This window comes from Nycticebus coucang, chromosome 16 (assembly GCF_027406575.1).
Source record: "Nycticebus coucang isolate mNycCou1 chromosome 16, mNycCou1.pri, whole genome shotgun sequence".
NCBI classification, from domain to species: Eukaryota; Metazoa; Chordata; class Mammalia; order Primates; family Lorisidae; genus Nycticebus; species Nycticebus coucang.
Genome location: NC_069795.1, coordinates 61,362,250 through 61,506,428, shown reverse-complemented (window position 1 = coordinate 61,506,428; position 144,179 = coordinate 61,362,250). Strand labels below are relative to the sequence as shown.

The window sequence follows — 144,179 nt, the reverse complement described above, 5'->3', positions numbered from 1 at the left end:
AAGAACATAAATTAGGGCGGCACCAGTGGCTCAGTGGGTAGGGCACCAGCCCCATATACCAAGGGTGAGGGATTCAAACCCAGCCCTGGCCAAACTGCAACAAAAAAATAGCCAGGCATTGTGGAGGGCACCTTTGGTCCCAGCTACTCGGGAGGCTGAGGCAAGACAATCACCTAAGCCCAGGAGTTGGAGGATGCTGTGAGCTGTGTGATGCCCCAGCACGCTACCAAGGACAACAGAGTGAGACTCTGTCTCTACAAACAAAACAAAACAAAACAAAACATAAATTAGAATAATAATGAATAAGTAGAGAAGAACAGATTTAAGTACATTTTATTATCCCCCCCCCCGCCATTTAACCAATTTCCCATTGCTGGGAATAGGTTAGTAAAAGAGTTCTATCTTAGTGCTATGGGTGCACAGATTACATTTCTTTTTCTCCTTTCCAAAAGTCTAAAGTTCAATATCTAATTAAGACAAGTCCCACAAGGAAATTTCCTCAGGCTTCAGCCGTAGTTGATCAGCCAGCTCCCAGTTTGTGGCTAAAGCAGGGCCTTTGGCCACCTCAAAAGTTACCTTGTAGGGGTTGGCTGGACTTGTTTTTGCTTTTCACAGCTCCCTTTAGTCAGTTGTTATGGATCTAGGTGAGGATTTCTTTCATTTTACTTGCTGTGGGTGTGGTCTGGATGATGGTGCAGGGTTCTTTCTACCTTGGTTTGAGGGGTACTGGTTCTGATCTTCGACCTAGACTTGATGTTTTTGCGAGAGAAAAGGTGTACAGACACAAAACATTAACAGAACACAGTTAATTACTAAAGTGGAGATCTTTGTTTCTCTTTTCAGGGCTTTCATTTACTTGTTTAATTCAGTCTCTCCTAGTTCTTTGAACAGTCTCTGTTAAATTGCAGAGGATTGGTGGAGGCCTGTTCGAATGAGATCAGTGGTATTCAATTAAGCTTTGCTTCCTGGCAGAGTTGATCAATTCCTGCTCTTTTTTTTTTTTTTGTCCAAGGTTTATTTTTTTCTTTTTTTTTATTGTTGGGGGATTCATTGAGGGTACAATAAGCCAGGTTACATTGATTGCAATTGTTAGGCAAAGTCCCTCTTGCAATCATGTCTTGCCCCCATAAAGTGTGACACACACCAAGGCCTCAACCCCCTCCAAATCATATTTTTCTTTAAAGAGGTCCTTCACCTCCTTCGTTAGGTATATTCCTAGGTGTTTCATTTTCTTTGAAACTATGGTGAAGGGAGTTGTGTCCTTAATTAGCTTCTCATCTTGACTGTTATTGGTGTATACAAAGGCTACTGACTTGTGGACATTGATTTTATATCCTGAAACATTACTGTATTTTTTGATGACTTCTAGGAGTCTTCTGGTTGAGTCTTTGGGGCTCTCTAAGTATAAGATCATGTCATCAGCAAAGAGGGAGAGTTTGACCTCCTCTGCTCCCATTTGGATTCCCTTTATTTCCTTGTCTTGCCTAATTGTATTGGCTAGAACTTCCAGCACTATGTTGAATAGTAAAGACTGACAGAGGATAACCTGGTCTGGTTCCAGTTCTAAGAGGAAAAGCTTTCAGTTTTACTCCGTTCAGTAAAATATTAGCTGTGGGTTTGTCATAGATAGCTTCAATGATGTTTAGAAATGTGCCACCTATGCCTATACTCCTCAATGTTCTAATTAGAAAAGGATGCTGGATTTTATCAAATGCTTTTTCTGCATCTATTGAGAGGATCATGTGATCTTTATTTTTGCCTCTGTTAATATGGTGGATAACGTTTATGGACTTGTGTATCTTAAACCAGCCTTGCATCCCTGGGATGAAGCCTACTTGATCATGATGAATGACTTTTTAGATGATAAGCTGTAATCTATTGGCTAGGATTTTGTTGAGAATTTTTGCGTCTATATTCATGAGTGAGATTGGTCTGAAATTCTCCTTTTTGTTTGGGTCCTTTCCTGGTTTTGATATCAGGTTAATGTTTGCTTCATAGAATGTGTTGGGGAAGATTCCTTCTTCCTCAATTTTTTAGAATAATTTCTGCAGTACAGGAATAAGGGCTTTCTTGAAGGTTTGATAGATTTCTGGAGTGAAGCCATCTGGACCAGGGCATTTTTTGGTTGGAAGCTTTTTTATTGTTTCTTTGATCTCAGTGCTTGAAATTGGTCTGTTCAGGAGTTCTATTTCTTCCTGGCTGAGTCTTGGGAGAGGGTGTGATTCCAAATATTGATCTATTTCCTTCACATTCTCAAATTTCTGGGCATAGAGTTTCTGGTAGTATTCAGAGATGATCTCTTGTATCTCTGTGGGATCAGTTGTTATTTCCCCTTTATCATTTCTGATTGAGGTTACTAGAGATTTTACTTTTCTATTCTCGTTAGTCTGGCCAATGGTTTATCTATTTTATTTATTTTTTCAAAAAACCAACTCCTTGTTTCATTAATTTTCTGAATGATTCTTTTGTTTTCAATTTCATTGATCTCTGATTTGATTTTGGATATTTCTTTTCTTCTACTGATCTAGGCTTAGATTGTTCTTCTTTTTCCAAATCCATAAGATGGCTTGTGAGATTGTTGATGCACTCTCTTTCTATTTTTCGAATGTAGGCATCTAAAGCGATGAATTTTCCTCTCAAAACTGCTTTTGCAGCATCCCATAGGTTTTGGTAGCTTCTGTCTTCATTGTTGTTATGCTCAAGGAAGTTAATGATTTCCTGTTGTATTTCTTCCTGCACCCATCTGTTATTCAACAGAAGATTGTTTAATTTCCATGCCTTTGTGTGGGGTTGAGCGTTTTTGTTAGAGTTGAGTTCCACCTTTAGCGCCTTATGGTCTGAAAAGATACAAGGTAAAATTTCAATTCTTTTGATTCTGTTGATATTTGTTTTGTGTCCCAGGATATGATCAATTTTGGAGAATGTTCCATGGGGTGATGAGAAGAATGTATATTCTTTATCTTTGGGATGGAGTGTTCTATATGTTTCTATCAAGCACAGTTGTTTTAGGGTCTCATTTAAATCTCTTATATCTTTGTTTAATTTCTGTTTAGAGGATCTGTCCAGCTCTGTAAGAGGAGTGTTAAAGTCCCCTGTTATTATGGTATTATCAGATATCATATTGCTCAGACTGAGTAAGGTGTGTTTCAAGAATCTGGGAGCATTTAAATTGGGTGCATAAATATTTAGAATTGAAACATCTTCTTGTTGTATTTTTCCCTTGACCAGTATAAAGTGACCATCTTTGTCTTTTTTGACTTTAGTTGCATTAAATCCACATGTATCTGAAAATAAGATTGCAATTCCTCTTCTGAATTCCATTTGCCTGAAAAATTGTCTTCCAACCCTTGACTCAGAGCTTTAATTTGTCTTTTGAAGCCAGGTGTGTTTCTTGCAGACAGCAAATGGATGGCTTGTGTTTTTTAATCTAGTCAGCCAATCTATGTCTCTTCAGTGGGGGATTCAAGCCATTAACATTTATTGAGATAATTTATAAGTGTGGTAGTATTCTATTCATCTTATTTTGTGAGAGTCCATTGCTTAGTTTTATCTTTTGCATCAGTGTGGAGGTTTGGTTCTGTCCTTTAATTTCTGAGTTCTTACTTTGCTGCTGATCCATTGTGGTGATCAGTGTCCAGAACAGGTTGAAGTATTTCCTGTAGAGCTGGTCTTGTTGTGGCAAATTTTCTCAATGTTTGTGTATCCATAAATGATTTGATTTTTCTGTCACTTGTTAAGCTTAGCTTAGCAGGGTACAGAATTCTGGGCTGAAAATTGTTCTGTTTAAGTAGATTAAAGGTAGATGACCATTGTCTTCTTGCTTGGAAAGTTTCATTAGAGAAGTCTGCGGTCACTCTGATGGATTTGCCCCTGTAGGTCAACTGGCGCTTACTCCTGGCAGCTTGCAGAATCTTTTCTTTTGTCTTGACTTTGGACAGGTTCATCACGATGTGTCTTGAAGAAGCTCGGTCAGAGTAGAGGCAACCTGGGGTCTGATATCACTCTGAAAGCAGTGTGTCAGAATCTTTGGTGATATGTGGGAAATTTTCTTTTATAATATTCTCTAGTATGGCTTCCATTCCTCTTGGGCATTCTTCTTCTCCTTCTGGGATTCCTATAACTCATATGTTGGAACGCTTCATAAAGTCCCATAATTCTGACAGTGAACGTTCTGCTTTCTCTCTCTTCTTTTCTGCCTCTTTTACTATCTGAGTTATCTCAAGAACTTTGTCTTCTACCTCCAAAAATTCTTTCCTCTGCATGGTCTAACCTGTTCTGATACTTTCCATTGCATCTTTAAGTTCCCTAATTGACTGTTTCAGTTCCTTCAGCTCTGCTATATCCTTTTTATATTCTTCATATCGTTCATCTCTTATTTGATTCTGTTTTTGTATTTCCTTTTGTTTATTTTCCACTTTATTAGCAGTTTCCTTCATTATTTCCATCATTTCTTTCATTGTTTTTATCATGTGTATTCTAAATTCCCTTTCTGTCATGCCTAACATTTCTTTACAGGTGGAATCCTCTGAAGTAGCTACCTCATGGTCCCTTGGCAGGGTTGTTCTGGACTGGTTCTTCATGTTGCCTGGAGTTTTCTGCTTATTCTTCCTCATGAGTGATTTCTTTTATCTGTTTCCTTGCCCTAATTTTCCTTTCAGTTCCTATTGCTCTTTAAGTTTTCGTGCCTGTGGACTAAGGGTTCGATGAGTCCTTTTTCATACAGGACCAGAAGGGTGAGAAGGTTGAAGAGCAAGAAAGGGATGAAAGAAAGGAGGACCGAGTGAAAAGAAAAAAAAAATAGAGAAAGGAGAGGGGATGGGTAAATGGAATATTGACAAAAAGAATGGAGGCACAGAAATAGGGAGACACAGCAATATAGGTGTACAGTAGGGTACTTTGACACAACCTTAAAAAGAAAACACCTTCTGGGGGTGCCCAGTAAGGTGGTTCCCTTGAGGTCCGCAGCTCTTTGCTAACCTGGTCAGACACAGTACCCCACCTCCACCAAGTAGAGAGGAAAGACAAATATGCTATAAATCAAACCAAAACAAGCAAACAGAAAACTTTACAGGATAAAATTGGGTGAAAAAACAAATAATAGTGGTAGAAACAGTAGCAAAAATGAAGTTCTAGTTATTAAAAAAAGGCAGCAATGGGAAATTATAATTAAACTAGAAAAATTGAGAAAGAAAAAAGATCTGTATGGAAAAGGTTGAAATTAAAAAACAAAACACCATCAACAACATCAAAATAAACAAAAAACCAACCAAACCAAAAAAAAAAAACCAAAACACAACCAAAAACAAAGCAGTATGTATATGTTGTTGAATATTGTCTGGGGAACACGTGGTCTTCTGGGGTATGAGATGTTAATCACAGTTCTGTTACGACTGGAGGCTGCTGATTTCTCAAACCCCAGCATGTAGACACCCTAAATCTCTCTTCAGTCCACTTAAAAGGCACTTTGAACTTGTAAACTTGCTGAGCAGAAGCTTTCCCAGGGAAGTGCTTGTCTCTGGAATCACTGCTGAAGTGGCTATCCACTTACCCAATGTGCCAAAACCGGTCTCACTCTGCCCCTGAGGGTTAGGGCTGCAAGGCGGTTCAGACCCCCACCCTTAGGCTACTCGGTGCTGGGTTTCCAGCTCCCACCCAATTCTAGCTCTGCGACCACGAGGGCGGAGCTTGCCGGGGCAGATCGCTCACAATGGCTCCCTGTGGACTACAGCCAAACACTATTAGCTCCCTCTGGCTCAGCGGCTCAGACTGGGGCCCCAGACAACGGCCAAGTTCTCCGCATTCCCGCTCAGGCTCTTCCCAAGGCAGTTCAACTGAGTGCCAAGTCCAAAGACACCAAAACAGTTTACAGGTAAGGCCTTTCTGGTTTGCAGTCTTGCTGCTACTGAACTTACAGATGTGGGCGGGTTTAGACCGATTGAACTCATGCAACCACTTACCGGTTTTCCACAGTTTTAGTCCTCCTCTTGGGGTCCAGAAGTCTCTCGCTGATTCTCTGTATCCTCGCAGGGGTGATGATAGGCAGATCCCACCAGCCAGAGATGCCTGGAGTCCTAGCTCCCCAGACTCACGGTGCTCAGATGCAAGGAAGCTGTTACTTGGCCGCCATCTTGCTCTCCCGGTTTTGTCCATGGTTTCTTAACTACTAAGTTGTGCTGAGGTAATTTTGAGAACATATCATGGGAAGCACACAGACAGTTGTTAAACCACGCCACTGTATTATCATATCCTTGTGTTATTAAATGCTATACCGGTCCCGGGGGGAAAGCGCCATACGGGGCGCGCGTGAGGGTTGCGCGGCGCTGGCAGAGGCAGGGCCGACGGCGGTGGCGGCGCTGTCCTAAGAGCCGGACTGGAGCCAGGGGAAACGCAGATGGTGAAGGCTGAGGCAAGGGCCCGGGGAGCTGCGGCCGCAGAGAGCCATGGACCTGGAGCTGCTGCCGTGCCACGCACACTCTCTGCCCTCAATTCCTGGTCTTATGGCACTGTTCATGTATTCTATTCTGCTTAGGCTTTGAGGCCTACATGTTACATATAGTTTCCAGATGATATTTAAAATTTTAGTTATTATTTGCACTATTTCTGTTATGAAGATTAGTTCACTGTCAAATTTAATCCAGATTATAGTGTAAACCATGGGATGATTTCTCTGTGCAACACTTTTATTCTCAGGAGCCTTCTTCATCCTGGTGGGGAAAGTTTCCACTTATTCTAAGTACATGCAGATTAGAAGTAGTAAGCACCATTTTCCTCTACATCTGGACAACTCAATATAGTTCATTCACACGTTTTTAAAGGGGCTTCCCTGTAGGACTGAATATCAGGCAGCAGAGATAATCCCTGTCTAGCATTGTGTTGGTTCCATGCCACACAATGCTGGCTGCCTTTCTTGGTAAGGGTGGTCAACAGGGGAATTTAAAGTATTTCCCTAAAAGCCTCTTAATTTTCTTTTGCCTCTAAGTGCACGGCCTCATGCATACAACCTTTATAACTAAACTTGGATTTTTTTACACAATAAGCTTTGATATTTGGTAAGGCATGAGTTGTTCAACTAATGATACCTCTCAGTGTTTATAAGAATGACCACTGCATATGATATTTAGATTTTTAAGTTTTGTCCCAAAGTTAATTTATCAATCTCTTGTACCAGTATGGCAGTGGCTGCAAGTGTTTTTGGGCATGGATGCCATCCTTTCCAGACCATGTCAAGTTGCTTAGAGAGGTAAGCAACTGGTTCTGCCCAGGATGTTACATTCTGGGTGAACACTTTCCCAGCTGTTCTTTTTTTTTTTTTTTTCTTTTCTTTTTTTATTCATACAGTTCAAAAGAGTTTGTCTAGGCTAGGGAGGCCTACCACCAGGGTCTGCTTTCAGTTTTTACTATAGCCTCTTGGAAGCTTTTGGTTGTTTGGATTTCTACTTACTTGGTCTGTTCTCTCCTCCCTTAGTAACTTTATACAATGCTTTGGCCAGTCTGTATGTTTCACACAATTTTTCACAGAAATTCTCAGGGCTTTCATCTGGCTTCTGCCTAACCCCAGCTACCTTGCATATGTTTGTGGTTTTTCTGGCTCCCTTACACTGACAGGGATGAAGTCAAGGTTGGGTTCAGCATAAGAGAATGAAACCATTTAGCAGTCACTTACAAAATCTGCAAATTCTGGATTTTAAGGCTAAGGTTCACGTAATGAGAATATTAGTATTTCTATTTAAAGATTTAGCACAGTTCTTAAGATGATACCTAGTTTTAAGAGTTCCTACAGAACTGATACAAAGTTCTAGACAATTCAAGTGAATAATCCTGAACATTAGTTGGGTGTGGGGCCACTTATGAGGCCGTATTACAGTCACACCATTTAATGGGAAATTCTTATTCAAGATTCCAGTTTTTTCTTGAGGTATCTACATAGGTACAGTAGATAATGTTTAATACTGTACAAATTTTTCTAGTGTAGCCAACGGGTAACCTTTGTTGAGCCTTACAACTTCAGAGTAAATATAACTACTGTATATAATTTTATATTCTTTTGTCGGTCTCTTAGTGCCACTTAATAGATCAGTAAACAGCTATGTTTCATTTTAGGAGCTGGCATTGCAGATAAGGCTGGAATCTAATATAGGTAGGTCATAGCTTTTTCTTTTCTTTTGAACTATTGTTCTCTAATTTCTCACTATACTAAAAATAAATTATAGTAGAACTAATTCAATTGCCAAAATAAACTGTACTTTCAGTATGTTGGGTTTAATTATTTGCATAAAGCGCAGTAAAAATAATTATTAGTCATCTAGCTTTTCTTCCTTTTAAAATTGGCTTTGCTGGAACTTTTTATAAGGAATTTCAGGTTAGACTTGAAAGCCTTCCACAAGCCCAGGTTTCATCTGTGCCATTGTGTGCCTATATGCATTGGGTAAGTTTCTCTTCTCTTGAGGTCCCAAGCACATTTCAGTTCCCAGACCTGTTAGAAAGTAAACTTTACTCACCACTGATCAGGAAGTGTTATTGGTGAGATATTTATTTGGCCAGTCCTTCCAATGGGCTTTTTTTTTTATTGGACTTATAAAGTTAATCTGAATTCCTTAATGGAATCTGGACATCTCTGAAAGTGTTATTCCAGTCAAAGCCTTGGTCAAATAACTAGTGCCTTCATTATGTCCTATAGAACAAAACAGGTTCTTATTGAACTTATGCAAATAATTGTATAATTAGAAATTAAGAAGACTTATAAATCGTTTTTAACTTTAAATTCTGGAGAAATTAAGGAAAGAGAAAAAAATAAATGTTTCAAATTCTGACTGTAAGTATATACATTGAGGAATGCTATAAATAGCTCAAGAGACAGAAAATAGTTTTCTTGACTTCTGGAAAGCAGAACATGGAAAGAATCAGCAGTTTTTCAAACAAAAAATTACAACAATCAGCTTGGTTCCATGTAACAGATTTCTGTTATGTTCAAATTTGGGTTAGCAACTGAAAGGGAGTCCCAGGGAAACTTGCTCTTTTCCCCTAGGTTAGTTCACTAAAAAGATCAACTCATAGTAGATTAATAAAAGAAAGATTTATTTCCTAATACCATGCGCATGGGGGGAACCACAAGAGTGATTTCCCAAAGTTTCAGTGATAATCAGTGGCTTTTAAAGATGCCTTCCAGAAGGGAGAGGGGAGAGAAACTGGAAAATATACATGCAATAAGTGGTTGCTAAGGGGGGTTGGGTAGATGGAGAGAAACAGATTGATTAGTAAATTAACCTGAGAGACAGGTATTGTGTTTTCAATGACCCTAGGGCCAGGTCTATTAGCATGTGCTAAGGAGTCCAGAAGTCCCTTTTCTGATTCTAAATCAGGTTACTCAGGTTTTATAGAGGAGAGGCTGATGCTTTCTAATCAAAAATGGCTTTTTCACTGAAAATATTCTTTATACCAAGGAATCATATTTTGGGGTGAAATTTCTTTAGCTCCTTTACAATACTCATGGACATGATAACTTTTTAATTAAAGTCCTGGAAGTTTGTTTCTAGTCAAATGGTATTTAATCTCTAAAGTCACAGCCAGTTACAAAAACACTTTCTGAGATGAATTAAAATTATTACTGATAAAATACACTAAGACAGATTAATAGTTTATAATATTAGAACATATGTATAAACATAATTTACACAAAATTAACCACCATTTCATATTTGATGATATTTCCTATACATTTTTAGTATACTAAATAAGCCTAATGTTTTTCTTAGACTTTTAGTGGTTTTGATATTTCAAAAATATCAAATTTAGAGTTTTGATTTTGGAGGTTTGTCAAATATCAAAGACTTAAAACATTTGTTTAAACAACATTATAGGTTAAAAGATTGTAAGAGCAATATTGAATAGTTAACTGGATCACATGCAAATTCCTTTATAAATTTCCTTTTATGAATCTTATTCAGTCTTGAACAAACAATTTACAAACATTTAAACCTTCTGGATTGCCCTATTACTTTCTTAAATAACTATTCTGTTTGAGCACAAAATTTACCACACAAGATTCTTTTCTTACACAATACCATTTTCCTTTCTAATTTTTCTTACTTAACAACAAAACATTTTTCACAAAATAGGATCAATTTACTATAAAGTTAATTATTCACTTGGCTAAAGTGATAATTAGAAGGTTTGAAAGGCAAGAACCTTATTCTTTGATAAAGACTCAGTTTCCCAAACAAATTAAACAACCAAATTATTACATTTTACAAATGAGAAACAATTTATGGTCTATAACATTGATACCAAATTTTCCCACTCAGGCTAGACAGGGACTCTCCTTTTCTTTTTTTTTTTTTTTTCCCCAAGCACAAACAGATTGTCTTCTCTAGGCCACCCCTCCTGAACTCTAGTAAGATTATAAATAAAGTATTGAAACATTCCTGGGAGTGTTTACCTTGAATAGGAAGTACATATTTTAATTCTTTTGGTGGGGGACTGCAAAGACCTAACAATTTTTCGTAGGGGAGAGACTGCATTTATTTATTTGCTAAAACACTTACTGAAAGGGGGACACTCGACCGGCAGAGATCTCACAGACCACCAAGGCTTGTATGAAAGGTTTTTATTGGTGAGGGAGGGATGCTGCAGAGCAGCACCAAGGAGGACAGAAAAGAAGAGAGAGAGGGGGGAGAAAAGAGAGAGAGAGGAAAGAGAGAGCAGAGAGACTGTGAGAGAGAGAGAAGAGAGACAGAGTGAGAGAGGAGGTGAGAGAGAGAGTGCACACACGTGAGAGAGAGCTATATAGGTTTAGTTAGGGGAAGTCTTAGAATGGTGACGGGATGGTAGAATAGCCAATAAGGAGTTACTGCTTTTGGCCTAAAGAGCTGTTAGGGGCAGGCCATAAGTTTGAAATTTTCAGTGGGTAGCTGTAACTTTAAGAGTGAGACAGCTTATCTTGGTCTATAGAAAGTAGGAAGGGGCTTTTCTGGGGGAGGGGCTTTCTCTGGGCCAATTACCTAACATTCCTCCCTTCCTGATATGTTAAAAATGGGGGCAAGACATGATTGCAAGAGGGACTTTGCCTAACAATTGCAATCAATGTAACCTGGCTTATTGTACCCTCAATGAATCCCCAACAATAAAAAAAAAATAATAATAATTAAAAAAAAAAATCCCAAGGCTTGGCCTTGGGATAGGGGATGTGGAGTTCTCTCTTCTATAGTTTCTTCCTGCTCAGAGGGGCTCATAGTTTTAATTGGCCAACTAGAGGACGATTATGATCTTTTTGTTGGAAGGATGTTTTTCTTTTTTTTTTCTTCCACTGCCCTTATAGCAGTGGCTGTTTAGAAGTGGTGTTCAGGAAGGTCTTGTGGCCTGGAGTAGAGTGTAGCCCATTCTTTTTGTTGTAGGCTGGGAGCTGTATCTGGGATGTAGGTTTGGAGCATTAATTGAGTAGTTACCTGTTGAGACAACTTTGAAAGTTGAGTTTGAATAAAACGAGTTATTGAGTAGGAAATGTTAGCTGTTCCTTTGTCTATGTTAGCCGTGATTTTCACCATTGTTAGTAAGGGAGCTTGGGCAGTTCATTTTACACAGGTCATTGGATAGAGAGAAAGAGGAGGCACTGGAACAGATTTATCTTCTGTAATAATTTTAAAATTCAGTAGTAACATAATTACGGAACAGAGACTCTGAATGTGGACAGGAGGAATTCAGTATAATTTTTCTCGCAGAGAAACTGGAAAGAAGGATGGTACTTTCTGTGTAACTTCTTTTTGTTTGTTTGTTTGTTTGGAAGGGAAAGTGACTATATTAGAGCACTTTGATGGGTTCAGACCCTATAGGGGAGTGGTGCTGGTAAAGTTGAAGTAAAGTGGGTATGACTGGATGACTTGATTGAGGGCACAAAAGGTTTAGTTTCATGTGTGCAAGTTGTTAAATTAAGAGATGTAGGGTTTGAAAGGTTGAAAGACAAAATGTTAGGACTTATATTAGGGCAGCCTGAAGTTTAGTGTGTAAAGAGAGGTTAGGGTATTGGTTAAAATAATAAAAACATTATGTCAGGTAAGTTGATAGGACATAGTAATACATTGTTACACAGTGGCACTGTAGGATCATTCTGGAGGAGCTGGAGGAAGAAAGGAGTAAAGAGGTCCGGAAGTGTTTCTTGGAGCAGCTGGAAGTGGACTGAGAAAACATACAGAAGAACTCTGAGGGCTAGTTGGAGGGGAGGAGTTAGGAGACAAGCTCAGATTGGTTGATGGGGAAGTAGGAGGGACAGAGGGTGGAGGCAACTGTGTGGTTGAGGGAGGAGTCGAATATGGCGGGGTCAGAACAAGAAGTATTCCGGTTTTGTAACTGGCGGCCATTTGTCTATGCCATGAAGGTTCATCTGCCGGGTTAAATGGGAGGGAGATAGAGAGTAGAAGAGCTCTTTGTTATGAGAATTTTGGAATTACTCGAACATAAATTAGGCTTGGTTCTAAGATATGAGAAGTCCTGAACACAGGGGACCTCGTTCCATTTGCCAAGGTGCTTACAATAGTTATGTAAGTCTCGAATTAAAGAAAAATTAAATAAAGTGGTTAAACCTAGGTAGAGAGTTTCCTAATTCTACCAGGTGGTGTAATAAGCACCCCAAGGGGCAGTTAGGTGGGATAGAATGGCGGACATCTCCACTGCTTTCTTGCTGGCCAAGAAAACGAGAACACAGTCTAGGCCAGTCGTCACTGGACCGTAGAGCAGTGTCAGACCCTTGGGGCTGAGGAGAGCTTGAGACCTGGCACCAGGAATTTTTGTGCAAAGGCATGGAAGCTCTGGGCTAAGCCATGCAAAATCAATGGGAATAGGGAACTCAAGCCTCAAGAAACAGGTGAATCGTCAGGAACGTAAGTAACCCAGCCCACAATTAGGGAAAACTCACTCCCATAGAGGTACTCACCAAGTCTATTGAGTGCTGGTTAGCACCTTGGTGGATGGACACAAGCTGATGCAGTGGTAAGCGCCAGGAGTGTGAGAAGAGGATAGGGAACTCCCAGGAGTTAAAACCCCATGGAAAACGTGGAAGCTACCTCTGGGAGCATTCCCTAATTATGTCCCACTTCTGATGCCAGATGAAAGGGGGTCACTCAACTGGCAGAGATCTCACAGACTACCAAGGCTTGTACGAAAGTTTTTTTTTTTTATTGTTGGGGATTCATTGAGGGTACAATAAGCCAGGTTACACTGATTGCAATTGTTAGGTAAAGTCTCTCTTGCAATCAAGTCTTGCCCCCATAAAGTGTGACACACACTAAGGCCCCACACACCTGCCTCCTTCCCTCTCTCTGTTCCCCCCCCAACCATAATTGTCATTAATTGTCCTCATATCAAAACTGAGTACATAGAATTCATGCTTCTCCATTCTTGTGATGCTTTACTAAGAATAATGTCTTCCACGTCCATCCAGGTTAATACGAAGGATGTAAAGTCTCCATTTTTTTTTTAATGGCTGAATAGTATTCCATGGTATACATATACCACAGCTTGTTAATCCATTCCTGGGTTGGTGGGCATTTAGGCTGTTTCCACATTTTGGCGATTGTAAATTGAGCTGCAATAAACAGTCTAGTACAAGTGTCCTTATGATAAAAGGATTTCTTTCCTTCTGGGTAGATGCCCAGTAATGGGCTTGCAGGATCAAATGGGAGGTCTAGCTTGAGTGCTTTGAGGTTTCTCCATACTTCCTTCCAGAAAGGTTGTCATAGTTTGCAGTCCCACCAGCAGTATAAAAGTCTTCCCTTCTCTCCACATCCACGCCAGCATCTACAGTTTTGAGATTTTGTGATGTGGGCCATTCTCACTGGGGTTAGATGATATCTCAGGGTTGTTTTGATTTGCATTTCTCTAATATATAGAGATGATGAACACTTTTTCATGTATTTGTTAGCCATTCGTCTGTCGTCTTTAGAGAAAGTTCTATTCATGTCTCTTGCCCATTGATGTAAGGGATTGTTGGCTTTTTTCATGTGGATTAATTGGAGTTCTCTATAGATCCTAGTTATCAAGCTTTTGTCTGATTGAAAATATGCAAATATCCTTTCCCATTGTGTAGGTTGTCTCTTTGCTTTGGTTATTGTCTCCTTAGCTGTACAGAAGCTTTTCAGTTTAATGAAGTCCCATTTGTTTATTTTTGTTGTTGTTGCAATTGCCATGGCAGTCTTCTTCATGAAGTCTTCCCCCAGGCCAATATCTTCCAGTGTTTTTCCTATGCTTTCTTGGAGGATTTTTATTGTTTCATGCCTTAAGTTTAAGTCCTTTATCCATCTTGAATCAATTTTTGTGAGTGGGGAAAGGTGTGGGTCCAGTTTCAGTCTTTTACATGTAGACATCCAGTTCTCCCAACACCATTTATTGAATAGGGAGTCTTTCCCCCAAGGTATGTTCTTGTTTGGTTTATCGAAGATTAGGTGGTGGTAAAATGTTAGTCTCATTTCTTGGTTTTCAATTCGATTCCAAGTGTCTATGTCTCTGTTTTTGTGTCAGTACCATGCTGTCTTGAGCACTATGGCTTTGTAGTACAGACTAAAATCTGGTATGCTGATGCCCCCAGCTTTATTTTTGTTACAGAGAACTGCCTTAGCTATACGGGGTTTTTTCCGGTTCCATACAAAACACAGAATCATTTTTTCCAAATCTTGAAAGTACGATGTTGGTATTTTGATAGGAATGGCATTGAATAGGTAGATTGCTTTGGGAAGTATAGACATTTTAACAATGTTGATTCTTCCCATCCATGAGCATGGTATGTTCTACCATTTGTTAATATCCTCTGCTTTTTCCTTTCTGAGGAGTTCATAGTTTTCTTTATAGAGGTCCTTCACCTCCTTCATTAGGTATATTCCTAGGTATTTCGTTTTCTTTGAGACTATGGTGAAGGGAGTTGTGTCCTTGATTAGCTTCTCATCTTGACTGTTATTGGTGTACACAAAGGCTACTGACTTGTGGACATTGATTTTATATCCTGAAACATTACTGTATTAGTTGATGACTTCTAGGAGTCTTGTGGTTGAGTCTTTGGGGTTCTCTAAGTATAAGATCATGTCATCAGCAAAGAGGGAGAGTTTGACCTCCTCTGCTCCCATTTGGATTCCCTTTATTTATTTCCTTGTCTTGCCTAATTGTATTGGCTAGAACTTCCAGCACTACGTTGAATAGTAAAGGTGACAGAGGACAACCTTGTCTGGTTCCAGTTCTAAGAGGGAAAGCTTTCAGTTTTACTCCATTCAGTAAAATATTGGCTGTGGGTTTGTCATAGATAGCTTCAATCAGTTTTAGAAATGTGCCACCTATGCCTATACACTTCAGTGTTCTAATTAGAAAAGGATGCTGGATTTTATCAAATGCTTTTTCTGCATCTATTGAGAGGATCATGTGATCTTTATTTATGCCTCTGTTAATATGGTGGATAACGTTTATAGACTTGCGTATGTTAAACCAGCCTTGCATCCCTGGGATGAAGCCTACTTGATCATGATGAATGACTTTTTAGATGATAAGCTGTAATCTATTGGCTAGGATTTTGTTGAGAATTTTTGCGTCTATGTTCATGAGTGAGGTTGGTCTGAAATTCTCCTTTTTGTTTGGGTCTTTTCCTGGTTTTGGTATCAGGGTGATGTTTGGTTCATAGAATGTGTTGGGGAAGATTCCTGCTTACTCAATTTTTTAGAATAATTTCTGCAGTACAGGAATAAGCTCTTCCTTGAAGGTTTGATAGAATTCTGGAGTGAAGCCATCTGGATCAGGGCATTTTTTAGTTGGAAGCTTTTTTATTGTTTCTTTGATCTCAGTGCTTGAATTTGGTCTGTTCAGGAGCTCTATTTCTTCCTGGATGAGTCTAGGGAGAGGGTGTGATTCCAAATATTGATCCATTTGTTTCACATTGTCAAATTTCTGGGCATAGAGTTTCTGGTAGTATTCAGAGATGATCTCTTGTATCTGTGTGGGATCAGTTGTTATTTCCCCTTTATCATTTCTGATTGAGGTTACTAGAGATTTTACTTTTCTATTCCTCATTAGTCTGGCCAATGGTTTATCTATTTTATCTATTTTTTCAAAAAACCAATTCCTTGTTTCATTAATTTTCTGAATGATTCTTTTGTTTTCAATTTCATTGATCTCTGATTTGATTTTGGATATTTCTTTTCTTCTACTGAGTTTAGGCTTAGATTGTTCTTTTTTTTCCAATTCCATAAGATCTCTTGTGAGATTGTTGATGTGCTCTCTTTCTGTTTTTCGAATGTAGGCATCTAAAGCGATGAATTTTCCTCTCAAAACTGCTTTTGCAGTATCCCACAGGTTTTGGTAGTTTGTGTCTTCATTGTTGTTATGCTCAAGGAAGTTAATGATTTCCTGTTTTATTTCTTCCTGCACCCATCTGTTATTCAACAGAAGATTGTTTAGTTTCCATGCCTTTGGGTGGGGTCGAGCATTTTTTTAGAGTTGAGTTCCACCTTTAGTGCCTTATGGTCTGAGAAGATACAAGGTAAAATTTCAATTCTTTGATTCTGTTGATATTTGTTTTGTGTCCCAGGATATGATCAATTTTGGAGAATGTTCCATGGGGTGATGAGCAGAATGTATATTCTTTATCTTTGGGATGGAGTGTTCTATATGCGTCTATCAAGCACAGTTGTTGTAGGGTCTCATTTAAGTCTCTTATATCCTTGTTTAATTTCTGTTTAGAGGATCTGTCCAGCTCTGTAAGAGGAGTGTTAAGGTCCCCTGTTATTATGGTATTATCAGATATCATATTGCTCAGACTGAGTAAGGTCTGTTTCAAGAATCTGGGAGCATTTAAATTGGGTGCATAAATATTTAGAATTGAAATGTCTTCTTGTTGTATTTTTCCCTTGACCACTATACAGTGACCATGTTTGTCTTTTTTGACTTTAGTTGCTTTAAATCCACATGTATCTGAAAATAAGATTGCAACTCCTCTTTTCTTCTGAATTCCATTTGTCTGAAAAATTGTCTTCCAACCCTTGACTCAGAGCTTTAATTTGTCTTTTGAAGCCAGGTGTGTTTCTTGCAGACAGCAAATGGATGGCTTGTGTTTTTTAATCCAGTCAACCAATCTATGTCTCTTCAGTGAGGAATTCAAGCCATTAACATTTATTGAGATAATTGATAAGTGTGGTAGTATTCTATTCGTCTTATTTGGTGAGAGTCCATTGCTTAGTTTTATCTTTTGCATCAGTGTGGAGGTTAGGTTCTGTCCTTTAATTTCTGAGTTCTTACTTTGCTGCTGCTCCATTGTGGTGGTCAGTGTGCATAACAGGTTGAAGTATTTCCTGTAGAGCTGGTCTTGTTGTGGAAAATGTCCTCAATGTTTGAATATCCGTAAATGATTTGATTTCTCTGTCAATTTTGAAGCTTAGCTTAGCAGGGTACAGAATTGTGGGCTGGAAATTGTTCTGTTTAAGTAGATTAAAGGTAGATGACCATTGTCTTCTTGCTTGCAAAGTTTCATTAGAGAAGTCTGCGGTCTCTCTGATGGATTTTCCCCTGTAGGTCAACTGGCGCTTACTCCTGGCAGCTTGCAGAATCTTTTCTTTTGTCTTGACTTTGGACAGGTTCATCACAATGTGTCTTGGAGAAGCTTGGTTAGAGTTGAGGCGACCTGGGGTCCGATAGCCCTCTGAAAGCAGTGTGTCAGAATCTTTGGTGATATTTGGGAAATTTTCTTTTATAATATTCTCTAGTATGGCTTCCATTCCTCTGGGGCATTCTTCTTCCCCTTCTGGAATTCCTATCACTTGTATGGTGGAACACTTCATAAAGTGCCATAATTCTGACAGTGAACGTTCTGCTTTCTCTCTCTTCTTTTCTGCCTCTTTTACTATCTGAGTTACCTCAAAAACTTTGTCTTCTACCTCTGAAATTCTTACTTCTGTATGGTCTAACCTGTTGCTGATACTTTCCATTGCATCTTTAAGTTCCCTGATTGACTGTTTCATTTCCTTCAGCTCTGCTATATCCTTTTTATATTCTTCATATCGTTCATCTCTGATTTGATTCTGTTTTTGGATTTCCTTTTGGTTATTTTCCACTTTATTAGCAGTTTCCTTCATTGTTTCCATCATTTCTTTCATTGTTTTCAATATGTGTATTCTAAATTCCCTTTCTGTCATTACTAACATTTCTGTATAGGTGGAATCCTCTGCAGTAGCTACCTCATGGTCCCTTGGCGGGGTTGTTCTGGACTGGTTCTTCATGTTGCCTGGAGTTTTCTGCTGATTCTTCCTCATGGGTGATTTCTTTTATCTGTTTCCTTCCCTAATTTTCCTTTCACTTCCTCTTGCTCTTTAAGTTCTCATACCTGTGGAAGTTGCGGGCGGGTTTAGACGGATTGAACACACGCGACCACTTCCCAGTTTTCCACTGTTTTAGTCCTCCTCTTGGGGTCCAGAAGTCTCTCACTGACTCCCTGTATCCTCTCAGGGATGATGATAGGCAGATCCCACCAGCCAGAGATGCCTGGAGTCCTATATCCCCAGACTCACGGTGCCCAGATGCAAGGAAACTGTTACTCGGCTGCCATCTTGCTCCGCCTCCGCTTTTGTCAAGGGAATTATTTAAACATAAACCTCTCATTCTAGTTTCGCTATTCTTCTATTTGGCTCATCCTGTTCAACACTCCAACCATACGAAAGGTTTTTATTAGCAAGGGACGGATGCTGTAGAGCAGCACCAAGGAGGAGAGAAAAGGAGAGAGAGGGGAGAAAAGAGAGAGAGAGGAAAGAGAGAGAGGGGGAAGAGGGGTAGACAGAGAGAGCAGAGAGACCGAGAGAGAGAGAGAGAGGAGAGAGAGAGGAGTAGAGAGGGTGAGAGGAGGAGAGAGAGAGAGAGAGGGTGCGCATGCCAGAGAGACCTATATAGGTTTGGTTAGGGGAAGTCTTAGAATGGTGATGGGATGGTAGAATAGCCAATAAGGAGTTACTGCTCTGGCCGGAAGAGCCGTTAGGGGCAGGTCATAAGTTTGAAATTTTCAGTGGGTAGCAATAATTTTAAGAGTGAAACAGCTAATCTTGGTCTGTAGAAAGTAGGAAGGGGCTTTTCTTGGGGGAGGGGCTTTCTCTGGGGCAATTACCTAACACTTACTAAATTTATAAAGGTGTTTTCTCTTCTACTAAATCCAGGCCAAAATTTCCCTGAGGTCTCTTCCCCCATGCCAGAAGTTCTGGCACTTTCTATTCCCTCTGCATGCCCCTCTATCCAACAAAATTCCATTTTATTACTGATCTGTGGCCCATGGAATCACTTCTTGAATCCCTGAGACTAAGGATTCATTGAAGAAAGAAATTCCGGTAACAAAACTGGCATCCTTTCTGATGTCTTTTCATTGTTGCCCTAAGTCTCATATGGCCACAAAGGTCAGGACCTGTGTCTTTATTTTATTTACTAGGTGTAGAGTTTGAGGCAGAAAATAGGAAACCAGAACATTCAGTTTTTCTTACAATAGTCAGGGAGGAAATGTTGTACCAGAAAAGAAGTGACCATGAGGGCTAGACTGTGCACTGCAGTTGAAGCATGGAGAATTTGCACTTAGGTCTGATAGAATTCAGAGGCTTAAAATCAAGAACATAATCTTTCAGTAGTATCTGGTAAATTTAGAAATATTGCAGAAGTGGCAGTTTTATAATTTTTGAATATTTGAACTTTAATAATAGGTTTAAAACTGATTTTATGTCAAAGGATAGAACAATGGCCTGAACAATAAGGCATTTGAATTATTTCTACTTACACACAATTCTAAATCTCTCTGGACACATAATTCCCATATAGTCTCCTGCACCCTTTCTTAAAATGCTAAAAGCACCATTCCTAATGGGGTGGTTTCCCATGTGCGTTTCTTCTTTCTTTCTCTCAGAAAAACCACAAACATGTTACAGATGGACTAAATGGGGCCACAGATAGGGTAAAAACCACAGGGATATGGACAGTGGCCACTCACACAATTGATTTGCCTTGTGAAAGGGGAGAACTGAGGCCCTGCCTATCGTGTAAAGGATCTTCTGGGGGATCAGGGACAGGTAATTGAGGATAGAGAGGATTATAAGTTGGAGGGGGTTTTAAAGTGGAGACAGATTTTAACTTTTGTTGTAATTTATATTTCTGCTCTTTAATTGGGGAAGGGGGGTAGTTTTTATAAGGCTAGCCATAACACTGATGTTTTCCTTTCTAGTTGATCTTCCCATACACATAAATAAGGCAATGCTCAGTATGAGAGTTCTCTAAAAATTTTTTAAATTAAGGTGTTTTTCTAGTTTAAAGGATCTATTTTCTGGCCACTTATAGTTAGAATTTTCTATGGTATATTTGTTCTAAAAGTAACTTAATCCAATGCCTTTCAATAAGGCCCAATGCCTCTTCATAGAAAATGCTATTTCCAAAATTCCCAAAAACTTCATTCTCAGAAATAGACTTATGTTAGAATAGACAATGATAAAAGACTCACTCCTCAGAGTTTCACACTTTTGGTACAGAGTGTGCTGCTTAGAATCTTCCCAGACTCCCAGTCTTTCAAGACTGGCCACTTGACATGTTCCTGATAAAACACACCCTCTGGATGGCAGAGACCAAGGAGAGAATTCCCATTCAGTCACAAAGCTAAGCTCAGAGACGTAAAACAGGACAAGAAGGAAACCTCACACAGAACAAAAGCAAGCCATGGACAACAATAACAATAGAAGCTATTTCTGAGAGGAGATGGAATCAAACAATATGAATATTCACACACCACAAGGTACCTGAAAAAAATACCAATACCAGAATTGCTTACAAGTCTAGTCACCAACAAAACATTTCTTTTAATCAATCTTAAATAAGGAAAGAACAAAGATCTTTTACCATTGTAAGGACCAAGTTAACTCCATTTTGTTAAACTAAATTCATCTTGTCCCTCAGCCTTCATTTTGCAGCTGCATACCAAAGGCATTAGGCAACCTGCTTCCTCCTCCACTCCCCGTCCTTGCCCCATAATCCATGCCCTTGCACAACATCTGCTCCAAGCGATAGCAACACTCTCCCAGACAGTCAAGGACAAATACTGCTCAGTCTCCTAGATCCCCTATCAGCTCGCCCCAGCAGCTCACCTCACACCCCCTCCCTTTTTTTCCCCTTCTGTACCCTTAAAAACCTCCGTCCTTTTCGAGATCGGGGCTTCTCTGCTCTCCTGCTATGCCAGTACCAGGAAGCCCAGGCTCGAGCTTGTAAATAAACAACCTCTTGCTTTTGAATTGGACTTGGTCTCTGGGTGATTTATGTGGGGGGATCCCGTGACTTGGGCACAACATTTGGGGGCTCGTCTGGGAGAACCTCCCAAAATCACTGAGTACCTGCTCCAGAGGTGAGTGTGTGTGTGCCAGCATTTGTCTTGTCCTGTTCCATGTTGGTTCCATTTGTTGAATCTATAGTCGGGATGTGGAATCCCCGGCAGAGTAGAAGAGGGGACACCCTGTGGATGGGGAATTGGGATGTGGAACCCCAGTCCCTGGTCAAGAAGACCATGGAGAGGCAATCCTTCTGGTTGAGAAACAAGGCAGATGGGGTTACACTGTCGTCTCATTTTCAGTTTTGCCTGAAAACCTGCAAGGGTAGGCTTCTGTCTTCTGGAGGAATCTTGGGTGTTATTTTTTTTGTCTGTGTTTTATTATATTTGGGGGGCGACATGGGACAGACACAGATGACCCCCCTCTCCCTAACTTTGACTCATTTCCAGGACTTCAAAGACAAAGCCTGAGAGTATGGCTTTAATGTGTCCAGAGGTAAACTTGTGTTTTTTTTTGCAGGAATGAATGGCTGGCGTACCATGTTGGGTGGCCACCAGAGGGCAATTTCCATCTCCCCATTATCTTTCAGGTTAAAGATATAGTCTATCAATCTGGGACCAGGCACCCGGACCAGATCCCATATATAACTGCTTGGCAGGACCTCGCAGAGAAACCACCATCGTGGTTAAAACCCCTCCTTCCTTCCTCAGGCAAGGAAGTAGCTAAACTCCTAGCCTTGAAGGAGAAAAAGGAGAAGTCCCCTGAACCCACTGCCCCTCAACCAGTCCTCCAAGGAGGAACAGATCCAGAAGTGCTCTTCCCCCTCCCTATCAACCCTCACCTCAGGAGGCACCTGTTCCTCAGAGTCCACCAAACAACAAGATCACTCCAGCCCCAGGTCCAGAAGGTAGCCACCGGAGCTGACCTCACACCCGCTGTAGAGCCCTGCGCGATCTGATGGCAGACTCCACAGTGTTGCCTCTCCATGTGGCGGGCCCCCCCGATGGAGTGACCCCCCTGAATCAGCCATACCACTATTGGCCCTTCGCCACAAGTGATCTCTATAACTGGAAAATGCAGAACCCTAAGTTCTCCGAAAAACCTACTGCCTTGATTGACCTCTTAGACTCAATTCTTTTTACCCACCAGCCTACTTGGGATGATTGTCACCAACTGTTACAGGTTCTTTTCACCACTGAGGAATGGAACCGCATCTTGGCTGAGGCCATGAAGGCTGTCGAGGATGCAGATGGAAGCCCCACCAACAACCAGGCTCTCACTGATGACGCTTTTCCTCTTACTCGCCCAGATTGGGACTTCAATACAGGAACAGGTCAGGTAAGACTCCAAGTCTACTGCCAGACTCTAATGAGGGTTCTCTGTAAAGTGGCTAGAAAGCCGACTAATTTGGCCAAGGTAGGTAATGTACAGCAGGAAAAGGCAGAATCCCCAGCAGCTTTCTTAGAAAGAATTACGGAGGCATTCCACATGCAAACACCCCTAGACCCTGAAGCTGAGGAGAATAGAGCAGCAGTTGTCATGTTCTTTGTTAATCAATCAGCTCCAGACATTAAGTGTAAGCTGAAGAGAATAGATAGACTGGGCGAGAAGTCTTTGCAGGATCTCCTAGAAGTTGCTGAAAGAATCTACAACAACTGTGAGATCCCCGAAGAAAAGCAAACGAAGGCAGCTAAAAGACAGACCCAGGAATTAGCCAGGATCCTCCTGGCCTCCACGGCTGAAACCTTGACTAAAGAAACAGGCGGCTGCACCAACTGGCGGCAGGAGGTAAGGAGGGCTCCCCAGGTGGGGAAAGGCTCCATCTCCAGAAAGACCAGTGTGCCTATTGTAAGGGACATGGACACTGGGCGGGGGAGTGCCCTAAGAAACCACCTCCCAGACCTTCATGCCCCCCCTCAGTGCCAGTCTTGGAACTGAGTGGGCTTGAAGGGTAGGGGTGTCAGGGCTCGCCACCCCTCCCCAAGCCCCAGGTAACTCTCAGAGTGGAGGGGACCCCAATTAATTTCCTGGTAGATACCGGAGCCCAGCATTCAGTCCCAACACAGGACCATGGCCCTATGGATGCCAAGAAATCATGGGTCCAGGGGGCCATGGGCATCAAACAATATTCATGGACTACCTGAAGAACCATGGACTTAGGCGTGGGCCAGGTATCCCATGCGTTCATGGTTATCTCAGACTGCCCCTACCCTCTCCTTGGGTGAGACCTCCTAACTAAGGTAAGGGCTCATCCCATACAAATACTCACCTTACAACTTGAAGATGAGTACAGACTGCACCAGCAGCAGCCTGAGGGCCATTAGCCGACAGATGTCACTTTATGGCTGAAAACCTACCCACTTGCCTGGGCTGAGACTGGAGGAATGGGGCTAGCTGCCCACTGACCACCAGTCATCGTAGAGCTCAAGCCAATGGCTGACCCCATACGAGTACAGCAGTATCCCATGTCTCAAGAGGCCGGCGGAGCATCACACCTCACATTTGGAGGCTTTTTAAGAGCAGGATACTAGTGCCCTGTCAATCTGCATGGAACACTCCCCTGTTGCCTGTAAAAAAGCCACTGACTAATGACTATAGACCAGTCCAGGACCTAAGAGAGGTCAACAAGCAGGTACTAGACATCCACCCCACTGTCCCAAACCCTTATACACTATTAAGTGCTCTCACCCCTGATCGAGTATGGTACACTGTTCTTGACTTAAAAGATGCCTTATTCAGCCTCCCACTAGCCCTCCAGAGCCAGGCAATGTTCGCCTTTGAGTGGAACAATGAAGAGCAAGGGATCCATGGTCAACTTACCTGGGCCCAGCTGCCGCAAGGGTTAAGAACTCCCCCACCATCTTTGATGAAGCCCTGAGTGAGTACCAGTAGCAGCACCCTCACCTGACTCTTTTACAGTATGTAGATGACATTCTGATCACAGCTGAGACAGAAGCAGAATGCCAACCAAGGCACCCAGGACTTGCTGACTGCACTAGGAGCTCTGGGGTACCAGGCCTCTGCCAAGAAGGCTCAGATTTGTCAATAAACTATAAATTATCTGGGGTACATCCTTAAAGATGGGCAGTGGTGGCTGTCCCAGGCAAGAAAAGAAACAGTTCTGAAAATCCCCCCACCCCCACCCCACCACAAAGCGAGGAGTGCGGGAGTTCCTTGGGTCAGCTGGGTTCTGCTGTCTGTGGATTCCATGGTTCACAGAGATAGCAAAGCTCCTCTATGAAGCCACCTGGGACAGCCTGCCTTTCCAGTGGAGTGCAGAACAAGAAAGAGCCTTCCAGGCCTGAAACAAGCTTTGCTCTTGGCCCCGGCCCAAGGACTCCCAGATATTACCAAGCCCTTTCATCTGTATGTAGATGAGCACAAAGGCATAGCAAAAGGGGTGCTTGCTCAATCGCGTGGTCCCTGGACCCGGCCGGTCGCCTACCTGTCAAAGAAACTAGAACCTGTAGTGGCAGGCTGGCCCCCATGCCTACGCATCATTGCAGCTACTGCATTGCTGGTTAAAGATGCAGATAAATTAACTTTAGGGCAAGAACTGTTGATCACAACCCCTCATGCCATTGAGGGAGTCCTCAAACAGCCATCGGATTGGTGGATTAGCAATGCCCGACTCGTCCACTACCAGGGCCTTCTGCTGAACCCCCTCACAAATCTGGTTCCTATGAAAGACCTCTCTCAATCCGGCAACCCTACTGCCAAATCCGGACCTAGAAGCCCCCCTCCATGACTGTGTTGACATCCTAGCCCAGGTTCACAGCCTACGCCAGGACCTTATGGACCAGCCCCTCCCTGGCACGGAGGCCACCTGGTACACAGATGGGAGCAACTTCGTGCAAGATGGATGCAGGTACGTGGGAGCAGCAGTGGTGTCTGAAACTGAGATTGTATGGGCAGAGCGCCTCCCAGCTGTGATGTCAGCTCAAAAGGCTGAGCTCATAGCTCTAACACAAGCCATGACCCTGGGGAAAAGCCTAAGAGTTAAGATCTATACCGATAGCCGATATGCCTTCGCCACTGCCCACATACACAGGGCAATTTATCAGGAGAGAGGACTCCTTATGGCAGAGGGAAAGTAAAAATGAAATACTCGACCTCCTAAAAGCCTTATGGCTTCCCCAGAAACTAGCCATCACTCATTGCCCTGGCCATCAGCCGGGCGACTCCCCTGTAGCCAGAGGCAACCGGCGGGCTGACCAGGTCGCCAGAACTATAGCCACCTCGGCTATCCAAGAGCTTCCTATTACTACATTGCCAGACCCTGGACCTCCAACACTTCCACAATCCCCAGAGTATATTCCAGAGGACCTAAAATGGATGGAACAGATCCCACAAGCCCACTCCCCCAAGAAGTACAACAAATGGTACGTCATCTGTGATGGCAAAGCGCTTGTGCCAGCAAAACTAGGACAGAAAATCCTCCATAGAGTCCATTTATCCACCCACCTAGGGTCATGCAAAATGAAAGACTTACTACGCCACACCAAAATCAAAATACAAAACCAGAATACTAAAATTGATGAAGTTGTAGCTTCATGCAAAGTATGTATTGTGACTAACAGTGTATCTAGCTCCCACAATCCAGGGTCCAGAGAGCATGGGACGGAGCCAGGTACATACTGGGAAGTGGACTTTACTGAAGTTAAGCCAGGTAAATATGGATACAAATATCTCCTTGTTTTCGTAGATACATTCTCAGGATTGGTAGAAGCATTTCTGACCAGAGATGAGGCTGCACAGGTAGTAGCAAAGAAAATACTAGAAGATGTAATGCCTAGGTTTGGAAACCCTAATCAAATAGGATCAAATAATAGCCCAGCCTTTACTTCTCAGATAGTGCAGAGTCTAGCAGAAGCCTTGGGGACTAATTGGAAATTGCATTGTGTCTATCGACCCCAAAGTTCAGGGCAGGTAGAGCAGATGAACCGCACCCTAAAACAGACCCTGAATAAATTAATCATGGAGACTGGCGGTGACTGGGTGTCTCTCCTCCCCTTTTCCCTGTAAAGGGTGCGAAACTCACCCTACCTTTTAGGAAAAACTCTTTATGAAATTCTCTTTGGAAGGCAACCCCCTATAGTCCCTAAGTTGCATTACAATGCCCTCACTTCAAAGGGTCCGATTTTAAAGCTTGCAAAGATTATGCAGTAACTTTACATTTCTATCAAAAGGCACAACGAGCTGATTGGGAGGAACTTATAGCCCTCTACAGCTCAGGACCTGTTCCTGAACAACACGCTTTCTGGCCTGGAGACTGGGTGTACGTGAAACATCACCGACAAGATATGCTGGAGCCCCAGTGGAAGGGCCCATACACGGTGGTCCTCGTTACTCCCACCACACTCAAGGTTGACGGCATCACCTCCTGGATACATCACATGCACATTTGCCTAGACGACCCATTTGCCATCAGAGAAGACTCCACCCCCCAGTGGAAACTCTGACGGGACCCTAATAACCCTCCGAGGCTCAAACTGCAGAAATGCCAGGATCCCTGATGCCACCGTATGTGTACCACTTACTGACTTATTCTGCCTTGCTGATTATACCCCTCACCACTAACCTTCATCATCCCATTAAAATAACGTGGCTAGTTACTGATGCTAGCACAGGGACGGTGCTCAACCAGACCTCTGGAGTTCACCCTAAGGGTACTTGGTTCTGGAGCTCTTAGTCGACCTATATGATCTGGTAGGGATTAGACCCTGCCCCTCAGGGTGGCAGTCATATTGGTCCAGAAATACTCTAACCAAGTACTGCCTCGGTCACCTTCCTAATAAGTGTGGAGGAGCAAGTTCATATTTCTGTAACTCATGGAACTGTGTTTACACCAGGCAATTATGGTGGAACCCCTCGAGACAAGGAGACTTGATCCAAGTAAAGAGAAAGGGTGTTTGCAGAGGGCACACCTGTACAGGAGGCCCCAAACCTGACACAGTTGACATAGTTAGTATCACCTTTATGGAGAAAGGAAAGCAAATGCTGCATTGGGAACTTGGCAGATGGTGGGGCGTGAGACTGTACAACGTGCACGGCGCAGACCCGGGTAATGTTTTCCAACTCAAAATCTTATACACCCCTGTTAATAATAAGCCTGCTGCAGTGGGCCCCAATATAGTGCTTAAGCCTCCCCCTGTAGTCATTCCTAAGATCTGTGACTCCCCTGACTCCCGGACCAAGCGTTCAGTCTGATTCTAAACCCCACACCTGTGCCTACCACAGATCCCGATCCACTTTGTAAATTGGTTATTGCTACATACCAAGTCTTAAATACTTCCAGACCAGACCTTACTAAGTCCTGTTGGTTATGTGTAGAAGGCAGACCCCCATACTATGAGGTAATTGCCCTAATAAGCAAACCTAAGATCAGCTCCCAGGCTAGCGACTGCTGTTGGCAACAGTCTAAGCCCTGAGTCACCCTACAGTCCATTACAGGACAAGGAACCTGTATAGGTCAGACACACCCCCAATACAAACATCTATGTAATCAAACTCTCACCTGGGATGGGACTTGATATATAATTCCCACCAACAATTCATGGTGGGCTTGCTCAACAGGGCTCACCCCGTGTCTACATGGGGCAGTCCTTGATTTAACCCAGAGCTTTTGTGTCTTAGTGCAGCTCATCCCCAAGCTGATCTATCACTCAGAGGAGGACTTATATCAGGCATATGAGTCAGCTGCAGGCTCACTTACAAGAACCAAGAGAGAACCAGTCACAGCAATAACTCTAGCCATGCTCATGGGACTAAGTATAGCAGGAGCAGGCACAGGAATCTCCTCCTTAGTACTACAAGACAAGAACTACGGAGCTCTGCATGCTGCAATAGACTCAGACAAAGAAAGAATAGAAAACTCCATTTCCCACCTTCAAGAGTCCCTAAATTCCCTCTCTGAAGTAGTACTCCAAAATAGGTGGGGGCTAGACTTACTGTTCCTTCAGCAAGGTGGATTATGCGTAGCCCTAGGAGAAGAATGCTGTTTTTATGCTGACCACTCAAGAGTAATCGAACAGTCCATGGAATTAGTGCGAGAAGTTCTCTGCAAAAGAAAACTCAAGCGGGAACAGTCTCAGAGCTGGTATGAATCTTTATTCAGCAAGGCACCCTGGCTCACAACTTTAATTTCAACCATAGCGGGCCCACTTGTAATCCTATTACTGCTATTAAATTTTGGCCCCTGATAATTAATAAATTACTGGCTTTCATCCGAGCTAGAATTAATACTATTCAATTAATGGTCTTACGGGCACAGTTTACCCCCCTCAGCACTGAATGCACCAGCAATGGCATACAGCTAGGGCTTGTAAAATGCACTGAAGACCCATGATTGGATCTTCTAGGCACAAGAAAAGTGGGGAATGTAAGGACCAATTTAACTCCATTTTGTTAAAACTAACTTCATCTTGTCCCTCAGCCTTCATTTTGCAGCTGCACATCAAAGGTGTTAGGCAACCTGCTTCCTCCTCCACCCCCTGTCCTTGCCCCATAAATCCATGCCCTTGCACAATGTCTGCTCCGAGCAATAGCAACACTCTCCCAGACAGCCAAGGACAAATACTGCTCAGTCCCCTAGATCCCCCATCAGCTCGCCCCAGCAGCTCACCTCACACCCCCTCCCTTTTTCTTTTTTTCCTTCTGTACCCTTAAAAACCTCCCTCCTTGTCAAGATCGGGGCTTCTCTGCTTTCCTGCTGCACCAGGACCAGGAAGCCCAGGCTTGAGCTTGTAAATAAACAACCTCTTGCTTTTGCATTGGATTTGGTCTCCTGGTGATTTATGTGGGGGGATCCCATCACTTGGGCACAACACCATCTGCTCAACCAGAGGCCACAGAGAGGAAGACTGGGAGCCCGAATTGTAAGTAAAATGTCTCACCATGTGCCTTGTAAGTAAAATATCTCACCATGTGCCAGCTGGTGTTTCAATCCTCCTGCTGTGGCTTTCAGGACAACAGAGTGGCTTTGAGGATCCTGTTGCTATGTAAAACTGAAAGGATTAGGGCAAAACTTGCCCTTTTCCCCTAGGTTGGTTTGCTGAAAATATCACATCACAGCTATGGTAGATTAATAAGAGCAAGGTTTATTTCCAAATCCCATGCACATGGCAGAACCATAAGCATGATTTCCCAAAGTCTCAGTGATAGTAAGTGGCTTTTAAATATTTCTTTTAGAAGGGAGCGGGAAGAGAAACTGAAAAGTATAGATGTAGCAAGTTGTTGCTAGGGCAGGGATGGGTAGATGGAGGGAAACGGATTGATTGGTAAATTAACCTGGGGGACTGGTATTGTGCTTCAAGTGACTTTAGGGCATGTGATAAGGAGGCCAGCAGCCTTTTCTGATTCTAAATCAGGTTACTCAGGTTTTATAGAGAGTCCTGTGCTTTCTGATCAAAATGGCCTTTAATAAAATATTCTTTACACCAGAGAATCATATTTTGGGCTGAAATTTCCCCCAGCTCCTTCACCAGTGACTTAACTATCCCTTGGCACCCTGAGAATCAATGTTGCGTGATGGGAGACGCGAACAAACAGCAGCTTTGCCATGGGTGTAAACTTGCTCCTGTAATTACTAAGTCAAGAAACAGACTACATGGGATGGGAGGGCATGTAGTGAAATTCTTTATTCAGAGTTTTGATTTTATACCTTTCTAGTCACATACACACTTAATCTATTATCTGTTAGTTTCACCATTACCTCATTTTACCTATCTGAAATTAACTTGAAAGGAAATATCCTCTTACTATATCATCACAATCACTTTTGTAGTAAACATCTTCTTCTAGACACTGACTAATCTCTGGGCAGGTATCTAAATAAAGATCACAAAGAAGAAAGTAACCACATGGGACAGAGTTAATGGAAGAGTATCTTCAAGCATTCACTCAGTATGAAGTAATGACAGTGTCTTTTCCTCAGGGCAGAGCAGCTGTAGACCTCTGATAATATGTTGTTAACATACGTCAACCCTCTGGCCTGTATCTCTGAGGAAGGGCAGCATGCCCTTTGATCTCTGGTTTCACAGGGTGCATAGCTTCAGAGAATGGGCTTGTGGAATTTTTAACTCCAGGCAAGCCAACTCTGCGTGTGTCCCAGGGGGGCCCAGGTCCCTTAAGCCTCTGGAAAAAAGCAAGTCATTTTAAACTCACACTGAGTTCACTTTGTGTGCTTGATGTAGGATATGTTTATTTCTAAATATTATTCTACAACCAAGAGCAGCTGGACATCAAGAGAATTCCCAGCTTCATGCCTGTAGCTTAGCAATTAGGGCACCAGCCACATACACTGGAGCTGGCAGGTTCAAACTCAGCCTGGACATGCCAAACAACAATGACAACTATAACAAAAAAATAGCTGGGCATTGTGGCAAGCAACTGTAGTCCCAGCTACTTGGGAGGCTGAGGCAAGAGAATTGCTTACGCCCAAGAGTTTGAGGCTGCTGTGAGCTGTGACACCGTGCACTCTACCAAGGGCAACATGGTGAGACTCTGTCTCAAAAAAAAAAAAAGAAAGAAAGAGAGAAAGAGAATTCCTGAAGCATTTCAACTTGGTTTGCAAACAGTCTTAGCTAATTCCTGACTGAGAATTGAATTTGTGAGCATTAATCAGTGACAGACAGTGACAGACATGGTATATTCACAGACAGTGACAGACATGTGACAGACATGGTATATTCACCAAAATACCATGGTTTGAAAAAAGAATCTGCCTAGGACTTGGTTGTAAAACATTTCTCCTTCCACCCACTCTTGCTCTACACTTGAGAATAGTAGGAAGAGGCCCCTGCCCTGTTATTTTGGTTATCTCTCTGTGAACTATTTTCCTGTCTTATTCTCGTCAGCTGTTTACAGGAGCTGGTCTTTGTTCCTGGACCTCCGGGTCTGTTTTGGGAATTTTTTTTTCCCCCACAGAACATGGCTCTGTGGCTGAGAGAGTTTCAGTCTACCTAATTTGGAAATAAAAGGCACAGTTCCATTCTTCTTGTGCAGGCAGGGCATTGTGTGGGTGAATACATCAGCCTCAGCCTGCAGGATATTTGTTTCATCTTGGTTTGGGTTTGACTGCAGATTCTCATTACCTTTGCTAAACTACTTCTCTACCTTGGTCATAACAAGGCTTCTTGTAAATTCTTACTTGATAAATGTTTTCACTGAATAAATATTGTTATACATAGGAATTTATCAATATGTTTCATTAAGTTCTCATATTTCTCTCAGCTCACTGTGCTTTCTAGTTCTCATTTCTCTGCATGTCACAGAGCCAGCTTCTTATAATCTAGCACTTTTTCTAAACATCAACACTGATCAGGGTAATCTCAAATTCCTCAGCAAGAATTTTAAGGTCTGGGCATTGTGGCGGGTGCCTGTAGTCCCAGCTACTGGGAGGCTGAGGCAAGAGAACCGCTTAAGCCCAAGAGGTGGAGGCTGCTGTGAGCTATGATGCCACAGTAGTCTATGGAGGGCGACAGAGTGAAACTCTGTCTCAAAAAAAAAAAAAGAATTTTAAGGTCTTTGCAATCTGGTTTCAGATTACATTCCCAGATTTATCTTCCCCACTTTCTTTCATACCCAGTAAACAAAAAAGCTTGGCCAGAACTTAATATAAGATTAGGTTATACACCATCTTAGCCTTCACGTGACTGAGTCTTTGCAGGATTAGAAAATACATTTAAAAAAGGGCCACTATTTTGTTGTCTTTCTACACGATGGCTGATCACTGAAGTTTCAGTTGAATACTGAATACCCGCTTCTACACACTGTATTCTGCAAGTCTTTTCAAAGTTTTTGAAAATTTAGTATCTTAAAATTGATGTCACATTCTTTTACACCATGTGCATAAGGAAAGCAAAAATGGGCTTTTCTCCATAAATTTTTGCTAATCCATACCCTATAAACTCTTCATATCTCTGTAGCCTTTAATAAGAATTCTTTTCCTTTTATTCACCCATGTTTTCCACCATTTTTGCACTGAGACAGATTCTACCTTTTAAGGACTTAATTCAAGTTTTCTTTGTAAATTATTTCTTAGGTTCTCCAGAAGAATTATTTCTACTTCATTCTGCGTTCCCTCAGAAATTCGAATTATGATTATTTCTTTGTGTTCTGAGAGTATCCTGACCCCATTTATTAACCTATTCCTTGTGGTCAGGGATAGTATTATTAATTATGTGAAGTTGTTGCCAAAATAGTGCCTGGCATATACTGGAAAATATTTATTTTAAATAAAGGCTCTTATATAGAGAAGTATGCTGTTTTTTTTTATTAAATTCATATTACCAAATAATACATTTAAGTATAATCTGATTTAACTCATTTATAAAGATAAGCTATTCTCATTACCTAGTACCAAGGACATGCAATTGGTACTCTTATTCTATGGTCAGGACTAAGTCTCCTGAGTCCCTGTTTCTATTCAATATATTCACTATCTTAATGTTCAAAGATTGCCTATAGAATTACTTCTGATTATTTATTTCAGGGAGGTTCTGCTAACCCAACAGTAGTAGTGTGGACTCAGGAGTGGGGTCTTGGGATCCAGGCACAATTCTGGAGTCTCAGGGGTGGAGTTGCAAGCCCAGAAGGGGCCCTGGAGCTACAGAGGCAGAGCCTCACCCTTAGGCAGAGAATGGGATCAGTTGCAGAAACCTGGGATTGGCAAGCACCAGCTCTTTGCTGCATCTGCTCTCCAGTGAAATGTCTTTCCACAGACCCTGAGCAGCTCCACAATCCACAGTCAAAATGAAGGAGAAAATTCTGCAAGCAGCAGGATAAAAGCATCATATAACCTACAAAAGAGAACTCATCATGTTAACTGCAGCCTCGTCAGTGGAAACCTTTTAAGTGAGAAGGAATTGGGGCCCCATCCTCAATCAACTTAAAATGAACAACTACCTATAGAATTTTGTATCCTGCAAAACTAAGTATCAGAGTAGACAGAGAAATTAAACCCTCTTCAGAAAAGCAAACACTGAGGGAATTTGGTAATACCATATCTACATGAAATACTCAGAATAGCACTATATACAACAGATTTACACCAGTGTAAATCTACCTAAAAAACCCTAACACAGCTCTCAGATTGTTTGAATTGGATAGCAAAGGGTATACAATCTATGAAAATCTTTAGGACACAGCAAAAGCATTCCTTATGAGAAAATTCATAGGGGTGTGTGTGTGTGTGTGTGTGTGTGTGTGTGTGTGTGTGTGTGTGTGTGTGTGTGTGTGTGAGACAGAGTCTTACTTTTTTCCCCCTGAGTGCCATGGCATCATAGCTCACAGCTACCTCAAACTTTTGGATTCAAGCAATCCTCTTGCCTCAGCATCCCAAGTAGTTAGGATTACAAGTGTCCACCACAGCTTCCAGCTATTTTTTTTTTTTTTTTTAAAGACAGGGTCTTGCTCTTACTCAGGCAGATCTCCAACTCATGAGTTCACGCTATCCACCCTCTTCAGCCTTCCAAAGTGTTGAGATTATAGGAGTGAACCACCACTCCCAGGCTGAAAATTTATAGCTTTAACAAAAAATTAACTCCCCTTTACTCTTCCTGTTATCTCAAAATGTTTGGGAAATGAGGGTTGGGAATGTAGATAGATCTGGCCCAAATCATTTGGGTCATAAATACCTTTCTCCCATGTTAATCTATGTCAATATATTTCTCCTCTGTCCATTCATCCACTCTAGCAACCTCCCTAGGAATGGGTTATACCCTATCTTCCTCAATTTGTCCTCCCAAAGGCCAGTATAAAGATACCCGAACTTCTTTGGAAAACTGTTTATCAATCTGTGATTTCTCCCTATGCGTACACTTATTAAGTCCTTTCACTTATTAATCTGCCTTAATTGTCAGTTGATTTCTCAGTGAACTTTCAGAGGACAGGGAAAGTCTCCCTTTACCCTTTCAGTTCACACTGCACCCTCCTTCCTATTACAATAGCTGACAAATATAATCTGTCTTTACCATTTTAACTAGTAGCCAACCAGCTTTGTAGAATAAACTTTATAGAATGAATTTGATGTAGCTTCACATGTAATTTGATGTAGTTGATAAAGTTTCGTGCAGTCTTTTTCTTCCCTTTTTATTTTAATACATTGATAGATGTGTTGGAATTTGGCATAATGGGAAGCTCAGTGAGGAGGAAGAATGACCAAAGTCATGAAGCAAGAGAATTTTGTGTATGTTTACAGTTAATCATTATCTTCTTTGGGTGGATTGGTTTCTGCGATAAAACATATTAATGTTATCCTAAATAATTTATTCTATTTATAGTATATCTTTAAAAAAACCTTCAAACTGCCAAACCAATACAATATACTCAAATTAAATTCTTGGGATTGGGAAAATATTGAGTATCAATCACTTATTTGTAATGTCATGTGAATTGGTAACTGTAACTTCATTATTATTTTTCATTGTTATGATTGTAACCTCAAGATTTATAAAAGAAAATATGACTAAAATAACTATTGAGGGAGCAAAAGTACAGAGAATTTTACTTTTTGAATAATTCAGGGAAGGATGTGATTCATATGATTGTTATGTAAAATACATTAAAGCTACCAGGAAAATTTAAGAATAGAAAATAAATGGAGAATTAGTGAATAAAAAAGGTATTACACTCAAAATAGGAGAAATTATACTGTGAAATATGAGAGACAAAATCAACAGAATACTTGACAGGTTTGCAAAGGACTGGGGCAATTGATAATTTTTCTGTGTCAACTTTACTGGGCCATGGTACCCAGATATTTGGTCAAATATTATTCTAGCAGTTTCTGTGAGACAAATTATACTACATAATGTGAATGGGCCTCAACTAGTCACTGAAAGGCTTTAATTGAAAAAAAAGGAAAAGAAAAGAAAAAAGATTGGGCTTCCCCTGAGAAGGGGGAATTCTGCCAGAAGACTTCCTTTGAACTCAAACTGCAACATAGGCTTTTTCCTGGGTCTCCAGCCTGCTAGCCTATCTTGTAGATTTTGTATTTGCCAGCCTCCATAATCACATAAGCCTATTTAAAAAAATATTTTCCTTTCTCTTTTTCCCCTTATCCCCATTGGTTTTGAATCTTCATAAAATCTTGAGTAATACAGGAAAATTCTGAAAAACTGGCAGAATCACTTTGGCATTTTAATAAAGCTCCTGCTTCACCCATGGAAAAACATACACAGTAGAACTTCCATAGTTGACCACCTCCCTATGTTGATCACCTCCTTAAATTGATCTAATTTTCATTGACCAGACATGTTGTATCAGTACAATAGGCCTAGTTCCTTATGTTGACCACTTTCGTATGTTGACCAGTTTTTTACAGTCCCTTGGGTAGTGAACTTACAGAGGTTCTATGGTATATGGTTAAAAAGAAAAAGACTGGTAAAAATAAAAATCATAGTTTTGTTACCAGATTACAGAGAGTGGGTTGTGATTTGGTAGAGCCCTCACAGCCTGGGGAACATTCAGAGAATGAACCCCCAACTGCTTCTCCTCCATTCCTGAAACAACCATTTTCCTTTCTTCATGGTCTCTCTGCCAGAAGTCATGTAGCCCTTTCTTTAGTTTAGTTAACTATGCAGAGATCCTTGAGATCTCTCCCTTCTTTCTCCTTGTCATATGTTAACAAAGTTAAGTAGTAACCCACTAAGTCACATAATTCTTTCTTTGTTTTGTCAACTATGCTGAGATCCTTGTGATCATGCCCTTCTTACTTCTTGTCATATATTAATGAAGTTGAGCAGAAACCATTAACAAGATGGTTAACAAGTCTTTGTTAAAGTTATTTACATTTTCCTATTGTATTGTAAGACCCAAACTATGTCTTTTGTTTATGCTATTTCCCCATATTGTCTATATTACCTCCCCTGGACAACCCTCTATAGATACCATAAAATAAAGCTGATTTTGTGCTTTGGGGCTTGTTGTAGACATCAGCTCAGTCAGTCCTCCCGGTCTCATGCTTTGTTTCCATGTCTTCTCTTGTGCTGTATTTCCCTCATTCCCCACCAATTCCACTCTGGTTCGCTCCCCTTCACCAAGATGGTTTGTGACACCAGATGAAGAAGGTCCAGCTGCCTTTCAATGTCAGCCAAATAAAGAGATAGGTATCGGATCCAATGAGTTTTATTATCAGAAGGCCAGCAATTTTGGAGAACAGTGAGAGTAGCGTCTCCAAAACTGTTCTGCCCTTCCATTTCCAAAACCATAATTCTATGCATAAAAGTTCATAGAAATAAACCATGTTAATTCTTATCTTACACAATAATAATTAACCCTTTTATTAAAAATGATAATCAGCATAACTCATGACCCATAATAAACAATAATTGGCTTGACGCATGACTCAAAACAACATTTCTAATTTAAAAGTTAGTCTCCTAAATCAATTGCCCTAAACTACTCAAGATATACACTTTTAGATTAAAGCTGAATTTACAAAACAGGGTTGGAAGACATGAGGTGAAGGTCATGTAGGACCAGACAGACAGCTGTGTCATCTCAGCCATAGCCTAACTGACTCCATCTTATTCTTACTACATGCACTCTAAGTCTCACAGCCATCCCACAACTCCTTATGTAAAAGAGTAGGTAAAGTCCTTAGGTACCTGTGAAGAAGTGAACCCACAGATCATTCATTAAAGAAATTCTTGTGTGACCTTCCATAAGCAAGTACCTATGAATTGTACCTACATCTAGCACCTATAACTAAAGTCTATTCTTTTTTTCTTTTTCTTTCTTTCTTTCTTTTTTTTTTTTTTTTTTGAGACAGAGTCTCATTATGTTGCCCTCAGTAGAGTGCTGTGGTGTCACAGCTCACAGTAACCTCAAACTCTTGGGCTTAAGTGATTCTCTTAACTCAGCCTCCCAAGTAGCTGGGACTACAGGTGCCCATCACAGCACCTGCCTATTTTTTTGTTGTTGTTGTTGTTGTAGTTGTTACTGCTGTGTAGCTGGCCCAGGCCGGATTCAAACCTGCCAGCCTGGGTGTATGTGGCCAGCCCCCTACCCACTGAGCCATGGGCACCACCACGAAAGTCTATTCTAATTCCATACTAATAATGAATGACAAATTTATCTTTATAGGTAATCAAGTGTTTGCTTTTTGAAGATTTGCAAAGAAAACAAACAAAAAACAAAACAAAACAAAAGAAAAAACTCATAAAATGGACACTAATTGGAGAAAAGACAAACATATGTATTTGGCCATAGTTTTACTTGACATAGGAGCCTTCAGAATGAAGAGCCAACCTCCCCATGGGGTGCAGAAAATTATATAACACAGAAAGAATGTGGGCTCAGAGCATGATCAAAAACAGGTTATAACAATAAATCAGATTAGCTGCAAAGCAGGTTACAGGGGAGAGGGCAAGACTTGCCTAGCAAAGATGGTCTTTTTATGCAGATTAAACCTCACATGTATGGGTCTTCAGAGAGAATAAATAGTGAATATTCCTTTTAGACCTTTGAATGTATCAGACCTTCTGTAAATTTTTCCTAGGTCCAGCCATAAAAAGGGGTGACTACTTTAATGCAGATTCTTTATAGATGCAAATTTCCCCCACAAATGACAAAATAATAGAAGTGGGAGTATGTCACTTAGCAATCCTGTCAGACCTCAGTATTTAGGGAAGATAGCTCTTGGAGGTTAACAGTAGACCATGGAGGATTAAAAAACCGGCTCACTGCCCCCCCCCAAAAAAAAGTCAGGGAGGGTGCAAACATGGCTGACTGGAGACATTGGTTGCCAGACTGAGAAAGAAGGAAAAGTTTTTTATTAAAAATAAACAAAGGAGTAGGGTGCCGGCCCCATATGCAGGAAGTGACAGGTTCAAACCCAGCCCCGGCCAAAAACTGCAAATAATAATAATAAAAACAATAATAATAAATAAACAAAAGCTCAGATATAATTCTGATGGAAAAGTATCAGAGGCTGGGCAGTGGCTCACGCCTGTAATCCTAGGACTTTGGATGGCTGAGGCTGGAGGATCCCTTGAGCTCAAGAGTTAAGAGACCAGCCTAAGCAAGAGTAAGACCTCAGTTCTAGGGCAGGCTATTTTTCTACTAAAAATAGAAAAATTAGCCGAATGTTATGGCAGGCACCTGTAGTCTCAGCTACTTGGGAGGCTGAGGCAAGAGCTCTTGAGCCTAAGAGACTGAGGGTTCTGTGAGCTATGATAACAGCCATGGCACTCTACCCAGGGTGACAGAGTGAGATTCTATCTAAAAAAAAAAAAAAAAAAAAAGCTCCAGAACCTATCAGAGATTCCACAGGAAGAAATCATATAGAAGAACAAGGCTTCAACAGATATCAACTCCTGGGAAACTCGGAGTCCTGAGAAAAGTGTAGGTGTAGTAGGAGTGTTTGTTTTTCTTCCCTATCACACCTCAACATGCTCCTGAGCTGCTGGAGAGCTTCTCTACCCTCATGAGTCAAAAAGATGCTGCTGCCAGGGAACTGTGAGCTTCTTGAACATAAAGCACCAGGTTGCCAACCCCATCAAGGTTTCTTTCCATCACCACACACCCATGCCTAGATATCAAGCACCATACTGTTTCTCCACCCATTGTGTGCACTGCCATCCCCAGAGAGCTTCAGCCTTTTAGTTTTTGTGTCACTGTTTCCCACATAAACATTTCCCAGTCCCAGATTACAAAATGTGCACAGGGAGCCAATGAATTCTGGGAGGGCTCACTTCTAGGAAGAAGAACAATGGGGAACAGAGTGCCAGATCTTCTCCATTCAGACACCATTCTTCCTGCTCCCCTCATCAGCTCACTGCTCTCAAGTGAGTTGGCACAGATATACCAAGGGACGATTGAGCCAGAGCTCTCAAGAGAGGTTACTTCTCCTCTATTGGCATGTCCACTACACTGAGGCTTCTACAGAGAGTAGAGCTTGCACATTTCCTTTTAAAAGCCTACAATAGACCAAGAGGTGTTTGGACTGTGAACTTCCTGCCTGTCTGTCCTCCCCCGTGCTGCTCACCTGGCTGCTTCAGCAGAGAGGGCCATACCCCTGAGGAGAGAGATATTAACCTGCTTGAACACTCCATGAGCAACTCAGGAACAGCATACTTCTCCCTGGCATAGTCAAAGAATAAATTTGGGAGAACAGGGGACAGACCCGCAGGACAGATACCATAACCATGTTACTCAGGGGCAGAGAGAGAAGATTTATGAACTGGTCTAGTAGCCAGGAGAGCCTTTGTGGACAGAATAAAAAAGTGAGTGAAGTGTGGGTCTGAGCTGTAGCGCAATAACAGAGCATCCCTCCCTTGGAAGAAAAGCTACACTTTCAGTCTGGGTCAGGATCCTGGGCAAGGATGGTCCCCACCCACAGAGCCATCACTGGTGAGTTCAGCTAATTTGGGCTGCTGCTCATGCCCAGATGCTGGAGGGAGATATATAAGGCAAAGGAAGGGGGAGAAGTGAGAAGCTCACTCTCATCTATCAGATCGGAAATCCAATATGGCCCCTCCCCTGTGAATAGATTTTCTGGCTCTGTGCGGCTGCTTCAATCTTTCCCAGGCAGCTTTTTCTTACAGCCTGGGAACGGACCGTTATCTCTACTGAGATAGCTCTTGTGCCCACCTTTGTGGAGTCTGAAGTCAGGGTTATCGGCTTATTGGACCCAGCCCTGCTCAGCCTCACCCCTACACCCACCTCTGCTGTAAGAATAATAATTTCTCTGGGAGCTCCAAGGCCTTGCCCACTGATTTGTGGATTTGAGTACTTCTCTCAAAGAACAGAGGCAGTCACAGATGCCCAAAATTACTACTGCATTTAGTTCTTTTCTTCAAGTGCCATCTTCTGTCAGGGAGGATAACTTGTATAGTCTACTATAGCATTTACTGACTCAATCAAACAGGGTATGGCTGATTCTTACCCATAAATGCCTTCTACTGTCTCAATTCCAAAATAATTAATAATGTTAAGAAGACCACAGGGCTGGGGAAAGAGAAAGGATTTCAATGAACTCCATCTTCCCTTTCCAAAAAGAGGCAGAGAATCTGCTCATGCACATAATAAACTACCATATAAAGCATACAAATAACTAACAATTAAGAAAACCACCACACTAAGAATAGCTATAACCAAAGTATCCAAAATCTAGATCCCCATCAAAATACCCACAAGCAAAGCCAGAAACCCAACATATGCCACAAACACATTCCTAAGAGGGATGGGATAGCCAGGTATGGTGGTTCATGCCTGTAAACCCAGCACTCTGGGAGGCCAAGGCAGGTGGATTGCCTGAGCTCACATGTTCGAGACTAGCCTGAGCAAGAGCTAGACCCAGTCTCTAAAAAAAAAAAAAGAAAGCCAAGCATCGTGGCAGGTGCTATAGTCCCAGCTACTTGGGAGGCCGAGGCAAGAGACTCACTTGAGCCCAAGAGTTTGAGGTTATTGAAAGCTATGATGCCCCAGAACTCTATGAGGGTGACAAAGGGAGACTCTGCCTCAAAAACATAAACAAAATAAAATACAATAAAATGTAAAAAAAAAAAGAGTAATGGGGGTGAGTGGGAGTCTCACTTAAAAGAAAATCTAAAAACAAGAAATGACAGCTGGTCCAGATGAGAAAGAATCAGTTCAAGAACTCCAGAAGCATGAGTAAATCACAGTGAAAGGATATCTCCAAAGTAGGACACCAGCCCTGTAGCCATGGATACAAACCAAAATGAAAGCACTAAATGACAGATAAAGAATTCAAGATATAGATTGCATTAGAACTGGCCAAAGAAAACATGAAGGAGAAACTCCTACAATCCATGACGTGAAAACACTAAGTAACTTACAAGGAAAACCCCATCAGACTAACAGCAGAATTCTCAAGAGAAACCTTACAAGCCAGAAAGGAATAGGGTCCTCTTTTTAGTCTCTAGCTAAGAATTTTGTGTACTGCTAAACTAAGTTTCATAATGAAGAAGAAATAAAGTTTCCCAGATAAGCAAACAATAAAGGAATTTGTCACTACTAGACCTGCTATACAGGAAATGGCCAAAGTGCCTTATAAATGCAACAGCACAATAGATACCAACTAGTGGGAAAAAAAACAAAGTTAGAGCTCATAGCTCTTATAAAATAATAGCACAACAGGGAAAACAAAACTATTAGATATCATCTAAAATGATGACAGAGTGCATCCCATGTATCAATATCAACACTCAGTGTGAACAATCTGAATGCCTCTCTTATAGGACAGACTGGATGAATCGATGAAAAAATACAATCCAAGTATTTGTTGTCTACAGGAAACACATCTAAATGACAAGGACTCACAAAAAAAAAAGGTCATGGAGTGGAAAAAATTATTTCACACAAATAGAAACCAAACGTGGGCAGGTATATCCATTCTTACATCAGATAAAATAGACTTTATATCAGCAAAGGAAAAAAAAAAGACAAAGATGATCATTACATAATGGTATAGTGATCAATTCAATCATAAGATTCAACAATCCTAAATATATTTGCACCTAATACAGAAGCTCCCAGAGATTCATAAAGCAAATTTTTCTAGACCTAAGCAAAGAGATAAACAGTAGCATCTTAATAGTCAGTGACTTCAACATTCCACTGACAGAACTGAATAGATCATTGAAGCAGAAAATGAATGAAGAAACACTGGACTTAAACAGGATTCCAGAACATAGATTATTGGACCTAACATAGATTATTCTATCTGAAAACTACTGAGTATACATTTTTATCATTAGTACATAGAACATATTTCAAGATTGATCATATCTTAGGCCACAAAACAAGTCTCAGAAAATTAAAAAAGATCAAACACATATCATGTATTTTCTCAGATGACTGTGAAATAAAACTAAAATTAATTCCAAGAATAACACTCAAGTCTACACAAACTCATGGAAATTAAACAACCTTTTGGTGAATGACACTTGTGTCAATGATGAAATTAATGTTAAAATCAAATTATTTCTTGAACTGAATAACAAAGGAGATAAAAGCTTTCAAAATCTATGGGATTTAAAAAAAGCAACCTTAAAGGAAAAGTTCACAGCCTTAAATGCTTACATAAAAAATACAGGAGCATCATAAATAACAACATAATGTCACATCTGAAGAAACTAGAAAAAGAAGAACAAGTCAAGCTCAAAGCCAAGAGAAGAAAGAAATAACAAAGCTTAGAGTAGAACTAAATGAAATGGAAACCAAAACTAAGGAACAATGATACAAAAAAATTTTTTTGAAAAGATAAATTTGATAGACCACCAGCCAGATTAACCAAAAATAGAAGAAAAAATCTCAAATAATCTCAATTAGACCAACTGATACTGCTGAAATATAAAATATTAACTGCAAATACTATGAAAACCCCTATGCACACAAACTATAAAACCTAGCAGAAATAAATACATTGTTGAGAACACATAACTTTATAAGACTGAATCAGGAAGAAATAGAAAAAAATTCTGAACAGAACAATAATGAGTGGCAAGATTAAAGCAGTAATATTAAAAAAAAAAAAAAAAAATCTCCCAGGAAAATGCCCCAGGCCAGAAGGATTCACGGCTGAATTCTATCAGACCTACAAAGAAGAATGGGTAGCTATCCTACATAACTTATTCAGGAAGGAAGGAATCCCACCTAACTCATTCTATGAAGTCAGTATCACCCTGATACTAAAGCCAGGAAAGAACACTACAACAAAAGAAAACTACAGACCAATATCCCTTAAGAATATAGACGCAAAAATCTCAATAAAATACTAGCAAATTGAATTCAAGAGCATATCAAAAAGATAATTCACCATGATTAAGTGGGTTTCATCCCAGTGATGAAAGGATTGTTTAACATATGCAAATTAATAAATGCAATTTACCACAAAAACAGAAACCAAACGTAGACCATATGATCATCTCAACAGATGCAGAAAAAGCATTTGATAAAATCCATCCACCTTTCATGATAAAAAACCTCAATAAACTAATCATAGAAGTAACATACCTCAAAATTATAAAAGCTATAAATGAAAAACCCGCAGCCAAAATCATACTGATTCGGAAAAAATTGAAAGCATTCCCCCAAAGAACTGGAACAAGATGAGGATGCCCACTGTCACCACTTCAATTTGACATTATATTGGAAATCCCAGCCAGTGTGATCAGGCAAAAGAAAGAAGTAAAGGGCATCTAATTTGGGAAAGAGGAGGTGAAAGTATCCCTGTTTACTCATGATATGACTCCTATCCAGAAAATCCTAAAGCCTCTATCTAAAGACTCCTGAAATTGAAAAATATATTCAACAAAGTTTCAGGTTACAAATCAATGTACATAAATCAGTTACACTTCTATATACTAATAACAGTCAAATGGAGGTCAAATCAAGGACTAAACATTGTTCACAATAGCCACAAAGAAATAAATGCGTAGGCATATATTTATTCAGAAAAGTAAAAGACTTCTACTAAGAAAACAACACAATATGATGAAGGAAATTCCAGATAATACAAACAAATAGAAAAATGTCTCATGTTCATGGATGGGTAGAATCAACATCATTAAGACATCCATACTGCCAAAAGTGATTTATTGATTCAACACAATCCCCATTTAAATACCAGCATCATATTTCATAGATCTAGAAAAAAATAATCCTAAGCTTTATTTAGAACCAAAAAGTATCTCAAATAGACAGAGCAATCTTAAATAAAAAGAGCAATTCTGGAGGCATCACATTACCTGACTTCAAAACATATTAATACTAAAAGGCTACAGTAATCAAAATAGTACTTATAAATGTAGAGACATAGACTAATGGAACAGAACAAAGAACCCAGAAATAAAACCATTTACCTACAGACCACAACATACAAACAGACAACAACGTACACCAGGGAAAGGAAGCCCTATTCAATAAATGGTGTTGGGTAAATTAGATAGCCATAGATAGAAGAAGGAAACAGGAATGCTATCTCTCACCATTAATAAAAATTAATTCAATATGGATAAAGACTTAAATGAGAGGCATGAAACTATGAACATTCTAGAATAAAACACAGGAAAAACTCTTTTAGACATTGACTCAGGCAAAGAATTTGTAGATAAGACACCAAAGGCAAATACAACAACAACGAAAATAAATATATGGAACTTAAAGAGCTTTTGCACAGCAAAGGAAATAATCAAGAGAATAAATAGACAACCTACGGAATGTGAGAAAATACATTCTAGGTATATATTTATTCAGGAAAGTAAAAGACTTCTACTAAGAAAACAACACAAGACTGATGAAGGAAATTCCAGATAATATACCTCTGACAAAGGTAATAACTATACCTCTGACAAAGTTCTGACATCCAGAATCTAAAAAGAACTGAAATAAATAAGAAAAAAAAAAAATCCCCAAACAACCCAATCGAAAAGTGAGCAAAACATGAATGGAAATTTTTCAAGTGAATATAAGCAAATGGCCAAGAAATATATGAAATAAATGTTCAACATAATTAATCATCAGGGAAATGCAAATGAAAACTACAATGAGATACCAGTTTAACCTGTATCAGAATGGCCATATTAACATGTCAAAAAACAATAGATGCTAGTATGCATACAGAGAGAAAGAAACACTTGTACACTGTTGGTGGAACTGCTAATTAGTACGGCTTCTATGGAAACAGTATGAGATTCCTCAAAGAAATAAATGTAGACCTACCATTTGATCCAGCAATCCCACTGCTGGGTATCTACTCAAAGGAAATACAATCTTTTTATCAAAAAAGACACCTGGACTAAAATATTTATTGCAGCACAATTTACAATGGTAAAGATAAGTACTCCTCAGTTCATGATTGGATAAAGAAAATGTGGTATCTATCTGTCTATCTATCTATCCATCCATCCATCCATCCACACCATGGAGTAATACTCAGCCATAAAAAGGAAGGAAATAATGTCATTTGTAGCAACTTTGATGGAACTAAAGACCATTATCCTAAGTATCTCATGAATGGAAAACCAAACACCATATGTTCTCACTACTAAGCCAGAGCTAGTAGATGAGTACACTCAGGCACAAAGCAATATAAAAGACATAAGAAACTAAAAAGGGGGTTGTGTGGGATAAAAACTTACCTGTTGGGCAACAATGAACGACATTCTGGTAATGGGCACACCAAAAGCCCTAAGTTAAGTATTATAAAGATATCCATGTTAAAAAAAAAAAAAAAAAACTTACATCACCTTAATTCATATTTTGAAATTAAAAAAAAAAAATTTCAGTTCTGAGTGCAGCCAAGCATAATTTGTGTTCTCATGAAATGAAACCTGGTTACTTTACTGTTTTTCCACAAAAATATTTGACTTTATTCTATCTGCTGCCACCACCATGGCTCCCAGACTTGTCTTAGTGCCACTGGGCTAGCTCCCCACGTTAATTAAAAAAACAACTCCACCCGCAACAGTGTTTGTACTTTGGAAAACAAGGAGAGCTTTATTTCTTGCAAAGGATTTTCAAGCTAAAGTGGTCATTCTGAAAGGCTGGGAAACATGGCTGGCAGCCACATGTCAGGAACATGTGTCTTGGGAACAGGATTGTATAGTGAGTGAGGTGGCTGAATGTACTTATTTAATGAGCTGTAGGAGGAGTTATGAATATTTATAAAAAGAAAATGTGCATGTGTAATTATGCTTTACACCTCTCATCCTACCAAGACTGGGTACTCAGTCTTAAGGTTTTTCCAGGGTTTCCTTGTCCAAGAAGAGTCTGTTCAATTAGTAGGAAGCTTAAGATTTTATTTTTAACTCATGCCTGCTTGGATCAACCCAGGCCTACTGCCCATGCCTGCATTAGTTCTCCCTGTTTCTCACATATTATCAGAACCTAATGGATGAGATTGGACTTGATAACTAAGAGCAAGTTAGTGTACCACACACTCCTGACATCATAACTCTCAGGCATGCCTCCTAAGAGGCTGCCAAAGGTTCTATAAAAGCAATGGTCACCTGTGATAGATGGTAGCTGATAACTCAGCTAAAAGCAATATTTCTTAAACATTGAGATAAAAATTCTCTCTCAGAGGCCTTGCCAATATGCAAGAATCTCAGCTGAAAATAGAGGTGGCTACTTGACTTTTGGAAAAGACCATATTTTTCTTTGTTTTGTATGGAACCAGAAAAAAAACCATATCGCCAAGGCAATTCTTAGTAATAACAATAAAACCGGGGACATCACCCTACCAGATTTTAGGTTATTACTACAAGGACATAGTGATCAAAACAGCATGCTATTGGCACAAAAATAGAGACCATAGACATTTAGAACTGAATAGAAAACCATGAGATGAAACTAACATCCTACAGCCACCTAATCTTTGATAAACCAAACAAGAGCACACACTAAGGAAAAGAATCCCTATTCAATAAATGTTGCTGGGAGAACTGAATAACCACATGTAAAAGACTGAAATTGGACCCGTACCTTTCTCCACTCACAAAAATTGATTCAAGATGTATAAAAGATTGAAATCTAAGGCATGAAAAAAATAAAAATCCTTAAAGAAGCTATAACTGGGATTGCGATAGTACTACAATGGGAGAAGCAATCTAAATGAAGACAACAAAAGGGTCTGGAAGATCCATCAATTTGGCTGCTTAAATATATTTCTTTAGATTATGGTATATGTTTTCCTCTAGCAAATGAACAAACTAACATTACAGGTTATACCACATTCCTTTTCACTCTCAGAGCAGTAGTTTCATTAAAAAATTGGAATGGGATTTGAAAATGATTTTCATCACGTGTTAAAAATTTTTCTTTTTTCAGCAACCTCAAACTCTTGGGTTCAAGCAATCTTCTTATCTTAGCCTCCCAAGCAGCTGGAACAACAGGTGCCCGCCACAACGCCCAGCTAGTTTTTCTATTTTTTAGTAGAGATGGGGTCTTGCTTTGCTAAGGCTGGTATCGAACTCTTGAGCTCAGGTGATCTACCCACCTCAGCCTCCCAGAGTGCTAGGGTTAACAGGCATCAGCTGCTGCACCCAACCTTGAACAAAAGTTTTAGGGGTTTGTTCACTCTTTCAAATAATTAAATATGAGGAAAGTGAAGTCACTGGAACAATTTATAAGATCTGGAGATGAGAAGGAGGGGTAGGAAAGAATAAAGTAATATAACTCCATACATTTCTCACTTTCCAGAGTTTTTCCATTTTGCTTGATATAGTGACATCAGGCTTGGGTTAAAATTTACATGTGTCCAAGAAAGATGAAATAAATGAACAAGGCAAAATATTGCATCATTAAAATTGACAGTATTTATTCCCAAAGTTACTTTAAGGTAGGTCATAACGTTACCCATGAAGCCAAATGTGGACTAAGTGTAAATGTTATTTCATTTCCAGGAGGCAAGGATAATCCTATTCTTCACCCTTCAAATACTGTGAAGTTTTCCTGGGAGAAGCATTAGCATACCTGCTGTCACTAGGAGCTATGTGGGTAAATGGTTACATCTGCTGAGACAAAAAAATTAATTGTGGAAGTAAATTTGTCTTAAAAAGGTAATAATTGAAGCCAGGAGCAATGGCTCACACCTGTAATTCCAGTGCTTTGAGAGGCGAAACTGGAGGATTACCTGAGCTCATGAGTTTGAGAACAGCCTGGGCAACATAGCAATATTCCCTCCCCCCATCTGTACAAAACAGAAAAAATAGCCAGGTGCCATAGCATGTGTCTGTAGTCCCAGCTACTCAGGAAGTTGAGGCAAGAGGATGGTTTGAGCTCAGGAGTTTGAAGTTACAGTGAACTATGATTGTGCCACTACACTCAAACCTGGGTGACATAGAGACACTGTCCCTTAAAAAAAAAAAAAAAGATAATAATCAGAAACAGAGTCAGTAGCAGAAGGAAAGGGCTCCTGCAAATGATTCCCAATCCCTGTCCCGGGGGGAGTGCAATCATGCTATTTCCGCAAGAACATTTCAGAACAAGAGAATAAATACACTGGCTGGTGGTTTTGGGAGAGTGTAATGCACAAATCCCTTTCTTAACAAAGTGAAACTTTCAGGCCTGGCAAGGTAGCTCACGCTTGTAATCCTAACACTCTGGAAAGCTGAAGTGGGTGGATTGCTTGAGCTCAGGAGTTTGAGACTAGCCTGAGCAAGAGTGAGTCCCTATCTCTACTAAAAATAGAAAAACTAGTCAGGCGTTGTGGTGGGCACCTATAGTCCTAGCTACTTGAGAGGCTGAGGCAAGAGGATCTCTTGAGCTCAAGATTTTGAGGTTGCTTTGAGCTATGATGCCACAGCACTCTACTAAGGGCAACAATGTGAGACTCTATCTCAAATAAATAAATAAATAGGTGGCACCCGTAGCTCAGTGGGTAGGGTGCCGGCCACATACGCTGAGGTTGGCAGGTTTGAGCCCAGCCCTGTCCTGCTAAAACAACAGTGACAACTGCAACAACAACAAAAAATAGCCAGGCGTTGTAGTGGGCACCTGTAGTCCCAGCTACATGGGAGGCTGAGGCAAGAGAATCGCTTAAGCCCAAGAGTTTGAGGTTACTGTGAGCTGTGACACCACGACACTCTACCCAGGGTAACAGGTTGAGACTCTGTCTCAAAAAAAATTAAGAAATATATAAAATTAAATTAAATTAATAAAAATAAAATAAAATAAATAAGTAAAACTTTCCTGGAAGCCACACAACAGAATTCCTTATAGTTCAGGGCCCAAAATGAGAACCGTGGCCACTACCAGGCACAAGGGAGTTGAACGAACACAATTACATTCTTTTGTTGGGAGTGTTAAGGAAAAAATTAGTTGAAAATAGCTGTAGTTTTTCCCCCTTGACAGCATCTTCCACCATGGGTGGGAAAGAGTGGTAATCGGATTTGTTTTTTTTTTTTTGAAATTTTCTTGCAGCTCAGAAGTTGATTAACGAAGGGGGTTGGGTCAGCTGGTGTTTACATGCTGACCCCTGCAGCCCTGTATCCCGGCTGTAGTGAGGAAGATGGCTGGCTTCTCTGCTGGCCACAGGTGATATCATCTCAGGAACATGCTGAGCCCTCTCTCCTGGGTCCCTGGTTGCCATGGCTTGAGTCCAGCACTATCAGATGGGTTCCACTTCTGTTTCTTGTGCTTGAGCTAGAGTATCGACATTTTTTAGGATCTCAGCATAGTATGGGCCAAATACCTGCTGATTATGATGCATTAGCTTGACAAACTTCCGGTCTAGTTCTCTCAACTCTCCTTCAATGTGATTAAGGCCTTCAGGGAAGTGTAGCAGAGACTCCTGCATGGCACAAACCAAACAGCATTTGAGAAACAAAAGGAGGCACTGATCAATGATATTACAAACATGGTTTTCTTTCTTGGTGATGTTCTGGAGTTGTCCTATAAGACGTACTGTGTTTTCACTGCTTAGGGCAGTAAAGCCCAGGTCCTTGAGGCTACAATGAATTTCCTGAGACACCTGTTCACTCACATTCAACATAGTTTCTTCAGGCTTGGAGTTAAATTCCTCAGTCACAGCCTTGGTTATGCATTTCAGTTTATCCACAAATCCAGGTGAGTTGAATAAAATTGAACCAGAGAAACTTCTAGCCACTAGTAAGACTGAGGCCAATATAGTTAAGTGGCGCAAATGGGACCCCATTTCCTGGACCCGGATTCTGTCCATCAGCAGAGTCTCAGGGAATTCTTCATTTTCAGGATCCCAGAGGAGGAGATTCAGGTAGCCCTGGTATAGCACCATTATGGGATTGGAAGGATCTGAATTGTTAACTGCCTTGTTTGGAGGTGAACAGGCCATGCTGGAGGAGCTGGGGATGTCAGGAGAATTCAGACATGGTGTAATGAGGTCTGTGGCTGCTTTGGTTAGCCATTTCTTGGTGTAATCAAGGAGATTGGGTTGTTTGTCAAGGAGTTCCTGGAATTTAGCTCTTTCATACTGGATAGAATATTCCTGCAGGTAGGGTCGAATGCTCTGGATGGTATAGTTCACCGTGTCCATTTTCATTAGGCCCAGAACATGGAAGATGCCCCTCAGTAACTGTACTTACTGGATCTGTTATGCTCTGTAGTTTCTTTACTGCTTCATCTCGAACTGGTGCACATAGCCAGGTCATCAAACTAAGAATGTATTAGAGAGACGAGAGACATCTAGGGCTCCATGTTCTGCTTCTTGCTTGAGGAGGTCCATGTCCACAACTTCTTTAATCTCATTTTTTAGGCGGATGTGGCATGGTAATAGCAGTGATAGCAAAACCTCCTTAACTTCTGTCATAAGTTCAAGAGCACAAGTGAATTTGGGAGGATTACTCAAGAGTTGTTCTCTTAAATGTCCCAAAAAACATTGTACAATGTCTCCATGAACCTGTCTTCCAGACTGGAGATAAAACATTCTCTTCCATGTAGAAATCTTGGTTTACCATGATTTCATGAGCAATGCTCATCCTGGAAACTTCGTTAATTGTTTCTATTAGATGAGGAGAGTAGTTATTTAAACAGAAGTCTTCCTCTTCTTGGTTCTTCTCTGATGTTTCAGAATTATGGGCTCCACACTTTGCTTCATTGGGATCATTTTGGAGTACAGTTTCCTCACTCTTGGGCATCTTGATGTTATCTCTTCCTCTCTTCTGGACCGGCTGCCCCACGGCTGAGTCTGATAGTGAAGCCCCTCTGCCTTCCTAACCTGGTTCCCCAGATTTATATTTTTGAAAGGTTATTATCTGTACAGTAGAATATGGTCAGAAAAAAACTTACAGACCTGTAGGCAGGGAAATCTGTTACTAGACCTGTGAGAGGAGAGAGGAGGCAGTGGTGGGTATCAAAATCAAGCAGTACTTGTCAGAACATGGTCACTGGATGTGTGGGATGAGAAAGAGGGAGGATGTAAAGGGATGCCCAAGGTTCTTGCTAAGTGTTGATGCTAATGGAAGAAGAGGGAGTTGAGGACAGGGATGATTTGTTTGGTTATTTATGCATATCCAGTTCCATAGATTTTTCATCTTCTGCTTTTTGGTGTCTCTATTTACTGAACATAATATTGTAAACTAAAGTAAAACGGATTGAAATGTTATGACAAACGAGACATTTATTATAACCTAAAATTCTGTAACGGCGCCATCATGGGAGTCACTATGTAGATTTTAGAATTACGGGGTTTGTAATTACTTCCAAAATTCCTGCTTTGAGCTTCCCAACTTAACTACATCCCAGAAGAACCCCATGAGGACCAGATGAGAAAATTCTTTGCAAACTGCAAAATGTTGTTGATATGTGCATGATTATAAGAAACAACTTTGGACAGATAAATCTCTAATGGGAAAAACACATAATGTCTTATTCTTACATTTCTGAAAATAGAAATGAATTTCTACTTCCTCCCATTCAATAGCAAATGCTATGTGAGAAACAATTCTAATTCTCTACCCCTTCCTCACAGAAGGGGAGGAGAAGTTACAAAACTGCTTGCCAAATTTCTGATACAGAATTGAACTTCTATGTTTGCTCTCACTTTTGATATGCCCAGCTATAGACAGGCATTTTCTCATCTGTTCTCCTACTCCTGGTGGTGGTGGAACAGGGCAGGCCGGGTTGCGCACGCGTGCGCGCGCGCGCGCGCGCGCGCGTGTGTGTGTGTGTGTGTGTGTGTGTTTCCAAAGGGAAAAGAAGAGGGTTATCTACTGGCAGCCCAGGCCTCATTACTATCCCTTAAAAACATTTTCAGTGAAAATTCTAAAAGTCTCAGCTAATAATTTGCTTCAAGTGTAATCTACTTTTTATCTCTAGACATCAGCCTATTCTGAACATTTAATATAAATGGAATCATGTAATATGTGACCTTTTACGTCTAACTTATTTCACATAGCATAACGTTCTCAAGATTTCTGTGTTGCATCATGTACCAGTATTCATTCCTTTTTATGGATGAATAATATTCTATTGTATGACTATATCACATTTTGTTTATCTACTCATTATCAATACATGAACATCTTGAGTTGTTTCTAACTTTTGGTTATATGAATAATGCTGCTATCAACATATGGTGCTATTAACCTTGTATTATACTTACATTCTCATATCCAATTATCCATTCAATAATCAACTTATTTTATTGGCATATTACAAGTAATTTGCAGATATCAGTTTATCCACAAAAAGTATTCTCCTGGATAAATACTTCAATTTGTGTATAGTTAACTAGATGTCATAATTTGTTTAGAGCTTTTTCTTTTAATGTAAAATTTGCTTGCAATAAAGTGTACATCTGCTGAATTGACAAATGCATATACCTAGGTAAACCAATGGCCTATGGAGATGTGACCCATTACTATCACCCCAGAAAGTTTCCTATGTCCATTCTCAGTCAATATTTCACATCCCCAGAGAAAATTGTTGTTTCGATTATTTTTCCACTATAGATATTATGAACTAATACATACCTGAGTTTTAAAAAAATGAGTTTCTGTCTTAATGGAGTTTTGTAACTTGTTCATTTTTCATGTATAAATTTATTTAATTAAACGTATTCTTTACCTCATATTTCAAATTTAGCATGCTTCGATCATTTTTTCTGTTTTCTGATCTTTTTGTCTTTTCCTATTAACTTATGTAAATGTTTTAGATTCTCATGATATTCTTTAAAGGTAAATTTTTTCTCTTATGTCTTTCAATATTTTTCTTTTTTTTTTTTATTGTTGGGGATTCAATGAGGGTACAATAAGCCAGGTTACACTGATTGCAATTATTAGGTAAAGTCCCTCTTGCAATCATGTCTTGTCCCCATAAAGTGTGACACACACCAAGGCCCCACCCCCCTCCCTCTGTCCCTCTTTCTGCTTCCCCCCCATAACCATAATTGTCATTAATTGTCCTCATATCAAAATTGAGTACATAGGATTCATGCTTCTCCTTCTTCTGATGCTTTACTAAGAATAATGTCTTCCAATTCCATCCAGGTGAATACGAAGGATGTAAAGTCAAATTTTTTTTTAATGGCTGAATAGTATTCCATGGTATACATATACCACAGCTTGTTAATCCATTCCTGGGTTGGTGGGCATTTAGGCTGTTTCCACATTTTGGCGATTGTAAATTGAGCTTCAATAAACAGTCTAGTAAAAGTGTCCTTATGATAAAAGGTTTTTTTCCTTCTGGGTAGATGCCCAGTAATGGGATTGCAGGATCAAATGGGAGGTCTAGCTTGAGTGCTTTGAGGTTTCTCCATACTTCCTTCCAGAAAGGTTGTACTAGTTTGCAGTCCCACCAGCAGTGTAAAAGTGTTCCCTTCTCTCCACATCCACGCCACCATCTGCAGTTTTGAGATTTTGTGATGTGGGCCATTCTCACTGGGGTTAGATGATATCTCAGGGTTGTTTTGATTTGCATTTCTCTAATATATGGAGATGATGAACATTTTTTCATGTGTTTGCTAGCCATTCGTCTGTCGTCTTTAGAGAAAGTTCTATTCATGTCTCTTGCCCATTGATATATGGGATTGTTGGCTTTTTTCATGTGGATTAATTTGAGTTCTCTATAGATCCTAGTTATCAAGCTTTTGTCTGATTGAAAATATGCAAATATCCTTTCCCATTGTGTGGGTTGTCTCTTTGCTTTGGTTATTGTCTCCTTAGCTGTACAGAAGCTTTTCAGTTTAATGAAGTCCCATTTGTTTATTTTTGTTGCTGTCACAATTGCCATGGCAGTCTTCTTCATGAAGTCTTTCCACAGGCCAATATCTTCCAGTGATTTTCCTACGCTTTCTTTGAGGATTTTTATTGTTTCATGCCTTAAATTTAAGTCCTTTATCCATCTTGAATCAATTTTTGTGGGTGGGGAAAGGTGTGGGTCCAGTTTCAGTCTTTTACATGTAGAAATCCAGTTCTACCAACACCATTTATGGAATAGAGAGTCTTTCCCACAAGGTATGTTCTTGTTTGGTTTATCAAAGATTAGGTGGTTGTAAAATGGTAGTTTCATTTCTTGGTTTTCAATTCGATTCCAAGCGTCCATGTCTCTGTTTTTGTGCCAGTACCATGCTGTCTTGAGCACTGTGGCTTTGTAGTACAGACTAAAATCTGGTATGCTGATGCCCCCAGCTTTATTTTTGTTACAGAGAACTGCCTTAGCTATACGGGGTTTTTTCCGGTTCCATACAAAACGCAGAATCATTTTTTCCAAATCTTGAAAATACAATGTTGGTATTTTGATAGGAGTGGCATTGAATAGGTAGATTGCTTTGGGAAGTATAGACATTTTAACAATGTTGATTCTTCCCATCCATGAGCATGGTATGTTCTTCCATTTGTTAATATCCTCTGCTATTTCCTTTCTGAGGATTTCATAGTTTTCTTTATAGAGGTCCTTCACCTCCTTCGTTAGGTATATTCCTAGGTATTTCATTTTCGTTGACACTATGGTGAAGGGAGTTGTGTCCTTAATTAGCTTCTCATCTTGACTGTTATTGGTGTACACAAAGGCTACTGACTTGTGGACATTGATTTTATATCCTGAAACATTACTGTATTTTTTGATGACTTCTAGGAGTCTTGTGGTTGAGTCTTTGGGGTTCTGTAAGTATAAGATCATGTCGTCAGCAAAGAGGGAGAGTTTGACCTCCTCTGCTCCCATTTGGATTCCCTTTATTTCCTTGTCTTGCCTATTGTATTGGCTAGAACTTCCAGAACCACATTGAATAGTAAAGGTGACAGAGGACAACCTTGTCTGGTTCCAGTTCTAAGAGGAAAAGCTTTCAGTTTTATTCCATTCAGTAAAATATTGGCTGTGGGTTTGTCATAGATAGCTTCAATCAGTTTTAGAAATGTGCCACCTATGCCTATACTCTTCAGTGTTCTAATTAGAAAAGGATGCTGGATTTTATCAAATGCTTTTTCTGCATCTATTGAGAGGATCATGTGATCTTTATTTTTGCCTCTGTTAATATGGTGCATAACGTTTATAGACTTGTGTATCTTAAACCAGCCTTGCATCCCTGGGATGAAGCCTACTTGATCATGATGAATGACTTTTTTGATGATAAGCTTTAATCTATTGGCTAGGATTTTGTTGAGAATTTTTGCGTCTATGTTCATGAGTGAGATTGGTCTGAAATTCTCCTTTTTGTTTGGGTCTTTTCCTGGTTTTGGTATCAGGGTGATGTTTGCTTCATAGAATGTGTTGGGGAAGATTCCATCTTCCTCAATTTCTTGGATTAATTTCTACAGTACAGGAATAAGCTCTTCCTTGAAGGTTTGATAGAATTCTGGAGTGAAGCGATCTGGACCAGGGCATTTTTTAGTTGGAAGATTTTTTATTGTTTCTTTGATCTCAATGCTTGAAATTGGTCTGTTCACGAGCTCTATTTCTTCCTGGCTGAGTCTAGGGAGAGGGTGTGATTCCAAATATTGATCCATTTCTTTCACATTGTCAAATTTCTGGGCATAGTGTTTTCTGGTAGTATTCAGAGATGATCTCTTGTATCTGTGTGGGATCAGTTGTTATTTCCCCTTTATCATTTCTGATTGAGGTTACTAGAGATTTTACTTTTCTATTCCTTGTTAGCCTGGCCAATGGTTTATCTATTTTATTTATTTTTTCAAAAAACCAACTCCTTGTTTCATTAATTTTCTGAATCATTCTTTTGTTTTCCATTTCATTGATCTCTGATTTGATTTTGGATATTTCTTTTCTTCTACTGAGTTTAGGCTTAGATTGTTCTTCTTTTTCCAATTCCATAAGATCTCTTGTGAGATTGTTGATATGCTCTCTTTCTGTTTTTCAAATGTAGGCATCTAAAGTGATGAATTTTCCTCTCAAAACTGCTTTTGCAGTATCCCACAGGTTTTGGTAGCTTGTGTCTTCATTGTTGTTATGCTCAAGGAAGCTAATGATTTCCTGTTTTATTTCTTCCTGCACCCATTTGTTATTCAACGGGATATTGTTTATTTTCCATGCCTTTGGGTGGGGTCGAGCATTTTTGTTAGAGTTGAGTTCCACCTTTAGTGCCTTATGGTCTGAGAAGATACAAGGTAGAATTTCAATTCTTTTGATTCTGTTGATATTTGTTTTGTGTCCCAGGATATGATCAATTTTGGAGAATGTTCCATGGGGTGATGAGAAGAATGTATATTCTTTATCTTTGGGATGGATTGTTCTATATGCTTCTATCAAGCACAACTGTTCTAGGGTCTCATCTAAATCTCCTATATCCTTGTTTAATTTCTGTTTAGAGGATCTGTCCAGCTCTGTAAGAGGAGTGTTAAGGTCCCCTGTTATTATGGTATTATCAGATATCATATTGCTCAGACTGAGTAAGATCTGTTTCAAGAATCTGGGAGCATTTAAATTGGGTGCATAAATATTTAGAATTCAAATGTCTTCTTGTTGTATTTTTACCTTGACCAATATAAAGTAACCATGTTTGTCTTCTTTGACTTTAGTTGCTTTAAATCCACATGTATCTGAAAATAAGATTGCATCTCCTCTTTTCTTCTGAATTCCATTTGCCTGAAAAATTGTCCTCCAAACCTTGACTCGGAGCTTTAATTTGTCTTTTGAAGCCAGGTGTGTTTCTTGCAGACAACAAATGGATGGCTTGTGTTTTTTTATCCAGTCAACCAATCTATGTCTCTTCAGTGGGGAATTCAAGCCATTAACATTTATGGAGATAATTGATAAGTGTGGTAGTATTTTATTCATCTTATTTTGTGAGAGTCCATTGCTTAGTTTTATCTTTTGCATCAGTGTGGAGGTTAGGTTCTGTCCTTTAATTTCTGAGTTCTTACTTTGCTGCTGATCCATTGTGGTGGTCAGTGTGCAGAACAGGTTGAAGTATTTCCTGTAGAGCTGGTCTTGTTGTGGTGAATTTCCTCAATGTTTGTATATCCGTAAATGATTTGATTTCTCCATCAATTTTGAAGCTTAGCTTAGCAGGGTACAGAATTCTGGGCTGAAAATTGTTCTGTTTAAGTAGATTAAAGGTAGATGACCATTGTCTTCTTGCTTGCAAAGTTTCATTAAAGAAGTCTGCGGTCACTCTGATGGATTTGCCCCTGTAGGTCAACTGGCGCTTACTCCTGGCAGCTTGCAGAATCTTTTCTTTTGTCTTGACTTTGGACAGGTTCATCACAATGTGTCTTGGAGAAGCTCGGTTAGAGTTGAGGCGACCTGGGGTCCAATAGCCCTCTGAAAGCAGTGTGTCAGAATCTTTGGTGATGTTTGGGAAATTTTCTTTTATAATATTCTCTAGTATGGCTTCCATTCCTCTGGGGCATTCTTCTTCCCCTTCTGGAATTCCTATAACTCATATGTTGGAACGCTTCATAAAGTCCCATAATTCTGACAGTGAACGTTCTGCTTTCTCTCTCTTCTTTTCTGCCTCTTTTACTATCTGAGTTTTCTCAAAAACTTTGTCTTCTACCTCTGAAATTCTTTCTTCTGCATGGTCTAACCTGTTTCTGATACTTTCCATTGCATCTTTAAGTTCCCTAATTGACTGTTTCAGTTCCTTCAGCTCTGCTATATCCTTTTTATATTCTTCATATCGTTCATCTCTTATTTGATTCTGTTTTTGGATTTCCTTTTGGTTATTTTCCACTTTATTAGCAGTTTCCTTCATTGTTTCCATCATTTCTTTCACTGTTTTCAACATGTGTATTCTAAATTCCCTTTCTGTCATTCCTAACATTTCTGTATAGGTGGAATCCTCTGCAGTAGCTACCTCATTGTCCCTTGGCGGGGTTGTTCTGGGCTGGTTCTTCATGTTGCCTGGAGTTTTCTGCTGATTCTTCCTCATGAGTGATTTCTTTTATCTCTTTCCTTGACCTAATATTCCTTTCGCTTCCTCTTGCTCTTTAAGTTTTCGTGCCTGTGGACTAAGGGTAACAGGATCAGAAGGGTGAGAAGGTTGAAGAGCAAAAAAGAGATGAAACAAAGGAGTACTGCGTGATAACAAAAAAAAGAAAAATAGAAAAGGAGACGGGGTGGGTTAAAGGAATATTGACAAAAAGAAGAGAGGCACGGAAAGAGGGAGACAGAGCAATATAGGTGTACAGTAGGGTACTTTGATACAACCTTAAAAAAAACCGCCTTCTGGGGGTGCCCAGTTGGGTGGTTCCCTTGAGGTCAGCAGCTCTTTGCTAACCTGATCAGACACAGAACCCCACCTCCACCAAGTAGAGAGGAAAGACAAAAATGCTATAAATCAAACCAAAACAAGCAAACAGAAAACTTTACGGGATAAAATTGGGTGGAAAACCAAATAATAGCAGTAGGAACACTAACAAAAATGAAGTTCTAATTATTGAAATAGGCAGCAATGGGAAATTATAATTAAACTAGAAAAATTGAGAAAGAAAGAGGATCTGTATGGAAAAGGTTGAACTTAAAAAACAAAACAACATCAACAATATCAAAATAAACAAAAAAAACAACCAAACCAAAAAAAACCCACAACCAAAAACAAAGCAGTATGTATATGTTATTGAGTATTGTCTGAGCAACACGTGGTCTTCTGGGGTATGAGATGTTAATCACAGTTCTGATAAAACTGGAGGCAGCTAGTTTCTCAAACCCCAGCAGGTAGACACCCTAAATCTCTCTTCAGCCCACTTAAAAGGCACTTTGAACTTGTTCACTGTCTGAGCAGAAGCTTTCCCAGGGAAGTGCTTGTCGCTGGAATCACTGCTGAAGTGGCTATCCACTTACCCTGTGTGCCAAAACTGGTCTCCCTCTGCCCCCGAGGTTTAGGGCTGCAAGGCGGCTCAGACCCCACCCTTAGGCCACTTGGTCGCTGGGTTACCAGCTCCCACCCAATTCTAGCTCTGCGACCCTGAGGGCGGACCTTGCCGGGGCAGATCGCTCACAATGGCTGCCTGTGACACAGAGCCAAACACCATTAGCTCCGTCTGGCTCAGCGGCTCAGACTTGGGCCCTAGACAACGGCCAAAGTTCTCTGCACTCCCACTCTGGCTCTCCCCAAGGCAGTTCAGCTGAGTGCCAAGTCCAAAGACACCAAAACAGTTCACAGGTAAGGCCTTTCTGGTTTGCAGTCTCGCTGCTACTGAACTTACAGTTGCGGGCGGGTTTAGACAGATTGAACACACGCAACCACTTGCCAGTTTTCCACTGTTTTAGTCCTCCTCTTGGGGTCCAGAAGTCTCTCGCTGACTCCTTGTATCCTCTCAGGGGTGATGATAGGTAGATTCCACCAGCCATAGATGCCTGGAGTCCTATCTCCCCAGACTCACGGTGCCCAGATGCAAGGAAGCTGTTACTCGGCTGCCATCTTGCTCCGCCTCCACTTTCAGTATTTTTCTAACAAAGTCTATGTTTAATTAGTAACTACAGTATGTCCTCCAATTGGACAAGATAAGAAAAATGGTACATTTAAAAATCTCTGTGCTGCTTTTCCTAAGCCTTTCTCTCTATCTTTTATTATCATCACTTGAAAGTTTTAGTCTATTTACTTAATACATTTTCAAATTTCACAGTATGTTTTAGTAATTTCTTTCGTTATCATTTTCTTTTCTAAGTCCACATCTTTTTATTATTATTATTGTTAAATCATAGCTGTGTACATTAATGCGATCATGGACCGTTTGACACAATTTCATCACACTGGTTAACATAGCCTTCCTGGCATTTTCTTAGTTATTGTGTGAAGACATTTATATTACACATTTACTAACTTTCACATATATCCTTGTAAGATGCACCAGAAGTGTAATCCCAACAGTCACCCTCCTTCTGCCCACCTATCCCCTCCATCCCCTCCCTTTCCCACTACCCCCAATTCTTAGGTTATAACTGGGTTATAGCTTTTATGTGAAAGCCATAAATTAGTTTCATACTAGGGCTGAGTACATTGCATACTTTTTCTTCCATTCTTGAGATACTTTACTAAGAAGAATGTTCCAGCTCCATCCATGTAAACATGAAAGACGTAAAGTCTCCATCTTTCTTTAAGGGTGCATAATATTCCATGGTGTACATATACCACAATTTATTAATCCATTCGTGGATCGATGGGCACTTGGGCTTTTTCCATGACTTAGCAATTATGAATTGGGCTGCAATAAGCATTCTGGTACAAATATATTTGTTATATTGTGATTTTTGGTCTTCTGGGTATATGCCTAGTAGAAGAATTATAGGATTGAATGGCAGATCTATTTTTAGATCTCTAAGTGTTCTCCAAACATCTTTCCAAAAGGAATGTATGAATTTGCATTAATTAATCCACCAGCAGTGTAGAAATGTTCCCTTTCCTCCACATCCATGCCAACATCTCTGGTCTTGGGATTTTGTGATATGGGCTAATCTTACTGGAGTTAGATGATATCTCAAAGTAGTTTTGATTTGCATTTCTCTGATGATTAATGATGATGAGCATTTTTTCATATGTCTGTAGGCCGTGCACCTGTCTTCTTCAGAGAAGTTTCTCTTCAAGTCCCTTGCCCAGCCTGAGATGGGATCACTTTTCTTGCTTATACATTTGAGTTCTCTGTGGATTCTGGTTATTAAACCTTTGTCAGAGTCATAACATGCAAATATCTTGTCCCATTCTGAGGGCTTTTTGCTTGCTTTACTTACTGTGTTCTTGGTTGTGCAGAAGCTTTTTAATTTGATCAGGTCCCAGTAGTGTATTTTTGAAGCTGCCTCAATTGCCCGGGGGTCCTCCTCATAAAACACTGCCCCAGTCGGATTTCTTCAAGGGTTTTCCCTGCACTCTTTTCTAGTATTTTTATAGTTTCATGTATTAAGTTCAAATCCTTAATCCAGTGAGAGTCTATCTTAGTTAATTGTGAAAGGTGTGGGTCCACTTTCAGTCTTCTGCAGGTTGCCAGCCAGTTCACCAAGCACCATTTTTTAAACAGGGAATCTTTTCCCCACTGAATGTTTTGTTTTTTTTTTAAAGGGGAAAGCGCAAACACAGTCCCCCACTACCACAAATTATGCAGTCGAGTTTCCCACATTTGGGGAAATTGCAAGGGTCAGCATATCCGGAGTGCAATGGATAAGCCTCTCCCTGGGAAAACCACCTTCGTGATCATGGTATCTCCCCTGTCAGGTAAGTATTCCACTGAATATTTTTAATTGGCTTGTCAAAGATCAAATAATGGTAAGTTGCTGGATTCATCTCTTGGTTCTCTATTCTGTTCCAGACATCTACTTCTCTGTTTTTGTGCCAGTACCATGCTGTTTTGATCACTATCAATTTGTAGTATAGTCTGAGGTCTGGTAGCGTGATTCCTCCTGCTTTGTTTTTATTTCTGAGTAATGTCTTGGCTACTCGATGTTTTTTCTGATTCCATATAAAATGAAGTATTATTTTTTCAAGATCCTTAAAGTATGACAGTGGAGCTTTAATAGGGATTGCATTAAAATTGTATATTGCTTTGGGTATTATGGACATTTTAACAATGTTGATTCTTCCCAGCCATGAGCATGGTATGTTCTTCCATTTATTAACATTTTCAGCTATTTCTTTTCTTAGAGTTTCATAGTTCTCTTTAGAGACTTTTCACATTCTTTGTTAGATAAACTCCCAAATATTTCATCTTCTTTGGCACTACTGTGAATGGAATAAAGTCCTTAACTGTTTTTTCAGCTCGACTATTGTTGGTATATATAAAGGCTACAGATTTATGAATGTTGATTTTGTAACCTGAGACGCTGCTGTATTCCTTGATCACTTCTAAGAGTTTTGTAGTAGAATCCTTGGTGTTTTCCAGATGTACAATCATATCATCTGCAAAGAGCGATGATATGATTTGATCTCTTCTGACCCTATATGGATACCCTTGATCACCTTTTCTTCTCTGATTGTGGGGGCTAAAACTTCCATTACAATGTTAAAGAGCAGTGGAGACAATGGGCAACCTTGTCTAGTTCCTGATCTGAGTGGAAATAATTTTAATTTAACTCCATTCAATACGATATTGGCTGTGGGTTTGCTGTAGATGGCCTCTATCAGTTTAAGAAATGTCCCTTCTATACCAGTTTTCTTAAGTGTTCTGATCATGAAGGGAAGCTGGATAGTATCAAAAGCTTTTTCTGCATCAATTGAGAGAATCATATGGTCTTTGTTTTTTAATTTGTTTATGTGCTGAATTATACTTATAGATTTACGTATATTAAACCAGCCTTGAGACCCTGGGATAAAACTGACTTGGTCATGATGTATAATTTGTTTGATGTGTTGCTGGATTCTGTTTGTTAGGGTCTTGTTGAATATTTTTGCATCTATATTCATTAGTGATATTGGTCTATAATTTTCTTTTCTTGTTGGGTCTTTTCCTGATTTGGAGATCCGGGTGATGTTTGCTTCATAGAACGTGTTGGGTAGTCTTCCTTCTTTTTCTACATTTTGGAACAAATTGAGTAATATAGGTACTAGTTCCTCTTTAAAGGTTTGGTAGAATTCTGACGTGAATCCATCTGGTACTGAGCTTTTCTTTTTAGGGAGATTTCGTATGGTTGATGCTATTTCAGAACTTGATATTGGCCTATTCAACATTTCCACTTGATTCTGGCTAAGTCTTGAAAGGTGATGTGCTTCCAAGTATTGGTCTTTTTCCTTCAGATTTTCACATTTCTGAGAATACAGTTTCTTGTAATATTCATTAAGGATTTTTTTAATTTCTGAGGACTCTGCTGTTATTTCATCTTTCTCGTTTCTGATTGATGAAATTAGAGATTTTACTCTTTGTTTTCTAATTATGTTAGCCAGAAGTTTATCTATTTTATTGACCTTTTCAAAAAACCAACTTTTTGATTTATTGATCTGTTGTTTAATTCTTTTGTTTTCAATTTCATTAATTCTGCTCTAATTTTGGTTATTTCTTTTCTTTTACTGGGTTTGGGGTTGGAATGTTCTTCCTTTTCTATTTGCTTGAGATGTCCCATTAAGTTAACTTCCTCTCTTTCTGTTCTCTTGAGGAAGGCTTGCAGTGCTATAAATTTCCCTCTTAGGACTGCTTTTTGTATCCCAGAGGTTCTGATAATTTGTGTCTTAATTGTCATCTTGTTGCAGAAATTTGGCAATTTCCTTTTTAATCAAATCTGTGACCCAGCTATCATTCAGCATAAGGTTATTTAACTTCCATGTTTTTGTATGAGTATGCAGATTCCTGTTGTTACTGAGTTCAAATTTTATTCCATGGTGGTCCGAGAAGATGCAAGGAATAATTTCTATTCCTTTAAATTTGCTGAGGTTAGACTTGTGACCTAAGATGTGAACAATTTTGGAGTATGTTCTGTGGGCTGATGAGAAGTATGCGTATTCATTTTTGTTGGGATGAAATGTTCTGTAGATGTCTGCTAAATCCAAATGTTCGATGTTTAGGTTTAAATCTTTTTATTTTCTTTTTTTAAATTTTTATTAAATCATAGCTGTGTACATTAATATGATCATGGTGCACCAAACACTTGGTTCATATATCGTTTGGCACACTTTTCATCACACTAGTTAACATAGCTTTCATAGCATTTTCTTAGTTATTTTGCTAAGACCTTTACATTCCACATTTACTAGGATTCACATATACCCTTGTAAGATGCACTGCAGGTGTAATCCCATTAATCCCCCTCCCTCCACCTACCTCCCCCCTCCCTCCCCTCCCTTTCCCCCTTCTCCCTATTCTTAGGTTGTAACTGGGTTATAGCTTTCACGTGAAGGTCCTACATTAGTTTCATAATAAGGGTAAGTACATTGGGTACTTTTTCTTCCATTCTTGAGACACTTTACTAAGAAGAATATGTTCCAGCTCCATCCATGTAAACATGAAAGAGGTAAAGTCTCCATCTTTTTTTAATTCTGCATAACATTCCATGGTGTACATATACCACAATTTATTAATCCATTCGTGGATCGATGGGCACTTGGGCTTTTTCCATGACTTAGCAATTATGAATTGGGCTGCAATAAACATTCTGGTACAAATATCTTTGTTATGGTGTGATTTTTGTTCTTCTGGGTATATGCCCAGTAGAGGGATTACAGGATTGAATGGCAGATCTATTTTTAGATCTCTAAGTGTTCTCCATATCTCTTTCCAAAAGGAATGTATTAATTTGCATTCCCACCAGCAGTGCAAAAGTGTTCCCTTTTCTCCACATCTACGCCAACATCTCTGGTCTTGGGATTTTGTGATATAGGCTAGTCTCACTGGAGTTAGATGATATCTCAAAGTAGTTTTGATTTGCATTTCTCTGATGATTAAAGATGATGAACATTTTTTCATATGTCTGAAGGCCGTGCACCTGCCTTCTTCAGAGAAGTTTCTCTTCAAGTCCCTTGCCCAGCCTGCGATGGGATCCCTTGTTCTTTTCTTGCCAATGCATTTGAGTTCTCTGTCTATTCTTGTTATTAAACCTTTGTCGGAGACATAACCTGCAAATATCTTCTCCCATTCTGAGGGCTGTTTGCTTGCTTTACTTCCTGTGTTCTTGGCTGTGCAGAAGCTTTTTAGTTTGATCAAGTCCCAATAGTGTATTTTTGAAGCAGCTTCAATTGCCCGGGGGGTCCTTCTCATAAAAAACTCACCCAACCCAATTTCTTCAAGGGTTTTCCCTGCACTCTCTTCTAGTATTTTTATATTTTCATGTCTTAGGTTTAAATCTTTAATTCAGTGAGAGCCTATCTTAGTTAATGGTGAGAGGTGTGGGTCCACTTTCAGTCTTCTACAGGTTGCCAGCCAGTTCACCCAGCACCATTTGTTAAATAGGGAATCTTTTCCCCACTGAATGTTTTTAATTGGCTTGTCAAAGATTAAATAACGGTATTTAGCTGGATTCATCTCTTGGTTCTCTATTCTGTTCCATACATCTACTTCTCTGTTCTTGTGCCAGTAGCATGCGGTTTTGATCACTATCGATTTATAGTATAGTCTGAGGTCCGGTAGCATGATTCCTCCTGCTTTGTTTTTATTTTTGGGTAATGTCTTGGCTAGTCGAGGTTTTTTCTGATTCCATATAAAACGAACTATTGTTTTTTGAAGATCTTTAAAGTATGACAGTGGAGCTTTAATGGGGATTGTGTTGAAATTATATATTGCTTTGGGTAGTATGGACATTTTAACTATGTTGATTCTTCCCAACCATGAGCATGGTATATTTTTCCATTTTTTAACATTCTCAGCTATCTCTTTTCCTAGAGTTTCATAGTTCTCTTCATATAGATCTTTCACATCCTTTGTTAGATAAACTCCCAAGTATTTCATCTTCTTTGGCACTACTGTGAATGGGATAGAGTCCTTAATTGTTTTTTCAACTTGACTATTGTTGGTACATATAAAGGCTACAGATTTATGAATGTTGATTTTGTAACCTGAGACGTTGCTGTATTCCTTGATCACTTCTAAGAGTTTTGTAGTAGAGTCCCTAGTGTTTTCCAGATATACAATCATATCATCTGCGAAGAGCGAAAGTTTGATCTCTTCTGACCCTATGTGGATACAATTGATCGCTTTTCTTCCCTAATTCTGGTGGCTAAAACTTCCTTTCCAATGTTAAAGAGCAATGGAGACAATGGGCAGCCTTGTCTGTTTCCTGATCTGAGTGGAAATGATTCCAACTTAACTCCATTCAATATGATATTGGCTGTGGGTTTGCTGTAGATGGCCTCTATCAGTTTAAGAAATGTCCCTTCTATACTGATTTTCTTAAGTATTCTGATCATGAAGGGATGTTGTATGTTATCAAAAGCTTTTTCTGCATCAATTGAGAGAATCATATGGTCTTTGTTTTTTAATTTGTTTATGTGCTGCATTACATTTATAGATTTATGTATATTGAACCAGCCTTGAGACCCTGGGATAAAACCGACTTGGTCATGATGTATGATTTGTTTGATATGTTGCTGGATTCTGTTTGTTAGAATCTTGTTGAATATTTTTGCATCTATATTCATTAGTGATATTGGTCTATAATTTTCTTTTCTTGTTGGGTCTTTTCCTGGTTTGGGGATCAGGGTGATGTTTGCTTCATAGAACGTGTCGGTTAGTCTTTCTTCTTTTTCTACCTTTTGGAACAGGTTGAGTAATGTAGGTACTAATTCCTCTTTAAAGTTTTGGTAGAAATCTGACATAAAACCATCTGGTCCCGGGCTTTTCTTTTTGGGGAGATTTTGTATGGTTGATGTTATTTCCGAACTTGATATGGGCCTGTTCAAATTTTCCACTTGATTTTGGTTAAGTCTTGGAAGGTAATGTGCTTCCAAGTAATGGTCAATTTCCTTCAGATTTTCATATTTCTGAGAGTAAAGTTTCTTGTAATATTCATTAAGGATTTTTTGGATTTCTGAGAAGTCTGTTGTTATTTCGTCTTTGTTATTTCTGATTGATGAGATTAGAGATTTTACTCTTTTTTTCTCATTAGGTTGGCCAAAGGTTTATCTATTTTGTTGACCTTTTCAAAAAACCAGCTTTTTGATTTATTGATCTGTTGTATTATTCTTTTGTTTTCAATTTCATTTAGTTTGCTCTGATTTCGGTTATTTCTTTTCTTCTACTGGATTTGGGGTTGGAGTGTTCTTCCATTTCCAGTCTCTTGAGATGTCCCAGGAAGTTGCTTACTTCCTCTCTTTCCATTCTCCTGAGGAAGGCTTTCAGTGCTATAAATTTCCCTCTTAGAACTGCCTTTGCGGTGTCCCAAAGGTTCTGATAGTTCGTGTCTTCATTGTCGTTTTTTTGCAGAAATTTAACAATTTCCTTCTTGATCTCATCTCTGACCCAGCTATCATTCAGCATAAGGTTATTTAACTTCCACGTTTTTGTATGGGTATGCAGATTCCTGTTGTTACTCATCTCAAGTTTTATTCCATGATGGTCCGAGAAGATGCATGGAATAATTTCTATTCCTTTAAATTTACTGAGGTTAGACTTGTGACCTAAGTAGTGATCGATTCTGGAGTAAGTTCCATGGACTGATGAGAAGTATATGTATTCAGTTTTGTTGGTATGAAATGTTCTGTAGATGTCTGCTAAATCTAAATGCTGGATGGTTTGATTTAAATCTAGAATTTCTTTACTCAGGTTTTTTTTGGAGGATCGATCCAACACTGCCAAAGGAGTGTTAAAATCTCCAACTATTATAGAGTTGGAGGAAATCAAGTTACTCATGTCTGTTAGAGTTTCTCTTATAATTTCAGGTGCATTCTGGTTGGGTGCATAGATATTGATAATTGAAATCTCATCATATTGAGTCTTACCCTTAACAAATATGAAGTGACCATTTTTGTCCTTCCTTACTTTTGTTGGTTTAAAACCTATTGTATCCGCAAATAAAATTGCAACACCTGCTTTTTTCTGGTTACCATTTGCCTGAAATATGGATGACCATCCTTTCACCCTGAGTCTGTATTTGTCTTTTAAGTTAAGATGTGACTCTTGTATGCAACAAATGTCTGGCCTGAGTTTTTGTATCCAGTCAGCTAACCTATGTCTCTTTAGAGGGCAGTTTAAGCCATTCACATTAATGGAGAGTATTGATAATTTTGGTGAAATTTGGGGTATTGAGTTTTTCGAAAGTCCAGTGGGCATTTTTAATCCTTTTGCCATTGTGGAAGTTAGAGTTTGATCAGAAGTTTCTGAGTGAGTTTACTTTTGTAGTAGATGATTGGGTTGGTTATTATGGAGGATAGGTCTGAGAATATCATGAAGAGCTGGTTTGGTTATGGCAAATTTCTTTAGCATATGAATGTCATTAAAGTATTTAATTTCTCCATCATAAATGAAACTCAGTTTAGCTGGGTACAAGATCCGGAGTTGAAAGTTATTTTGCTTGAGGAGATTAAACATTGATGACCACCCTCTTCTGGCTTGAAAAGTTTCAGCAGGGAGATCTGCAGTCATGCTAATGTTCTTCCCTTTAACATAATAGATTTCTTACTCCTGGCTGCTTTGAGAATTTTCTCCTTCATATTAACTTTAGTGAAGTTAATTATGATATGCCTGGGAGATGTCTTATTGGGGTTGAGTCGTGCTGGGCTTCTGAACCTATCTGCTATCTGAATTTCAGGTTCTCTAGGCATGTCTGGAAAATCCCCTTTCAGAATTTCATGCAGAAGGGCCTCTGCGCCCAGTGAGGCCACTTCATCTGTTTCAGGAATTCCTATGAGTCGGATATTTGCCTTCTTCGAGTTATCCCAGAGCTCTCTGAGTGAGTGATCCATTTTTGCTTTCCATTTCTCTTCCTCTTTTGGAGTTTGGGAGTGTTCAAAGGCTTTATCTTGGATGTCAGATGTCCTTTCTTCTGCTTCGTCCATTCTGTTGCTAAGGGAGTCTACTGTATTTTTCATATCTTTGAGGGCTGCAAATTCTTGTTTCAGTGTGTCTAAGTCTTTGGTGGTTTTGTCTTTAAATTCGTTAAATTCTTGAGACGGCTTTTGAATTTCTCCATGAATTCCTAATTCCATTTTGTTAATCTTGTTTGCCATCCAAATTCTGAATTCGATTTCTGACATCTCAGCCAGTTGTTTGTGAATGGGATCTTCAATTACATCTGCCGTATCTTTCCTTGGGGGGGGGTTGATCGATTCTGGTTATTCATGTTACCACAGTTTTTCTGCTGATTCTGCCCCATGATTGTTTTACTCCCTTTGATTTTCCTCTGGTGTTTTGTTGAGGACCCGTACAGTGCTGTGGCCTGAGAAACTGGGGCCCTGTTTGGTGTATAGGGGCTAAATGGTTCTGTCTTGTTTTCAGCTTGTTTCTATGTGACCCTAGTGAAATAGTTACTCTGGGTTGAAGTCTCAGCTGTGGAGAAATACCAGCAATTAAGTCACCCCACCCACCACAGGCAACAAATGGAAAAGGAAAATCAAACCTTCCTACAACCACACACCCAGGGCACCACCTGGATAGTCCCCAGGTGAGTGACTCAGTTCAAAAGGTCCAAGTTGTTCAAAAGGAACAAGTCAATTGTCTCAGTCAGCAGCTGCCTCGGGTGGGAGAGTTCAAGAGGTCCCTGGGAACTAGATCACAGGGGTCTGGTGACTGCTCTAAAATGGCTTGCTCCAGTGCTGCATGGAGTCAGGAAGAGCCACCAGTAAATAGGTCAGTCTGGGTAGATTGATGCCTCCTTCCCCACCTTGCAGCTCTGTCACACCCAGTTGCTGCTAGCCCCACATGGCTGTGACCCAGTCAGTTGTCTGCATTAAGCTGATACTCCAGGGGTTTGCACCTGCCTAAGTCACAGGGTAGTCTGTGTCTGCTCAACTAGGCCACTATTCTCTGTCTTTATCCAGCAGGGGGTGGTGTGGCCTGTCAACCTCGGGCACTTGATGGAGCCTGGAGGTGTTCACTCAGTTCCAGCCCCACCCTTAGTTTATGTTACTGGGTGAAGGGAACAACCCTGTGGGAGTTTGTTTCTGACCTTGCCAGATTCCTCTGCAGAGGAGAGGCTGATTTGTGTTCCCAGACCCTGTGCCTCAGGCCCTGTCTTTAGTCCTGCAGGTTTGTATTCACAGCACAATCAGTTGTTGACTGTAGCCTCTTGGCCTCCTTTGTCTATAGGCTGGTGATCCCCTAAGGGCCAGGAGCATCTTAGGCTCAGTAGAGCAGTCCTCTGGATCAGCTCCACCCTGGGAATTTCCTGGCTCTGTGGGTGTGTTTTCTAGTCTCCGTGTTCCACCCAGGTCGGTACCGTCTCAGGAAAACCCTTTCCTCATGGGGCCTGTGTTTCAGTCCCAGGTCTGTTCCATGGTGGTTGCCATCTGAGAAGATGCTTGGCCTCGTCTGGTTGCCCAGGAAGACAGGAGGAGAGGCTACGGGATTTCTGGGGGTGGGCCTTGTTATTGGTGAAGATGGCTGTTGCTCTGCACCTTGGGGCACCACCGCTCCAGTGTAATTCCCTCTCAGCCGACCATCATCTTCTCGCTCCTTTGCTACAAAGTCAGCACTGGCCAGCTGCAGTCCAGGTCCTGTCTACACCTCTTGAGAGTTCACCCAAGAATCTGGACTCTTGGGGGGGCAGGTCTCCAGATCACGGAGTGAGAGTGGAGGGGAGTGTTAGGAGCTCAGAGTTGCAGGTCGTAACACCAAGCTCATTGAGACCAAATGAACAAATAAACAGATACAAAGGTTACAAGGCACATGGGCCCATAGATACAGAGACAGACGGAGACACATGGACATACAGGCAACAGCCACGACAACAGCAATATCCGAACAACTGCAATAAAAATAGTGATAATCGTAAAATAATTGAAAGAAAGGAACAAAAAAGAGAGAAAAAAGTGGTGTTAGAAGGAATATTAAATGAGAAGAAAGAAGAAATTAAAATTAGAAGACATAGAAATAAAAGATATATCTATATAAAAAGTAATAATAAAAAATTATTGAAATCTCCTCTAAGAAAATGGTGAGGAAAAAACAGACAAAAACAAAACAAAACAAAAAAACGGCACCAACTACAAAAATATTCTTGTGTGTAGAAATATACCTATAAATATCTATATGTCTGCTGTAGGAATCAACTTTCGTAGGAATATATTCATACTGCGATATACTTTCTGGACACCAGGTGTCGCTGTGAGTGGTTCCGAGACTTATACCTGATTTACAGTTTATACTGTTACCATGGTTACCACCTTCCACGGCCAATCACCATTTTGGAGTTTCCGTAAAAGATTGTCACCTAAGAATTGTGCAACCTCGGCTGTTCTTTTCCAGACAGCACTTGCGACTGACTTTCCCACTCAGTGCAGGTGTCCATGCTTCCTAAGTTCCTCCACTCTTTTCCCAGGTTCCCCTGCAAACTGGCGACTGCAATCGGCCATCAGGGGAGCGGTGCTGAGTTAGCACTTTCGTTGGCGGGCTCCCGGCTCTATCTCCTGTAGCTGGTTCCTGCGGTTTCAGCAGCCAAAGCCGGTCCGCGGCTTCAGTAGCTTTGCGGCTCCAGAAGCCAAAGCCGGGTCCTAGGCTTCAAGCTGGTTCCTGTGGTTGGAGCACTCGGGGGACTTATTCTGAGTTTTATGAATCAGAGTTTTCCTTTTGGATGGGCGCCTGCCAGTTCACCACGCAGTCTGAACTGCCAGCCCCCTCCAACGCCTGGGGGAAGGGTGCCCGCCCTTTTGGGTAGTTCAAAATGTCTGTTTCCCAGGCAGGATCCCTTCCCTTCAATTGTCCAACAGTTTGCCCAGCTCCCCGTGGTTTTGAGTGGCTCTCCTTTCGGAAGCCTCCCTCAGTTCAGGATTAATTATTTGTCAATTGGATCTTGTCAGCATTTACAAGCTGCTGACCTCTGTAGGGGAGGGGCCTGCTGGCTGGCACGGCCAAGCAGGGAAGAATCTCTACAACAGAGTCTGTGATTTTAAATTACCCCTCATATATAGCAAACCAGCAGTTCGCTAGGCATCTCCAGCTGTCTGTCCACTCCAATAATCCACACACAGGGAAGGTCCAGATGGCCTTTCCTCTCACCTGGTGGCTTAGGAGAGGTGGGCCACACGTCCGTCCTGTCCGCCATCATGCTCTGCCTCCCAGTTAGGTTTAAATCTAAAATTTCTTTGCTCAGCTTCTTATTGGAGGATCTATCCAACAGTGCCAAAGGAGTGTTGAAATCTCTGACTATTATGGAGCTAGAAGAAATCAAGTTGCTCATGTCTGTTAGAGTTTCACTTATAAATTGAGGTGCATTCTGGTTGGGTGCATAGATATTAATAATTGAAATTTCATCATATTGCGTTACCCTTAACAAATATGAAGTGACCATTCTTATCCTTCCTTACTTTTGTTGGTTTAAAGCCTATTGTGTCTGCAAATAGAATTGCAACACCTTCTTTTTTCTGATTACCATTTGCCTGAAATATGGATGACCATCCTTTCTCCCTGAGTCTATATTTATCTTTTAAGGTAAGATGTGACTCTTGTATGCAGCAAATATCTTGCCTGAGTTTTTATATCCAGTCAGCTAACCTGTGCCTCTTTAGAGGACAGTTTAAGCTGTTCACCTTAATGGAGAATATTGATAAGTCTGGTAAAATTTTGGGTATCAAGTTTTTTGAAAGTCCAGTGGACATTTTTAATCCTTTCACCACTGTGGAAGTTGAAGTTTGATCAAAAGTTTCTGAGTGAGTTTACTTTTGTAGTTGAGGATTTTGCTGGTCATTATGGATAGGTCTGAGAATATCCTGAAGAGCTGGTTTGGTTATGGCAAATTTCTTTAGCATATGTATGTCATTAAAGTATTTAATTTCTCCATCATAAATGAAACTCAGTTCAGCTGGATACAGAATCCAGGGTTGAAAGTCATTTTGCTTTAGGAGATTAAAAGTCGATGACCACCCTCTTCTGGCTTGAAAAGTTTCAGCAGAGAGATCTGCAGTCATTCTAATATTCTTCCATTTGTAGGTAATGGATTTCTTGCGTCTGGCTGCTTTCAGAATTTTCTCCTTCATATTAACTTTAGTGAAGTTAAGTATGATATGCCTGGGGATGTCTTATTTGGATTGAGTTGTGCTGGGGTTCTGAAACTGTCTGGTATTTGAATTTCAGAATCTCTTGGCATGTCTGGAAAATTCTCTTTTACAATTTCATGGAGAAGGGCCTCTGTGCCTTGTGAGGCCACTTCATCACTTTCAGGGATTCCAATGAGGCAGATATTAGCCTTCTTTGAATTATCCCAGAACTCTCTGAGAGAATGATCTTTTTTTGCTCTCCATTTCTCTTCCTCTTTGAGAGTTTGGGAGTATTCAAAGGCTTTGTCTTCAATGTCAGAAATCCTTTTTTTTGCTTGCTCCACTCTGTTACTGAGGGATTCTACTGTATTTTTCAGATCTTTGAGGGCTGAAATTCTTGCTTCAATGCATCAAAATCTTTGCTAGTTTTGTCTTTAAATTCATTAAATTCTTGAGACAACTTTTGAATTTCTCCTCAAATTTCTAATTCCAAATTTTCCTCCATTCTATTAATCTTGTTTGCAATCCAAATTTTGAATTCGATTTCTGACATCTTGTTCAGCTGTTTATGAATGGGATCTTCAGTTACATCTGCCATATCTTTCCTTGGGGTGGGGGGGTTGATCTATTCTGGTTGTTCATGTTACCAGAGTTTTTCTGCTGCTTCCACACCATTATTATTTTACACCATTTGATTTTTCCCCTGGAGCTTTGTCGAGGACCCGCACAGTGCTATGGCCTGAGAAACTGGAGACCTGTTTGGTGTGGTAGGGCTAAGTGGTTCTATCTTATTTTCAGCTGGTCTCTGTTCAACCCTAGTGAAACAGTTACTCTGGGTTGAAGTCTCAGCTTTGTTTGTATCCTTGGGGTCGCAGCTCGCCTCGGTGGGGTTGATGTGCATTCTTCAATCTTCTCTCTTGGTGCAGCTCTACTCCACCAAGCTACTTTCTAAATTTCTGTCCTTTAACTCTCTTTCTGGATGGGAGCCTCTGTGGAAAGCTGGCTTCTGTCAGCCATCTTGTCTCCACCCTCCATTTATTTATTTTAAAACAAGTTTCAAGACCTTTAAATTAGATAAAATTATTCTCCACTTAACAAAAGCCACATTTCTACCTTTTCTTTTAACCATTTTTAAAACAGCAGCAACAACAACAAAAAAAAAATCCATTTTTATCATCATATTTAGTGCCTGGAATTCTTTCCCTTGTATCTGGTAGTTTTATTTCCACTATATTAATTATGAAGTTTGCTCTCAGTAACCCTTATTTTTTACAAAAAATCTGGGAACATAAAGTAATTTTGAGCTGTTACCAGTCTTCAATTTTTATTAGCAGTCTGTATATATTTAGCCATCTACATTATGTAGAAATCAGATATTCAAGAGTGGGCGCCTGTAGTTCAGTGGTTAGGGCACTGGCCACATGCTCTGGCGCTGACAGGTTTGAATATGGACTGGTCCTGCTGAACAAACAAACAAACCAAAAATAGCTGAGTATTGTGGCCAGCGCCTATAGGCACCAGCTACTATGGAGGCTGAGGCAAAAGAATCTCTTGAGCCCAAGAGTTTGAGGTTGTTGTGAGCTATGATGCCACGGGACTCTACCAAAGGTGATAAAGTGAGACTCTGTCTCAATAAATAATAATAATAATAAGATATCAAAATATATTAGCCTAAATTTATGTTTAATAATTGTTTTAGTTTTTAACTTGTAAATGACACAAATTTTATGATTATTCTTTTAAATTTAATATGATTTAACTTCAAGATTTTAAATTACTGAAAAGAATTTTGAAATGACACAGGTATCATCCATAAGCTCACAGTCTAATCTAGCAAGGATTATGAATATTATGAGTAGCAGTTTTATGACCTTAAAACATCTAGCAGAGATAGTATCTCACCAGTCTGACCAATAAGTTCAAGTGAAATATCTAAATTAAATTTTGAAGATGTTTTAATTTTAGTTTACCAATGATTTTAAAACTATCTTTATTTATTAAATATAACTAAAGTAACATGAACTTGAAAAGCATTTGGGCTTACTTACTTTATGATACACACATATGTGTATACAGACACTACAGCCTTGATTTGAAAACTCTTAACTATGAGACTGGTAACTCACCAATCCAAAAGAACAGCTGGATTCCAACTTTGCAACTGAGAATGGAATAAGCAAAAAAAAAATAAGTTATTTCATTGTATTTATTATTTTTTTTTTTGTAGAGACAGAGTCTCACTTTACCGCCTTCAGTAGAGTGCCATGATGTCACAGGACTCACAGCAACCTTTAGCTCTTGGGCTTCAGCAATTCTCCTGCCTCAGCCTCTCAAGCAGCTGGGACTACAGGCGCCCGCCACAACACCCAGCTATTTTTTAGTTGCAGTTCAGCCAGGGCTGTGTTTAAACCGGCCACCCTGGGTATATGGGGCCAGCGCCCTACTCACTGAGCCACAGGCACCACCCAAATAAATTTTATTTTAATCTCACATGTGACTTCAGTCCCTCAGTCTTGGAGGAATCAGCAATAATAGCTTAAAGCATAGTGAGAGAAAAATCCAAGCCCTTTCAAAAATGCATTTGAGTGTGTTAGAGAAAGACAAAAATGGATGCTAAAGCAACATAAAATCACAAGAATTCAGTATAGGACTTTATGAGTAGAGCATCTTTATGTAGATAGCATTGAATCTTGAGCCCCTCAAAAAAGAGAGAGAGAGAGAAACCACGGGATTCAATATCTTTGTAAAACAATTCTTATAAAGATGCTATGTTAAAATCAAACTGCTTGTTACCTTGGGCCCAAGAAAAGGACAAGCTTCCCATAGAATATTTAGCTGCCTCCAACATGGACATTCCTGTCTAGGCATGGCATACACCAAAGTCAAAATTTTCTCAGAATACAAAATAATTTTTGATATTCCTCAAAGCCATTACAATCAGGTAACACAATGCAAAAGAGAGGATTCTATATATAATTCTTTACACCATTAAAGTAGAAGATTTTTGAAAAGAAGGGCATTTTTTTTTTTTTAGACAGAATCTCCCTTTGTCACCCACAGTAAAGTGCCATGGCATCATAGCTCCTAGCAACCTCAAATTCTAGGGCTCTAGTGATTATCTTGTCTCAGCCTCCTGAGTAGATGGGACTATAGGTGCCAAAATGTCTAGCTATTTTTAGAGGCGAAGTCTTGCTCTTAGGTTGGTCTCCAACTCCTGAGCTCAGGCAATCCACCTACCTCTGCCTCCCAGAGTGCTAGTATTGCAGGCGTGAGCCACTGTGCCCAGCCTAGTGGCACCTTTTTTTCTGAGTTCCTTAGGGTGTCTCAGCCATTAGAAACAGCATATTTAGGCTGAGACAAACAGCTATCTTTTTCTTTTTTTTTTAGAACAACTCAGTAGAATAAAATTCCATTTTATTGTCAGGTACTATTTCACACATATATCATATAGGCCAAACAACCAACAAACAAAGCCACCAGCAACTTCATAGATAAAAAGAAAAGAAGTCTTTTATTGGGTGGCACCTGTGGCTCAAAGGAGTAGGGTACCGGCCCCACCATATGCTGGAGGTGGCAGGTTTAAACCCAGCTCTGGCCAAAAACTGCCAAAAAAAAGGAAACCTTTTATCTTTGGAGTTTTCAACTGTTTCACATGAACCAAGTACTTACAGTACACTTACAGCTAAGTACATGTACAAAAAAATTACTAGAATGTTCTAAATAAGATTTTTTTATTGTTTTTGCTTTTTATACAAGTATTTTTATTTTTTTTCCTTTGAAATTATAATGAACCTGGTCACACCACAAGTAAACCCAGAAGTAAGACAGCCAATGCCCTAAAGTCTGGTTTGGTCCCAAGATCATTAAAATTAGCTGACCCCTAACAATATGTATACAAATATAAAATGTGAATTAAAAATACAAAATATTTCTCTTTGAAAGTACTTTTAAGTAAAAAGTACTTGGAAGTTTTGGTTTTATTTGCTTCCTCTCTTGCAAATTATTGTGGTTTTAGCTGGGTGGTGGATGGCACTGGCATTGTCCACAGTGGGCAGCCAGTGGACCTCTCTCCTCCAAGCTGACCACTTTTAGATTCTGAGAGGGGAAGTAGTAGGGTGAATAGGTCACAGTGGCTTTTTTTTTTTTTCAGTTTTCTTTTTTGCCGTTTAGTCATCCTAATTGGTTTTCTGCTTCTTGGTATCAACATCACGATCCTCATCATCTTCAGTTGCCCATTTGCCCATGGTGGCCTCAGCTTCCTCATCTCCATCTCCATCCTCTTCTTCACTATCACATTCTTCTTCTACTTCTATTTCTTCCTCTTCAGCCTCCTGCTTCTCATTTTCTTCATTAATGTTCTCATTATCAGGGATATCTCTTCCATTCTTTGCCTTCACCACAACTTCCTTTTTCTCCTTTAAGTCCTTGGTGGTGATCTCGGGGGTAGGGTGGAGCTACTGTCCATGACTGTGTCTGAGATGGTGGGGCACAATGGTGATCTGATGCAGGGGATGGAAAAGAAAACAATTTGGGGACTCTGGTGATAAAGCAGTTTCCATGGCTATAGAAGAAAAGCCAGTGAAGGTGGCAGCCAGAAGGAGGGAACCAGACTAGGAACAAAGCAAACATGGCTTTATAGAGCAGCCAGTGTCAGGGGTATCTGAGACCCTGGCCCTGTCCAGTAGACATGTCCAGTCACTCAGCAGAGCTAGCAAGTTTGGCTGAGTCAAAGTGAAAGCAAGGTATGGAGGAGTGGAAATAAGTAGGGGACGCTAATGCAGCAGAAAAAAAGGGAATAGTTTCTTTAAATAAGCATCTAAACAGTTTATTTAGATAAGCATGGATTTCTCCAGAGAGACGAAAAGGGTTCCCCTTGCAAGTGAGAGGAGAGCACCCCTAAGACAGTATACCAGCATAAGTATGTCATCCTAGCTCTCCATATAATCATCTATGAGGGGTTTCTTGCTTGCCCAAGTTCCTTAGCTATTTTTATCTATTTTTTATCTGTTACAGGTTGCCTTAGTTATCACATGTCCCCATTTTCCTTTAGGTGTCATCAATAACTGCTACCTGCTATTTTCCAAAGACTAGAAGTGGTGGTGACTAGAAGTCTTGTGGTATTTATGACCTTTGCTGTGTGCACCATTCTGTAAGTGTGACCATTACCCCACTTTGTGTCACAAGCTACCAACTGCATTTTGTGGAAAACAATTCATGTACTTAATCAACTGAGTCACAAGATTCTTGAAACTTATTGTTTGCTGTAGGATCCTTGTTTCACTTCCTTATCTAGAAGGACAGACTTTTCTCCTACTTCCTTGTGGCCCCTTTTTATTGCTAATCAGCCAGTGGGGTGACATTTTTTATTTTGAATTTTTTTTTTAACTAAAAATACTCTTCTAAGTGAAACCAATAAGTCTTAACTAAAGTTATAACTTAATCAAAGCCTACACAGAGATAAAAAGTAGTTCTTATGAGAGCAAGAAAAGCCACAAAAACAGCTCAAAGAAAGGAAATTTTTGCTAGCCAGTCTTGGCCCACATTTCTGTTGCAGTAGTTCAGGAAATTTCACCCTAAAATATGATTCTTTGGCATAAAGAATATTTTGAATTAAAGGCAATAGGCCAATGGAAGGGGCTTTCCCTTTAGGTGCATAACAAGATGGAGCATCAAAAGAAGAATGGACTTCCCTTTCATTTCCTATTATCTCACTACATTGCAGGAAAGAAAATCAAGACTGCAACCAGACATGGCCTAAATCATCTTAAACATAATACCTATCTCTCAGGTTAATTTATAAAGTCAATCTGTTTACCCACATTCATTCACATTCTCACCTATCTATTCATCCTCCCCAGCAACCATTTATTACCCCTAAACAGAACTCTCTACACTCCTCTCCCCTCTAAAAGATAGGTGTAAAAATACCTGGACTATATTGGGATATTGGGTAGTCACTCTGTGATTCTCCCCATACACACAGTAAATAAAACTCTTTTCTTAATCTGCCTTAATTATGAGTTGATCTTTCAGCAAACTTTCAGGGGAAAAGGCAAATTTACCTTCACCCCTACAATGTCCAGCCATATTTTCTCAGGTCTTGGCTTGTCTCCTGACCATTTATAAAGAAATGTCTGAAAGTCCTATATGCCCCCACAGAATGTTAAGCATCAGGCTACAACATAAATTCTCCTCTGCTGTCATTCCCAGAGAGATAGCTATTTGCACAGGGGCAATGTAAGAAGGATTTTATCTTTTAGATCAAATTCTGTTCCTTAATTTTGTCAAGAGAATTTTTAAGGCTAGCCATAAAATATATGTCTTTCTTTTCATCTAACTCCTCTATTAAAACAAATAAGGCAATTGTTTAGAATAAGAGATCTTTAAAATCCATCTTCTTAATTTAAAAGGTCCATCTTTCAGTCATTAAGTCGTTATTCCAAAGTGACTTAATCCAAAAGTTTCTTTAGGAAGAAGCAATCCCAAAGATCCCTTCATTTTCCTAGAATGGTCTATGACAGAAACGACAATGCACCATGAATGGAACTTTCTATGACAAACACTCCTGAAAGCTTGCCATGTTTGGAATGACAACAAAAAAATTCTTGGGCTCCCAATTTTAACCTGGTCACCAAATGAAGACCTGACAAATTCATATCCCCCAGTGGTGGTGCCCAAGAGGAAAGGCTCCCATATGTTCCAAGGGCAAGCTCTTAAGGACATAAAACAAGGCAAGAGATGATTTTCTCCAGTGTCCCTCTTTATGACAGAAAAACACAGAAAGAGCAACAAGAGAAAACCCTGTCTCTGGGAGGAAAAAAGAATCTAGAATAATGAATTTATATCACAATGTACCAAACATCACTACATTAAGACTGGTCACATAAATCATATTAAGAATATGGTCACATTTATAATTAGCAGCATAAAGAATAAAATACTAAGGAATAAACTTAACCAGAATGGTGAAAGTCTTATACATTGAAAATTATAATACAATGGCAAAAAAAGAAAGAAAAAAGAAAAAGAAGACACAACACAGATAAGTAGAAGGACACGGTTCATGGTATAGAAGAAATTAATATTGTTAAAATGTCTATACTACCCAAAGTTATGTGCCGGTTCAATGCAATCTCTATTAAAATTCCAAAGGCACTTTTCACAGAAATAGAAAAAAAAATCCTAAATTTCACATGGAACCAGAAAAGACCCTCAAACAGCCAAAGCAACTTTGAGTAAGAAGAAGCTGTAGGCATCATACTTCCTGATTTTAAATATATGGTAGTGGCAAAACAAACACATATAGATTGTTGAAACAGAAGAGAGAGCCCAGAAAGAAACCCATCCCATATGATCAACAGATCTTTAACACGCATCCCAAGAATGAACAATTGGGAAAGGATAGTTTCTTCACTAAATATTATTGTTTGCAAAACTAGATATCTACATATAAAAAGATAAAGGTGGGCCTTTACCATTCACTATACATAAAAATCAACATAAAATTCATGAAATATTTGAATATGATATTTGAAACCATAAAACTCTTAGAGGGGGAAATGGCTTCACATTCATCATGGCAATTATTTCTTAGATAAGACAGCAAAAGTACATGAAATACTGCAAAAATAGACAAATAGGATTACATCAAATTAAAAAGCTTCTACATAGCAAATGAAACAATCAATACAGAGAAAAGAAACCTATAGAATGAGAGGAAAATATTTGCAAATTACATATCTAATAAGTGGTTAATTTATAAAATATATAAGCAGTTCCTAAAACTCATTAGTAAAAAGAAAAATCTGTTTTGAAAATGGGCAAGGGACTTGAATAGATATTGCTCTAAACAATTCATACAAATAGCCAACAGGTATGTGAAAAGATGTTTAACATTTCTAATCACTAAGGAAATGCAAATCAACACCACAGTGGAGTTTTATTAACCTCACACTTGTTAGGATGACACTATGGGGGAAAAAAAGAAAACAAGTGTTACAAAGTTTGTCAAGAAATTGTATGCTGTTGGTGGGAATTTAAAATGGCACGGCTAGTATAAAAATCAGTACTGAGTTTTCTCAAAATATTAAAAATACAACTACTATTGGTTGCAGATACAGCAACCCTACTTCTAGATATATAATCAAAAGAAATGAAATCAGGATCATGAAGACATTTCTATGTTTTCATGTTCATGGCAGCATTATTCACAATAGTCAAGCTATGGCAATAACTCAAATGTCCATTGGCAGATGAATGGAAAAGACAATGTGGTATATACAATAGTGGAGTATTTTTCAGCCTCAGAAGAAAAGAAAATTCTACAATTTGTGACAATGTGGATGACCTGGAAGCTTTATGCTAAGTGAAATACTACATAATTCTTCTTATATGAGGCATCTAAAGTAGTCAAAAGTACTGAAGTAAGCAATAGAATGGTTACCAGAGGATGAAGCAGGGTATATACAAGAGTTGTTTTCAGTAGGTATAAAGTCACAATTAAACAACATAAATAAGTCCCAGAGATATGTTGTACAATATAGTGTCTATAGTTAATAAAAAGTATTGTGTACTTAAATTTTTTTAACAGGGTGGATCTCACGGGGTGCAGTGGCTCACGCCTGTAATCCCAGCACTTGGGAGTCTGAGGCAGGTGGATTGCCTGAGCTCAGGTTGCTGTGAATTGTGACACCAAGGGGGACAAAGTGAGACTATGTCTCAAAAAAAAAAAAAAAAAGGTGGCGCCTGTGGCTCAACTGAGTATGGAGCCGGCCCCATATGCCAGAGGTGTTGGATTCAAACCCAGCCCTGGCCAAAAAAAAAAAAAAAAAATGATTGGTACCATGATTAGCAATGTTAATCATCTTTTCACATACCTGTTGGCTATTTGTATGAATTCTTTACAGCAATAACTATTCAAGTCTCTTGCCCATTTTCAAAACAGATTATTTTTCTTTTACTATTGAGTTTTAGGAACTGCTTGCATATGTTAATTATATGCAGCTTTTTGTACAGAAATTATACTTCAATAAAGCTGGGGGAAATCGTAACATTAAATTATATTTCTAGTATGTCTTTGATATGATGTGATGAAAGTAGCATTTTACTTTTGTAGTATTCCTCCCCATACCCCATAACACCATGCAAAAATGAACAAACATGTGTGGTCTCACACACACATACACCTATACACACACTCCAACAAAGGAGTATTCTAGAAAATGTCTGTCCGGTACACTTCAAAACTGTCAAGTTCATCAAAAACAAGAAAGGTCTGAGAAACTGTTACAGATAAGAGGAGCCTAAAAGACATGAAAACTAAAGGCAATGTGCTATTCTGGATAGGAGTCTGGAATAGAATAAAGGTATTAGATAAAAAGTAAGAAAATATGAATAGGAAATTGACTTGGGTTACAGATAATACATCAGCATAGGTTCCTTGAGTGTAACAAATGTACATATAACATGTAAATAATAGGAGAAACTGGGTATAGGGCATATGGGAGCATTGCACTATCTTTTAAATTTATCTGTAAATCTAAAACATTTATCTGTAAATCTAAAAATGTTCTAAAAGATAACTTCTATTTTGAAAGTAAATAATTCGCAAAATTAAAAAAAATCACTATATATGGTTGACATGATCCATGGACATGTGATTACCCCTTGTTTATAGATGATCAAGTAATATTTCAATATTATTTTTTCATAATTAATTTTATTTATGTAGTATTTAGTTTTCATATATCCACTCTATTAAATTTTATCTAGGGTTAGATTGCATAAAATTAAATACATTTAACATTTTTAGTTTTATAAGCAGACTTAAGCATGTCTGGAGGCTGAGGAAAAGAAAGCCAGTAGAGAGACTGAATATAAAACCAAAGAGAAGGAACAATGAGTGGCATGAAATCTGTGGAATAGAGGCTCATAAACTGGAGTGGAAAGGAGAGAGGCCACCTTCTGAGTCAGGAGGGGAAGAATTGAAGACAAAAGAGGAAAGAGGAAAAAAAAAGTGACTGGGCCTATGCTTGAATGGTTCTGCTGTGGTATATTTTCCTGTATCAGGGCTATAAACATCCTGCTCTACATTTCTTTGTAAGAATCATGGTGACAGAGAAACTGCCAGAATAGCTCTAGAATAGGAGTTGGAGACCATCCTGAGCAAGATGGAGACCCTGTCTCTACTAAAAATAGAAAAAGTAGTTGGGCATCATGGTGGGTGCCTATCGTCCTAGCTACTGGAAAGGCTAAGACAAGAGGGCCTGAGCCCAAGAGACTGAGGTTGCTGTGAGCTATGTTAACACCATGGCACTCTACCCAGGGTGTCAGAGTGAGTGAGACTCTATCTCAAAAAAAAAAAAAAAGAAGATAAAGAAGAAGAAGAATTAGATCCTGTGCTGTGAGCTTAGAAGTTCTACTCAGAAATGTTTGGAATATAAAGCTGCTTTTGCAAGCACCTGGCATGGTTCAGACATTGCCATTGCAGAGGGACTGAAGCATGTAGGGGTTGATTCAATACCCCAAAACTTCATAGCTTTGGGAGCATCAGGAGACGGCATTCTGAATAGGGAAATACCTTTCTCATAGTAAGTGTTGGCAAAAGTGATCACAGGAAAGTATCTCTTACAAATAGATCTCAGATATGAGATATCAATCTTAAAGAACATCGGAGAAATTTTCTACATATGCTTCAAGAAATATCTAGAAAAGATTTTAACTAGGTGTTGGAGGGATTGTGAGGCAGGGCCTGACTAAGTCTTCAGTCAGGGATGAAGAAATAAACAGTTGATAAAATTTGAATTATCAATGTTCATTACCTCAATTTTACTCACAGGCTCACTAGAGTAGAGAACCTTTAGACAATGTGAACCTCAGCTAGTTATTTTTATTTTTTTTATAAATACAAAGCTGCTATACCTTAATAACTTCAGCATTTGTTAATAGAAATTTAAACCCTAAATTACAAAATTGGAACACAGTAACACAGCTGATAGGACAACAAAATTTGAGATTTCAGGATGTCTGTTCTCCATGAAGAGAAGTCGTTTCAGATGGGGGTCTGGGTACATGTGCATGCTCTGAACTAGGGAGAGGTGAGTTTGACCATATGAGTAAGACAGTGCCTCTGTGTGTACCAGGCATTTGCATGCTTCCTTCTGATTGCAGTGTCAATATACACTTGATTTTAATTTTATCCTAAATTGCAGTGCTCAAGCAGTCCTTTAGGTGTCATTATATTGTCATAAAATGCCCTGAATCACAAGGTGAGCGATATAAAGTTCTAACTTCTCTTAAAGAAACAATGTCCAAAAACCCTTTTCATTCATGTTGTTCCTCCTGAAGTGACTTTAAGTATTAGATTTGTACTTCATGAGTTGTCCTTTTAAAACCCAATAACTTCCCAAGTTATACAGTAATTTCTCCCCTTATTCATGGGGTACATTCCAGGACCACCTCTCCCCAGTGGATGCCTGAAACCACAGACAGAACTGAACCCCATATATGCTATGATTTTTCTCTTACATACATACGTACCTATGATGAGTTTTGATTTTTTTTTTCTTTCTTTTTTTTGAGATAGAACCTCAAGCTGTCATCCTGGGTAGAGTGCCATGGCATCACAGCTCACAGCAACCTCCAACTCTTAGTCTTAAGCAATTCTCTTGCCTCAGCCTCCCAAGTAGCTGGGACTATAGGCGCCCACCACAATGCCCAGCTATTTTTTGGTTGTAGTTGTCATTGTTGTTTGGCAGGCCTGGGCTGGATTAGAACACACCAGCTCTGGTGTATATGGCTGGCACCTTAGCCTCTTGAGCTACAGGTGCTGAGCCATGAGGTTTGATTTAAAAGTATGCACAGTAACATATTAATAACTAGTAAAATACAACAATTATAACAATATGTTGTGAAGGAGCTAAGGAAATTTTACCCCAAAATATGACTACTTAACATAAAGAATACTTTAAATTAAAGGCCATTCATGATCAGAAAGCATTGGAAAGGCCTGTCCCTCTGTAAAACCAGACTCACCTGAGCAGGAGATTAAAGGGGGCAACTGTCTTCCTTTCTTCCCCTTGAAAGATAACACAGCTGGCCCAAATCATTGAAAACACAATACCTGTCTTGGTTAATTTACAAGTTAATCTGTCCCCCCCAACCCCCCGCCCCACCATTCATTCTCCCAAGCAACCACTTGCTGCACCCACACTCCATCTTCTCCCCCTCCTTTCAAAAAGATATCTATAAAAGTATATGATCATCATTGAGACATTGGGTAATCGTTCTTGTGGTTCCCCCCTCCCGCCATGTGCATGGTATTTGAAAATAAACCTTTCTCTTATTGTTGCAGGAAGACGATGCCTAATGGAGAAAACAAACAACCAAACACCATGTTTAAAAGAGGAAGGGCTTTATTCTAGCTGGTGGCATGGTTGCAGACCCAGCATCTCAAGATGGCTGCACTCCTTGACTGTCTCCATCTTCTCCCTTTTATCCCCAGTCAAAAAGTTCTGGCCCATGGGTACCTTTCACGGGGAGGACCTTGAGGTTGTGCCCTTAGGATATCTTTGAGAAGACCTCTGTTCTCTTAGACCTCAGTTTTTCAGGTATCCTCTCTCATTATTAATCTGCTATAATTGTGAGTTGATCTTTCAGCCAACCAACTAAGGGAAAAGGGAAGAGTTTTGCCATGATCCCTATAGCTGTAATAAAAATTACATGAATGTGGTCTTTCTCTGAAAGCACATGTGAGAATAAGGCAAACTCAGGCAGGCAAGAGCAAACATGATACAGCTGGTCTAGTCTGTTTATATCCTGCCTGACCTTCACCCTCTGTCTCCCATTCTTACTGTTTTGTAAATTTAGCTCCCACTCTAAAGATGCCTATTTTGAGTAGTTTAAGTGGATTGATTTATGAGATTAACTTTTGAATTGAAATGTTGTAATAGGTCTCTGAGTTGTGTTGATTATTATTTGAAATGGGGGTTTGCTTTGAGAGAGCATACCAGAAAAGGGGGAGGTCTAGAAGAACAGGTTTTCTCAAAGAGACCACAAGGATACACAGGCAGGGTCCTCTCCACGGTGACTCAGCCCTTGGGAATTTGTAAACTTAACTTCCTGAAACTTGGAAATTTCCAAGTTCTGTGAAATCCTGTGGTTCTGTAGGGGTGGGAATAGCATCTTCTGCATGATTCAAACTGGCCAATGAGAAGGGTACCTGTGGGATGGAACTTTTTGACTGTCAATAAAAAGGGAAAGACCAAGCCAGTCGGAGAGTGCAGCCATTTGGAATTCTTCTATGCTGTAAGCTCCTGGCTGGTGAATAAAGCCCTTCCTCTTATAAACGTGGTGTTTGGGTGCTCTTTCTCTCCATTGGGCCTTGTCTTCCTGCAACAGCCTGGTCTTTGCTTTGAACTTTTATGTATAAAACTGTAATTTTGAGAATGAAAGAAGAGAAGAGTCTTGGAGAGGTGACTGTCACTGTTCTCCAGAATCCTGGCCTTCTGACAAAGTTTGGTGGACCTATCCCCATCTCTGCATATTGGCTGAGAGTGATAGGTAGCCAGATCCTCTTCTTTTGGTAACATTTCTCTCTCTCAAAATACCTTAATAGATTGTACTCATCTAGTTTGGGATTGCATTAACAGTGGATACTACAACAGAGGAAAATGAAAGTGAAGATGGGGCTGGACAGGGATAAAGGGATTACTGCATCTCTAGTTTTCATCTAAACTGACCTGTGTTCAGATTCAAAGGTCCAGGTATGTTCCTGGTTATCTTCCCTAAGATTTCTGATATAAACCTCAAGTTTGCGTATCAAACACAAAACTCTGAATTTCTGTTTTCTATTTCAGTAAATGACACCTAGATGTGTTAAAAACCTAGGAAGTATCCATGACTTTTCCTTTATTCTTTCTGCCTTTAATACATCTGTTCCAGGGTTGGATAGGGACCCTGCATTCTCTAGGCCCAGGTGAGCTCAGAAATCAACACCCCCCCCCCACATTTCTAGGCATAAATAGGCTGCCCTTTCTAGCCACACCCTCTCGGCTCTATCAAGGTCATGAACAAAGCAGCCTGAAAGGTTTTGGGTGATTCCACCTTGAGTAGGGAGCACACAACCTAATTATTTCCCTGAGACAAAATCTCCAAAGACCTAATAATCTTGCCTTAGTGGGGAGACTGGCTTCATTCATTTGTTAATATACTCATTAACTTTGAAAAGGTGTTTTACACCTAGGGGTCCTGGCCAAAAAGTAATGCTCCAGATTATACATGCCCTAGACAAAGGACCCATCTGAAGACTTCTGACTTGAATCTTTCCCTTTGCCAGAGGCTCTGGTGCTTTTTACTCCTTCTGTCTTCCTTTCTGTCTAATAAAATCTTATTTACCACTGTGGTCTGTGGGTTCATTCTTCACATTCCCCCAGACCAAGGACCTACTGAAGAAAGGAATTCTGGTAACAAATCAGCTGCACTATCCTCACGAATGTGTCTTTTTTACCCATTCCTCATCATCTTTTTACCATCACCCTTGTCAAACCACTATAATTTCTTCCTGCTGTGGCCACAGTTTTCCAACTGTCCTACCTCTACCCTTGACCACTCAAAATACATTTTTCACTCAGTAGCCAGAATAATCTTTAAAAAAAAATCTACCCATGTCACTCCCTATTTAAAATCTTCCCATTGGGATTTTAGAGAGATAATAAATAACATTTTTTTTTTTTTTTAAGCGCTCAAGTCTGTATTCTAAGGAGAGATAGTTTTGGACAAATGAGATGAATTCTTGGACTGTTAAGATGTCACCATGTATTATCTCCAGAAAGATTTCACTAATATTTAACTTAACTTTACATATTTATTTTTTCCTCATTTTAAAGTGTGATTAGAATTTTGTGGAAACAACTTCATAAAGATAGGAATAAGATTGTTCTTATTAATTTCTCATCACCTTCACCAAGAGGGATTCCACACCTCTGGTTGCCCATAGGCTTAATCATTAAGCCCAAAGTTTAAAAGAAACAAAAACATTTGAAGGAAAGTACTACCAAATCCAAAAGGGGGGGGAGGAACCAGCCATGTAACAGCACCTCTCGCCCCCTACCATGAGAATGTGACCTTTTGTAACTGTTCCAGGAGATAGCCCCGAGCTGAAGCAGATAAAAGGGCTAAGTAAATGTTTAGCTGTTAATCTTGTCTTAAGACAGTTAAGTAATGAACCAGAGTTCTTCTTATCTAAAAAGCCCCTGCTATGTCTGCTACCCCTCCCTATTTTGTGGTTAAAAGCCCCTGCCATGTCTGCTACCCCTCCCTACTTTGTGGTTTTTGCCTTTATAAGCTTGTAAAACCTGCTGTTCGGGGCTTGACTCCTCTGCTCCTGAGAGAGTTATGAGCTAAGCCCCAGCATGCTGGAATAAAACCCTCTTGCTGATTGCATCAAGTGCCATCTCTTGCTGTTGATTGGGGTCGTCGTAGTCCAGGACAGAGTGGGGGTCTTGTCCCAAGTCTTTCACATTATCCTTGCCTTATGTTTTATGGCCTCTGCCACTTCTCAAATAATCTCCCCAAAGAAGGAATGTCAGATCTCATTAGTAAGTTTGAAATAGAACCAACTTTTTGGACACACCCCCAGACCCAGAGGTCTGGTCTGTTTTCTGCTTGCTTGGGAGCTATCTTCTCTGCCTGATGCCTTTGTAGTTGTGCAGCTGTGCTGGTGAGAGAATAGGCAAGTTTTATGTCTCAGAAATTCCTGTTTGATGATCACCTCTATGAAGTCTTCTCTAGTCAGAATTCATTTCTCATGCTTCTCTGTTCTTATAACATCTGGTACGTATGTCTGCATGTCACTAATCTAACCCATTATAGACTGTTGTTGGTGTTTTTTGCTCATCTTTTTTATGCCACACTAAGTTCCTTAAAGTTAATAATGACACAGGGTTACCCTGCTCAGGGCTGGATAGGGATCCCAGCCTGGGTGAGCTTAGAAATCATTCTCATCATAGACCACCATTTCTGGGCAAAAACCTTTTTCAGTCTGCATTCTAGCAAGGTCATGAACAAAACAGCCTGAAAGGATCTAGGACAGTGGTCTCAACATTCCTAATGCCGTGACCCTTTAATACAGTTCCTCATGTTGTGGTGACTCCCAACCATAAAATTACATACTACTTCATAACTGTAATTTTCCTACTGTTATGAATCCCGTAATGTAAATGTCTGATATGCAGGATGGTCTTAGGTGACCCTGTGAAAGGGTCATTCAACCCCTAAATGGGTTGAGACCCACAGGTTGAGAACCGCTGATCTAGGAGGATCCTCTTCCAGCAGGGAGCATACACCCTAATTCCTTTCCTGAGCCGAAGACTTAAAGGACTGCATTTTTGTGCTCAATTTTAGGATTATTTTCTGCCCACAGGCCTCTAGCCAATTGTGGCATACTGCCTCAAAACCACCTGCCCACAGGATAAGAAAAGCAGTATTTAAACCCTGTAGACAGAAGATAGTGGGGAGGAGCTCTTCCCATTTTGCTCTCCCCCCCTTTTGCTTATCAATCTTTCCATTAATAAACTTTATGCTGTCACTTATCTGTCTCATCTGTGGTTTTATTCTTTGAAGCCTGAGATCAAAGATTCAGCATAGAGAGAAATTCTGACAACAGAAACAGTGAAGGTAGGAATGGTTGTGCTTTTTACACTTTTTGGACTAAATGCTCCTAGAATCTTGGCACAGAGTAGATGCTAAAAAAAAAAAATTGCTGACTAGATTTGAAGGGAGTTTGTTGTGTGAGGTACTGGCCACATAATCCCTGTATGCCTCTGTCAGCTGAGGTCAGTGTTGACAAAGATTTCAGAGATCATTAGCTGCCAACACAATGGATACCAATATGTCCACACAAATAGTGGTGGCAAGGGTTGTTAGGGTCTTGGGTTGAAGGAGCTAAGAAAATTTTACCTTAAAATATAACTACCTGGTATAAAGATCACTTTGAGTTAAAGGCCATGTGAGATCAGAAAATAGCTGGAAAGTGCTTTCTGTTCATCTACATAAAATTCAACTGACCTGATCAAAAGATCAAAGGGGGAAATTGACTTCCTTTTCTCTCCCTATTAGCTCAAAATATTGTGGAAAAAAAGAACAAGAATGCAGGCAGACTTACCCCAAATCATTTAAAACACAGTGTCTGGGGCCATGGCATGCATGGTGGCTTACACCTGTAATCCTAGCACTCTGGGAGTTTGAGGCAGGTGGATTGCCTGAGCTCACAGGTTCAAGACCAGCCTGAGCCAGAGTGAGACCCCATCTGTAAAATAGCTGGTCATTGTGGCAGGCACCTGTAGTCCCAGCTACTTGGGAGGTTGAGGCAAGAGACTCACTTGAGCCCAAGAGTTTGAGGTGCCCTGTGCTATGATGCTATGGCACTCTACTGAGGGTGACAAAGTGAGACTCTGTATCAAAACAAACAACCCCACAATGTCTGTGTCTCAGGCTAGTTTACACATCAATCTGTTTTGCCCCCACCATTCATCCTCTGTACCAACAAGCTTTTTTCACGTATACTGCACATTCCTCCCCCTTCTAAAAGAGTATCTGACCATTATTGAGATATTGGGTAATCACTCTTGTGAGTCTCCCTATGTGCATGATATTTAGAAATAAACCTTTCTTTTATTAACATGCCTAAATTGTCAGTTGATCTTTAAGTGAACTTTCAGAGATAAAGGGAAAGTTTCCCCTCAACCCCAACAGTTTAACATAGCAGGCAGGATCTCAAAGCCCCTCTGCTCTTCTAGAAGCTGCAATGAGAAAAACTGGAAATAACTCCAGTTGGCTGGCAACATGGTAGGTAAGATATTTACCAATTGAACTCCTGGTTTCCCTCTTTCTGTGGGCTCCAGTTCAGCAGATAGTAAAGGATCATTGTCTTTTCCAAATTTAGAATTAATGAGGGAAGCTGGTATTGCAGGAAAATGAGACTCCATGGAGAGAAAGAACACCCAAACACCAAGATATGGAAGGGCTTTATTTCAGCTGGTGGAGCCACAGCAGAATAAAAGTCCAAAAATGGCCATGTTCCCTGACTGGCTTTGTCTTTTCCCTTTTATCTCCAGTTAAGCGCTCTTTGTCTATGGGTACACTTCTTTGGTCAGTTTGAATCAAGCTGGAGAAGGTGGGCTCTTTAAAGATAAGTCTTGTTTCTTAAGTTATAGCCTTAGTTAAGCCTTATTGGTTTAACTTAAAAGGTATCTTTGGTTTAAAAGTTCAAAAGTAAAAATGCCAGCTGTTCATCCTGGCTAAAGTTTGCTCCATTGATCTTCACTCCTTTCTACCCTTTTCTCTTTGCTAATCATGGAGTTTTGGCCAAAGACAGCCAGCTGTTCAAACTGTATTTAAGTAAGGCAGATAGATACCAGCTGCAACCAATACAGCAAGCAATTCCTACTGAGAGAGGATACCTGAGAAGGGTGAGGTCTCGGAGAACAAGTCTTCTCAAGACCACAAAGATATATCTATGGGGTCCTCTCCATAGTGACTCAGCTCTTGGGAATTTGTAAACCTAACTTCCTGGAACTCCAAGTTCTTTGAAATCCTGTGGTTCTGTAGGGGCTGTAATAGCATCTCCCTCTTGATTCAATGAGAAGGGTAACTATGGGTTGGAACTTTTTGACTGTCAATAAAAAGGGAAAGACCAAGCCAGTTGGGGAGCACGGCCATTTGGAATTCTTCTATGCTGTAAGCTCCTGACCGGTAAATAAAGCCCTTCCTCTTATAAACATGATGTTTGGGTGCTCTTTCTCTCCATTGGGCCTCATCTTCCTGCAACGTTTTTGGTCCCCTGACCAGGAATTGAACCCAGGCTGTGGCAGTGAGAGTGCCAAATCTTAATCATTAGACCATCAGGGAGGCAATTTGGCCTCCCTGTGTGGATGCCTCAGCTGGGTGAGAAAGGACACCCTCAGCAGGTCTTCAAGGAGTCAAACACTGGGAGGAACTGGCATGCAGGAACAGGTACCTACACAGGGATATGTCTAAGGCAAGATATGATCTAGCTGGGGGTCCCACTACAGTTTTAGTGGAAGAAGGAGCCTGATCAACTCCTTGGGCATTAGATCACTGGCAGGTCTGTTGAGAGTTGTGACTGAGAGTACTCTGAGGGTGGAGTTGGATCTCCCTTCACAGGGCCTAGGGGAGAGTTGGTTTGCCTTTATGGCTAAGTGGCAGCTCAAGTGGTAAATGGAGGCTGCCCAGGTTAAGAAATGGGTTGGGATTGTATGCATGTGAGTGCTTGGAGAATGACAGAGATGGATAACAATAGGTGAGCTTCCCCCCAACCCCCCATTCATGGGATGACACAAATGTATGAGTATGCCCTTCTTCCCTGCTCCAACTTTGCCCCTGGCTATTCAGAGAGAAACTGGAAGTTCCAAGTTTTCCCCTTTCTGTCTTTGGCAGCAGCCACATGGCCATGTGGGTCTTGGGGGGAAATGAAAAGACATTAGAAAAGATGTTGTTGTAGTTTTGTTACTGGAATATTTTCAGTGAGTCTTTGGTCTCAGAAATTTGAGTATTGAGCCTACAGGCAACAGATCAGTGATAAAATGGCATTTTGTTGGACTGAGGGGTATGCAGAGGAAGTGGAGAGTGCCAGAGCCTGCTATTACAGAGGGGCCATGCTTTGGAAAGTTTTGCAGTTCAGGCAGTCTGGTGAGCTCTGGATTGCCATTGGAAATCTGGGGAAGAGAGTGTAAATTTCTTACTGGACAGGGCTGTATCCATATCAGCAACAGGTCTCCAAAGTGGACAGCCTCTGGAAGGAGGGAGGAGGCCCAGGTCGGAGGTTTCCTGCATGAGTCCTTTGTCTAGGGATAAATAATTTGTCCTGAGAGATATTTTGGCCAGGACTTGGTAGATGGAAAAATACCTTTACAAACTGAATGGGTGTTCTAGCAAATGAATGAATGCAGCCCCTCACCTTGGACAAGGTTATTAGATTTTTACAGCAGTTTTTGTCTGGGGAGGGGATTAGGTGTGTGCTCCTTAGTCATGGTGAAGCCATCCAAAAGGTTTCAGACTGCTTTGTTCATGACCTTGCTGGGGCTCAGAAAGTTTGTATGTGGAGATGGGAGTCTGATGTCTGAGCTCACCTGAGCCTGAAAAATGGGGGTTCCCTGTCCAGCCCCGAGTGGAAAAATCCTGTATCAATGTTATATCTCATAAAATGTCTCTCATTTGTAAAATATAATAATTTGGTTGTTTAAATTATTGGGGAAACTGAGTCTTTGTCAAAGGATAAGATTCTTGCCTTCTAATTATCAGTTTGGCCAAGTGAATGGGTGACTTCATAGTAAACTGGGGTTCTGTTTTGTGGGAAGTAAGTTTTTGAGAGTAAGAGAAATTAGACAGAAAGAAGAATGGCATTGTGTAAAGAAAGAATCTTGTATGATTTCTCCTGAAACAAAATGGTTGTTTAAGAAAGTGAAAGGCAGGACAAAAACTAAAGAAAGTTTAGAATGTGTGTAGATTGTATGTGCAGGTTAAATGAAGCTCATAAAAGAGAATTTGTGAAAGAATTTACATGTGATCCAGTTGACTATGTATTTCCTTTAAAATCTTTTGGCCTGTAATCTTGTTTTAACCAATGTTTTAGGCCTTCGATATTTGACAAACCTTCCAAAATCAAAACTCCAAATTTGGGGCTTGGCACCTGTAGCACAGTGGTTGCAGCACTGGCCACATGCACCGAGCCTGGCAGGTTCATACTCGGCCAAGGCCAACAACAACAACAAAAAAATCCCCAAAACACAACTCTAAATTTGGTCTTTTTGAAATATTAAGACCACTAAAAGTCATAGGAAAACAAATTAAACTTATTTGATTTATTAAAAATGTATAAGAAACATTATAAAATATAAAATGATGATTAGTTTTATATGGGTTATGGTTATATATATATATGTTCTAATATTATACAGCATTTGTTGTCCTAATGTATAAAGCATTGGTCTGTCCTCACCTATAAAGCATTAATCTGTCCTAACATATAAGACATTGGTCTGTCCTAATACATATTGTTGGTAATAATTTTAATTCATCTAAAAAAAGGAAAGTGTTTTTTGTAAATGACTGAGTCCAAAGTTTGTCCCCAAAAAGGAAAGAAATACTAAGAGAGGCTAACGAATTCTCTCAAATTCAAATTCCTGATGTCTTTGGAAATTGAGTACCTTTGAACTAAAAGCAGACTTTTAGAACTTTCATTGGAAAGTTAATATGTCTATAAGTATTGCTAACCTAACTTCAAACAGAACAGAAATCAGTTACATGGAACTGGACTAATTTGCTATGACATTTTTGTTTGAAATATTGTTGATTTTGTCTGTGTTCTATTTTTCAGAAGTCAAAAAAATCATTTTCTGTCTTTGAGCTATTTGTAGCTTTTCAAGCAATGTATGTACTTATGAGAAGAGTTTGAAACATGTATTTTTTTCTCTCTCCTTGATTTCTCCAGAATTTGAAAGTCATTTGTAAGTATTCTTAATTTCTGACAATACAATTATTTGCATAATGTCAATAAGAATCTGTTTTGTTCTATAGGATATGATGAAGGCACTGGTTATTTTACCAAGGCTTTGGCTGGAATAGCATTTCCAGAGGTGTCCAGACTGCCTCAAGGAATTCAGGTTGACTTTATAAAGCCAATAAAAAAAAAAAAAAAGCCCTTTGGAAAACTGGCCAGATACCCATCAGTAACATTTCCTGATCTGTGGTAAGTAATGAAGGTTGCTTGCTGACAGGTCTGGGAATCGAAATGTGCTTGGGACTTTAAGAGAAGAGGAATTTACCCAATTCATACAGGAATCTAATGGCACAGATGGAACCTGGGCTTGTGAAAGGCTTTCAAGAAAGTCCAGCCTGGGGCGGCACCTGTGGCTCAGTGAGTAGGGTGCCAGCCCCATATGCCAAGGGTGGTGGGTTCAAACCCAGCCCCGGCCAAACTGCAACAACAAAAAAATAGCCGGGTGTTGTGGTGGGTGCCTGTAGTCCCAGCTGCTTGGGAGGCTGAGGCAAGAGAATCACATAAGCCCAAGAGCTGGAGGTTGCTGTGAGCCATGTGACACCACGGCACTCTACTGAGGGCAGTAAAGTGAGACTCTGTCTCTACCAAAAAAAAAAAAAAGAAAGTCCAGCCTGAGATTCCTTATAAAAGGTTCCAGCAAAGCCAATTTTAAAGAAAGAAGAGACTAGATGGCTAATAATTATTCTTACTGCACTTTATGCAAATAATCAGACCCAGTATACTGAAGGTACAGTTTATTTTGGCAACTGAGTTGGTTCTGCTGTAATTTGTCTTTAGTGGAAAGAGAAATCTGAGAGAGAGAAATGATTTAAAAGAAAATGAGGCTATGGCCCACCTGTATTAAAACCCATCCTTGTCTGTACTGTCAACTCCTAAAATGAGACATAACTGTTTTACTAAGTTAATCTGTTAAATGGGACTAAGAGACTGGCCAAAGAGTATAGAATTATATACAGTAGTTGTATTTGCTCTGAAGCCTTAAGACTCAACAAAGTCACCTGTTGACTACTCTGGAAAATTTGTGCATATTAAATGTTATCTACTGTGTCTATATAGATACCTCAGGAAAAATTAAAACCTAAAATGAGAATTTTCCTATAAATGGTGTAACTGTAGCACTGCATCCTACTGTGCCTAATCTGTATACTCTGCTGAGTCTGCTGCCAGCAGAAACCAAGTGGCCCACTTGCCTGGACTTAAAAGATGCCTTTTTCAGTATAAAGCTGGCTCTGGGAAGCCAGAGGCTGTTTGCTTTCCAGTGGGAAAGACCAGACACGGAAACTGTGATCCAGTACACATGGACCAGGTTGCCACAGGTGTTCAAAACACCCACAATTTTTTGGAGAAGTGCTGGTTTGTGATTTCCAGAAATTCCCAGCTGAGGAATTAGAATGTGTGCTGCTCCAATATATCGATGACCTCCTTTTAGGGCACCCTACCTGGGAGGGCTGCGCCCGAGGCATGGACTGTCTTTTATGACATCTAGAGGTATGTAGCTATAGTGTCCAAACAAAAGGCCTGGATTTGCCACTGGCAAGTACATTATCTAGGATTTACCATCCAGCAGGGGTAGAGAGGTATCTAGGCATGAAATGGAGGCAGGTCATTAATCACCTCCCCACCCTCATGAGCCGAAAGCAGGTTTGGGAATTCTTAGGTGCAATCTGCTTTTGTTGTCTTTAGATCTCCAACTTTGTTATCTTGGCTAAGCCCTTGTATGAGGCAACTAAAGGAGAGGAAGGAGAGCCCTTAGAATGGGGAGGAGAACAGGAACATGCCTTGTCCCAACTAAAGATGATGCTGATGCTGATAAATGCACCTGCATTGGGGCTACCAGACTTGACCAAGCCCTTCACTCTGTATATTTCAGAGAGAGGAAAGATCTTTGTAGGTGTTTTAACCCAGCTGGTTGGGTCTTGACCAAGGCCTATAGCTTACCTCTCTAAGCAGTTGGATGAAGTGGCAAAAGAATGGCCACCATGCTTACGGGCTCTAGCCTCTATAGCTCTCCTTGTGCAAGAAGCTGATAAGCTGACTCTAGGGCAGAATCTCAGAGTGAAAGTATTCCATTCTGTGGTCATTTTAATGGACACTAAGGGACATTTTTGACTCTCTAATGCAAGAACACCTTGAACCAAGCCAGGTTTCTTCCTATCAGTGGAAGAGAGACTGAGCATGACTGTACATAAGTTATAAATAACATGTATTCTAGCAGACCTGACTTGCATGACCAGCCTTGGACAGTTGCAAACTGGAACTTGTATGTAGACTGAAGCAGTTACATGATGGCACAAGGTGAGCAGCGGGCTGGGTATGCAGTGGTTACCTTAACAGGGACTATAGAGGCTAAGCCCCTACACCAAGGAACATTGGCTCAGAAGGCTGAGTTAAATGCCTTGACTCAAGCCTTAGAACTAAGTCAAGGGTAAAATGTGAATGCTTTTCTGACTCTCCAAGTATGCAGGGCATTGCATAAGAGAAGGGACTATCAAATTCTGGGGAAAAGAACATTAAGTATCAGCAGGAGATACTTCAGTTACTAGAGGAAGTATGGAAATCCCAGAAAGTGGCAGTGATGCACTGTCGTGGACATCAAAGAGATGCTTCCACCATCTCTAAGGGGAACACCAGAGCCAATACTGAGGCAAAGAGGGCTGCCTCCTAGCCATACCAGCTGTCACAAGTGGCCACCCTCATCTCATGGGTTCTGGAGCTCACCCCTATCTATTCCCAGGAGGAGAAGGAATGGTTGGTAGCAGAGGGGAGCCAGGAAGCAGAGGGAGGGTGGATAAAGATGCCAGATGGACAAGTAGCAGTCCGCCAGCTTCTAGGAGCTACTGTGGTAATGGTGATGCATGAGAGCACCCATCTGGAACAGGAGGCTTTGGTAAAGTTTCTAGGCCAGTACTTCTACATCCCCCACCTGTCAGCCCTGGCCAAAACTGTCAGTCTACAGTGTGTCACCTGCAGCCAGTTCAATGCATGCCAAGGAATGACGGTACCCCCAAGAATACAATTGTATGGAGCAACACCCCCTTAAGAATGTCCAGGTAGACTTTACTGAAATGCCCAGGTTTAGAAGGAACAAGTACATGCTGGTGATGGTCTATCAGACTTGGAATAGGTAAAAGCCTTCCCCACTGGGAAAAAAGGACTCCTGAAGTATTGCCCAGAGAAATCGTCCCATGGTTTAGGTTGCCACACTGGTTTAAATTTGACAATGGGCTACCCTTCATAACAGAACTAGTGCAAATAATAAGCTAAAGCTTTGAATAACTTATAAGCCTCAAAGCTTAGACAGGGTAAAGTACATGAACAGGACCATAAGAACAGAAATTGGTAAACTGCCAGGAAGCAAAGCTTAATTGGATACAGGCCTTACCTCTGGTCTTGTTCAAAGAGGCCTCTGTCAATCATTTGCAATTTAGCAGGAACTCCTAAAATAACTGGGAAAGACTGAACTGAATAGATAAAAACCCTAGAAAGAGTAGGAAGGAAAATCTCCACTGAGGTAATTAACTGTGTTCTGTTTAGTCTTTTGTGTCTGTACATCCTTTCTCTCTGGAAGATCAAGGGGACCAAGTCTAGGTCAAGAATCAGAACCTGATCCTCCTGAAACCAAGGTAGAAAGGACTTTACACCATCATCCTGACCACATGCCAAGCAGTGAAGATGAAAGGAATCCTCACCTGGAGTCATCACAGCTGGCTGAATAGGGCTTCACTGCCCCTGGGAAAATAAAGGTAACTTTTAAGACAGTCAACATGCCCTGCTCTAGCCACACACTGGGAGCTGACTGGTCAACTCACAGATGAAGCCTGAGGAAACTCCTCAAGGGACTTGTCTTAATTGGAGTTTGGACTTTGGGGAAAGGGGGGGAAAATGTCACAGGGAAAAGTAAAAACTCATATGTATATTAGCCCATCACCACAGTACTATTAAGGTCTGAGTAGAGAACCCAAGAAGAGTCACAGTCCCTAAAACCTCAGTGCTAAAAAGTAATTAACATCAGCACATGCAGAAAGAAGCTGATATTGAGACCCCAAATTAAAATATATTGGAGTCTCAAAAGGGAAAATGAGAAAGGATACCTGAGAAGGGTGAGGTCTAGGAGAACAGGTCTTCTCAAGGAGACCACAAGGATACACCTGTGGGGTCATCTCCATGGTGACTCAGCTCTTGGGAATTTTTAAACCTAACTTCCTGGAACTCCAAGTTCTTTGAAATCCTGTGGTTCTGTAGGGGCTATAATAGCATCTCCCTCTTGATTCAATGAGAAGGGTACCTATGGGTTGGAACTTTTTGACTGTCAATAAAAAGGGAAAGACCAAGCCAGTTGGGGAGCATGGCCATTTGGAATTCTTCTACGCCATAAGCTGCTGGCCACTAAATAAAGCCCTTCCTCTTATAAACATGATGTTTGGATGCTCTTTCTCTCCGTAGGGCCTTGTCTTCCTGCAACACTATTATCTCTGTCACTTTCTCTTTTCTATGGATGAATCATCTCAACATTAGGCTCTCTCTTAACCTTTTCCAGTTTAGCTGCCCAATTTTCAAATTACACTTGGCACAATTAAACTTGTTCAATTAATTTTGTTCAATCACTTGTTCAATTTAATTTTTATCACAAGTGGGTTCAGAGATAAAATCCTTAGAGAACCACAGGAACACCAAAAGTTCAAGCCATGTACCTTCAGGACTGGTTTCTTCTCTCGCTACAACTGAGACTTGTGGGTAAGTTCTCTCTCAGATTCCAAAATGGCACAGATTTGTACTTTTATCTCTCTGAGTTTGAGCAAATTTTTGATACTAATTGTTTTGAAAGTTTCAAGAAAAATTAAACTAGTCAAGAATCATATTAGATCTGATTATTAACTGGTTTAATAATCCTTCTGCCTCAGGCTCCCATAGGGCTGGGATTGCAAGCCCTTAATTAGATATCTTAAAACACTTCTATGAAATAAATTTACATCTATTAAAAAATTGTTGTTTATGATAGTTTCTGAGAAGCAGGACTGAGTCACTAGAAACTCTGACCATTGTCCTAAATTTAAATGACAAGTTTTATCTTTAGTTTAGGGTACCTTTCCTGACCACTTTGGTTTAACTAGAGCTTTACATATAACTGTCCCCTCCCCCTAATATGAGCAAATAATGGTACAATATTTCGGTCTGAAGTTCTAGCTTTGAAATATAAATTTCCTGCCCTGTTGCACCTACAAGTCATCTTTTTAAAAGGCAAATTGCTACCTAGCTAACAGGCAAGGTAATGCTTCAACCCAATTAGTAAAAGTATTCACAAATACCAGCAAATATTGTACACCACGTACCTTAGGCACATGAGTAAAATCTATTTGCCAATCTTCACCTGATTATTTACCTTGTTTTTGTATACCTCAAAGGGGCTAGATGGTGATTTGGAGGATTGTTTCTCTGACATATATCACAAGTCCTTGTTATCTGTTTTATGGTTTAAATAAGTTTTTCCCATTAAAGAGATCTTTAACCATTTGATAGATACTTTCATTGCCAAAATAAAAAGACTGGTGTAAAGTTTTAAGTATTTTCCATTGATTTGCAGCAGGTAATAGCAAAAGTCCAATTTTATTTTATAGCTAGTCTGAAGGAAGTGGTAGAATAGTCTGTGGATAAAGCCCATTCCTTTTCTTTTTGGGTATATTAAGATGCATGATTCTCAAGTGATCCCTCCCAAATGAGGGGTGCCATAAGGGGAATTTTTCCTTTCTGTGCTATTTTTGCCTCTTTATCAATAAGTCAGTTATCTTCAGAAATATCTTCTAAAATTTTTTGATATACCTTAAAATGAATAATTGCTACTTCTTGTGGAGCATAAACATCTTGTAATAACCTATCTATTTCATGATACTATTTTATGGAGGAACCAATGAAATTTAAGATTTGTCTTTTCTTCCAAATGGAAGCATGGACATGTAAAATGAGGAAAGAATATTTTGAGTCAGTGTATGTATTGACTCATTTGTCTCACCCAATTTGTAAAGTATGAGTTAAAGCTATTCACTCAGCTAATTGCATGCTAATTTCTAAAAAGGGAGACTCACTATTAATTACAGCATGCTAAGTAACTACAGCCTGCTTTGTGAGTTCCTTGTTCTATGCAAGAACTTCCATCTGTGTGCAAAATGATGTCAGAGTTAGGTATGGAAGTTTCCTGTAATCCTTCTCTAGCCACATAAGACTATGCTATAATTTGTTGGCAACCATGCCCTATTTCCTTATTGAACTCAGAGAGGAAAGTGGCAGGATTCAAAGTGGCTCAGGTGCATAATTGTAGCACTAACCCTTCTAGTAATAAGGCTTGATATTTAAGAAGGCAGTTATCTGATAGCCAAAGATTGCCTTTTGAATTTAAAAGTCCAATAAGATCATAAGAAAAATAAATAATCACATATCTTCTATAAGTTAGCCTAGTAGCTTTTGGGGTTAAGTGGGATACAGCTGCTATGACTTACAGGTAGTGTGGCCATCCCTTGGCCATGGTATCAATTTTTTTACTAAAATAAGCTACAGGTTGTAAAAGTATACAAATGTTAGGTCAAGACTCCTAGGGCAATTCCAGTCCACTCTGTAACATATAGATTAAATTGTTGTCCAGTAGGAAGAGTTAAAGCAGGAGCCTATAAAAGAACATTTTTCACTGTTGGAATGCCATATCTTCCTTCTTCTGGTTCCCATCCTCTGGTTACCAGGCACTCTTTTCTGAGCATTTTAAATTGAAGAATAGTGCGGTCTAGTTATTTCACTATATACAGGAATCTGTAAAAGCCTGTAATTCCTAAGATGCCTTGAAACTGTCCAAGAGTTTGAGGCTTAGGGTGAGCCAATATTGGTTCTGTTCTTTCTTTGCCCAAGGCTCTCTTTCCCTGTGAAAGTTGGAGACCCAAATAGTGCAATGCTAAAACCAAATAGGTTTTAGCCTTGGAAACTTTATATCCACAATTAGCCACAAAGTTTAATAGAGCTTAGGTAGCTTTGTGGCATTCCTCTACATCTGGTGCTCCCAATAAATGCCATCTACATACTGAATAAGAGTCACTATGGGATATAAGAAATTACTCAAGTCTTGGGCTAAGGCTTGTCCAAACAAGTACGGGTATTAGCCCATTCTTAGTTTCTGTTTTCAGAGGATATTGTTTTTGATTCAGAAGACAGTTGGGTTTTTTAAGTTCATTCGGACTGGTTGAGCATATTTTGTTCTTTCCACTTATCCCTTAGTAGTCCATACTTCTGGGTCAGATTCTGTGTCTAATAAGGAAAGGCATACTATAGGTTCATGTTTAATATTCATATAAATATTAATGGTTGTTCCTGATTTAGTTAGTATGTCCCTCCCCCAAAGGGGAGCAGGAATTTCAGGCATGATTAGGAAGGCATGAGAGTATAGCCAGTCACCCCAATTGCAGCTTAAAGTCTGAGAGAAGAATTTGGTAATCAGCTTTCCAGACTTGGGGGTTATAGATTTGGGGGGATAGAAGACCAGGGTTAGAGAAAAGTACAGAAAACATTGCTGTAGTGTCCAAAAGAAATTCTGTCTCCTGGCCCTCCACTATGAGGCAGCTTGGGGCTTTTTAGGAGTCATGACACAAGCTGGAACCTTAAGAAAATGCCCCAGGCATCCTGAATCTGTTTAGCAGCTGTTGGGGTCACTGTCCCTGGAGACCTTCACCTCTGGGGACAGGCTGCCTTCCAGTGGTCACCTTTGTATTCTGGACAGGGGCCAGGTGGCTTGCCCAGCAGGTGGTTCTGCCTGGGGCAATCTCTCTAAAATGGCCAGTCTGACCACATTGGGAAGCATTGTTCTTAGCTCCTCTGGCTTCCCTCTACCCCTAAATTGTGCCTATTTGTCAGTGTGCCATTACCAGAGCTATCTTTTTGTTTTTAATCCTTTTTTTCTCCTCTTCCTCCTGATCTCAAAGACCTCTGGGCTGTTTTAAGAAGGTTCTCCAGGTTATGACTGGGGACTAGAGTCAATTTATGGAGTTTTCTTCTAATATCTGGGGTAGCTTGAATGAAAAGTTTATCTTTCAAAATAATTTGGCCCTCTAAAAAGTCATTTGTCAACTGAGTGTGTTTTCCCATCACCTCCCTAAGCTGCTCAAGAAAAGCTGAGGGACTTTAATTTTGCTCCTGGTAAATAGTAAAAAACTTAGAATAATTCATAGGCTTTTTCCTAGGTGAAGGTAAACCTTCCAGAATACATGTTAGAAAATGCTTACATTACTAGTCACCTTGTTTCTCAGGGTCCTATTTGAGACCCTCAAAGGGAATTGCCTGTCTTCCTGTGGGGTATCTGTCCTTTATCTCAGAGGGTATATTGTTATCAACATTAGATATAAACCACAAATCACCTCACTTTCTAGTCTCATCCAAGACTTCATTTTTCCCATTCAAAGTTGAAGTTTGTGATCACATTAATGTACACGGCTATGATTTAATAAAAAAAATAATAATAAAAGTTGAAGTTTGATCTAGTAGTAACATTACATTTATCCAAGAGAAATTAAAGCTTTGTCCTAGCCCTTGAAGAACATCTGTGTACTTATCTGGGTCATCAGAAAAATTTCTGAAATCAATCTTGATTTGTTCTAAATCTGCCAGAGAAAATGGAGTAAGTATTTATGCATTTTCCCTTTCATCACCTGCAATCTCAACCAAGGGAACCAGAGAAGGAAGTTGCATTTTGGGGGTCCCAATGGAACTAGAAGAAACTCCTGTAATGGACTCCTTATTGGGGTTTTCTAAAGGCATGGAGGAAGATGCAGGACAAGTAGATGGCAGGTGTGGACTAGGTGGTGATGGCATCTCTCTCAGGAATCCCTGGCCATTTGAGGAAGTTAGTACAGCCAGGAGAGCTGGATCTAACTGACAGGTTTTATACAGTTGGGGGTTGTCTCTGAGAAAAAAAAGAAAGCTTATACATAGGGCACTTCAGACTACTTCCTCTGTTGTTTATAAAAAAAAAATCTGACTGAAAAATAGTATCATAGTTTAGAATACCCCTTGGTAGCCATTGTTCACCATTGGATAGTTGATACTAAGGCCAGGCCTGGATGCAGAAGAAAACCATACATTCTTTTTTCAGTGCCTGGAGGCCAAACACGTCCCAGTGCTTTGGAATACAGCTCATGAGGGTGTTCCAGCAGCACAGATCAAAAAATCTGGGAGCCATAGCGGTCCCACCTGATAAAAATTCTCTTGGTGAGAGAATATGTCATGAGAGTGTTCTCTTAGAGAGAGAATGTTACCGATATGTGGGAAAGAATAAATGTCCAGCCCCTCAATCAATCCCGCACTGTGTTCCTGTGTTGTCAAAATGTCCTTTTTACAACCCAGGAAGCCTTCCAGCCAAACAAAGGGAAGCATCCTAAGAAGCAAGGAAAGAATTCCTAAAGAGCATGGCCTCCCCAGCCCACACATTTGTCTGGATTTAGCCATGATTACCAGGGTATGGCTTTGTACCACGCACTCTCCTGCTTATTGCAGCTGGCAGCACAGACTGAAAAATTGGGTGTCTGGGAGCTTGGTCTCACCTGATGCAAGTTTTGCCCCTTTCTGTACCTGCCATTGAGTATATACTTGTCAGTCAAGGTAACATTAATTAAATTCAGTAAAAAATCAGGGTTGAAAGACATTTGCATTAGAATTAATTATAACTAGCTAGCTGAAGTCTTAGAGAAACCTAGAATGCCTTTTAACTTTCCCATTTACACTAACAGACCAGGAAAAAGAAAAATCAAATACTCAGGGTCATTTTCTTTGCCTTTCTTCATTTTTAGAGGTTTTCTTTCTTTCTTTCTTTCTTTTTTTTCTTTTTCTTTTAAAGAAGAGACAGAACTCTAGTCTAGGGTTTAGAGCCATTCTTACCTCAGGGGGTTGCCCCAGACATCCCCACATGGGCTTCTGGTCACCCAGAGAAGCTGTGTAGGGAAGTCATTTTGCCCTTTGTTTGGAGCCAACTTCTAGGCCTCTAACCAACTTCTTGGCTTCTAAGTGTTAACATAGTTAAGCTTTTTTTCACAAACATGCGGGAAAGCTAATTGAACGTAATGAGAAGGACCTTACAACACACCTACAACATCTGAAAAATAACAGAAAGAACCAGTACAAACTTAACTAAATACATAAAGCAATGCTTTACTGGCATTCAAACAAAGCAGACAAACTACAGAGTGAGAAAGAGAGAGCAGAGCAACAGGTCTGTAGAGATAAATAGAAGAGGTTTGGAACCCAGGAAGACATGAGCAGGTAGTAAAAGAGCTGGGAGAGCATGTTTTTCAGAAGGTTCACCAGTGCTGTGGGGTCAGAACAATTGCCAGGGACCCCAGGACCTCTAAGTACTACTTGTTTGCTCTGCTCTCAACCAGAGAAATGGAGTGAACACAGAATGGGTTCAGAAGCCTTCTAAGGAGCCTTCAGCTCCTTTCTTTTGGAGCCAAGGGGAATTAGAAAGTTCATTCCTTGACAACCTGGAGGTCAGGAACCATGATATGCATTTTTAAGGGCTGATGATCATCTGAATTATTAGTCTCCATTATTATAATTATAGAAAAAAGTGGTCCCATTGCTTACCACAGATCATCAATCCTGGATGAGTTCTCCAAAGTACGTTACTGAAATTTTTCTTCAGTAGGTCCTTGGTTTCAGGGATTCAATGAAGGAACCAATGGACCACAGATCAGTGGTAAGATAGGATTTATTAGATGGAAAGGAATACAAAAGAAGTAAAAAACACCAGAGCTTCTGGCAAAGGTAGATGTAAAAACACCTTTTCAATGCTAATGAATGTATTAATGAATGAATGCAGTCCCTCCAGCTCACAGCAAAATGTCAGGGTGGTCCTTCATGAAATTGCCCACACCTAGGAAACTGAGGTCTCCTATCCAGCCTTAAATGGGGGAACCCTGAATCAGTACTGCTTAAGAGCAGTGTTTTCTAAGAAGTAGATCACTCCTCTTCCGCCTTTGCTTTTGATATACAATAGAAATAAATGTCTTTGTGAATTCTATTGTTAATAACACAAGGAAACAAAGTTCAGTAAAATTTGTTCTCTGATTTTCTCAGAAATGAAGCATTCTTAAATGAATAGAAAATTTCCCAATCTGGTTTTAAGTGTTGCCAAAGTTGGATAATTTTTTGTGCTATCCAGGCAGATAAAAGTTGGATAATTTTTTGTGCCGTCCAGGCAGATAAAAGAAGAAAGGCCATATATAATTCTTTTTTCTTTTCTTTTCTTTTATTTATTTTTCTTTTATTACTCCATCTCAGCCTCCCATTACCACTGCACAGTTCAAACTTTCATTCAACACAAATATTAATCACCTAATGTGTGTCGATCTCTCTGTCAGGTGTTGGAGTTTCAATGCATAAAAAATAGTCCATGTTCATATTTGAGGGCATAATTCCTAACACGCAAATTATATACAGATGAGATAAGTGACATGTTCGCATTCACTTGTTTTCATGTGTCAAATTTATTTATTAGAATATTAGATACATAAAGATTTGCAGTTTAATGACATTTTTGATACGGGTTTATAGACAATTTCTTTCACGTTCTTGAAGTTGTAATAGTTCATTTCCTTTTCTTAATATTTGGAATAGAAGATGATGGATCCATTGATACAAGGATAAAATAATGGAAGAAGGCATAGAATGAAGAATTTCTCTGTTTGGACCCCAGAATCAGATTGTTTGGCTCAGATTAAAGTCTCTCTCTTTTCTATCAATTCAGCAAAAAATTCAAGATATACTACAGTGAAAGAAAATGTAAGTTAAATTTTCTCATATACCTGACACTATGTCAGGCAGTCCAATACATTAAAAGGCACTGTACCATGTGGTGGGAAAATGGGATTGGAGTCCTAGTGTTGCTGGAAAATGAGGCCCAGTGGAGACAAAGAACACCCAAATGCCATATTTAAAAAAGGAAGGGCTTTATTCCTGCCCGCAGAGTGACAGCAGACCAGAGTCCAAAATGGCCATGCTCCTTGACTGGCTCAGTCTTCTCCTTTTTATCTACAGTCAAAAGTTTGAGCCCATGAGTACCTTGGTCAGTTTGAATCAAGCTGGAGGAGTAGGCTCAGGCTTTTACAGAACAGTTGGCCTTTCAGAAGTGGAAGCTAACATTAGTTTCTAGGTCCCAGGAAGTTAAGTTTCTATAAATTCCTAAGGGCTGAGTCACCACAGGAGGACCTCACAGGTGTATCCCTCTCCTTGAGAAGACCTCTGTTCTCTTAGACCTCACTTTTTTTCTTTGAAACAGAGTGTCATTGTGTTGCCCTCAGTAGAGTGCTGTAGTGTCACAGCTTTCATCAACCTCAAACTCTTGGGCTTAAGTGATTCTTTTGCCTCAGCCTCTGGAGTAGCTCATTAAAATGAGTTTCCTTAGAGAAAGAATTTTTTAGAAGCTCAAATTCAGGCTCATGTACCTAATGTGGAGTTAAAGCCAAACACTGTGGTAATCAGTGCTTAGAAAGAGAGAAAGGTTTTTTTTAGATTTGGCCAAAGTGAGAAGACAGGTGGGAAAATTTTTCATCTGTCTTCTCCCAAAGATGAGGTAGGGAGGTTTTATATGCTGGGTAAGAACAGGATCCTGGGAGACTGGGGGTGAAATCTGTGTTTCTTCAGTCTCAGATAACATTTTAAGCAACCAGACTTCTGAGTATCAGCAATTAATTCTTCAAAAGCATTCATTTCTCCTACAAATAAAATTTATAAAATTTTCTTGTGACCCTGGACTTGTCACTTACTGTTAACAAAAACAAACAAAAAACCCCCAGCTGTTTATGATTCTATGAGAAAAAAGGTTGTTGAACAGGAAGGGACTAGTTATCAGGTGTGCACAAATAAAGGCCTCATCATAATCTATATTATGTCAGTCACTCAAAATGCTGGAGTACAACAATCTTCCAAGGCCTGGCTACAACAATGGAGAAGGTAGCCCTTTGATGGGTAGTTAGGATTGGCCCCCACACAGGGAAAGGACCAAGGAGATAGAAACTACTGTGTCATGTATGATAGAAACAAAAAACATAAAATCAGGAAAACACTGGAGGTATCATTTCCTAAAAGGCCAAACTATTAAATTTTAGCATGATATTGAGAAAATACATAATATTTTTTCCATTATTAGTAGAGACAAGTGTCTCACTTTTGCTCAGCCTGGTCTCAGGCTACTGAGATCAAGCAATACACCCATGTGGGCCTCCAGAGTGTTAGGATTAGAGGCACGAGCCATCACACCTGGCTTGTTAAAATATTTTAAAGACAATGTAATGGGAGGATGCCTGTGAAGACAGAACTTGCAATGTTTTTAACGTCGTTTGTGTAGGAGACTGGTTTCTTAGGGCCCAGGCCTATTTCACGGTGCAAAATTCACTGCTGTTTGTCACTTTCCCAGGGGAGAGTGAAGTATTTCTTTTGCTTTCCTCCTCAATCTATTGAGAAATTGCTATACAACAAAGAAGTTGGCAATAAATATTGAAAACACCTTTCTGGCTCCAAGAGCTCAGAAGCTGAGGCTCCCTACTTCTCCCACAAGAAGGTCTGGGATTCAGGACTGAACTTGGAAATAAATGAGATCAAAGTACTTGACGGCAGCAGCCCAATAGGAGAGCTTTGTGTAAACGTTTCCCAGGAGCAATCCAAAGTATCTCTTCTGCACAGCAGGGTCTGTGCATAGTAGTACGGGCAGCATTAGCCAGTGGAGAATTTCTTTGAAAATAGCACCCATAGACCATAAAGTTCGGTCCAGAATAACAAGTTTATAGTTTTGGCATATTTCAGTCTCAAAGTAAGGCACATAGAGTCTCAGTTCCATAAATGTGATAAATAAGGTGTAAACTCTTGGGGCATTAGTGGTATACAAAATCTCTTTCCTCCAGATTCTCTGACAAAAGAGAGAGACTATTACAGTAAACATTTTCCAAACTGGGGAGATGAAGCCTCCAGGGTGAAATAAAGTTATTCCAGAAAGCAAAGGAAAGGCTCAGGTTTTATACCTAAAGTTCTCACTTACATTCCCAGTCAGGTTCTTTCATTCAATTGAAGTATTAAAATTTGCCTAGTTCTCATGGATGTGGAGAGAAGGGAACACTTTTACACTGCTGGTGGGACTGCAAACTAGTACAACCTTTCTGGAAGGAAGTATGGAGAAGCCTCAAAGCACTCAAGCTAGACCTCCCATTTGATCCTGCAATCCCGTTACTGGGCATCTACCCAGAAGGAAAAAAATCCTTTTATCATAAGGACACTTGTACTAGACTGTTTATTGCAGCTCAATTTACAATCGCCAAAATGTGGAAAGAGCCTAAATGCCCACCAACCCAGGAATGGATTAACAAGCTGTGGTATATGTATACCACGGAATACTATTCAGCCATTAAAAAAAATGGAGACTTTACATCCTTCGTATTCACCTGGATGGAAGTGGAAGACATTATTCTTAGTAAAGCATCAGAAGAATGGAGAAGCATGAATCCTACTACTCAATTTTGATATGAGGACAATTAATGACAATTAAGGTTATGCGGGGGGAGAAGAAAGAGGGAGGGAGGGAGGGGGGGCCTTGGTGTGTGTCACACTTTATGGGGTCAAGACATGATTGCAAGAGGGACTTTACCTAACAATTGCAATCAGTGTAACCTGGCTTATTGTACCCTCAATGAATCCCCAACAATAAAAAAAATAAAAAATAAAAAAAAATTGCCTAGTTCTGATTGGTCAATGTATCTGAGTTCTGATTGGTGGATAAAACTGAGCCCTGATTGGCCAAGACACTTGAGTTCTGATTGATTGGTTCAGGTGGAAAAAATATTAGGGAAGCATTGTGGCAGGTGCCTATAGTCCCAGCTACTCAGGAAGCTGAGGCATATGGCCTAAGCCCTAGGGTTGGAGGTTGCTGTGAGTTGTGAAGACACCAGAGCACTCACCCAAGGGTGACAGTCTCAAAAACAAAAAGAATTGATACATATTTTTATTTTTTGGAGAAATGTGTCATTGCTTGTTTTTCACCTTACCATACCACTGATGGAATCTTAGTTATTCATACTGTAGATGTGTAAACACAACATAACCATAACATCCATGAAGAAGGCAATTAGTTGACCTAGTAATAAATTCCTCAAATTGTAGATCATAAGTCAGAGGGTACATTTTTATAAGTGCTGGATCGGGAAAAACAAACAAACAAAAACAAATCTATGAAGTCACAGTGACAACTATGAACACAATTTTCCCACATTGCTCTGGGTCTCCCTTCATAATGACAACTGCGTGTCAATCTTGTGTCCCATGAAACTTCTTTACTTTAGGAATTATGGTTTTATAAGATTATAAATGATCCATAATTACAGGAGCACACATTGAATAAAGAATCCAGCTTTGTCTTTCATGGGAGAAACATTTATTCTTCACCTGGCTACATGACACTATGTTTTGTTTGGATCTACTGAACTTTCACAGGTTCTAATGATCTTGGGAGACTAAGAAGACATGTCAAGAAGTAGACGGTAAGAAGGAAAAGAAAACTAAAGTCATGGTCAGCTATGTTTTCTCATTTGATACTGAAAATATTGGAAATCATTATTCATGGACAAAGACACCTGAGTATGAAAAGTGCTAACCCATGATTACATGCAGAGCTCAAATTTAAACTGAGGTCTGACTGCCTCAAAAACCCATCATGCTTATTTCTCTCCTGCTGGATGTCTCTTTTAACTCCCCAACATTTTTGGATTCTGAATTTTCTTTTTGCTTTGTATCATTTAAATCACAAATACTTGGACAGCGCCTATGGCTCAGAGGGTAGGGCACCAGCCCCATATTCTAAGGGTGGTGGATTCAAACCCAGCCCCGGCCAAACTGCCAAAACTAATACTAATAATAAAATAAAATAAGTGTATTTAAAAAGAAAAATAAATCTCAAATACTGAACATAAACACCATAGTCCTTATGTATTAAAACTCATGATACAACCTTAATTTAAAAGGTAATTTAGTTATTTGGAAATTATTTTACATATGTTACTTCATGTATTTCTCTTAACAACAGTACAAGATAAATATTTTTATCTGTTTATTTTATTTATTTATAATTATTATTTATTTATTATTTTTTTTTTTTGCCATTTTTGGCTGGGATTTTTTATTTTGGTGACAGTTTGAACCCACCACCTCTGGGACATGGGGCTGGTGCCCGACTCCTTTGAGCCACAGGTACCACCCAGATGAATATTTTTATGTCATCTTTATTTTAAAAGCTAGCAAGCCAAGGTTTAGGGAGATAATGAATGTGTGGGAAATGGCACCATGATGGTGAAGCCAGAATGTGAACCTGGGTCTTCTGGCCCCAAGTCCAGGACAGCTGCATTATTCTACTAAATTCAGAGTGTTTTGTAGAGGAAACATCTGTATCCTTGCTTCCCCTGGGTATAGCATCAAAGGATAGACAACAAAAACTATACGTCCTTTCTCACTGATCTTTAACAGTGGTTTCCTTCTACCAATGACTTCAAGAATTCTCTCTTTCTCATTTCCTTCCTATTCACCACTGAGGGCCTAGGAGTCATTTATATTCACTGTGGCAGGCCTTTGAGTTTCCTTGTCCTACAGATACACTGCTGCTCTCCCCTCACTTCCTTATGTCCTCATTCGAGAGACACTCAAACATAAGCCGTTCACAAGGTGCGTGTGGGAACCTTACTGCTACTTGGATTGATATTGAGCCTAACTGCAAAAACCAGTTCTGTTGGGCTGCCATGGTTGTCACAAGGCTGACTGTCAGCTTCTACAAGCCTAGAGGAGCTCTTGCTCTGCCTGATAACCTTTACTTTGAATTCCTTTACTGTTCTTTCTACATTACCCAGGTCTAAATCTATTTCCTTATTAGCAAGTGGGCCTCTGTGGACTTTGCTCTTGGTTAGGGTTTTGAAAGTTGGTGACATGAAGCTTCAAATAAGAATGTGAAGGGTGAAGTGGAGACTGAAGACAGAATCTTGGGGAAAAGTGGATTTGAGAGTCACATCCAAATAAAAAATCCCTTCAAAGATCAGGGAGTGAGTCGGCGGAGAAAACCAGCTCCAAAGATTAAGATGAGGAGAAGGGTAAGGGCTAGCCTCGTAGTGCTTAAAATGACAAAGCATGAGAAATTTTATCTAAACACCCTAGGTAGATACAAAACCCTTTAAAATAGTCTAGGGGCTACAAGTTTTGCTCTAATTCCTTTACTTCTCTCAATTTCAAGTGAGTTTGAGGGCATGAGGTCTTAAGAACTTTAAGCTAGGCTAGATACTCTATTGAGAAACTCAGAGAAAATTACCCTGGGCTCCATCAGAAGACAATTTAGGACATCTGGGCAGTACCACCAAGACTTATTTTTAGAAATATTCCCTTTCATTAGCCACAAATATCCCAGTGCTCCGGGAGTAGTTCCGTATTTTCCTAGCCAATCTATTTCCTTCTACTTAAGTGCTTGAGTTTGAGTTTAACGTGGATCATATAATTCTTTGTTCTGGTTAAACTATTTATTTTAAATAAATATATTGTCTCTCTTGACTACTGTTAAAAACAACATTGCAGTTCCTGCCATAGAGGCATAAACAAACTTGGTTCTGACTCCTTTTCTTTTCACTTAGGAATCTCAACTCCAGTGGCCTAAAACTTACGTTAATTCCAAAATAATTTATTTCTTTCCAAAACTCTTCAGGATACTACTTTGTTCTTAGAGCCCTTACTATGTTTCTAAATCAGTGAACTAATAAATAATTCTACAGACATTAAATAACATGATATAAAGAATCTCAAGAGGCAGTACACACTTCAAAATGTGTACCAAAAACTCTAAGTTAGGAGACTGAAGTTAGAAATGATTGACTTTTCTGAAAAGGAAAAATACTCAGAGCTTTTTATTTTCCTCTTTTAACTTTGGTAAATCTAAAATCACATTGTTTGGAGACATCAAAGTATATTAGTACCATTTGGCTTGCTTATTTAAACAATTTTATTTGTTATATTTACGATATAATGCATACTCATCTAAAAAATACAGAGGAAAGGAGTCATCCCACCCTCCACCCCCTATTTTTCCTTTGAAGAAGTTAACAAATAGTTAAGAACCAAAGGCCTAGAGAAAATAAACTGAGTATTTCTTTTTTTTCTTCCCAAGTCTTGATAATTCCAGTGCTTGTCAAGGAAAATATAGGAATTGTTTCTGGGGGAATTTCCTAGGGTAGAACATTTGACAGATGAAAGTTTTATTTATTTATTTTTTTAATTTTTATTCTTTTTTGAGACGGAGTCTCAAGCTATCACCCTGGGTAGAGTGCCATGGCATCATAGCTCACAGAAACCTTTGGGCTCAAGCAATCCTCTTGCCTCAGTTTTTTTATTTTTAGTAGAGATGGGGTCTTGCTTTTGCTTAGGCTGGTCTTGAACTTGTGAGCTCAAGCAATCCACTCACATTGGCCTCCCAGAGTGCTAGGATTACAGGCAGGAGCCACTGTGCTTGGTGGAAAAGAATGCATTTAAATTTTCTTTCTTTTTTTTTTTTTTTTTGTTTAGCAGGCCTGGGCTGGGTTTGTATCCACTGATCCCAGTGCACAGGGTCAGTACTCTAACCACTGAGTTGCAGGTACCCCAGATGAAAATTTTACAGAAGTAGATGAATTTACTCTTGTCAGAAAAGTGTACATATGAGCACAAATGCAGCAATGTCACAGGTTATAACAGAGACTTTTGAGGCAGATGTGGCCGGAAGGGCAAACTTGAGGTGATATGGAGCCTATTTTCTCTTTAAAATCACTCTGATCTAGCTGAAAAATAAGTACAATTTTTTCTTTTGATAAATTATACTTCCAATTAAAATATATTTATCAATTTACTTAATGAATATTTATAGAGTATCTTCCTTCATGTAACAGATACACTTGCCTTAACAAAGATAAGCACTAAGGAGTCATTTGAACAGTATTATGATTAACATATTTCATGAGTCAAAAATTAAAACAAAAAATTGAAAACAGAACTACTCTTGTTCTGTTGGTAACTCTAAGATTGTAACTCTAAGTACCTAGTTTCAGGCAAAAGTAGGAAGGACCCGTTTATATTAGAAAGGAAACAGCATACCAGCTTTGTCATAGATAACGTTTGAAAAATCTTTCCCAGAAGTGAGATTGGTACTATGGTGCAAAGAATAAAGCTACAAAAATCATCTCACTTCAAATTAAGAACATGAAGATTGAGTCAAAGTAAAACGCAAGCACATAATAAAAGTTCAATAAATGTTTATTGAACAGATGAACAGATGAATATGTATAGCAAAGTCATTACAACATACATTAAGAGTGTCCTGGTTTAGCAGTGAATGTAATGTTTGATGGGACAATAAACAGGTACCTGTTTCCCACATGGAATTTAATTATTTACAGAATTTTTCAAGAAAAAAACAGAACTCATAAACCATTTAGACAAAAAATGAATACTAAGATTGTCTTAACAGAGTTTAAACAATGTTGCTAGTTGGCAATGGTCATTTCTTAAACTTTGTGGGGAGCATTACATGTTTATTACATTACTCTTTATTTGTTATAAAGCCTTTGTTACATAAATTAGTTTCAAAATAAATTTTAATTAACGGAAAAAATTTCCAAAACTCATTACTTTGGACTTTGAGCAATTAATCTCAGTTTAATTGATGATGCACTACATTGTGTTCCTGAATAGTATTAATTTACTCTGTCTTTTCAACTCAATGAAAAATAATTGCATTTATTTATTTACCAGAATTTCTCTACTGTTCTGCCTTTTGATCCTTGACTTTTCAAGATGGTTCCCCTCTAAAATAAGATTAAAGTCAAGCAAATCTCCAGGACACTCAAACATTTGAAATGTCTGAAACAGGGCAGAAACTAAAAAAAAAATCTCTTTTTCCATAGTGATTATTATGATTTAGAAAGTATTTGTGTTTCTATGAAGAAAGGAAAATAATCTAGAACATTTTAGGCCATTGTACTTTCATTTTTTTCTGCAAGGGCACATGTCAACAATAGGAATTATGTCTGTTGTCAAGCTCTAGAGTTAGAGAAGGGATTGATGATGAAGGTGAAGTGGAACAAGCAAACAAACTTCTGGAAACCCTTCTAAATGGAGAGTCTAGGGATATTATGGAATTCATTCTGATAGCATGTGAGGAGATTTTGCTAACTGTCTCATTTTTTCCATTTTTCTATCTATAATGAAGTTTTGTAAAAAGTCTAAACGTATAATAAAGTAACATTTTTAGGATACCCCTTAGGACTCAAGACATTAATATGACTCTATGAAAATGTTATGGAGCCAATTTAATCTTTCCAATCCAATTTTTCTGCCACCCACATACTCCCCAGCTCTTACTTTGGTCAAGAAAGAGGTTGGTGGACTACTTGTAATTGTCCTAAATTTTTAAAAGAGAAAGACATAAAAATGAACTTACCAAATGATTTTATTATCTATTTTAGTTTACATAAATTAAAGTGCTTTTGTTTATTTTATTTTATTTTATTTTATTTTATTTTATTTATGTTTTTGAGACAAAGTCTCACTCTGTTGCCCTGGGTAGAGTGCCATACTGTCTTTTTAGCTCACAGCAACCTCAAACTCTTGGGCTCAAGCTATCCTCTTGCCTCAGCCTCCCAAGTAGCTGGGGGTATAGGCATCCACCTCAACACCTGTCTAGTTTTTCTATTTTGAATAGAGATGGGGTCTCACTCTTGCTTAGGCTGGTCTTGGACTACTGAGGTCAAGCAATCCACCTGGCTCAGCCTCCTAGAGTGCTAGGATTGCAGGCATGAGCCACCACACCTAGCTTTATTTATTTTTGTTTATAATTTTTTTTTTGAGTGTGATATTTCTTGAAGCACTCTCCAGGATAAAGTCCAGGCTTCCTCTTGTGTATCTCACAGTAGAAATTAGTTTCTCTCCTTCCACCATTCTGATTTCTTCTGCTAAAAACCATGCAATTTTTCGTTGACTTCTTTTTCATTTTGCATCGTAAAATGCATCTTTCCCATTTAGCCTTTCTTCTGTGTCAGAAGATAATGGTCTTCTCTTCTTTCTTGAATTTCTTGAATTTCTGTTCCTCACATTGCTCACACACTGAGTGATGAGATGCTCACACACTGAGTGATGAGATTTCTCCTATAGAAAAGGTGTGTCAGGAGCAAGTTGGAAGACTAGAGACATCTTCTCAACAGCCACTTGTGGTGAGATCAGGGAGCAAGAACTCCAGCCACCTGTGGCTATAGTGTCTTGCCCAGAAACATGGCTCTGGGGGCACAGTGAGATAGCAGGCGACTCCAGGAGTCAAGGAGGAGGTCAGGAGCAGTGGAAGACTGGCACTTAAGGCAAATGCCTGGGTTTTGTAGAAGCTGCCTGGACAGCTGGTGGAGGGCTAGACACAGAGAAGGCCTGTACTGAAGTTTTTTGGGACTTGGGTGATCACTGGAGCTGCCTTGGAAGGGCTTGAGCAAGTGAGTGGACTTCAACAGCTCCTGGCTGCCAAGATGGAACCATTAAGTGGAGTAGATTTCCCATGGGTTTGGCTGCTAACTAGGGACTCCAGTTGTAAGATGGCTGTCTTGCAGAGTCCCACTACATGGCCAGCCCTGGCGCACCTGCTTAGCTCCCTCACCCTGGGAAAGCCCCTCTTTCTGGCCAAGGGGGCACTGTTTGGAGGGTTGAAGTATTTCACAAGAGGTGTGGTGAGAGCTTCAGGCTCCTAGCCTTTAGGGGATTGAGCACAGTAGCAAAGTGACCAAGCTCTGATTGAGGGCAAATAAATCAGGAAGATGGATGGGTCTCCTTTGCAACTGGTTAGTGTCTTCCAGCCCCCACCTGATACAGCAGAATCATGCATGTGTCTTTGTCTCCTAACTCTGGAGTGCCACCTGATGTCCAGGTGATATATTGCAATATCTTTTTTTTCAATTCTTTAAAAATTGTTTTCCTTTGGTTTTTAAAAATTTTTGTTTAGTTATATTTTTACTTTTTCATTTTCTTCAGTATTAAGCGGGGTTTTCTTTACAGTTTTATTCCCCCTTTCTTTCTATTTCTTTTTTTTCTTTCTTTTTGTAGAATTTTTTCCACTTTTCTCATCTTTCCCTCATAAATTTCTCAAACAACAACTAAGATATCCTTCTTTTTTACATTTTATATAATTTTATTTATTATTGTTATTATATGTTCTTCACAAAGATAAATTTGATAAACCTTTGGCTAGATTAACTAGAAACAGAAAAGTAAAATCTGTAATAATCTTAATCAATAACAAAAAAGGGGAAATGTCAACAGACATCACAGATTTCCAGGAGATTATCTTTGACTACAACAGAAGACTTAATGCCCCAAATTGGACAAAGTGGAAGAAATTGACCAATATTTGGAATCACCCACTCTTCTTGGACTTAATCAGGAAGAAATAGATCTCTTGAACAAACTAATATCAAACACTGAAATTAAAGAAATAATAAACAAAAGCTCCCGGGCGGCACCTGTGGCTCAGTTGGTAAGGCGCCGGCCCCATATACCAAGGGTGGCGGGTTCAAACCCGGCCCCGGCTGAACTGCAACCAAAAATAGCCGGGTGTTGTGGCAGGCACCTATAGTCCCAGCTACTCAGGAGGCTGAGGCAAGAGAATTGCTTAAGCCCAGGAGTTGGAGGGTGCTGTGAGCTGTATGATGCCATGGCACTCTACCAAGGGCCATAAAGTGAAACTCTGTCTCTACAAAAAAAGAAAGCTCCCAATAAAGAAAAGCCCTGGAACTGATGGTTTCACACCAGAATTCTATCAAACCTTCAAAAAACAGTTTGTACCTATGCTGCAGAACCTATTTCAAAACATTGAGAAGGAAGAAACCTTCCTTAACATGTTCTTCAAAGCAACATCACCAAGCAAAACCAGGGAAGGATCCAACTAAAGAGGAGAACCACAGACCACTTTCACTAACGAGCACTGAAGCAAAAATACTCAGTAAAATCCTAGCAAATAGATTACGGCTACACATGAAAAAAGTATGCATCATGATTAGGTAGACTCTATCCCAGGGATGCAAGTTTTGTTTAACATGAAAATCCATAAATGTAGTTCACCACTAAATAGAAGCAAAAACAGAGAATATGACTCTCTTAATAGATGCAGAAAAATCATCTGACATAATTCAACATCTTTTTCTAACAAGGATAACTTAAGAAAATAGGCATAGATGGCACATTTCTTGAACTGATTGAAGGCATCTATAGAAAACCCACAGCCGATATCATACTAAATAGAGTAAAACTGAAAACTTTCCCATCTAGAACTGAAACAAGACAAAGATGTCCACTATTGTCACTACTATTAAACATAGTGCTGGAAGTTCTTGCCAATGCAATCAGGCAAGAAAAGGATATTAAGGCCATTCAAGTGGGGGCAGAGGAGGTCAAACCCTCACTGTTTGCTGACAATATAATCTTATACTTAGAAAATGTAGACACACAACCACAAGACTCCTAGAAAATGTAGACACACAACCACAAGACTCCTGGAAGTGATCAAAAAATACAGTAACATCTCATGGTACAAAATCAATGTTCACAAACTGATAACCTTTATATACACCAATAATAGCCACATTGAGAAGCAAATCAAGGACACAATACCCTTCACAGTAGCTTCAAGGAAAATGAAGCACTGGGAACATGTTTAACAAAGGAGATAAAGAATCTTTACAAAGAGGATTATGAAACCCTAAGAAAAGAAATAGCAGAGAACATTAACAAATGGAAGAACATACATGCTCTTGTCTGGGAAGAATCAACATTGTTAAAATGTCTGTATTACCCTAAACAATCTACAGATTCAATGCAATCCCCATTAAAATACCAACATCATACTTTGAAGAACTGGAAAAAATAGTTCTTTGTTTCATATGGAACAAAAAATAATCCACAAAGCCAAGGAAATTCTTAGTAATAAAACAAAACTGGAAGAATCATTCTACCAGATTCCAGGTTATATTAGAAGTCCACAGTGATCAAAACAGCATGGTATTGGCACAAAAATAGAGACATAAACATATAGAACAGAATAGAAAACCTAGAGATGAAGCTAGTCTCTTATAGCCATCTGATCTTTGAGAAACTGAACAAAAGCATACATTGGGGGAAAGAATCCCTATTCAATAAAGGGTGCTGGGGGAACTAGATAACCACATGTAAGAGACTGAAAGACCCACATCTTTCACCACTTACAAAAAGTGACTCAAGATGGCTAAAAGATTTAAATAAGACATGAAACAATAAAAATCCTTGAAGAAAGTGTGGGTAAAACTCTTGTGGATGTCAGCCTGGAGAAAGATCTTATGAAGAAGACGTCAGTGGCAATTGAAACAAGAATAACAAAAATAAACAAATGAGAGTTAATTAAGCTGAAAAGCTTCTTCACAGCTAAGGACACAACAATTAAACCAAGTAGACAAGCTTTAGAATGGGAAAAGATATTTGCATGTTATAGATCTGACAAAGGCTTGCTAACTGGGATCTATAGAGAACTCAAATTAATCAACAACAAAAAAGCAAACAATCCCATCTATCACTGGGCAAGACACAAGAACAAAACCTTTTCTGAAGAGGATAGAGGAATGGCCAACAAACATATATAAAAAATGCTCATTGTCCCTAATCACCAGAGAAATGCAAAACAAACCACCGTGATATATCACATAAACCCAGTAAGAATAACCCATATCACAAAGTCTCAGAGCTGCAAATGCTACGTGGATGTGCAGAGAAGGGAACACTTTTACACCGTTGGTGAGACTGTGAACTAATACAGCCTCTTTGGAAAGAAGTATGGAGAATCCTCAAAGAACTTAAAATAGACCTCCCATTTGATCCTGCAATCCCATTATTAGGCATCTGCCCAGAAGAAAAACAAAACTATTTTTTCATAAGGATATTTGCACTAGCTTGTTTATCACAGCTCAATTAACAATCACCAAGATGAGGAAACAACCTAAGTGCCCATCAACCCATGAATGGTTTAATAAACTGTGGCATATGTATACTATGGAATCTATTCAGCCTTAAAAAATAATGGAGACTTTACCTCCATCCTTTAACCTGGATGGAGTTGAAACACATTCTTTTTAGTAAAGTATCACAAGACTGGAAAAGCAAGTATCCAATGTACTCAATACTAATATGAAACCAGTAGATAAACTAATACATGACCACACAAGAGGAAAAATTCAATTCCAATTGGGGGGATGGGAGTTGGGAGGGGCAAGAAGGGAGGAGGGGAAGAGATTGGTGAGGTCTTACCTAATGGGTACAATATAAGGGTATATTGCATACCTCCTGTGTGTAGGACACAACTACTACAACAGACTTTAGCTAACAAATTCAAGTATTGTAAACTAATAGTTCGTAATCTCATATTAATCTGAAATTTAGAAAACACCCAGAAGGGTGTGTCAGCACTTTTTCTATACTCTCGTTCTTATCTAATGAGTAAAGGATGTAGCTATTCAGAACTGCAACTTCCATCAGCCAGAAGAACAATTTTCCCACCATTTATAGGACCTCCTGGTACATTTGTAATATCCACAATACGGATAATCCCTGTCCACTTTTCCCATAAACTTTGTGTATTATAAAATAACTATTGGTTTTTCAAATTGAACAGGCTGTTTCTTTTCTTTCTTTTTTTTTTATTGTTGGGGATTCATTGAGGGTACAATAAGCCAGGTTACACTGATTGCAATTGTTAGGTAAAGTCCCTCTTGCAATTATGTCTTGCCCCCATAAAGTGTGACACACACCAAGGCCCCACCCACCTCCCTCCGTCCCTTTCTGCTTTTCCTCCCCCCCATAACCTTAATTGTCATTAATTTTCCTCATATCAAAATTGAGTACATAGGATTCATGCTTCTCCATTCTTCTGATGCTTTACTAAGAATAATGTCTTCCACTTCCATCCCGGTTAATACAAAGCATGTAAAGTCTCCATTTTTTTTTAATAGCTGAATAGTATTCCATGGTATATATATACCACAGCTTGTTAATCCATTCCTGGGTTGGTGGGCATTTAGGCTGTTTCCACATTTTGGCGATTGTAAATTGAGCTGCAATAAACAGTCTAGTACAAGTGTCCTTATGATAAAAGGATTTTTTTCCTTCTGAGTAGATGCCCAGTCATGGGATTGCAGGATCAAATGGGACGTCTAGCTTGAGTGCTTTGAGGTTTCTCCATACTTCCTTCCAGAAAGGTTGTCCTAGTTTGCAGTCCCACCAGCAGTGTCAAAGTGTTCCCTTCTCTCCACATCCACACCAGCATCTGCAGTTTTGAGATTTTGTGATGTGGGCCATTCTCACTGAGGTTAGATGATATCTCAGGGTTGTTTTAATTTGCATTTCTCTAATATATGGAGATGATGAACATTTTTTCATGTGTTTGTTACCCATTCATCTGTCATCTTTAGAGAAAGTTCTATTCATGTCTCTTGCCCATTGATATATGGGATTGTTGTCTTTTTTCATGTGGATTAATTGGAGTTCTCTATAGATCCTAGTTATCAAGCTTCTGTCTGATTGAAAATATGCAAATATCCTTTCCCATTGTGTAGGTTGTCTCTTTGCTTTGGTTATTGTCTCCTTAGCTGTACAGAAGCTTTTCAGTTTAATGAAGTCCCATTTGTTTATTTTTGTTGTTGTTGCAATTGCCATGGCAGTCTTCTTCATGAAGTCTTTCCCCAGGCCAATATCTTCCAGTGTTTTTCCTATGCTTTCTTGGAGGATTTTTATTGTTTCATGCCTTAAATTTAAGTCCTTTATCCATCTTGAATCAATTTTTGTGAGTGGGGAAAGGTGTGGGTCCAGTTTCCGTCTTTTACATGTAGACATCCAGTTCTCCCAACACCATTCATTGAATAGAGAGTCTTTCCCCCAAGGTATGTTCTTGTTTGGTTTATTGAAGATTAGGTGGTTGTAAGATGTTAGTTTCATTGCTTGGTTTTCAATTCGATTCCAAGTGTCTATGTCTCTGTTTTGTGCTAGTACCATGCTGTCTTGACCACTATGGCTTTGTAGTACAGACTAAAATCTGGTATGCTGATGCCCCCAGCTTTATTTTTATTACTAAGAACTGCCTTAGTTATATGGGTTTTTTTCCGGTTCCATACAAAACGCAGAATCATTTTCTCCAAATCTTGAAAATATGATGTTGGTATTTTGATAGGAATGGCATTGAATAGGTAGATTGCTTTGGGAAGTATAGACATTTTAACAATGTTGATTCTTCCCATCCATGAGCATGGTATGTTCTTCCATTTGTTAATATCCTCTGCTATTTCCTTTCTGAGGATTTCATAGTTTTCTTTATAGAGGTCCATCACCTCCTTTGTTAGGTATTTCATTTTCTTTGAGACTATGGTGAAGGGAGTTGTGTCCTTAATTAGCTTCTCATCTTGACTGTTATTGGTGTATACAAAGGCTACTGACTTGTGGACATTGATTTTATATCCTGAAACATTACTGTATTTTTTGATGACTTCTAGGAGTCTTGTGGTTGAGTCTTTGGGGTTCTCTAAGTATAAGATCATGTCGTCAGCAAAGAGGGAGAGTTTGACCTCCTCTGCTCCCATTTGGATTCCCTTTATTTCCTTGTCTTGCCTATTGTATTGGCTAGAACTTCCAGCACTACATTGAATAGTAAAGGTGACAGAGGACACCCTTGTCTGGTTCCAGTTCTAGGAGGAAAAGCTTTCAGTTTTACTCCATTTAGTAAAATATTAGCTGTGGGTTTGTCATAGATAGCTTCAATCAGTTTTAGAAATGTGCCACCTATGCCTATACTCTTCAGTGTTCTAATTAGAAAAGGATGCTGATTTTATCAAATGCTTTTTCTGCATCTATTGAGAGGATCAACTGATCTTTATTTTTGCCTCTGTTAATATGGTGGATAATGTTTATGGACTTGCGTATATTAAACCAGCCTTGCATCCCTGGGATGAAGCCTACTTGATCATGATGAATGACTTTTTTGATGATAAGCTGTAATCTATTAGCTAGGATTTTGTTGAGAATTTTTGCATCTATATTCATGAGTGAGATTGGTCTGAAATTCTCCTTTTTGTTTGGGTCTTTTCCTGGTTTTGGTATCAGGGTGATGTTTGCTTCATAGAATGTGTTGGGGAAGATTCCTTCTTCCTCAATTTTTTAGAATAATTTCTGCAGTACAGGAATAAGCTCTTCCTTGAAGGTTTGATAGAATTCTGGAGTGAAACCACCTGGACTAGGGCATTTTTTGGTTGAAAGATTTTTTATTGTTTCTTTGATCTCATTGCTTGAAATTGATCTGTTTAGGAGCTCTATTTCTTCCTGGCTGAGTCTAGGGAGAGGGTGTGATTCCAAACATTGATCCATTTCCTTCACATTGTCAAATTTCTGGGCATGGAGTTTCTTGTAGTATTCAGAGATGATCTCTTGTATCTCTGTGGGATCAGTTGTTATTTCCCCTTTATCATTTCTGATTGAGGTTACTAGAGATTTTACTTTTCTATTTCACGTTATTCTGGCCAGTGGTTTATCTATTTTATTTATTTTTTCAAAAAATCAACTCCTTGTTTCATTAATTTTCTGAATGTTTCTTTTGTTTTCAATTTCATTGATCTCTGATTTGATTTTGGAGATTTCTTTCATTCTACTGAGTTTAGGCTTAGATTGTTCTTCTTTTTCCAAATCCATAAGATGGCTTGTGAGATTGTTGATGTGCTCTCTTTCTGTTTTTTGAAGGTAGGCATCTAAAGTGATGAATTTTCCTCTCAAAACTGCTTTTGCAGTATCCCACAGGTTTTGGTAGCTTGTGTCTTCACTGTTGTTATGCTCAAGGAAGTTAATGATTTCCTGTTTTATTTCTTCCTGCACCCATCTGTTGTTCAACAGAAGATTGTTTAATTTCCATGCGTTTGGGTGGGGTCGAGCGTTTTTGTTAGAGTTGAGTTCCACCTTCAGTGCCTTACGGTCTGAGAAGATACAAGGTAAAATTTCAATTCTTTTGATTCTATTGATATTTGTTCTGTGTCCCAGGATATGATCAATTTTGGAGAATGTTCCATGGGGTGATGAGAAGAATGTATACTCTTTATCTTTGGGATGGAGTGTTCTATATGCACTGTCTATCAAGCACAGTTGTTCTAGGGTCTCATTTAAATCTCTTATATCTTTGTTTAATTTCTGTTTAGAGGATCTGTCCAGCTCTGTAAGAGGAGCGTTAAAGTCCACTGTTATTATGGTATTATCAGATATCATATTGCTCAGACTGAGTAAGGTGTGTTTCAAGAATCTGGGAGCATTTAAATTGGGTGCATAAATATTTAGAATTGAAATGTCTTCTTGTTGTATTTTTCCCTTGACCAATATAAAGTGACCATCTTTGTCTTTTTTGACTTTAGTTGCTTTAAATCCACATGTATCTGAAAATAAGATTGCAACTCCTCTTTTCTTCTGAATTCCATTTGCCTGAAAAATTGTCTTCCAACCCTTGGCTCGGAGCTTTAATTTGTCTTTGAAGCCAGGTGTGTTTCTTGCAGACAGCAAATGGATGGCTTGTGTTTTTTAATCCAGTCAGCCCATCTATGTCTCTTCAATGGGGCATTCAAGCCATTAATATTTATTGAGATAATTGATAAGTGTTGTAGTATTTTATTCATCTTATTTTGTGAGAGTCCATTCTTTTGCATCAGTGTGGAGGTTAGATTCTGTCCTTTAATTTCTGAGTTTTTACTTTGCTGCTGATCCATTGTGGTGGTCAGTGTGCAGAACAGGTTGAAATATTTCCTGTAGAGCTGGTCTTGTTGTGACGAATTTTCTCAATGTTTGTATATCTGTAAATGTTTTGATTTCTCCATCAATTTTTAAGCTTAGCTTAGCAGGGTACAGAATTCTTGGCTGAAAATTGTTCTGTTTAAGTAGATTAAAGTTAGATGACCATTGTCTTCTTGCCTGGAAAGTTTCATTAGGGAAGTCTGCAGTCACTCTGATGGATTTGCCCCTGTAGGTCAACTGGTGCTTACTCCTGGCAGCTTGCAGAATCTTTTCTTTTGTCTTGACTTTGGACAGGTTCATCACAATCTGTCTTGGAGAAGCTTGGTTTGAGTTGAGGTGACCTGGGGTCCGGTATCCCTCTGAAAGCAGTGTGTCAGAATCTTTGGGAAATTTTCTTTTATAATATTCTCTAGTATGGCTTCTATTCCTCTGGGGCATTCTTCTTCCCCTTCTGTGATTCCTATAACTCGTATGTTGGAACGCTTCATGAAGTCCCATAATTCTGACAGTGAATGTTCTGTTTTCTCTCTCTTCTTTTCTGCCTCTTTTACTATCTGAGTTATCTCAAGAACTTTGTCTTCTACCTCTGAAATTCTTTTCATGTGCATGTTCTAACCTGTTGCTGATACTTTCCATTGCATCTTTAAGTTCCCTAATTGACAGTTTCAGTTCCTTCTGCTCTGCTATATCCTTGTTATATTCTTCATATCATTCATCTCTTATTTGATTCTGTTTTTGGATTTCCTTTTGGTTATTTTCCACTTTATTAGCAGTTTCCTTCATTGTTTCCATCATTTCTTTCATTGTTTTCAACATGTATATTGTAAGTTCCCTTTCTGTCATTCCTAACATTTCTGTATAGGTGGAATCCTCTGCAGTAGCTACCTCATGGTCCCTTGGTGGGGTTGTTCTGGACTGGTTCTTCATGTTGCCTGGGGTTTTCTGCTGATTCTTCCTCATGAGTGATTTCTTTTATCTGTTTCCTTGTCCTAATTTTCCTTTCATTTCCTCTTGCCCTTTAAGTTCTCGTGCCTGTGGACTAGATGAATCCTTTTAGTACAGGACCAGAAGGGTGAGAAGGTTGAAGAGCAAGAAAGGGATGAAAGAAAGGAGGACCGAGTGAGTGAAAAAAAAATAGAGAAAGGAGTGGGGGTGGGTAAAAGTAATATTGACAAAAAGAAGAGAGGCACAGAAAGAGGGAGACAGAGCAATATAGGTGTACAGTACGGTACTTTGACACAACCTTAAAAAAACCACCTTCTGGTGGTGCCCAGTTGGGTGGTTCCCTTGAGGTCAGCAGCTTTCTGCTAACCTGATCAGACACAGTACCCCACCTCCACCAAGTAGAGAGGAAAAACAAAAATGCTATAAATCAAACCAAAACAAGCAAACAGAAAACTTTACAGGATAAAATTGGGTGAAAAACCAAATAATAGTGGTAGAAACAGTAGCAAAAATGAAGTTCTAGTTATTAAAAAAGGCAGCAATGGAAAATTATAATTAAACTAGAAAAATTGAGAATGAAAAAAGATCTGTATGGAAAAGGTTGAAATTAAAAAACAAAACAACATCAACAACATCAAAATAAATAAAAAAATAACCAAACCAAAAAAAAAGCACAACCAAAAACAAAGCAGTATGTATATGTTGTTGAATATTGTCTGGGGAACACGTGGTCTTCTGGGGTATAGATGTTAATCACAGTTCTGATACAACTGGAGGCTGCTGATTTCTCAAACTCCAGCAGGTAGAGACCCTAAATCTCTCTTCAGCCCACTTACAAGGCACTTTGAACTTGTAAACTTGCTGAGCAGAAGCTTTCCCAGGAAAGTGCTTGTCGCTGGATTCACTGCTGAAATGGCTATCCACTTACCCAGTGTGCCAAAACCAGTCTCACTCTGCCCCTGAGGGTTGGGCTGCAAGGCGGCTCAGACCCCACCCTTAGGCTACTCGGTGCTGGGTTACCAGCTCCCACCCGATGCTAGCTCTGCCACCCTGAGGGCGGAGCTTGCTGGGGCAGATTGCTCACAATGGCTCCCTGTGGCCCACAGCCAAACACTATTAGCTCTGTCTGGCTCAGCGGCTCAGACTGGGGCCCTAGACAACAGCCAACGTTCTCCGCATTTCCGCTCAGGCTCTCCCCAGGGCAGTTCAACTGAGTGCCAAGTCCAAAGACACCAAAACAGTTCATAGATAAGGCCTTTCTGGTTTGCAGTCTCCCTGCTACTGAACTTACAGTTGTGGGCGGGTTTAGACTGATTGAATACACGCGACCACTTGCCAGTTTTCCACTGTTTTAGTCCTCCTCTTGGGGTCCAGAAGTCTCTTGCTGACTCTCTGTATCCTCACAGGGGTGATGATAGGCAGATCCCACCAGCCAGAGATGCCTGGAGTCCTATCTCCCCGGACTCACGGTGCCCAGAAGCAAAGAAGCTGTTACTCGGCCACCATCTTGCTCTCCACTCTTTTTTTTTTTTTTAGAGACAGAGTCTCACTTTATCATTCTTGGTAGAGTGCCATGACATCACAGCTCACAGGAACCTCCAGCTCCTGGGCTTAGGTGATTCTCTTGCCTCAGCCTCCCAAGTAGCTGGGACTACAGGCACCTGCTACAATGCCTGGCTATTTTTTTATTGCAGTTTGGCTGGGGCTGGTTTCAAACCCACCATCCACCGTATATGGGGCCAGTGCCCTACCCACTGAGCCACAAGCACAACCCAAGCTGTTTCCTGTTGTAATCAGTGATCAACTGTGTTAAGGGCCAAGGTACTCAACATTGTCACTAACCTCTTGTCATGAAATGAGAGGCACATCATTTTCATGATAGGCACATTATTTATATTCCTGAAGTATCTTCTTTTTCAGATCACTTGGAAAATCCTTCCTAGAAGTCATAACTGTTCCTGTTACATATATTTTTATTTTATGTAAATAGAGCAACTTGTTTAGGCTTGTATAGAACACAACAAAAAAATGTGTCAGACATCTTCTGACATCAGAGTAGAATAGGCAAACTGTTATGTTGGATGAGGTCTTACATAGGATCGTAAAGGGTTAACCTGCTAATATCTGCCCTTGATTTCAATACTGGGAAGCACAGAAGAATTTATGGTAAGGAAATGTTTCTTCCTTAATATTTAAAGCAGCTATTAGTGAATTGGTTCTGAATTCAGTGGCAAAGCTTCCTACAGTTCAATCAGAATTTGTTGGACAGTAAGCTGGCTACAGTCTGCTAACTTGCTCACTCCTTCTCTAGATCTTCTCTAGAAGATAGATCTCTCGGATGACCTTCTTGGAAACTCAGCATTGCCTGCTAAGGAACTAAAAATTACACAGAATCTAAAAATGTTCTAATCAATGACAGTTTACAAAGAATTTAAAGAGGTAGGCTTGGACTTCATTTTAAGTTTACCCAGAAGTTACCCTGAAAGACAAATTTTAAGTAATTGTACTTACTTAAAATTATGCATGCAAGCATATTCAATGGTGTTATTATCTATGTAAATTTAGAAAAGTTATAAGTGTATTTTAAAAAGTAGAATTCAGCTGTTGCAAACCATTGCAGGGAGGGAGTGAACCAGAGTGGAATTGGTGGGAACTGAGAAAAATATAGCATAAGAGAAGACATGGAAACAAAGCATGGGACTGGGAGGACTGACTGAGCTGATGGCTGCATCCAGCCCCAAAGCACAAAATCAGCTTTATTTTATAGTATCTGTACAGGGTTGTCCAGGGGGAGGTAGCATAGACAATATGGGGAAATAGCATAAACAAAAGACATAGTTTTGGTCTTACAGTACAATAGGAAAATGTAAATAACTTTAACAAAAACAAACCATCTTGTTAATGGTTTCTACTCAACTTCATTAACATACGACAAGAGGCAAGACCGAAAGCATGATGATTCCAACATGGTTAACAAAACAAAGGAAGAACTATATGACTTTAGTGGTTACTACTTAACTTTGTTAGCATATGACAAGGAGAAAGAAAGGGAGAGATCTCAAGGATCTCTGCATAGTTAATTAGACAAAGAAAGGACTATGTGACTTCTGGCAGAGGGACCATGAAGAAAGGAATGTGGCTGCTCTAGGAAAAGAGGAAAAGCAGTTGGGGGGTTGTTCTCTGAATGTTCCTCAGGCTGTGAGGGCCCTGCCAGTCTCACAGCCTGCTGTCCACATTCAGCAAACATCATGAGGTTAGGAATATAGCAAGAATGTCCCCTCTCACCACTCTTTTTCAACATTATACAGTAAGCCCTAGTTAATGCAGTAAGACAAGTAAATAAAAGGCATGAAATATTAGGAAAGGATGAATAAAACTAACCTTGCTTATATATAATAAAACCCAGTAGAATTAACCAAAAAACTCTTTATAGCAAGTTTGCAGGACATAAGGTAATATACAAATGTCGATCACTTTATATAAGCTGGAAGTGAACAAGTGGTATTGATATTAAAAACACAATACCATCTACATTTGTAGGAAAACCACAGAACTCTTAAGAGGGAATCAAAGAACTAAGTAAATGCAGAGATATTCCATGTTAATGGATAGAAAAATTGCCAAATGTCAACTCTTCCCAACTTGATTTATAGATCATTGCAATGCCAACTAAAATTTCAGTAACTTTTTTTGAATATCAACTATCTTCTTTTTTTTTGAGACAGAGTCTCACTATGGCATCCTTGGTTAGAGTCCATGGCGTCACAGCTAACAACAACCTCAAACTTATGAGCTTAGGTGATTCTCTTGCCTCAGCCTCCCAAGTAGCTGGGACTACAGGTGCCTGCCACATGCCCAGCTATTTTTTGTTGTTGTTGTTGCAGTTATCATTGTTGTTTAGCTGGCCTGGGCTGGGTTCGAATCTGCCAGCCTTGGTGTATGTGGCCAGTGCCCTACCCACTGAACTACAGGTACCATCCAACAACAAACTTCAAAACCTTCAAAACTTCAAACTTCAAAACTTCTTTTAAAGTTTATATGGAGAAGTAAAAGACCCAGAATAATCAGCATAATGTTGAAGGAGAAGAACAAAGTAAAAGGACTGACACCACCCAACTTCAAAACTTATTATAAAGGTACAGAAATTGAATGAGTTGCTAAAGAAATAGACAATTGATTAGTGGACCAGAATAGACAGCCTAGAAATAGAGCCACACAAATATAGTAAACTATTCTTTGACAAAGGAGCAAAGGCAATACAATAAAACAAAGATAGTCTTTACAACCAATGCTTTTGGAACAACTGGACATCAAATTTAAAACAATGAGTCTACATACACACTTTACAACCTTCACAAGTATTAACAAAAAATAAATTATAGACCAAAATATAAAATGAAAAACTCTAAAAGTCTAAGAAGATAACACAGAGAAAATTTAGGTGATCCTGGGTATAACAATGACTTAGATCCAAGGCACAATCCGTTAAAAAAATCATAATCTAGACTGCATTAAAATTAAAAATTCCTGGCTTATACCTCAAATCTTAGCACTGTAGGAGACCAAGACATGAGGATTCCTTCAACTAAGAGTTTGAGACCAGCCTGAGCAACAGAAAGATCCTATCTCTACTTAAAATAGAAAAAATTAGATGTTATAGCAGGCACTTGTAGTCCCAGCCACTTTGGAGGCTGAGACAAGAAGATCACTTAAACCCATGAGTTTGAGGTTGCAGTGAGATCAGCTGATGCCATGGCACTCTAGCCTGGGCAGCAGAGTGAGACTCTGTGAAAAAATAGATAAATGAATAAAATTTCTGTTCTGTGATGGTCACCAACAATGGAGTAAAAAGACAAGTCACAGCCTGGGAGAAAATATTTGGAAAACACATGTCTGATAAAGAACTGCTCTCTAAAACAAAAGGACAAAATAAAACCCATTAAAAACCTCTTTAAAGTACAATAGTAAGAAATAAGCAATCGGATTGTAAAATGGGCAAAAGGCCTAAACAGGCTCTTGTCCAGGGAAGATACACAGATGACAAAAAAGTAGATGGAAGTATGTTCTACGTCAGATATCATTAGGGAAATGTAAATTAAGACAACAATGGGATACTACTACACACCTATTACAATGACCAAAATTCAAAACACCAACATCATCAAATATTGGTGAGAATGTGGAACAATAGAAACTCTTCTTCATTGCTAATGGGAGTGCAAAATGGTACTGCCAGTTTGAAAAAAATTTTGGCAATTTTTTACAAAACTAAACATACTCTCACCAAACAATAAAAAAATCATATTCCTTGATATTTATTCAAATAAGTTGAAAACTTATGTCTGTTCAAATGCCTGCACATGGACATTTATGGCAGGTTTATTAATAATTATCAAAACTTGGATGTAACCAAGATGTTCTTTGATAGGTCAATGGATAAATTGTGGTACATCTATATAACACAATATTCACCACTAAAAAAAACAAAACAAACAAACAAAAGAACCCCCACAACTATCAAGTCATGTAAGGCACAGACAAAGATAAAATGTTTATTACTATGTGAAGCAAGCCAATCGGCAGAAGCTACATACCATATGATTCCACCTACATACCATTCTGGAAAAGTCAAAATTATGGAGACAGTAAAAAGATCAGTGGTTGTCAGGGGTTAGGGAGGAAGAAGGAATGAATAAGCAGAGAACACAGAGCACAGAGGATTTTTAAGGCAGTGAAACCATTCTTAACAATGCTGTAATGGTGGATGAATGTCATTATACATTTGTCAAAATTCATAGAATGTACAACACCAAAAATGAACTCTAGCTCACAGTGTAAACTTTGGGTGATAATGGTATGTCTGTGCAGTTTGGTTATAACGAATGTACCTCTCTCATGTGAAATGCTAGTGGGGGAAGCTGTGTATATGTAGGGAGAGGGAGTATATGGGAAATCTCTGTACCTTCTGCTCAATTTTCTTTTTCTTTTTTTTGTATATTTTTTATTTTTTCAAATTAATATGAGGGTAGCATTTTTGGTTACGTTGTTCTCACTTCCAGGGTAAAGTTCCATTTGTAGAAGAGCCCCTCTGCTCAATTTTTCTGTAAACCTAAAAATAAAATCAATTATAAAATAGAACTAAATGTCTGTAGAACCTAAAGTACATCCAAGAAATCTTACAATGACCTGAAACACAATCTAGAAACCCCTCAGTGAGACTGTTTTTCATTTCATAATTAATAATAACATCACTGAAAACCACAATACAGTTAAAACAAATTGGGAACACCACTCTTGGGGAGCTTTACTAGATCTATGTAAACATTTTCTTCTTTGTTCCTTCCTGAGGCAAGCACAGTCTGTAACTTATTTTATGTGTCAGGAAGCTTTTAAACTCACAGTGCATGTAAGGAAACAGATGAACACAGAAAATCAGTGGATCGCCAGAGATCACAGAGCTAGGAAGAGAAGAAAGTGTCAATTCAAGGCTCTTGCATGATAGCCAGGCACTTCTTAGTCTGTGGATTTGAGCAGGAGCTCTGATTAAAAAAAAAAAAAAGACGACTAAATACACAGAGTACATTTGTGCTTTTGGAAGATTCTGTATTGTGAGTGCTCCAAAAGGCTGCCATTTCCTCCCTCTCTGTTTTGTTATTATTTTCTCTTTTCTTTTCTTTTCCCTCCCCTCCCCTCCTCTATTTTCTTTTCTTTTTTCTTTCTTTCTTTCTTTTTTTTTTTTTTTGAGACAGAGTCTTAAGCTGTCACCCTGGGTAGAGTGGCCTGGAGTCATAGCTCACAGCAACCTCCAGCTCAGGCTCAAGCGATCCTCTTGCCTCAGTCTTTCTATTTTTAGTAGAGACTGGGGTCTGGTTTTGCTCAGGCTGGTCTCCAAATTCAGAGCTCAAGCAATCCACCTGCCTACGCCTCTCAGAATGCTAGGATTACAGGCGTGAGCCACAGAGAGGCCGGCCTCTCTCTCTCTCTTTTTTTTTTTTTCAGCTCCTCTCACCTGAGCTAAGGTCGAGCCAGCGAGGCCACTCCTGGGTGAAAACCAGAAGCCCTTCCAGTCGGAGGCTGTCCTGAAAGGTCCTCTCTGGATCACGGGTGAACTAAAAAGGATGCTGCAGCCCTTGCAAGAGCATTCAAGAACCTTCTGTTCTCCATTCATGTGTATGTATGTGTTCTCAAAGTGGCTATTATGTGATGATACCTTTTGGGGCGCAGAGACACAGGAGTAAACAACACAGGGAAAGTCCATGTTTGAGGCAGAAGAAACAGCAAATGTGAAGGCCCTGAGCTGGAAGCAAACCAGGGCCTATGGTCAGGCAGGAGGAGGCCTTCCCGGAATGCCCTTGGCAGGGCAGAGGCGTGCCGCGTTTACGTTTTATTCCCTCCAAACACATTTTCTCCTTTTGGTTTCTTCTCATTCTCGCTCTTGTGTTGACCTCAACTCAGACGGAGACCCCAAAGCTGAGAGGCAGAGGACAGGAAAAGCGGAGGAGGTCTGATGTGGTTCCACTGCCTGTCAGGAAATGAGCATTTTGTGTTAAAAAGAGAGGGAGAAACGATCAAGCTCTGTCAGCTGAGCCACAGGGCTGGCACCAAGAGCTGCTGAGGAAAACGCAAACAAAAGCCGTATTTGTTTCCGAAGTGGCTCTGCTCACCAACGCCTCTCCACAGCAAAGAGGTCTGGAAGAATCCGATTAGATTCATTTTTACCATACTGAGTATATGAATATGTCAGTTCACACTGAAAATCCTGGCGGCATTTGGGGGAGTATTTTTAGCTGTCTCTTGCATAATTTTGTAGTTGTACTGGTATTTTGCCTCTACTTAGAAATTCTTGTTTTATACTTTGTACTCTGAGACTCAAGTTCTGATGATTCCCTAAAAACTATCATTCCCCTCTGCTCCTCAGGCTGTCCCTCCTCTGGCTTACTCTTTCAGAGTCTTTTTTTCTTTAAGAGTCAGAGTCTCACTTTGTCGCCCTTGGTAGAGGGCTGTGGCGTCAAAGCTCACAGCAACCTCCAACTCCTGGGCTTAGGAGATTCTCTTGCCTCAGCCTCCCGAGTAGCTGGGACTACAGGCGCCCGCCACAACGCTCGGCTATTTTTTTGTTGCAGTTTGGCCGGGGCTAGGTTGGAACCCGCCACCCTTGGAATAGGGGCCGGTGCCCTCAAAGTGTTTATTTTCATCCTCAGTGTCACTTATCAGACAGATTGCTTTGGGTCTGCCCCAGGGTGACATCAGTTGGGTTTGTTTTAAAGTTTTATAGAGGTTTTTATGCATAGAAAACAATACTTAACAGGAGTCTGTATTATTGCGTTCAATGTACTACAGTTGTCAATGGAAAACTTTGCTTTTCTTAAGCTTTCAAACACTTTAAAAAAACTTAGTCTTAATTTGTAAATCTAGGATTTTTAGGTTAAAATTAAGCACAGTTCATACTTGGTTATTGTTTGAGTAGCTTATACATTTCATATAGAACATATGCATAAATCTTTAGACACTGTATATAAACAAATTATTTCATGTTTTAAAAGTACTATATATAATTTAACAAATGGATGTTTAAATTTGGTAACTTGATTGTTACCAATAGTTAAGCCTATTTTATACAGTTAGTTACTTACAAACAAAAGAAAACTGGACATGTGAGTTACAGCAAGTGAAACAGTAAACATCAAGAACTGCATTCATTTAATCCCATTGACCTCCAATTTCCTTATCTGCAAAATGTGAATAATGATTTAATATTGTAGGTTCATTGCAAAGATGAAATAAAGCAATATAAATTGAGCTCATAGCAGAGTATGTGGGTTATGATAGTAAATACACCATCCTTTCCTCCCTCTTCAAATAATGTGTGTTTTATTTTGCAGTTATTGTCAAAAATTTGATTCTAAAGTCCCTTGATGGTGTTGACAAAAGAAATTTATAGCAAATAGTTCTGCAAAGTTTCTAAAAAAGAAAGAAAGAAAGAAAGAAAAACAACCAGGAAGAAGGCAAAAACATGAAGAAAAGGAAATTTTCTTTCCTTGACAAATCCCTTGTTCCTAAAGCCTCAACAGAACTCTAGATATTCTTGTGCTACATGTTGTGCCCCAGGAGTGCTCAAAGGAGTGCTTGATTCTGACCCCATGTTCCCCAGCCTTGGGCCTTCCATACTCAGTATATATCTGTACTCTGTAACACATCACATTTGGGCAATGATTCTGATCTTTTTAGAAGTTCACAAGCCCATTTGAGATTCCAAAGAAAGCTATGGATTCTTATCACAGATGTAAACATTCACGCATATTATTTGGTAAACATTTACTGAGCACTTAATCTGTACAAGGTACTATGCTCAGTGGTGAAGTCACAATATTGATACTTCTTTTTGCTCTTATGGAGGTTATGAGAAGTGTAATTAGACATTAAATAAATTACCCGACTAATTATCCATTTTGGTTGAAGTACTGGTTCAAGGAGAGAATAGAATTTAGCCAGCCAAATGAAGTGATGAAGCTGAGGTGGGGAAAACTCTTCAGGCAGACTGAAGAACATGTACTAAGCCCCAGAGGTAAGAAAAAAGCATGTTCATGAAATGAAAGACAGTGGATAGCAGTCATAGCTGTGGGTCTTCATCTTTTATCTTCATCCTTTACTATGTGCCTTTGATGCTTCTCTCACTGAAAAGGTGCCATCTATTTCCATAGTTCTTAAATCTAGAAGGGACTTGCTTGCTTTGATGAATACAGTATGGTAGAAGTGACATGTACCAGTTCTTTAAAAAAAAAAAAAAAAACAAGAAATTTATTTAAACAACAATACACTTGACTTGAAGGGAAAACTATCTAGGATTCATTTTTTTTATTAGAGTAATTTATCCCTACTTAAAGAGAGATTGTCCTACATGTAACAGCTACATACAAAAAAGTTATATTGTCCTTGGTTTTACAATGATAAACGAAAACATTAAGATTCTCCAGTTGAACAAGGTAGGCAAGGTTTTGTTTGTTTGTTTTTTTTCTTTCAGTTTTTTGGCTGGGGCTGGGCTTGAACCCACCACCCCAGTATATGAGGCCAGTGCCCTACTCCTTGAGTCACAGGTGCCACCCTGGGCAAGGTTTTTTATGTTGTTGTTGTTTTGTTAAAACAGTGAGAGCAAAATAATTTATTGGAATATAAAGATGAGCATGCCACAAATGGAGAAAAGGGGGTCTTTACAAAGAACAAATATTTTTCCCCAACCCATCTCCACCTGATATTAATCAAAACATCTTTGGCCATTTAGTTTTAAAAAATACAATATGCTTGTGCACATATACCAGTGACTTTATGTACAATAAAGCAATAGGGAAGGGGAAAATGAAAGGAATAGAGAAAAATATACTGTTGTAGTCAGGATGTGGTGGTCTGCAACATATTGGTGGCATTAGATAAGTAATACAGTGGTTATGAGTGAAGTACCTAGACACTCAAAGAAAATGGTATGAGATGAAGATAATAAAGCAGCCATTGTTCTGATCTTAAATTATATTCTAAGAGCAATGAGAAGCCATTAGGGGATCTAAGTCAGGAAAATAGCATTATCAAAATTTAGAAAGGCTATGTAGGTATGTTGCAGAGAATGGTTCAGACAAATGATATGTCTAAAATAAAGGTAGTAGCAATGGAGATGCAGAGATGTATATTTTACATTTAGAATACAACAGTAATGAAACAAAGTCATATCGATGACATGGTAGCAGACAGAGAAGTACAAGAATGTCTGTCAATTTCTGGATTGCATGTCTAGATAGATGATAATAGTATTTTCATTGTGATAAGGGAAACTGGAGGAGGACCACTTATTGGGAAAGGCCATGAGCTCAGCTTTCCTGTTTAGTTTGTGTTACCCATGAGACACCTAGTAGAAAATGTTTTGTAGGCAGTTGGATACACATATCTAGAGCCTGGAGAAAGATCTGAGTTAAGTAGCAGTTTTGGAATTGTGAGTGTATAATTGGACGTGGATGAGATCACACAGGGAAAGAGTATGCAATGAGAAAATTAAAGGGCCTACATCCAAGTTTTTAAGAACTGCAAATTTTAAAGTTTAGGTCCAGGAGGATGGGCTGGAAAGATGAGGGGAAAATCAAAAAAAGAAAAAATAGTGTCATAGATGGTAATGGGAGAGTCAGTTTCAAGAGAGTCTAGTGTGAGACACAGAAAAGTAAAAACAAAACATCATCGAACTTGGTGATATGAAAGTTACCAAAGTCCTTACAGACAGCAAAAATTTTCTTTATGATTTCAAGAAGATCATGGAGTTGTCCTTTTACATACCCTAAGCCCAGGTTAAGAACTCCTACCTATGGCTTCCAAATAGTCATCAAACAAGATAATCTAATTGGATTCAGAGTATTGATTGTCCACTGTCTCAAACTCAAAGAAAATTGTTTAGCTGACTTTAAAGGGCACTGAAATTGTGTGTTTTGTGTCCCCAGATGGGCTGTCCAAAGAAAGAGGTCAAATTAACATAAAGTAGTTGGCTTCTTTTTTGTATGTTTAGAAGTCTGTTCCTCCGCAAGCATAAAAACCAGATGAGTCGACTGCATAGCTATGAAGCTCTGCCTGGTCCTTCTAACCTATTTTCCAGGCATGGTCAACAGTGACTTTTTCCTTCCCTGGAAACTAATTTTCCTGTTTGGATCTGTGTTATTCTTAATTCAATTGTGGGCAACAGTATCAGTAAAATCTGGAAATTCCTAAGCAGTGATTCCAGAAAACTATGGCTAGAAATACGGAAGTTTGATAAAATAAGAACATACTATATTTTGTCATACACAATGTGCTTCTTTTTTGCCAAAATTATTTTTTATTGTTTTCTTTTTATTTCCTTGCTTTTTTCCTTTGTTGTTGAGATAGAGTCCCACCGTATGCTCTGAGCAGAGTGCAACAACATCATAGCTCGCTGCAACCTCAGACTCAGGCTGTGGGCATCCCGCTACCTCAGCCTCCAAAAGCCACTGGAATTACAGGCACTTGCCATGGTGCCCAATTGGGTTTTTTCAGTTTTTTTAATGGGGTTTCCCTCTCACTCAGGCAAGTCTCAAACTCTTCAGCTCAAGCAATTCTCCCTCCTCAGTCTCCCACAGAGCTGAGATTACAGGCAGAGCCACCTGGCCTTTTTGCCTAAAATTTTGAGGGAAAAATCAGGATGTGTATTATACATGGGTAGTATTATTTGTTACTGGTACATAAAATTTCTTGTACCTTGTATCTGTTCTTGTGTTTTGTGATGTTACACAAAATTTCTTGTACCACACTATGTTAAAAAATGTTAAATTCCTTTATAATGTAAAAACAAGTACTGAAGTATAAGCAAATAAAAATTTAAATTAAAACATTAAAATGAAAGACTTTTCTTTCCTGAAAGTTTGGGCAAAAAATGTGGGTGCAAATTATACGTGGTAAAATGTGGTAAAAGTTTTGAAAGACTTCCAGTTTCTTTCTGTGAACTCTTTCTCTCCTGATCATTAAACTGCTGAACTATAACTCCAATTACCTAAGCTAACTATTTCATCACTCAGCCTCTCACACTCTTGAACAGCTCCAATAATTAGAAAGTTCATGCTTGGGCATCGCCTGTGGCTCAGGGAGTAGGGTGCCAGCCCCATATACCAAGAGTGGTGAGTTCAAACCCAGACCCGGCCAAATTGCAACAAAAAAATAGCTGGGCGTTGTGGCAGGCACCTATAGTCCCAGCTACTTGGGAGGCTGAGGCAAGAGAATCAGCTAAGCCCAAGAGCTGGAGGTTGCTGTGAGCTGTGACAGCACAGCACTCTACCAAAGGAGACAAGGAGACAAAGTAAGACTCCGTCTCTAAAAAAAAAAAAAAGTTCATGCTTTTACTTTTTGCCTGTTGATTCTAGCCCTGATGTCTGGATCTTTGATTAGTTTATTATGGCTGCTACAGTGTTGGTGATTTTAAAATAATATAAATTTATTCTCACACAGTTCTGGATGCTACAAGTCCAAAAGCACGATGTTGTCAGGGATGCATTCCCTTCATAGACTCAATGGACAGTCTGTTCATTGCTGCTTCCAGTTTGCAGCTGCTTCCAGTTTGCAGCGGCTTCAGGTGCTCTTTGACTTGAAGCCACACTCACTCAAATTTCTATTTCCATGGTCACATTGCTTTCCTCTCCCCTCTGTGTGTGTCTTATAAAGACATTTTCCACTGAACTTTAGGGCATGCCCAGATAATTCAGGATGATTTCATCCCAAGAACTTTACCTTAAATTACATCTGTATAAACTCATTTTCCAAATGCAGTCATATTCACAGACTCTGAGAATTAGGATATGGACCTAAATTTTGAAGGATACAATTCAACTCACTAAAACCTCCAAAGACTACATCTTTTTCCCCTTCCACAGAACTGCCTTTCCAATGTTTAAAAGTAGCTATTGGCTTTCCTCTTGTTCAGATTAAGGAGAAAATGATTGTCGATGAGAAAATGATGTTCCAGGCATGAACCAAAATATTATTATGAGATGTTAGTTTCCATTTTTCCTCCTTCCCATTTCTTCCCATTTTCCTTCTATGCATTATACCAACTGGTGATCTTTTTCTCACTGCCCTGGGGAGAGGTTGTGGCAGGGGCAAAATAATAATAAACTATTTTTATTTTTATAAAATGCCAAACTCCTACCCTCTTGGGGGAAGAGAATTAGCACATGTATAGGGAGATAGAAGAAACAGCAGAGGCAAGGAGAAGGTCTATGGACCCCCCGGAACAGAAGGTTACCTGGGCAGGTGCAATGACGCACAAACTATCTATAACAGATGAAGATACAGTAAGGAGCCTGTGGCAAGTCCCAACAGGAGATTCCAACTCAAAACCCTTTGATTTTGTTTCAAAGCCACATCTTTTCCAGAAAAATAAAACAGAACTATTTCTTTTTGAGAAACAGCTCTTGACTTGCAATTGAACCCTGGCATGTCATATTTGATCGCTAGGATACCAAATAACTCTTTGAGATTTAACTATTGAGCCATAGTCTTAGGTGGTCTCAATTATATTATACCATCAAATGATATTAGTATATACATGACAGGCTCTGAGGGCCTCGAGATACTAGCTCTGAAGATGAAATTAAGTGGTGTATGTGAGTGACCATTTTTTCAGTGGGTTTGCTCACGTTACATGGTCATCTCTCTCTCAACCACTTCAGCTGCCTCAGTGGGACTCCCAATGACCAGCTGATAAAGGAACACAACATTCTAGCCTGATTTATGGGGCTATGAGTCACAATATTTTGCCTGATACTATTATCATATTTTTTCTTCCTTTCCTAACCAGCTCTGAGTGAAGCTACCTGTGAAGCCTTTCTACTCAAAAACAAAGTCACATCATTATCAGTGTGAGTAATCTGAAATAACTTATAGTTCTTTATCTGCAAAATATAAGTGTTGAACATAACAAATCCTGGGCTCCTTGACTCAATGATTTTACTGTTATTCTGATGGGGGCCCATGTACTATTCAGTGTAGAAAAAAATAATAGAAACTGGATATAGTACCCAATTCCTCTGTCTCCACTGTGCTGTGTAACATTGTCAAAACCAAAGAAGTTTCCTTGTTATTTATTTGATATTGACAGCCATATGCCAGAATAAAGTATAGTATATCAATTTTTTTTAAATTTCAGATTAATATGAGGGTACAAATAGGTTACAATGTTTGCGTTGTTAGGTAAGGTCCTCGTTGTTGTTGTGTCCCTCACATAGGAGATGTGCCACCTATCCTTACATTGTGTCCATCACAGGCTTGGAATAATTCTGAGTCTAAGGAATCAGATATTTGAATCAGAGAAATATTCATCAATTCAGCTGAATTCATCTAATATTAGATCTTACATCTTCTTAGTCTCAGGGTCAAGATGCAAAGCAAACTCCCTATTGGACAGGTCTGCTGTGGTGTGAACTGAGCCTAGCTGTGGTGTGAACTGAGCCTAGCTGTGGTGTGAACTGAGCCTAGCTTTCCTGCTCATTTCATGCCCCCTTCTCTGCTACCCACCCCACACCAAAGACTCAGGCTTCCCTTCCTTTGCCCCACCTGCTGTTCCTACCTCCTCCCTCTGCACCTTTGGGTCTGTCTGCCTGCAATATTTATCATGCTGAACTCCATCACTACTCCAGTTTATGTGCTTGTTTCTCTGAGTATCTCTAGAGAAAAGGATCCTGTCATTTATTTTATATCATTAGAGCCAAGCAGAATACATTCCTCATAAATGATGTTCAATAAACACTTGTTGAAACAAATGCCCAACCATGTGATCAAGCCAGAAATTTTTTCCTCCTGACTCTACCTCAGGATAGAAACAGCTCTTTGTTCACCCTTCTCCATTCTCTAGTTTTCTGAAGCCAGTTTCTCTTTTATTCTCTCTATTTCATTGATCTCCAGTGAAATGGTTTTTCAATAGGTCAGAAAAATGTCTTGTTTACTTCTATTTGTTTCTTCTATTAGAGGAATGATATTTCTACACAGCTATACTAACCTCAGTGTAACCCCCATCTCTTCTTTAATTACCTCAGAAACTAGTGGACTATTTAATAATCAAAGGCTGGGATTTAGTTCATGAAAATCATTTCAAAAATTTCTAATACATCAAAATTGTTTTCATCTAGCAGTAAACTAGTTTGCCAGTTTATACCTGAGAAAATTACTAGGCCTTCTCAAGCTTCTAGAGTTTTTTATTGTTTATAAATGAAATGATGGTATCCTTTCATAGGGTTGTTGTGAATATTAAGTGACATGACATATGACAGCTGTCAACACTATGATAAAATAGCAACGTGCTCATCAAATGCTAGCTGTTTTTATTATCATTATTTTTTAGTACTTTGTAAGTTTCTGTGTGTAACCAGTAACTCATCTGATGAATCTTCATAATTCCATAGTTGTGTAGATATTGTGTCAGGCAACCTAAACTTGGTCAGACTTGCCTCATATATACTACCATGTTAATTTAAGGATTAATTTTTATTTGCCACTCATTTTCTCAAGTGTGACTTGAAGTTGTTTCAAAATACACATACTGAAAAGGGGGTAAATTGGCAAAATTGAAACTAAACTAAAAGGTAAGCACTCTTAAATCAACCACAATGGTAAATAAAATTCCATCCATTGAGCACATTTGGTTCTTACAACAACTGCTAAGAGTGGATTTTCCAGATAGTAAGATAGTGAGTTATTTTGTGATATCTCCACTTCCTTCATTTTAATTTGTTTGTATGTCACAGATTTTCTATAATGAGTATGTCTTATTTTAATAATCAGAAAAAAATTTCTTAATGGGACCTTGGCTTCTTAATCAAGACAAGAAGGAAAAAGTAGTCACTTATAGTCATACCTCACTTAATGATGGGGATAAATTTTGGAGAAATGTGTTTTTAGGTGATTTTGTCATCATGTGAACATCATAGAGAGTAATTGACCCAAACCAACTTTGATGGAATAGCCTGCTACACACTGGGGCAATCTGGGATAGCCTTTTGTTACTGTACTGAATTCTATAGGCCAGTGTAGCACAAAGGTAGGCGTTTGTGTATGTAAACAGAAACAATGTACCATAAAAATTTGAAAAAATATAAAAAGGGTATACCCACATAGAGCCCTTCCAGTGGAATTTGAAAGGCTGGAAGTTGCCCTACGGGAGTCAGAGAAGGAGTAGTGCACTCGCTACTCACATATTCACTATATGAAGGGCTGGGATATTACCACAGACTACTGTAGACTTTATAAACACTGTGCACTTAGACTACACTATCTCTACATATTTTTTTTCTTTCTTCATGAATTCTTTGTCCAGACTAATGTCCAGAAGATTTTTTCCTAAGTTTTCTTCTAGTATTTTTATAATTTTAGGTCTTACATTTAAGTTCTTCATCCATCTTAAGCTGATTTTGATAAGGATCGCATTGAATCCCTTAGATTGCTTTGAGCAGTGTAGTCACTTTAAAAAGATATTAATTCTTCTAATCCATGAGTCTGGAATGTTTTTCCATTTGTTTCTGCCATCTATAATTTCTTTCACCAGTGTTTTGTAGTTTTCCTTATAGAGATCTTTCACCTTCTTGCTTAAATATATTCCTGGATATTTTATTATTATTATTTTTGTGTAGCTGTTGTAAGTGGGATTACCTTCTTGATTTGGTTCTCAGCTTAGTAGTTACTGGTATATAGAAACACTACTGATTTTTGTATGTTGATTTTATATCCTGAAACTTTTCTGAATTTGGTAATAAATTAATCTAAGCTTATTGTATACTTTTACTTTATAAACTTTCTAATTCGTTTTAACTTTTTGACTCTTTTAGAATTAAGTTTAGCTTAGAATATAAACACTTTACACAGCTGCCCCCCAAATATTTTCTTTCTTTATATCTTTATTCTATAATGGGTTTTCTATTTAATTTTAAAAAATTTTTAAATTATTTTGTTGAAAACTAAGACACTACAACACATATTAGCCTAGGCCTACACAGGATCAGCATCATCAATATTCCTAGGTTTTATCTCCACATCTTGTCCCAGCAGAGGGTCTTATGGGCAATAACATGCCTGGAACTATCATCTCCTATGACTTCTTCTGAGTTATCGCCTAAAGGACCTGCCTGAGGTTGTTTTACAGTGAACATTTTTTTAATCAATGGATGCATCCCCAAATAATTAAAGTATAATAAATACATAAACCAATAACTGTCATTTATTATCATTATCAAGCATTATGTACTGTACATAATTATATTTGCTATACTTTTATACAACTGGCACAGTAGAATTGTTTACATGGTAGTAATGCACTGTGCTATATTACTGGAGCATAGGGATTTTTCAGCTCCATTTTGATTTTATGGACCATGGATGAATATGCACTTCCTCATTGACCAAAATGTTAATTTGTCATGCAAGACTATATATAATCAGAGACAGAAAGTCCTTTCAGATAGCAATAGTTTTTTTCTAGTATTGTTTTTCACTTGGAGCATTAAGCAGTATAATGTACTTGATTCCGGCATCATTTTTCAGCAAAAACTGACAGTGGTTACAAATGCTTCTCCTAGCCTTATCCACAAAGAGCAAGAAGTGCTAATGGTTGTGTAATGGGCTAAGATTATGTAGTCAAGGAGTACATGCTAAATAGATGGATTCTGTGTCTTTAGTCAATCAGCCTGAAGGATCACCATGAGATGACCCAGGAGTAGAAAAGGCATGACTCCCAGGTTTTGTTAACAGTACTGAGTTTGAAAATGTGCTTGAAGCTGACTATAGTAACTTACAGTATTTGAAGATGACAAATATATGTTTAAAGCTTTTCAGTAATACTATATATGGTATAACTTCAGAAATTATGAGACCTACCCAAATGGGTGGCCTCCAGTCTGTATCCAGTTTGAGCTATGAGCAGAAACACTTTGGTCATAGAGGAAGACAGTAATACTGACAGAAGATATGAAGTGATTATCACTCCTACTTTATAGTCTGCAAGAATATACCCTTTGAGAAAGTGTTGGTGATCAAGAAAGTCAAGTGGAAAAAGAAACTATTAGAAATCCCCCTGCTATTTATCCTAACCATGGTTATTTTCTTCTAAGTCCAAAACTCAATCCTGTCTTATTATCCAAACTGTGTCAGTACCTGGACTTTCTGTCAACTATTTTGCACTAGGACATTTGTCAGGAGAATAAATGTACAATCATTGTAACACTTAGGCTTTTGTGGAAGATTGAGTGCAGAGTATTTGGGATTACATTTCTATTGATAAATACCCAGAGTATTGGTATTCAAGATTGTTAAAGAAACATTTTATTTGGAAACCAGATGAAAATATGTCAAAATTTAATATGTTGTGAAAATAGAGGCAATATTAGTGTTCTTGCTTAGCAAAGTTGGATTGAGTCCTTTTTCAAACTTTGGAATATGAGATTTTTAAACATAGGCAAAAGTGGAGAAAAGAGTATAATGGGCCTCAATTTCATCAATGATCAACATTTGGCCAATTTTATTCCCTATCACCTATATCTAAAACATAATAGCATTATATATATAATTATATAGAATCAAAGTATACTGA

General features: G+C 39.4%; 1 non-coding gene and 1 pseudogene across 1 annotated transcript; both read right to left on the bottom strand.

The window, feature by feature from the left end:
- Window positions 1–61,185: 61,185 nt before the first annotated feature.
- On the bottom strand, window positions 61,186–61,349 carry LOC128568326 (U1 spliceosomal RNA). Its single transcript, XR_008375130.1, has one exon. It is a non-coding gene; the product is annotated as a U1 spliceosomal RNA (small nuclear RNA).
- A 15,489-nt stretch (window positions 61,350–76,838) lies between these two features.
- LOC128567447 (prothymosin alpha-like) lies at window positions 76,839–132,236 on the bottom strand (annotated as a pseudogene).
- Between the last annotated feature and the right edge of the window lie 11,943 nt (window positions 132,237–144,179).